Source organism: Styela clava, chromosome 2 (genome assembly GCF_964204865.1).
Source record: "Styela clava chromosome 2, kaStyClav1.hap1.2, whole genome shotgun sequence".
NCBI classification, from domain to species: Eukaryota; Metazoa; Chordata; class Ascidiacea; order Stolidobranchia; family Styelidae; genus Styela; species Styela clava.
This window is the reverse complement of record NC_135251.1, coordinates 26135317-26276016: the sequence shown is the minus strand read 5'-3', so window position 1 is coordinate 26276016 and position 140700 is coordinate 26135317. Positions and strand designations below refer to the sequence as shown.

Below are 140700 nucleotides of genomic sequence, written 5' to 3'. Positions count from 1 at the left end.
CACCGACTTCCAGCTTGTTATTAGAATTTATTCATTTGACAAGCTTCCGCAAGAAATTTTCAAATTCATCGTTAGCAAAGTAGTTTTCATGATGAAATAGTTCAGTGCTTTCTGAACACGAAATTATATGGATCGTTTTGTTATTATGTTGTTAATATATATGTTTCTTCCTATTGTTATGAAAAAAATCGCTTTCTTTATTGACTACCTAATACGTCAATTCAACATCTAACGTAAACTGTACTATCGTCAAATTATTCAAAACGCCGAAAAGGAAGTGGACGTTTCCTAAGACTACGAATCGAACCAAGGTTTTTCCATTTCGGACTGTCCCGTTTTTTTGTTTTGTTTTATATATATATATGATAAGCCTGAATGAACGTTTTTGTTTATGTTATATCATCAAAACCTGAACTGTTCTAATCTATGCCACGGATCATTTTGATGTAAAAGTTTCGACGCTCCAGAAGTATGTATACCAATATGTAACAAATCTTGTTCGCCTACTTTACATCAAGTTGAGTAAAGGGACGGAAACCTATGGGGAGGGGGTATATTCACATGGCTAGCACAAACAGTCCCCGAACTCGTAATGGAACTAAAATAAGAAAAATCGGAATAAAAATATGGCCTAATGATTAGGTTCTAATCCTAACCTGGTACACATACTATGGGAGTACCAAAGTTTCTTTTTGAACTGAAAAACCTGGTTCAACTCGTGAATATGTTGCGATGTCTTTATTAGGTCGCGAGACGAGGCCGTTTATCATTCAGTTCCGAAGCGCACATGACGTAACTACCCCGAAATAATTTTAAAATGCCCCTTAGAAATTTAGTAACAAATATTACTTTGTTCCCATTTCCAAAAGTTGCACGTTTTACGAAAAACGCGCTTCTACTGCAAGAAGTATGTGTCACCATCTGTCCTATATCTTAGCCTTTCCGACAACAGTGGCCGATAAATGCAGATTTCTGCACGACGTAACAATTTGAATTTGATCAGTTGTAGGCGGTCGGATAATCTCAGATGTACTGCTCACTTTTGCGTTGATTTGGGTAGCTTTTCCATCGTTTTTTCTAGTTATTATTAGGAAATTTATTTTAATACCGTGTTGAAAAGTATAAGTAAGCTATTAAACACTTGTTCATCATTATTCATTACCATGAATAGCAAATTTAGTTGAGCACTAGCTCATAAAACGTTGTTAAATAGGTACGGTACGGTAACTTCAAGGAAGGCTAGACTTGAAAAGATACAGTATGTCACAAACAATGATATTTTCATGCTTGTATGGAAGGTTTATGAATCATTTAATGACGATTTTTGAGTATTCAGCAGACTTATACTACTATAATATACTCTACGGTATATTTGATTCAGAAAATAATGGCCGTTTGTGTAATGCCCGTTTGTGAGAAAGAGAGGAAAATAACCAACTTTACTAATATCAGTTGGTCTGAATTCACAGAGTCGACAAGAACCTGGGCAGCAATAATAAGTTATGCAGGAGTTGAAAGAAAAATAGCATTGGAAGCGATTGAGAGGTGAGTAATCTTGTATCAAATTGTTGACAGTTGATGTTTTAAAGTATATAGGGCATTTAAGACTGTGTCATTTATCGAGATTCAGTGTACTGTAGTATAGTATGCAAACACTGCAGGACTGTAGTATATAAGATTAAATGCAATACCTTAGAGAAGTATTAGTCAGTATTTAGTGGTATTTTTTATTTGTCGAAAAACACTCATGTTGTTCCGAATATGATTTTCTTCCTAATTTTAGATACGGTACTACAGGAGAAAGCGACAATGTTCCACCCATCCCACGTAACGCACGCTACCAATGCTGCTGCTATCAGCGCTATACTGTACCTGTAAGAATAAAATGAATAAAAAAAAAAGCTTAATGGTATATGAGAATCATAACAGTTGCAACAGGCTGTTCATATTGAAATACATGGCATTCTTCTGCACTTGATAGGAATGAGGATTTCGGAAGCAATTTTAAAGGAAAGTGAATTAGATATTGAAGTTAATATTTATGATGAATACTATTTATCAGATTTTTCAGACATCTGTTAGTGTCGAAATTCTTGTTTCTATAAACAAGAGAGCTAAGCTCAAATATATGGACACGTCACGAGGTGTCGCTATTTTTTATTCTGACTCATAAAAAAGGAATGTCTTAAAGTCCACAGAAATTTTTGAAATAAGTAAAAGTAATAGCCTTCTGGCGAAAAAATCAGTCTTTAACAACTGAAAATTTCAAAGCATTTGGTCCTGTATTCGAAGAGAAAAGCGATTTTAGGGTGACGGAGAAGAATATGAACAACAACAACATAGCATTGAAACGATCGTTATGTACACTGACGTGTCCAAAAATATTGTCCTTGTTTCAAATACACAACCACATAAACTGAAAAGACTAATTGTAATATTCCTGTTCTCTATGTTATGTACATACTGATTCATTTAATTTTTTTGACTTTTCCGTGTAAATTTCTCAGTAAGAAATAACCGATTTATTTTTGTACTCACGATGTTACTTTGTGACTGCATTGCATAAAAATTGATGCGTTTTATGGCTTCTACAAAATGAATGCAACTTTTTATTCCGTGTTGTTGTAAACCTACGGTTTTTGATGATTCACTATATATATATATATATATAATTTTTGCATTAGGATTATTAAAGCATTTTTTATAGAAAATGTGCAACTTCCGTTAGTGGGAACAAGCTGTAATGCGTTCAGTACGTTCATTTTCATATAAAACTGAAGAATTTATTTAGTTTCCACATGTGCGTTACGAAACTCGTGTCTAGGCGTTTTTCGTGTCCTCGTTTCATGGCCTAACCCTACCCTACGACAAAGAGCAGTGCAGCAATCCTCTCGCACATAACCATTCCCGCACGGGATTCGAACCTGCGAACTCACGCAGATTAATCAGAGATGGGGTGGCGAGCGTATTACTAACGCTTAGCACGAAACCACACAGCCGGGCCAATAATAACCGCACCTTGGTTGTTTGCCTGTCTTTCCCCATTTGAAACTGGCATTGGAGATTAATATTTCACCGATATCTGCAGTATATTATTAAATCAAATAATATTTATTTCTGTTGCAACAATTTTCTCGAAATATCAGAAAAGTATTTCAATCCTTTCGGGTCTTATGTGGCCAGTTTCAATTATAACCCTTGGCTGAGCAGTTTTAAGTATTTCCATCGCAACGCGTCTGTATTTATCGAAATACCCGACAGAGAAGAATCTTCAAACTGTTTTAATGCCAATTCGTATGATTCATTATGCCTGACACGACTAGTCTACCAGATTTATTTAAAATAAATAATAATAATCAAGGAAAAAAACGACTTTTTGTGTGAACTCGGTAACGTTGTTGATTATGGAATAGAGAGTCATCTGAGCGAAAAGAATAATCTGCAGGAAGACTTGACATTCGTAGAAAAGTTTTGGAGTGTCTTTGAAATGGGAGGTGAGTTCGATTTACCACGGCGATTGTTGCATTGAAAAAAAAATCACCACTTTGTTTCAGTAATAACTCGCAATAGGCTGATATCAAGTCGAATAAATAAATTCCAATGCTTTAATATCTAAATAACGTTGCTTAACGTGAAATGGAAATTTTTTTGTCACAGCGCCAATGTGACTTATATTTAACCTTGCTCTGTCGGTTTTTTTGACATAATGTTACGCATGGAAGCATTGGTATCTCAGGAGTGCTGTACTCGAACATTGGAGCTTGCCACAACTCTTAGCTAGACTAACTACTTGATGGTCAATGATTCGAATTGCCTCATTCCAAAACTTCTACCTTCATATTTACTAGCATTTAGAACATTTGATTGTCATTTCAAACTACACACCCTAAAAAATAACAAGAACTATACAACATTTCTATTGAATACTAGACAGCTTAATTAACCAAAGGTTATTATTTGAGAGAAAAGGCAGCAAACAAAAATTTGTTTTGTTCATATCTTCAGCAAAATGATAACAGGCAGTGTTAAACGAAAAAATAACCCACATTCTATAGTATGTACATGGTAAAGGCAATCAGGGTATATACATCTTTCCACAATAAACATAGCCTTATGCTGCAAATTTATATATATATATATAACGAGCCTCTATTGAAGATGTCCAGTATAAACAAAATCTATAGGGGCATGAGAGGGCAGAGGGTTTTCTAATTTACAATGATAAGTCTGTAAGCATGCATCAATATGGCAGAAATATAGATACAAATAAATTTGTGGTTTTCCAATGTTAGCACCTTATTAAATCACCAGCAGAAAAGTGTTAGTTTACAAAAAATCTGATCAATTTTCTTTTCCATAGCTAAAAGACCTTTGATTACTTCTTGATCTGTCTGGAGAATGTAATTTCTTTGCTGATGACCTTCCACTGAAAGAAACAGAAAGAGACCTATTTCCTTGTATGGGTGGTGTACCCTGGTATCTTGGAAGCCTGCTATTCGAGGTAGTTGTATGCATCTTCGCAGGACTGTACCCAAACTAAAAAAATGAAAATAACATGTTTACCAGAACTCAAATTTTGTGAATTTGATAGACCGCCGTAAATATGGAATGAATGAATTTTGAATGTGTGTCAAACTGAACAGAGACATTGGTGCCTCATCAAGCGTTGCATCAAACAGGTAAAATTTTGATCCATCATTAACCAATCTGATAAATAAAATGCTAAGCTGAGAAGTGACACTAACCAAGCATATTTTTGGGCAGAGAAATATTGCTTGGAGCAGATGGCAAACAGAAGATTAGATAAAGATTTGATTCTATGGAGTTGCTCACTTGAGATTTTCCTTCTGTTTTCATGGAATTCATTTCATTAGTAAGTACTGCAAGTGGCGATCGTACTTGTGATTGTGTATATAGTTTGCTTTCTGTTTTCTGGGATGAGTTTGACATTTGCCTCAATATCCTGTAATACAGAAAAAAATTTGCTTCAATGAATACCTAATCACGTCGATCGAATAATAACAAGTTCATCGGTATACAATTGATTAAAAGACAAGCTTAGAATCTATGTGAAATAAAAATATGATATGTTGGGCTTTTCACAGTGTTTGACCCCATTGGTTGATAGGATTGAATCCAATTGGTAATTTTTTTCATCAACCATGTTCAATCTTCTGAACAGGTTTGTTATTTATGTAATCCCATAGTATGTATACCAGGGTAGGGTTATGCCATAATTTTATTCAGATTTTCCTTATTTTAGTTCTATTATAAGTTCGGGACTGTCTGTGTTAGCCAAGTAAATATTACCCCTGTCCATAGGTTTCAGACCCTTTACACAACTTGATGTAAGACAGGTGAACAAAATTAGTTACTTCCATATTGGTACACATACTTCTGGAGTGCTGTTATTATGTATACATTGTGGAACGGTAAAAATAACAAGATGACAAGCTGTGGTTTATCTAATGATTCAGACGTCCTGATGGCTTCTCAATGACAAAGTAAATTTTTGAATTCCCATTTTGACTGTATCTATAATATAATACCTTTGATTGTTTTCTCGTCCCGAAGCATTATATATCAATGCAGTTTGACGAGTTGATTCATCAGTTGACAATGATCTGGCCTTTAATTGTCGCATTTTTGTGCTAAAACTGAGCGTGATGTGGGAAGGTGTGTCCTCAGACTCAGCTCTGGCAGATCTTCGACTGCTTGTGATCTTGGATGGCTGTCTTAATTTTCTAGGCTTCTTCTCTTCTAGAAATAAATATATTTACAAATTTTACAAGGTAAAAAGTGGCCAGTTTTACTGCTTCGAGTCAATTTACTAATGGTATTTCAAGAAACCCAAGTAGTAAAATTTGTGATAAAATAAGTATTCCATAAAGTAATATCATCGCAAACTTCAATAGACTTTTAAGAATGCGTCTCCATCATTATGACTCCCGCTTTAAAAACTATAGAATGAGCATAACAAAATGATTTAGTACATAGAACTCACTAATAACTGTTTTATCTTCGGAAGCATTTTCCTTCTCTTTCGACTTCTCCGATACTTCTGAAGTGCTAGTATGAGACAAACAACACTCCGCTGTGATTTTCTGTTTGGTGGCGAATCTATTGGAATCTGAACTTTTTTGTTCAGAATCATTTTGAATTTCGATAGGTTTTTCATTCTGTTCTGCCATTTCCAGATTGTCAAATGTGATGTTATCTTCTTTGTGGTCAGTGATTGAGTCGGTCACTTCCATATCAATTGAAACTTTCCCAATTGTTGAAACTGATTCCTCTTCAGCACCAGTGACAGATTCTGAATAAAAAAATTAATTAAATTAATCTGGTGTTTGGGACTAAGAACCATTAATTTTTAGAATTTCAAAATTAAAATTGTGTTCATCCTGAATAAAGAACAGAAGGACCACAAAGTGAACAGATAACTGGCAAATGCCAAGAAATAGTATTATTGTAATAACACAAACGCACTTACCACTATCAATAGTTAAATTTTTGGAATTAACTTTGTGTTCATTCACCGACGTGACTTGAGAAACCTGCGGTTTACTTTCTACCATTTCTGGTAGAAGGCACAAAAGTTTTTCAGTTTGGTTTTCTTCAACATTACAAAGAGGAATTTCAGATTCAAGTGGCTGAGTTTTGGAGATTCCAGATTCATTGCAATCTGTATCCTTCATATTATCAACAAGGTTCTCTGACCCAATCGTAACAGATGCAGGTTTTTCATAAACTTTGTTAGAAGAAGACTCATCATCATTCACATCAATACCCTTTATACAGTCAGACATTTTCTTATCGAGTGTTTCACTAGTTGATGAATATTCATTATGTGCAAACTGGAAGTCAATGGTTGCATTTTTGGCTGCCTTTGAATCATGGTCGCCTTCTTTAATGGCCATGGAGACTAGATCAGATACTACTGGTTCCATGGTTGGTTCTGCATAATTAGGCACATTATTGACTTGTTCATATGTACTTCCATCTGCTTCTGTGGTTGGACCATTAGTAGTAGATACATTTTTGTCCTCATTCAACATTGATCTGCTGACTTCATTGATTGCCTGTGTATTTGTCTTAGTAGATTGCAGAGAGTCTCCATCCTTATTTTCTACTTGTGGTTTATCAACAATACTATTAGATGTGTTGTCATGTTGTTTTACTATCATTGCTGCTTCCATTGCAATGGAACAAGATTTTTCAGAGTCCTGATTGAGCAATGGTATTTCTTCACTGGCCTGTTCTTCATTGACTGACCTTGTATTCGGTTCACCCGCGCCATGATTGCAGCACTCATATTTTTCCGAAACAACACTAGTTGATGCAGAAACAAACTCATGATCATTTACAAGACAATGATTGTCAGGTTCAACATTAATATTAATCATATTTTGAAGCAAAGATTCAACTATGTTATCATCATCCAGATCATCTCCTGTTAGTGAGGCTTCACTACTTTCATCAAACGAAATGCAATCAACTTCACTTCCAATACTGGCAACCATACTTGATGAACAAGAATCATTCAATAGGTCGAAATCACAACAAAGAATGGCTGGAATTTCATCATCAATTTCAGACGCTTCTGCAAAGGAAATGCCAGTACTAAAAACTAAATTGAATGTATCTAAACTAAACACTTTGGAAATGCTTATGTGAGATTTACACCTCGAAATAATTTTAAAACTTACATCATATACATAAAAACACAGTATATTCATGGCAGGACTTTAGAGCTCACTTGCATCAGTCATCTTGTACACAGTAAAGATAGAAAACACTACATAAGAAAAGTAACTTTGATACATAAGTCAGGCATCAATACGGAATACCTAAATTATGTTCCTCTATTTACCTTGGTCAGTGTTAACATTTTCTTCTGGTTTAGATGTTGTATCAACTTGTGATGAAGGTTTTTCCACGACTGTAACCTTTTTATGCAATGGTTTTGCCATAAGAGCATTCGTCATCAAGACTGTTCGACGTAATTCCCGATGGCCTTTAATTAACAAGATGCAAAATAGTTGACAACCAAGTCTAAGACAAATATCCTATCAAACAAAATAAACCAACCTGAAAACAATGCTCCCAATGGTGTCCTTGAAACATCTGTTGTGGGTGATCTAGGATCGTGAAGATTTCTGGAAGTCACTACATCAGTTTGATATTCTGGCTTATCCATTTTGGCTACAGGAGTTCTAACAAGTTCTTGTGTTGGAGATCGTGGATCAGCTTCAGAATCTGAGGTATAGCCTACGTTATGGAGCCCCTCGAGCTTCTTTGGTGTATCACAAATGAGAGTCGAACTCTTGTTTTCTGGAATATTTTCTTCATTGAATGCATCTTGTTGGAATAGTGGAGTTCTTACAATACCTTGTGAAGGTGACCTATTAAATAAAAGTTAATTTGCAAATGAATCAAAAGTGCAAAACTTGCTTATTTAACATAAAAAAGATAAAATGCCAATTAAGATACCTAGGATCCAAGATCGCTGGGTGATTCGGATTCACAAGAGATGTGTATGAGAATTTTTCTGGTGCTTTGCTGCAGTGTTTAGTTGATAACGGTGTTCTGCAGTCTGCAGCTTGAGGCGCAATGTCCGTTATCTGATTATTCTGTGAATTTGATACTGCATGCCTATTTCTCAAGCATCCTTTGTTTGCAGAAGTGACTGGAACTTCTATTGGAGTTCTATCCACATCAAAAGATGGTGACCGAGGGTCATCTTGCAACACTCTCGTCTGCTGCATGAGAGAATCAGATGCAAGTGAAAAATCTGCTCCGGACTTCTTCTCATATTTGTTGGTTTTTTGGGGAGTTTCTGTGCAACAACGACTTTCTGAGCTTCCCATATCTCTGTATTACGTTTTCTCTAATGCAGTAGGCCAATTATATTTGTTCTGTTATTAGATTGAAAATATTTTTACAATCTATGGTACGGTACCGTTAGGGCTGGGAATTTCAGGGAGAACACTTTAACCGTTGGCGTTAACCGGGTAAAATTAATCTATAATTTCAGCTTGTTAAGTCACAAAGCAATTTCGCGTGTTTTTATCCCGGTATCCCTCAAAATTATTCACGAATCAAGATAGTTTCATGACTGATCTGCTGCAATAGATAGACGATGTGGTTCGGACATGTGGAAGTATTTTAGAAAGCCCGATTCCGTCGTCAAACGTAATTTATGTGACAATATTTCAGTGTTCGATGTGCAAATTCTACTTCGAGATATATATTAAGGAAAGACAGCATCAACTGCGCACTTGTTGTATGACATTGAATATCCGATTTTGCAATGAAATCGTAAATCGACCGAAAACTGATTCTGAATTCATCATTGTCAAATTTCCATAATCAGCAATCTTGGTACTCCCCCTATTTTCCACATTTATTGAGTCCTTACCCACGAAGTTAGTGATATTCTTTTGAATTAAATGCCACAAGAAATAAATTTGCGATTACGTAATCATATTTGAAGAAATTGTACGGTATAAAGATGATTTGTACCCGAGATGTCAGTTAAAGGTTAAAATAAATCGTAACCGTTAACCATCTGAAATTGGTTAACCATTCCCAGCCCTAGGTACTGTCGATAAGATAGTTGTTTGAATTGAAAAACAACAGACTGACAGAACGAGCAATTTGCAAAACCGGTGCAGTAACTGCTGAACTGTGTCAGTCGGTACCTGTAGACTATGGTACAGTACCTTGGCAACAAGACTGCAAGATTAATACTGAATCGAATCTTATGGCAGTACAGCACACTATCCAAATTCCAAGAATTTCCCTCCATTTGGTTCAATAAAACAAACACTTCATGTGTCTCACAAACGAGGGGCGTCTGGCACCACTTCAGATGCTACATATCGCGTGTAATCTGAATTAATCGCGGCTGTCACGTGACCAAAATTGCCGTTTTTTGCTAAAAACTCTCGAATGCCACAGTAAAATTTTTTTACCTTCGATAAATCGGATTCTTTTTTTCCCCAAGGAATTCAATGAGGACGTTATTAGATTGCGCTTTTTTGTGGTATTTCGCGCAACTTCATGATACTGTATATTTACCGATATTGAGGAACAACAATGTCCAGACATCTCCCAAAGCAGGGGTGTCTAATCATCAATAAAATGGGTTTCTCTGAAAAGAGACAATGTCACTTGATCTGTATAGTGTGCCGTACTGTATGGTTTTACTATTTTAACACTATAAGTATAAGCTTATTTCGACTCCATAATCAGCATAACAATAAGATGATTGGTAAAAACAAATAAATAAAAACTGATTATGAAATCCGGAGAGCAAACAAAACCTTAGATAAGGTTTAAAACATACCAATATATACTGATATAAGATGGAAGGTTTGGCCAAGACAGCAAGAAGAAGCGGTACCGGTACACTAACCTAAAATAAATGAAATATTTTACACACACAGCCATAGAGAAGTTATAAAGTGAGAACATGATAAATTACATACCGGTACTGGTAGTAAAAAATAAATAAAAATTTCTTGCCACACCATATGCAGATATGCCATACCGGTATTCTGGTATTAATAGTTTTATAATGTTTGCCACTGCCCATAGACACTATCAATTTCAATCAATCAACTGCGGTAAAAAAATTTTAACTTCGGTAAATCGGATTCTTTTTTCCCAAGGACACTAGCAGACTTGATTAAAAAACAAAATGAAAATCGAATCCCAGCGTTTTCAGTCATTTTAACACAAATAACAAATTCTACTGCTCAATGAGAAGGATGGAAGGGGAAATTACTTAACAAAAAATACAAACCAAAACAAATTCCAGCATTGGGCATTAGCTGAAGCTTTTTCAAATACGACTGGAGCCTTCGCTCATTGGCCAACCTTTAACCTATACACGCTTGAATGCGGTCACCAGAGTAAAAGGGTTGATTACTTCAGTGGTTTACAGCCGGTTTGAATCCGCGAAACATTTTTTATATAGCATAAATTGTTTGCGGAACACCATATCATACTTTTGGATTTACCGGTAATGGATGGTTTAATTATTTAATAATTACCTTCATTAATTTCGGAAAGAAAAATAGCTCTGACACTTGGGTTGGAAAAAGATGTAACAAATCTAATCTAATCGGCGCGGCGGTGTGGCTCAACGGGCTAAGCGTTAGGAATACGCTCGCCACCGCACCTCCTAATTACTCTGCATGGGTTCGCATGTTCGAATCCCATGCAGGGATGGTCATGTGCGAGAGGATTGCTGGACTCCTCGCCGTCGTTGGGTGGTTCACGTAACCGCTGGTCGGTTACGGCTTCCTCCACCACCAGCTCCATGCTTCCGAAAACAAACAATATAACTAATCCCATACCCGACTTGGAATGGTAACCGGACGAGAGGCCGTGGTTCGCCATATGGATAAGCCGTCTAATCGGCTTTCCTCTCCCCCGGGATAAATATGTAAATCATATCCTAATTAGTAGTAGAATGTAGTAGTAGTAGTAAAAAAAAAGAAAATTATGTAGTAGTAGTAGTATTTTAGTCGCTGTTCTGACAGTCGCTATTTGGAACCCGAGCCATTATATACTACGAAATGATCCGTGTGTCAACCGGATCAGGAGATACGGACTTCAGCAAATCAATCCGCTTCAGAAAAATTCAAAATTACCAGGACAACTTCATATTATTACTGGATTTTCGAATATGTTCACCGACAGCGACTATACTAAGCAAGCTACGCAGAAAATAACTTTGATATTATACCAAATCAATTTTGCCGAGCATATGATATATATACGCAAGCCGATTTTTTAAAACCAAGCAGCAGCATTATACGATCTATTGTCTGGCGAACGAACGAACATGTATTTTATTCTCTCAAGTCGACCCATCATCATCTATAGCAGCATCATTGGAAAACCAAGTCGAACACAAATGCTCGTGGCCCGCGGAAAGGGTATAGTGATTGGTTATCACTACACATAGATTGTTTGTAGATTGGTCTGGTTCAGGGGTCGGGAACCTTTTTGGTCAAGAGAGCCATAAAAGGTACATATTTTCAACTATATTTCCGTGCGAGCCATATAGCATTTCTTCACTTAATCAGGCCTGAAATTTTCATTCAAAATTCAAATGTCAATATACATTTAAGGTGACTTCGCTGCGGGCCTTGAACAGCTGCTCACATTCAGCACAAGTTGGAATCTAAGATACTTATCGTTATCACTTATCACCCTTCTTTCGTTTAGGCATCTCCGTAGTATTTTTAAAACTAGCTTTGCTATTCAGATCTGAATATGACAAATATTGTTGTAACTAGTACATACAAACGGACGAAAAGATTTATTATATTGCTCCGCGACTCTGAGTCTGATCGCTTTGTAATGTCACAAAATATGTTTCAGAACCCCCTGGTATTGTCACAATCAGGGATGCCACTTTTGGATTCACGAATCGGATCGATTCGAATCGCATCTTTTCCGAGTCGATTCGAATCAGATTGACGCGATTCGGAAACAGAGAGCGATTTACCGACAAAATAACATTGAACGTTTGTTAAATCGTTGTTTTCGGCGGCTTTAAATCTGCCGAATGCGATTATGCGGCACTCCAAATAACACCAAATTACGGGACCGAAAAAAAAACATTGAACATTTGTTAATCGTTGTTTTCGGCGGCGTTAAAACTGCCGAATGCGTTTGTGTGGCAGTCCAAATAACACTAAATTACGGGACGGAAATAAATGAAAACGAATTTTTCGTGATTGGCTTTTTTACTTATTTAACGTCATTTGTTTCAAGTTCGGCACAACACACTCTTTTACGTATCACTCGACATGATTTTGTGGCGTAATTTCCACCAAACCGCGAGTTCAGTTTTCCACTAAATAACTTAAGTTTCTATTACGGGCGAATTTAAATAGATCGTATACCTAAAAATTCGTGAAAATTTTGATGAACATTGTCAACAGCACACCTGCGCTGCGACTAAGTTATTGTACGCCCTGGCATGATTGGATAAAGAATCAGCTACAGACGTCTAGTACTATTTAATTTTGATTGAAATTTAATTTAAACTTTGTTCTGAGTAGAATATTTCGCGTACATTTGAACAGAACTATTACTAAATGAGTTCATCGGCCGGCAATGTTAATTGACAATCATTTTTCTCATCCTAAAATATTTATTTATTTTGTTTGCGTTTGTCAGGCTTCCACTCGAGTGGCGATAAACGAAATCAGGGGGACATAATGTAATAGTACATTCACGTCTTTTTTCAGCTGTAACAAAAAAAGTAGTATTTACTTTTAATTTTGTTAGCGCGATACAAGCGGGAATAAAACATTTCGGATTATTTCTAGCAAATGTCATAACGGAAAGGTGGGAGTAAATAATACTTGAGGAATGGCAACTTGAGCACTGTTTTCCATCAACACGTGCCAGATTTCATACCAGACCAAGCATATTGTGCGAATGTCGTCTTACTGTAGGCCCAGAGACCATGTTTGATCGAGATAAAGCGTCGACCAATTATCGCTCGTCAGCGCGGCGTGCATTATGCACATTTGGAGTTTATGAATTACGAAATTAAACGTAGTCCACGATAATAATGAAGCCCGAGTTAGCCAATAATAACGCTGTAGCCACAAATAATATTGTCTCTAATATTTATGGAAATTTTTTCTCGCAATCGTAGTCGGTAATTTAATTGTGGTTAATTTTATCGTCTTCAATCATATTCTTGCAAGCATTTCCCATTAATATAAATTCGGATGCAATTAGAATGTTTTTGTCTTATTGCTCTATGCTGCTAGCATAAATATAAAATATTGTACTAAAATTTTGAAGATGAAGAATCGTTAATAGGGGCCGCCTTAATTCAATATAACAAGAATTGAAATACCACAGTCACATATACTGGTGTGGGACTAGGGAAAGCAGTGCTGTTACTGTGTTATGACAAAACAGTACAACGGTTCCCTGCTTATTTTCCCATATGAATTCCATCAAATGGCCTCAATCCTGATACAGTATAACACAATATTAACTCAGTATTGTAAGACTCACAGATAAGTTGCAACAGCAATTTTTTCATCAATGCGTTTATTGCTGATATCTATGACCTACATCTACTTTATCCGGATGGAAATAAGTGTGGCTTATTCACTGAAAACCCCTTATCATCCTTGCTATATAGCGTATTCCATTTTCAAATTTTTCTTTTATAGATTTGAGCTTTTTTGTGACTTTGAGCAAACATACGCATGTAATAAAAAATAAAATCTTAATGGAATCAGATTCGGAAAGATTCGATTCGAAAATTTTTGATTTGAGATTCGATTCGAAAAAAAAAATGTATCCAGGAAGTGGCAACCCTAGTCACAATGCCTGTCTGGTAATTCTCTTAGATAGCATAGACATGCGCTGGGTGCGCGTTCTCACACGTATTGGCAAATTTGGCTATAAAAGAGTTTGAAATCTTGTAACAATAGTAAGCTTAGCCTTAGAATACTAAATTTTTCTGGGAGACATATGCTATCACAAAAAGAGCCATATATGGCTCGCGAGCCACGGGTTCCCGACCCCTGGTCTGGTTTATGTGTTATAACCCCAGCATTGACTGACAATAGTTTTGTCTTGCGTTCGTTAACTCGAACTGTCTATCTGTCGATAGCCTTCGGCTGTAGTAAGGAGCCGTTTGAAAACACCTTATGAGTTTATTGCAATTCCGACAATATATACAGAAATACAATGTACACACAATTTGATCAAATCTAGTCTGATTAAAACAAAACACGTTGCTGAATATATAGCTTTCTACCAAGCAATTAAAATAGAATAATGAAACAGATTTTTACATTAACGATTAAAGAATCACGCGTCATTCCGGTTTCTGGTTAGCTTTCGGTTCACTATAATCAAACATTATTAAAAGTGTTTCCTTGAAGTTCATTACTAGCAATTAACTTGTTATTGCCAAGTCACCGTGTTCCTGGTCACGTACTTACTCCAATTATGAGATGTAAAAAATTGTTCTCAAGTGGATAATTTGGTTTTAACAAGATATTTCGAATTTACGTTATTGGAATATTACTGGAAATAAATTTTATTTTTACATGGGATGGCACCGAAAGGCTATTAAATCTTGAAATTGGATTTTGAGAAATTGATAATTGCTATAACGGGAATAATTAATTTTGGTTTTCATGAGTTTCTCACGAATTGGGCCAATTTGGTGTAGTTTTGTAGTTACATAACAACTAATTGGCTACATAACTCCCCCGCAGGAGTTCGGAGAATTCTAAGGATGCAATTTGGGCTGAGAAAGCGGAAATGACGTGCTGTTTTCATGAAATTCAACTAAAAATAAAAAATAAATTTTAAGCTGTATAAAGGTAGATTAAATATAGTTATTCCTGAGATAGTTATACACGAGGTATATTATTGTTATAGGTATTGATGTAAATGCACAAAGTATTTAATTCTTCGTAAAACACATGTTAGAAAGAAATCATGTTAAAGTATAATATATATGTACAATATGAGCATTGCTATTCGACTAGTCTGCCAGACTAGGGTATAAGTTCGAATTGGATCTATTATTGGGATTTGGTCTAGATTGATAGATTTGACCCCCCTGATCTTGTCTATTGTTTTGCACAAGAGGTTGAGGTGGTTCAACAGGGTTCACTTGTTCCCTGCGAGCAGCCAAGTATTGCCGAAGCCGTTGTATTCTAGGAAGTCCTTCATCTCTCAGTTTTGGGCAAAGTTTCTTGATAAAACAAACGGTCCAAATAGTGGCCCAAATGAGAGATAAATGGAATAAGAGCATATAAATACCTGATAAAATTGACGTCTTAATGAAGGAGAGGGCATGAACAAAAGTGTCTTGCACTTCATGTGAGATAGCATCAGTATCAGTGTCTGATGTGCTATCTGCATCAGGTAAGGTTTGCTCACTTAATATTCGTTCTCGAATAAGGTTAATGTGGCTGATTGATAATAACATATTATTAATATCATCATAACCCTGGTGTCCCCTTGGTAATTCGTTATATGCTTCATTGTAATCGATAGGATTAAAATTGTCGACAAAAGGCTTGAATGTGGGTCTCAGAAATTTTACATGCATATCCGCATGATTTAAAGTATAATTGACGTAGTTATAGAACCGACCGTCAATTTGAAACGTAGATATACGACCAGGCGTATAATTTTCAAAAAAATGAATACCCACATAAGCGTTAGAATCAGGGAATATTTGTGCAATGATCGTTTCATTGCTATTATTAATAAAGTGCACTAAAGGTCGGGTAGCATATTTACCCTGTAAAAAGAGGTTCCTGAGAACGGTAACGTTAATACGTTGGCATTCAATTTCGGTCAATATATCACCCACGGTGATAGCTGCTCTGTTCCCACCTAGTAACTGACTTAGGATCTTACCGGGGTATTGTTTAGACATGAGTTTAATATTAGTGGTTAGAATGCTTTCAATTTGGCATTCCAAATAATTAATATCTGCTGTCAATTTGTTTATTACCTCGGAAACCCTATCAGTGCTTTCTTGAATAAACCCAATTAGAGGAGAAGATTCTGAAAAATTCTTTACAGTATAATCGTAATTAAAGGCGGGATATTTAAGAGTAAAAAGGGATGAACCATCAAGTGCAATGCATTGTTGCGTTTCGAATAACGAACCATTACTGGTACAAAAAGTATCAGACTTAAAACATCTTTTAACTGACTTGCCACATGAACCCCAGTTATGGATTGATTGCCCAAGTTTTGGAAAATCCAAGCGGTAAATCTGATTAGAAGAATTATAATGTAAAATGAGTTCAGTAACAGTTGTTTGGTATTGAGGGCAATCAATTAAAGGGTGGTGTTTCCAAATTAAAGTTTGACTTCCTAACGTGCATGACCCAGTTAATATGTTGCAGGTGGAAATTGAAGGGAAAGCACCTAACATTACCCCATGAAAAGGATCATACGAAATTTGAATACGAGACAAATGAGCATTGATCACTTGTCCGTGTCTAGAGGATGGCCAACTATAAGTAACTTTTGCCTTGTTTTGAGTGGACCAAGTATCTGGGGAAGTGGGTTCTAAATCTCCAATATTATCAGCTTTTAACGTGTGTACCCAATCTTTACAATATAAAGGGGTGGGTGGTTCTATCATGGTAGACGTCAGTTTACTCGAATGTGCACCAAAGAAAAAATAATGACTAGACCATTTAGTAGCAGACTTCTGACATACATATAAAGTAATATTTGTATAGCTAGAAGATAATTCATGTACCGTAACAGAGCATTGCTTAATGGTTTGGGGTGTCTCCTTAGTACAATTATTGGGCTTCTGAATAAAGTATTCAGCTTTGGGTCTATTGGGGTGGCATAGGTTCACTGTAACTGTTGGAGTTGGTAAAGCAGATTTAAATGGCAGACTAGACGAATAAACAAAAAGATACATACAGATTGCGAGGCACTTAATAGTAAACATAATCGTCTCTCTGTGGCGGTCTAGTTGTCCTTCCGTGTCGAGTCCTTGATTGTATTGATCCTGAACCTTGTTGATTGCTATTAGTTTCCTCGTTCTGCGTAATAAGTAAAGGGGCGTCAATATCGGTTGATATTGGTACGTTATATCTGCGTATTAGTACGTCAGATTCAGTAGTTGGGGTATTTGAATTAGAAATGTCCTGAGTATCGGGAGTGAAAATTTCTTCATGAGCCGGCCTAACTCTATCAATAGAAACAGTGGTAGGTTTGCCTTTAAAATCAATCTTAAAAAACTTGTCGTATTTTTGTATAACACGAAAAGGTCCTTGATAAGGTGGTATCAGTGGTCTTCTAACTGCGTCAACACGTAGAAATATGTGACTGCAAGTATTCAATTCTGGTGATAAGAATGTCTTTCTATTTTGAGGTGTTCTCGGTTGAATTGGTTTCAACTTATTGATGAAATTGCTCAAGCGTTTCATAAACGCCTGAGGGTTGGTGTTGATACCCGGTTGGTTGGTCGAGAAAAATTCTCCAGGCAATTTCAATGGTGTTCCATAAAGTAGTTCGGCGCTACTGTATCCTAAGTCCTGTTTAATGGCAGTTCACATGCCAAGTAGAACTAAACCCAAGTTTTGATACCAATCTGCAGTATTCCGGCAGTGAGTCATCAGAGATGCTTTTAATTGTCGTATTTGTCTTTCAACAGCTGCGTTTGAGGCTGGGTGATAGCTAGTAGTTGAAATGTGTTGAGAACCGAGAAATTGCATTGCTTCTTGCCATAGAACACTTTGAAAGCAACCTCCACGGTCACTGGTGATGATTGCAGGTACGCCATATTTAGAAATCCAGAACAGAAAAATTTTTTTAACTACCGTTTCAGATGTTATGTCTTTGATAGGAATCTCGAAAATTTGTCCACAATGAGAAGTATATAATTATATCCGTTAGATGGTGGTAAAGGTCCAGCAATGTCAATATTGATATGGTAGAATCTTTCGTCTGGAGTTACGATAGTTTGCAAAGGTGAGATCGTGTGCCTTTGAATTTTACATGATTGGCATGGAATACACGCTCGGCACATTTTCCTGATGTCAATGTCCATGTTTGGCCAAATGTATCTTGCTTGAATAAGATCTTGAGTTGCTCGAATTCCAGGGTGACTTAATTGATGATTCGTATCGAATATACGTTTTCGAAATTTCTTCGGAATAACTGGGCGTAGTGTTGATAGTTTTGAATCGCATAGTAGATGTAAATCGTCACTAAGTTTCACAAATCGTAATTCCATGCTTTTAGGTTCATTGTACAGGTTTTGAATGTCCGGATCCATATGTTGTTCCAAAGCGATGTCAGACAAGGTTAGAGTTGTAGGCAAGTGTGAGAATGCGGCAATTGTCGCTCTAGACAAAGCATCGGCTACCACATTACTGCTTCCAGCAATATATCTCATGTCATTTGTGTATTGACTTATAAAATCGAGATGACGAACTTGTCGTAGAGATGATCTTTCAGCACTTTTGTGTAGGACATGCGTCAATGGTTTATGGTCAGAGAGGGTGAAAAACGAACGTTCTTCCAAATCATATCGAAAATGTTTGACACTCAGATAAGCAGCCAGTAGTTCCCGATCAAAAGTAGAATATTTCCGTTGGGCTGGGTTTAACGATTTTGAGAAAAATCCTAATGGTTCCCATTGATTATTTCTCTTTTGTTGTAATACACTTCCAATCGAATTTCCTGAAGCGTCCACCGCAAGAGATATTTCTGCTTCTGGGTCTGGGTGGTTTAATAATGCAAAATCACTCAACCCATTTTTTGCTCTTCGTGTTCTTCCGGTGATTTGGAAAATACCAAAATATCATCGCCATAGGCAAAACATTTGGAATATTGCGGATTACCATGTCGATGAGTCTTTGAAATGTTGAACCTGAATTTTTAGTGCCATATGGAGTCACGTGATATCGAAATGCACCAAAAGGTGTAACTACCGTTGTTTTGTCCATGTCTTCGGATTTCATCGGAACTTGATGATAAGCTGATCGCAAGTCAACCTTCGTAAAAATTTCCGATCCATGGATTTCATTAGTGAAGGACTGGATGTTTGGTATTGGGTATGTGTCCTTTTTTGTTTGTATATTAAGGTTTTTATAATTTCCACAAATCCTGTATGAGTCAGTTTTATGAATGTCTCCATTTTTCTTCAAAACAACCGTAATAGGGCTACCCCACTCACTTGTAGATGGTGAGATAATACCTTGTTTCAAGAGTTTGGAAAATTGTTCTTTGGCAGCTGTATATTTCATCTGTGGTAATCTATGAACTTTACTTCTCACCGGCAATCCAGTTGTAGTAATTGAATGCCTCACATCATGTTTTGTTGTACGGTTCCTCGAGTTTTTGCGATAGGCCTGTTGGAAGATAGAGAATTGTATGATTAGCAATAGGCACCCTTAGTTGCGACTTATAGGATGTAAATTAAAACGTGAAACTTATCTTATCGAGTTCCTCTCCGTAGGCTGGCTCCGTGATTGATCTGCGTCAAGAAGGCAGTCCAAAGGTCGGGATCTCCAAATATAGTGATTGGTTATCACTACACATAGATTGTTTGTAGATTGGTCTGGTTTATGTGTTATAACCCCAGCATTGACTGACAATAGTTTTGTCTTGCGTTCGTTAACTCGAACTGTCTATCTGTCGATAGCCTTCGGCTGTAGTAAGGAGCCGTTTGAAAACACCTTATAGGATATTGGGTAATTTCGCTGCTTTTGGTTAAGTTACGTGTTTAGACTTAAAGTCATACTAATCTTAAAATTAGAAGCAATCTCTCAGTCATAAAATACGTAACAATTAGACGTCCTGTAAGGTACGATGACGATAACGCGTCATGCCCTAAGGATACCAAAACCAGCATAAAAGCGACCAATCGTTAGGAGAGAAAAAAAAAGGATAACGATGGACAAGTAATTAACGAACTCGGGCTTGCAGTGAAACTTTGATTTTATGTGACTTATCAGTCATGACTTGGAACTGTTCTTTGTATTTGTAAATATACAATTGCAATATATGTATTCGGTACCAGGAGTATGTCTTTATGAGTTTATTGCAATTCCGACAATATATACAGAAATACAATGTACACACAATTTGATCAAATCTAGTCTGATTAAAACAAAACACGTTGCTGAATATATAGCTTTCTACCAAGCAATTAAAATAGAATGATGAAACAGATTTTTACATTAACGATTAAAGAATCACGCGTCATTCCGGTTTCTGGTTAGCTTTCGGTTCACTATAATCAAACATTATTAAAAGTGTTTCCTTGAAGTTCATTACTAGCAATTAACTTGTTATTGCCAAGTCACCGTGTTCCTGGTCACGTACTTACTCCAATTATGAGATGTAAAAAATTGTTCTCAAGTGGATAATTTGGTTTTAACAAGATATTTCGAATTTACGTTATTGGAATATTACTGGAAATAAATTTTATTTTTACATGGGATGGCACCGAAAGGCTATTAAATCTTGAAATTGGATTTTGAGAAATTGATAATTGCTATAACGGGAATAATTAATTTTGGTTTTCATGAGTTTCTCACGAATTGGGCCAATTTGGTGTAGTTTTGTAATTACATAACAACTAATTGGCTACAAGGGTCCCTCCTACTCCAACACATGACACGTTAACTACATTCTTTTCTAGCTGACCTAAGCCAATGCGAACACACACAGCATAGGTTGTTTAAATATAATGGCTTAGTTCTGGGTGTTATCGGAGATTTCGAGAAAATCTGTAGATTTCACCGCAAAAGAAATTGCCTTCAACCTAGTAGTATATATTTACGCTTCAACCGGAGGTATTCCCACTCAAATTGGCTTTCCTGTGTCGCTCAATTAGTTGGCCATCAGCAACTTCGATGTAGAATTTTGTACATACTTACACGGCATATTATTCAATCAGGAATCATTATTAGCTGGCCTTACACAATTTGAAAACATATTATTCCATCAGGTTCAAGTATATTATCTGTTATTTGGATCAATTCGATTGTGCAACTTTACAATATACGAACATTTGGCATTACATGTGCTTATTGACTTCTGAGGAGTTCAGATCGGAGTTACACTCTGTTAACGTGTGTCCAATAACACGGGAGTGTGGACACGCAGATAGGTTCCCATCTTTCCCTATATGAGAAACGAGGTTCCGTCGATGTCTTTTTTTGCTTTTATTTACAGTCATAACAGAAAATCCGTGCGAACAGTGCCATGGAGATTTAAATGGCAAGATTATTTTGATGGATTTTGCACCGATGATTGAATAGAAGTTATAAGCAGATAGCCAAAACTCGTCCAAACTTGCTTTTCTATTAGCCCAACTAAGCGCGCAAGTCATTATGGTGGAAGGTGGACGGCTTGTTTTTTACAAATACATTATGTCATATGACATAACAATGCAATTATAACGTGAAATGATAAGGCAAATACAATAATATTACTAGGATTTGCATATTCAATATAACGTGACAATCACACTTATTAAAATGATAAGGCAAACACAATAATAAGTCTCACAAGCTTGGTCGTTGCATGCATGGCTACGTGTAGTACCAACATCTATTTTCTAAATCTCCGCGGCACACCTGAAAATCTCTTGCGACTCACAGTCTGAGAAACGCTGCATTGAATACACATGCACCAATATTTTGTCACGATATGTCTACACCTGCAAAACCACGCACAAGTTTTAAAAAGACAATTCTCTCTCAAGAAATTTTACCTTTTTAATATCAATTGTTATATTGGCGTAAAAGGGCATTTACATTCACAAATCACACCGAAAACTCTGTTTCTCTGATTTGACGAAAGCAATAAATTCTCTCCCTCTCTCATCTATTTTGAAGCGATATCTGCCTCTATACAACAGTTCACAAGGGGATTTTCACTACAACTTATTGTGTTTATGCTTGAAACCTTAATACCATGTTTGCGCAACAATATTTCACATAACCTTTTGGCATGGAATTCCATCAGACATGGTAACTTTCCAGCCTAACAAAATTTTCTTCGGTATAACACACAATATAAACAAACAAAATTGATCATGTATTGGAAATGCAAAAGAAAGGCCAGAAAATTGACCCATTAAGTCAAAATTGACCCATTAACTCATTAAGTCCTATTAAATAAAAATTAATGTCAGCAGTTATCAACTTTCACTTAACGATAGGAATACTATATTCATTTGATGTATTTTTTGCCATTTTTAGTCTCTCAAAGTCCTGTTTTATTAAAATTGTGTGAATATCCAATAGTACGATGTTGTAAAAAAAAATTAGAATATTCCACAGAACTCGAGGATATATGGGTTATGTTATCCATTGAAATGATTCGCTAACACTATTGTTGACCACATATTTTGGTCGACTTCCAAGAAAATTATTGCGAATGTCCACTCTCCCATGAAAAATCAGATAAAAGCAAGTATGAATGCAATATAATTAGTTCAAAATACATAAAATGATTGCATACAGATCATTTTGAACTAGTGCCAAGTAAAATTAGCACTGATGATCACTATGTCACAAACTTCCAATGAAAGATCACAATTTAGAAGACACACAACTACTGTCCAATTTAAGTTTACCAATGGTTTGAAAATATTGAAAAATATGATTTAAAATGGCAAGCTGATGATGGTGTATATGTCGATATAAGATATAACTTAAAAATATTTTTATATCTATACTTGATCTGAATTTAATAACCTGGTAGATCAATTTATGCCTAGTTTATTTATGAAGCCGATAAAGGTATCAAATGTTAGAAATCAAAATTTAAATACTGTACATCAAAAACTTCAAAACATAGGACTTAAAGTATTCATAATTGGTTCAGGTAAAGTTTCAATGAGTGTCATGTTATTGCTTGTATCATGAGTTTATTGCCAGATATGACTCAGTGATAAAAAGATATTGGTAGTTTTCTTCACATTTCCTGGAACACACCACACAACATGAAGAGTTTAGGTCACCTCCACATGTATTCATTGGCAAGAAAAAACTGTTTGTATCATCAAGTTAAGGAATTTTTGATTTATGTTTAATTTCACAAGCAATGTATGGTGAATTAAATGAATAGAAGTTATGCTTGTGAGCTTTCAAAATTTACTGTTGTAATGTAGACTTGTCTCAGACAACAAAATTGAATTTCAAATGACATGTGTCACTGTTTCAGCATACCATGGATATTAAAAAACACCTGATAATTCAAATAATTGAATGACATAAATATTTATAATATAAATAAATACTTGACCTAATGAATACTTGGATAAATAATATGTGATAATTGTAACGATCTTACAAGTTTCACCAGTATTTGGGAGATATAAAATTGAGAATTTTTTGATGGAGATAAAAGATATATACATATTCATACAGCCTATTTCAAAAGGATACCACAGTATGCCAGGGTACAGTTCTGCATAGCATTGTCCCATACCCCTTTAGAAGTGCTGAAGATCCTTCTAATTTCACAGTCTGGAAAAATCACACATTAGTCCAAAAGCGTAGGATTTGTAATATAACTGAACAACAAAACTTCAAACTTATCCAGTCTCTATAATGACCAAATATTTGATTAGTTAAAGAGTACTCAAATTACAACCAAGCTGCTAAGTATAATATGACAGTGATACCCCTGCCAAATATATAAGAACTAATAGGGGTGCAGTTAACAGTTTGACTTCTATGGTCACAAAATGCAACCTATAGCATCTATTAATGAAATGCAAGATAAACGGTTTCCGTACATTTGAACCCACGACAATTGCACCTGCATATATTGCACCTATGGAATTTTTTTTGTTTTGCGGATATTTGAACCCATACTAACCCTAACCCATGGGTTTTAGCAGCCGGATATAGATTGAACCCGCGGATATACACATGGGTTCAAATGTATGTGGGTTCAAATGTACGGTCATCAAGATAAATATGATGCTGGATTTCTATGAGAATTGAAGTGTTTGTGGATGTATCAACTTATTATATATTTCATTGCATTCAAAGGTACGAAAATTTATCAAAAAGTTAAGTATGGATATGCTCTGTGTTATAAATTACGTTATCAGTGGCTAATCAATCAAACACGAATTTGCCAGTATGCATAGACTTGAATAAACGGTACCAGGCAATAAATGATTTTGATGGTGAAAGATTAGAAAATGATTCAATCACCAATATCGAAATTACCTTTATAAAACAATCAAAAGTGCTTCTATATCGAATCCCATCCATTTTCTGATTCATCATTCTTGACTGTAATAATAAATTTTTTTTTTCTACCATATATAGCCTGTGGAGTTTGGATGACTAAACTTCAAAAATACATTCATAAATTTCTGAAGACGTCATATATATTTTAAAGGCAAAGAGCCTTGTATTGTTCAGGTGTCTTATATCCAATTTACAAGCCTGTACCTAATTTGAATAAAACACTCGATCAGTGAGAAAGTTACTCTTTATTCTCATGCCCTCCAAATTATTTGAAAAAATATTCAAACCACACCTTAATTACATCAAATGGGTTTGCTGCAAAAGAACCAGTGATTGACGCAATGCATGATGCTCTGTATAAAACATGAAACACAAAATGAGTATGGAAACAAATTTGCCTGTCAGTGCAGATCTCGGTTTAAAAAACAACTATGTGAAACGAGAATTCCGAAGTGTTTGAATTTAGGAAATCACTGCATTGTTTAATTAAGATTATTTTATTTTTTGTGTTAAAAAGTATATGGTGTATTCACGGATCACATAATTTTCGTTTTTCACCAATTCATCAACATGTAATAATCAAATGCAATACTAGAGAAAAACACAAAAATTTCTGACTTACAAAATATAAGAATAAAATCCTTCTCTTATACCAAGGTCATATAAAATTAATCGTTTCACTTCATCATAAACAGAAAATGAAAATCCAACAAGAACAGCTGTCCGCATAACATTTGGGTAAACACCCTGTAAAAAAAATATAAAAAAGTCAATGGCCAAAAAATCAAAACATTTTTCTCTAGAAACATGCTCATGCTCTGTTTCCTTGAGAATCAATTGGAGACATCCAACAATGGCTAGATATTTAACAGCGTCGATGTCAAGAAAGAAATGATTAAATGCGAAAGAAGGTCAAGTTTATTACCAAGTTTTTATAACAAGACCTGACAAAAAAATTTTATGTTCCCACAACCAAGTACCGGTACCCACTACCCAATGTTACTAAAACAGCAAGGAAATACCACAAAAAAATTCAAAACAAAATAGGTATGTTAAATTCATTAGATAGGTATATGTTACACAATCAACATAATATCTTCTCCTGGTTCAAAGCAGCAGTGTATATTATTTCAATTTACCCTGAATAAACCTTTTATTCCATCGACATATAATAACTGCCTGTAGCATGACGTGAATGTTATTCCCTGTGATTGCATTCTGACCTGTTAGTATTGGAAAAAGAATATTTTGGGTATTGGTAAATGGTAACATACCTGATACTGATTTTGTTTTATAAGTCAGAAACAACCATGTTAAATAAAACACCATGGTTATGATTTAATAAGTAAAAAAGTACAAACCTTAACAATGTCAACAGGGTTGCAAACAAATGCTGATATTGCACCTGAAGAGGATGCTAGAACCAAATCCATAAGAATCGTACTTCCTGAAATATCAATACAGAGCAGTTAAGATTACTGAAATATACAGTATTCGGCGCTCCCGTAGTATGTGCAACAAGATGGCCGACACCTGAACATATTATGTGTACCAAGTTAGGGTTAGGCCATAACTTTATTCCAATTTTTCTTATTTTAGTTCTATTACGAGTTCGGGGACTAGCCAAGTGACTCCCGTAGTATTTGTACCAGAAATTATGCCCTAACCCTAACCTGATACACATACTATGTTCTGGTGTCTGCCATCTTGTTGCACATACTACAGGAGAACTTAATATTCAGTATGGATATTGTATGTATTTGTGGCCAATTTTATTGCATACAATAAGCTTGAAAAAAGGTATTTTCTGAATTTAATTTTACACAGAATTTTTAATTTTTTTCCATTTTCTGTTTATTAGGGTTGCCAATCACTCCATAAGAACATTGTCGATCATCAAAAACACATAAACTTTTATATACTTGCTCCTCTTACACCACTCCAATTCTGAAAAGTACGATAAAGTCCCCTCTTCAGTCCTCCATAAATTAATTGGCGAGCTGCAGCTGGTCCCAATCTAAAATGGAGAAGTAGCTTGGATGAATATGAATTATGTTCTTAGAGAAAAAAAAGTTGTGATACAGTTCAATTCAAACTGATAGTGTTCTTAATCATTGAGAGAAAAACACACTGGCAGATTACTTTAAAAAAACGTATAAAATAAAGCTAGAAACGCATGCCACAAAATTCATCAATTATTATCAAAATTTGAAGGGAAATAAAACAATAAAGTGGATTCAAACATGTTACCTACCCTGAATACATTGCCAGAAATCCCTCTTCTTGTAAAATTTTCCCCAATGCATGAGCAACACCTCTGTATCTTATTTGTTTGTGTTTTGACTCAATGACTTGACCCTGGAAGAAAATATGCAGTTTTCTGTATATTTATTATTTTTCCAATTCCATGTTTACAAAACAAGTGATTCACTAAGCACCTCAAGTACTACCTCCATAACAACTCGTCTTTACATGATATCAGGATACATTTATATCAAGTACAGAAGTATGCGTACCTCAAGAGTCCTAAACTGACTTCTGTTCAATCTACCAGAGGTATGGCTGTGTCAACTAGGGAGTACGTTGCAGAAAACAGCTCCGATGAACCAACCTATCCCAATAAACTAAATGGGATTTTTCATATTTATCGTGTTGGTGAGAAATAACGACACATTCAAAACCTAACATATTCTTTTTATATAATGTGGATTGTCTGAGGACCAAAATCGAAAGCATATTCCTGGGCCGGGAGAGGGGTGCGGTCCGGTTGGGATCGGAGAAAATTTTGAAAATAGGCACTAAATATGCTGCAAGAGTATCGCAGTTTGTTATGTGATGAAATTCATAATCACAGAATTATATTAGTTCAGTGATAGAATACCTGAGCAATAACAAGCATGACTTTATACAAAAAACATGCAAATGCATATAATATACCAGTACAGCAGTATATAAAAACGAAATGATGTAACAATTGACGGTATCTATAATGCGAAAAGGTAATAACATAAAGTGTTGGACTATTCCACTTAATTTTGGCTGGCCGTATCAAATCATTATGTGGGCCACAATTGGAATGCAGTTTAGAGACAACTGATTTAGATGATACAATTCTAAAAAATGCTAACCTGTATCTGAAGTCTTGTCTTTGTTAGATCAAGTGGAAATGTGGCAACCTCAGCAAGAACAGATGATATTCCACCTTGTATGAATGGCTTGACACTTGGCCATGAGGCCATTCATGACCACAATATTATAAAAACTCGAAGAAATAGGACACAGTACCCTGTGAATATTTACAGTGTCGTACAATAGTCTGATAGTTCAGTAGTTATAACGTCTTTAATGTCATAAAGCTCTTGATTGCTGTGTTTTCAATTATTACAGTATTACGGTACAGTAGTCTATTATTTGCTAAAAAGCAATCTGAAATCAGGAAATGCAACAAATATCACTACAGAGTACAGATAGACAAAGATATATCAATCTACAGATCTCGTAAATTCAAGAAGTTCGAATTTCTGGATTCAAGTACGGTACCGAATATTTTTTTTTTTTTTTTTAAAGGTTCACGTTGTGGATTCATAACAGTTTTGTAAAAATAAATAAATGATGAAAAAATAATAATCATAGAACATAGTTACATATAATAAACAAATATATTCGTAAACATCATTCAGTATTATCCAGCAATTCATATTATTCCATTGTTGATTCCAGATAAAGTTTCCCATGTTTATAAGTAAATATACATTAATTTATATGTTTTTAATTTATAGCAGAAAAATAAAAATTTATACAATTAGTCATAGATTAGAATAGCAGTTAACTATTCGAATGTCTGATCATTGATACCTTAACTACCTTATGTAGTCATCAATGGTAACACAGACATCGACACTCGTGCGCCGCTGAATCAAAGAATCAATCATTACACGAAACACTTATGGACTTCTGATGCCACGCGAGAATATGCACAGTTTTCACTAACAAACAAATACGTCAAAATTAAGTGTTATATTAGCGTATATTTTCAGTGGCTATGATAGTGTCTCAATGTTTAAATGAGCATGATACGCGCCAATGTCGCGGGAATATCAAGTTTCAACGGGCCGTTTTGTAAAATTTGAAACATCAATACAAGTATACATTTAATTAATGAAGTAACATTACAAAGATTTCTGGATGAATACATATACTAATTTGAATATGCAGAAAGGACAATAAGTCAGTTCTATCAGAATTATTTTTCAATGCAAACATGACATAAACAAAAATACAAGAATATAGGAACAACGAATTTCGAAGTCCGTGGCAAAGATATTGTTGACATTTTATTTTACGTTGGCGATAAGGACGATCGAAGCCGACACGAAAGAGAGCAATCAGAATGGAATTGATTTGGAAATTTGGTTCCAAATTCATTCCTATAATTGCGCCCAGGTTTCGTCGCCGATGATCGCACAATATCTTTTGTGTTCATCGAACAGAACGCACAGTTCTGCGAGAAATAAAAAAAACTAACGTCAAGGTGTATATTTGCATTTTTTTATTGCCGTAATACACTTTTGCCACTTTTTCGTACATTGATTCTTGCATTATAAAAAAAAACACATCTGAATCTGTCCACCGGGACGCAAGACATACTACATACGTGATAATAAAAACCGCCATCTGTACGTTAAAGATGAGAATAATCACACAAAAATCACAAAACTTACTTATATAACCGTATATATACAGTAAAAATGTAAAAAAGTCTGCCTACAAACTCATTTATAGGGCGGGCCGCACAAATCCTACGACGAATTTCAGTTTCATACCACTTTGATATAACGGTGACAGCACATTTGAACCTACGTACATTTGAACCCATACATTTGCACCCGTAAACTGCATCCAAGACATTTGAACCTTCATACGTTTGCACCCACCGAGATTTGCACCTACAGACATTTGAACCCATACATTTCCACCCATGGATTTTAGCACCCGCATATAGATTGAACCGCGGACATTTGAACCCGTGTACGTTTGCACCCGCGTACATTTGAACCCATGTACATTTGCACCCGCGTACATTTGAACCCATGTACATTTGCACCTGCGTACATTTGAACTCATGTACATTTGTACCCGCGGACATTTGAACTCATGTACATTTGAACCCACGAACATTTGCACCCTGGACATTTGCACCCGCGGACATTTGAACCCACTTACATTTGAACCCGCGTACATTTAAATTTTGAACCCACGTACATTTGAACCCAAGTACAATTGCACCCACTTACATTTGAACCCGCGTACATTTGAACCCACTTACATTTGAACCCGCGTACATTTGAATTTTGAACCCACGTACATTTGAACCCAAGTACAATTGCACCCGCGTACATTTGAATTTTGAACCTACGTACATTTGAACCCAAGTACAATTGCACCCACTTACATTTGAACCCGCGTACATTTGAACCCACTTACATTTGAACCCGCGTACATTTGAATTTTGAACCCACGTACATTTGAACCCAAGTACAATTGCACCCGCGTACATTTGAATTTTGAACCCACGTACATTTGAACCCAAGTACAATTGCACCCACTTACATTTGAACCCGCGTACATTTGAACCCACTTACAATTGCACCAGCGTACATTTGAATTTTGAACCCGCGTACATTTGCATCCATGTATATTTGAACCACGTACATTTTTACAAAAATCCACGTGGGTGATCTCCAAAACAGACGATGACCTATAAAGCGGTATTTCGTTGAGGAAATTACCTGAAACCAGGGCTAATATGGAAAAAATATCTTATCGCTGTTTATTCTCCAAAATTCACAGACCCATGAAGTCATAATTGAGGGCCTTACTGGAACAAGCTTTACAATATTAATTTTAGTGGTCAACTCCTATAAATTTGTTCTGAAATTATTGTCCTGAAAGCGCCTACTATGGAATCATGCCCAGTATGAGATTTGGGAGCCCTATGGCCACTTCATGTTTTTCTTGCTAGCATGTTTACAAAATTGTAATAATGAAGGCATACACGACCACGCTTTACTGTTGAAAATGAGTGACTCAAATCAGGTTTTGCCATTTTTCTGAAACCAATCTATAAATTGAATGCTATTGTCTGTATATAAATAAATAAGCGCGCAGATTCTTCGTTTCTAAGAAAATATGGAATTAAGATATTGAAAACTATGCCATTTTTGTAACAACTTGTTCATAGCCAAATGTCAGTTTTATTGAAGTATAGTCAGAATAAAACTATACATAGAAATCGTAAGACATGTGAATATGTTGAATATTCGAAAGCGAAGGAAATTTGAAAGCTTTTAAATCATTATCGTGGCCAAAAATGGTTTTTGATGTTTACGCTATTTAGAGTAGATCAAAAATATTCAGCAAATAGGGTCTGCCAAATACGATATATATTGCAATTTACAAAAGACGTCATAAGTTACGGATTACATTTATTTTAATATCTCAATAAAGTTATCACTCACAAATGTGTGTCGAATGGGCGATCAATTTTGAGATATATATAGTAGCTATGGACGTTTTATAAAATAGGAATTTATCAATTATGATACAATAGTTAAACAACAAATCAAAATACTGACGATAAACGAAATTTTACGATATCACGATCAAACTTTACCTGATAACCTAACAGCAAAGTTGTACATAGGCTACTTTGATCTTTGGTGGGCCGTTACTCCTACATGAGCATTTGCCGTGGACTTTTGTTTGTGGACTGCAATGTCTTTCCGTAGGCCATTTAGCAAACCCCATATACGGAACATTCCTTGTAAGGCGTTGTGAAATCCTACAGCGTTTGTTGTTTTGGGGGCCAAAGGCATCATTTCAATCCCTCAGCATAGTTCCACAATCGAGGGGGAAATCTTGCATTTCTTGGACGTAAATCCATTTGAGGTCCACGAATGTATAGGTGGATTCGAAATATTGCAAAAGTTGATTGCATTCGGGCGAATCTTCGAAGGTGTCGGAAAGCAAGGTGAAGACTTCGGCAACCTCGGTAATGAGAACGAAGGCCAGGGCTGCCATACTTTTAATTTTCAGATTTAAAGAGGGTAGACATTCAAACTTCTTTTTTAATCCGATAGAACCAACTTTTCGAATTATAGCTTGTGACAGGTGAAAATAACATCCTTTAATTTCGGCCCGCGGAAATTCTGCAGGGAATGCATTAATAGCTGCTATTTCAAAATCAACAATGATTTTGGTGGGGTTAACATTTGGGAAAATGATTTTCAACATTCCCGACATCTGAACGTATGTTTCTAGTCGCTTGTCACGTAATAGGAAATATAGGCAGGGAGGATAGGATGCCCTCACTTTACAGTGAATTGTATACAACTGGAAGAAAATATTGGGCACCACATCAAATGTACCGTCGCCAAGATATGTGTCACTATCAGTGATTTCCCTACACCCCTCCTATAAGAGGTGAACACCTTCCAATAATTTTGAGATGAGATTCCACACTGTAATTCCTAACTTGGGTATGATTGTATTTAAATATATAGAATATGGCATATTTATCAGGGTAGATAGGGGAATCTAATACCGCGGTCTGTGGGCCAATTACGGCCCGCGTAACGATTTGAAATGACCCGCCGAACTTAAGTGAGATAGTTCAACGGTTAAACTGAATCTAAATAAATACTAATACGTTCAACAATTCATATGTTTACCTTTTTTGCGTTTTAAATACCGCCAATTGTTACATCATTATCACAGTTTAAGCACGTGTATTTCGTAACAATTCAATCATACCTGTATTATAGCCCACAACATCGCTAAAAAGAATCGCCGGTTTGTTGAATTTTTCCGCGAATGTATGGTGCAAGTTTTGGAATTTATTTCTCCTGATATAAAGAGTAAATTTTCCAGCATCAGTCTTTCTAACAACACAATTATGAACCTTAACAAATCAAATCACTTAGGTCCAGACTGACATACAATCACTTGAATTAGAGCCACGTTTTGAATATATGATTTCGAGCCAACCCGAATTACACATATATATATACAATGTACACATACACTATGTTAACTAAAATAAATTATGTTGGCATTCATATATATAATACATTAGGATGTTTTTGTGTCACAAAACAAGCCATATGGAGTCATTCATACGAGGCATATGCTAGATGAGCAAAAAACTTCATTAGTCACTATCAGTTGCGAATTCCTTGTTGAAAGTCGTGCTTGTTATTTATTCCTCGAGTATTCTATCACCGAATTATTATAATTATTAATTTTATTACATAAAAAACTGCGATGCTAGGTGTAGCCGTCTTATCGGCTTTCCTCTCCCCCGGGATAAATATGTAAATCCTATCCTATCTAAAATCAAGCTTGCAGCCTATTTAAGCGCGCTCTGAACCCCGTGCCGTCGCGCCCTTTTTGCCGCTCCCCCATTCTCGTCTGAGAATATTCTTCTGCTTCGGATTTGGGGTCACGATCAATAAGATACAAATAGTTTAGGTGAAGTGCTGAATTTGGAAATTCCGTAAATAAAATTGAGCATTTCTCAGTAAGTATTTTAGCTATAATAACCGTCGGGGTGTTATTTTGTTGAAAAAAATAAGTTAAAACTTGACGGAATTAGTTATAATGAGCGTCTGACTCTGACCCTATTAGGCACAAAGGCCTAGAAATGCCTTTATTGCCAATTTATTTAATCGGTATTTTAAATCAACATTCAGGATTCACGCAATCGCAAATTTGCTAGGTTTATCGATCTAATACTTAGAAACTCACGAGAAACTCAATTGTCATTTTAATAAATATCTACATCTCGGTTACCGTTCACTTTAAACAGGCACGGTTAATTTATAAGCGGTGATAATTAAGATCAAATACAAGGCATAGGATAAATGTAAGAATAAAATTAATTTGGTTTCGAAATCAGCCCTCAATGTCTTCAAAAACTGTCGCTGATGTGAACGCACGGGCATACTAGAAATATAAAACATCGATATCCGGCGACCCCCTATACTTGCAAAAAAACGAGAAAGGGTGGGAATATGAATTACCAACTTTAGGATATCGCCGCTGAAACCATCGCCGTGACAAAGACAATTAGCGAATTAGCGATTATGATGAAATTAACCATTAAACCAGTAAAAACGCTTTATTGCCGTCTTTCCAATGTTTCTATTAATTTCCAAAGAGAGTACCGGCCACCGATGTTCTGGATCCATGTTATGTATAAAAAAAATAGGTATTCCTGAAGTATGCGCACCAAGATATCGCACAACCTGAACACTAACCTGTTACAAAACCTGAGTTAAGGTTGTGTGCCATCTTGATGCGCATACCTCAGGAGGTCCAAAAATATTTATTATTTGACTATTCGGTATTCGTTAAAAATATTCAAATTATTTGATTCGAAAAAATATTCGATTTTGCCCACACTAGACTATCAGCCATTTAATTTGGCTTTGATTTTTAATAATTTTGTCAAAGCGGGTCGTAATCGTGGAGGATGCAAGATGCAGTAGCTGGTTGAGATGATCGCCAGTTGATCGGCAGATATTTCGGCGCCTTTTTCGTTTACTGAAACAAAATTAAAATGCTCCAGAAATTAAAATAATCATTGAGTCATTTGATTTATACATAATATTCGAAAATGCGACAAAAACTGAAAAATCCACGAAAACGAGCCAGTGATTACAGCCATTTCTGAAATTTCTCCGAGTGAAAAGTGTCCGAGTGGCTTCGAAAAGCGTACCGTTGCGTCACTATTGCATCTTGTAGATTAGTCAAAGCTACACAAATAAACACGAGGGAATCCATTCGACTAACTAATAGACTTCCGCATTTTAATTTCAAGTCAATGATTATAAAGTTAAGAGTATGTCTCCCTCACATTCGGCCACATATTGCAGCAGTAGTAGAGAAGCGCTAGACATAACAGTCCTACTGACATCCACCATTATTAATCTATATACCAGTTACTAAATACAGGGTATGTTGTATTTACACTAATAAAATTCTTCTTATCTGATCTTCTTTGTTTATTATTATTTTATAGCAAAATGGCTTTATGAGTAGCAAATGTTCAAGTTTTATGATAGGTGTGCAGCGAAAATTTAAAGTACTCATAGTGTACGGCGATATGAAAAAAAGGTTGGGCTAGTAGCACTTATAGCAGTAACCAGGGGCGGATTAAGCCCCTTTGGTGCCCTAAGCACTGGAGACTTTGGTGCCCCCTTATTTGTAATTAAAAATATAAAGACAATAAACCACATAAGTGTATCATCCATTCAAAATAATCACAACCAACAGTAAATAAAACAACTTTTACGAACATTTTTAGGTTTTTTACCTGTTATATATATATATAGCCAGTAGTGGGATTCAGCCGGTTCGCACCGGTTCTATAGAACCGTCTCACGGAATTTTATGAAATCAGCGAACCGGTTAGCATTACCAAAGAAAAACATGTAACAGAACCGGCCGAAAAATATGACTTTTGTGATGGAACCGGCTGACAAAAAATTTGAATCCCACCACTGTATATAGCCTATAGATATCGGCAAACACGCAATATCGGACCGATATATCGGTTGAGCTCTAATCCAGAGAGAGTGTCACAATGGAGATTCATGCGTCCAGTCTCAACGTGAATCGAAATACCAAAGGATACAAGTCGCAACTGTAATTTGAAATTTTCACCGTCACCTAGTAATCTACCTCAGGGTGGTTCAAGGTTGCTAGGTTGAAGGACAGCAAAAACTTTTGAGGAGTTCTCGCGGGCCGCAAGTCGGAGAAAGCCCCAAAGTGATCGAAATATCGCGAGATGACATACTTGAAATTTAATGAACAACGAGAGTTTACCGTTTTAATCAGACTATCAATATGTTGCATGGATGGCGTACTTTTAAAGAAGATATATATATAAAGCCTTCATTTATTTTAAAATTAATTCCCGAGAATTACCGTTGTATTTTCCGCATCTTGAGTTTAATGTCGCATATATTCTTTCGTGACAGATATTACTTGAAAGCAGTGGCGGCGCGTGGTCATTTTGACAACCGGGGCAAGCTACTGCGGGACCAAGTCACCCCCATCTACGGGGACAGGATGAGCGCTGTAAGTTCTCCCATCATTTGATGAGTATAAAAACCATTCCATCGGTAACAACCAATCGGCAAAAGCGACAATTTTTAACGAAAAGAAAGTGTCTTTAAAACCGGTCCAAGTCAAGGGATTAATAAATATAGACATAGTTTATTTTGAAACCTCTTTCAAAAGGAAAGGCAATATTTACCCAGATAAATACAATGACATATTAACAGAAACTTCGGGAAAGCAGACAAAACCTAAAATAAGGTTTAAAACGTTACTATGAAGAAAGGAAAGGTAATGCAAAGATAAGGACATGCGTCGCTCACTCATAGATATATATGCTGCTAGACTTCTACTGCTTGAACATATATGCAACACGCCGCGGTTTCTTGGAAGCAAAATGCTCAATAACGCGCTGATTAAAGTCATGCATCCCAGAAATAACGTCTCTGTGAATGGATAAAACAGCCAAGGAATTTAATCTATCTTGCTTCATTGTGTTTCTGAGATACGTTTTAATACGCTTCAGCGTGCTGAATGTTCGCTCTGCGTCGGCGGAAGAAATAGGCGTCGTCAAAATGATGTCCAGAAATTTTGCAGACGCCGCAAAGGTAGTTACTAGAGTGTTATCTATGAGGAACCCATAGAGCGCGCAAGTTGATGTGATGTTCAAAAAAGTTTGATTGGTGTATATACATTGCAATTCATTTTCCAATTTACCCACGTTTATCATGGGGTAAAATTTGGAGACAGTAGCCAACAAATGGACGGGAAATTGACGTGCAAATTTTGAAAAATTTTTGGGGTTCATCAAAGAGAACGCGGCAAGGTGTTCAATGCGCAGACGATCGCATATTTGATTCACCAGAATGTCACAGTATTCCTTTGCAGACAAAATCAAACGCTGCGTTGTTTGCCCGCGGCGTAAAGAAGCACTCCATGTGTCGTCGTATTTTATTGTTTCCCGGATACGAGATACAGCATCGCAGAAGTCTGAAATACACGACTGCACAGACGCTCCATCCATTAGCCTTGACTGCAATGCGCCGTATAATACATCCACGTGATGAATATTGTGGAGAAAAAATGAAAACTCACCATCTTCTAGCAGACGCTTTAGACCTGCCGCCTCCCTCACAGAGCGTTCGTCCCAAACCGGAGAGCTCTGAATGCCATTGAAACACTCAATGAGCTCAGACCTAATTTCGGACACGCCCTGCACCACGCGTGATTGGAAGTTCCAACGTGTTGGTGCACAAGCTGGGAGACTGCGGCTACATATCTGGCGAAGGAGGTCAGAGCGCTTCGGCGAAACGGAAAAAAATGAAGAAAACCCCGAAACATTTGCAAAAAATATACGGACGAGAGGGGTATCAAGACACATATTTTTAATAACGAGGTTAAATTGGTGTGCATAACAATGTAAAAAATGCGCATGAGGAAAATCTTCTTTTATATAAACTTGAACACCATGTTTCGACCCACTCATGACTGCCGCGCCGTCATAAGTTTGAGCTATCAATTTTGACTTCGCGTTGTAAGGCTGTAACACTTCTTTCAGTACAGCCGATATCCCGCAAGCCGTGCGATCAACGATTGGTACAAAGCTGTGAAATCTCTCGGTAGGTTTACCATCTTTCACAAACCGAAAAATCACAGCCAGTTGGGAAACGCACGTGATGTCAGTTGTCTCGTCAGACTGAATCGAAAGGAACTGGCAATTCTCAATTTCCAGAGCCAAATGTTGTAAATAAATTTTATACATTGAGTCGAGCAAATCATTTTGGATATCCTTAGATTTCCCTTTCGAAACAGTTGCGGCATCAAGATGATCTCTCAATACTGTATCTAGGGATGCGGTGTATTCCACCATATCCAAAAATACCCCTCTTATAGAAGAGCCAGCCCGTTCATCGTGCCCACGGAGGGACAGCTCGTGACAACCAATGAACTTCAAAATATCTATCAATCGACCGAGAACATGGCGGTTTTTCTCGACGTTTTGGTTGTGCCGACGAATAGAAACCGCGCGTCCTTCATCCAACTGTGCTGCAATATTAACATTTCCGAATGTTCGGTATTTTACTGCATTGTCCAGATGCTCCATAGAAGATTGATGATCCCTGGCACGCTCGGAAAGATGTTTAAGATCTCTAAAACAAAATTTACACCAACGTGAGTCACGGGCGGTAGCAAAAAGTAGGCAATAAAAACAAAAAAGTGCATTTTTGTCCTCGCTGTAACACAACCATTCGTGTTTTTTATACCAAGTTTCTGCGCAGAATGTACGCCGACGCTTTCCTCCGTCATGGGATTGTTCCAGTGAACAATTTTTTGGTTGATGAGGCCCAAGACGTTGTACCTCTAATTTTTGTTCCAGCGGCAGCTGCGAAAACGGAGTGCGAAGTAGTGCATCAACCTTATTCATTATGAGGTCTAAGGCTAAGAAATGCGAAGCCGGAAAGAAGTGAGGAGCTCAAAAGGAATGTGGAAAATCGAAAGCAAATGGACTAAAGGTCTCTAACTGATTCAAATAGCGAAACAAGCGACAAAAACGAAGGCGAGGAAACTATCAACTCTTCAAGCAACCAACGAACGAGAAGGAATGCGTGAATATGTCAACACGTTGTTGTAAGAAACGTCGGCACTGTGTCGTCATAATTTCGGGGCTAGCCCCGATCGGCCCCGATGATTTAGTAAAAGAAACAGAAAACAAACGAGACAAACGCGGCGAGTGGAAGATAAAAGAGAAGTACGATATACAATGAGCAACCAGGGCAAAATCGGCCCCCCCCCCATCGACGTTCGGCGAAGGCTTTGCGAGCGAAAAATGAACCATGTCGGGAGAATATGGCTAGTGTAGACAGTCTGTGCAACCGATATTGAGGTATTTTTCGAATATTTTTCATTATACCGAAAAAACAACCGGGGCATTGCCCCGGTTGGCCCTATTGACGCGCCGCCACTGCTTGAAAGCAAACCAGACACTGCGTGGTGGGCAAGGAAATACGTTTCCGCGCGATGTCTCCAGAATACACAATTTAAAAAAATATATAAAAAAATCGCATTTCAGGGTGAAGGGAGACGCCGAAAACCAAAGATTTCGGGTTCTACGGTAGTATACGTACCAGGTAATTTTTCATTATGATTCTTTGCTTTACCGCCTCCACATTGGTACGTACAGTACTGGAGCGCCGTAAATGTTGTACGAACAGCTCAGATTTGTCGAATTCACAAAAATACAAATCAAACAAAATATAATCGGTCACTTTACTACGTCTTTTTGTGTCCTCGGATTGTCATGATATTTTCTGAGTAGTATTGCTTTTACTTCGTCAATACAACCGCAGATTAAAATGATCACAATTAAATTAATAATAAAGCAAGGCGATGAATATGTATTTTTGATTTACTAATATACTTTAAATATATTTTTAATAAGTACTAAATCAAGTTGTACTTTCTGGAAACGTTGTATGCGCAAGTCGACGCAACCGCGAGTTACCATGAACAATTAAAATAGAAAGACATTTTAAATTCTCGTCGTTATCATGGATTGAATATTGTGCGATAAAAAAGGCCATTATATAATTTAATGAACGCGTATTTGCAGTGAATTTCCCATTTGGAAATTCGTTAAAATTCTGTTGTGTTTGGTTTTATTGCTTCTTCACGCAGAGTACAGTTGCAATAAACCAGGGGCCAGAAAACTACGGCCCACAGGCCGGATCCGGCCCGCGACACTTCACCGAATAATAGTAACAAAACAGCTTCTTTGACGAATATATTCTTTACGTATAACAGAATTCATTGTGAGACACGTGTAGACTAAATTATATTATAACAAGGATAAAATTCACAATTACTCGTTTAATGAGCCTATAATTTAATTATAAATAGACAAATGGCAACAAAACGCAGAAAAGTTGATGCTGGGTGCAAAGGTTTCAATGGCGCCGAAAATATTCAAATGTGAATTTTTGAGATTCAATTCAATGAGTAAATAAATCTATATTCTATTCGAGAGATGTATCACTGCTTGATTTTTATTATAAAAAGTATCATCTGTTCGGATTTCAACTTTCTGAAAATATATGTGCGGCCCGCCAATGACTTGCAACCCTTAATTTTAGCCCGCGAGCGACAAAAGTTTGCCGACCCCTGCAATAAACGCACTTTGAGTCCGCAAAGGTTTTCGACGCTGAGAAAATAGTCCGCAACCAAAAAAGGTTGGGAAACGCTGTTCTAAGCCATATGTAGAAATTATCTAAAAAACAATATCATACTGCACATCCAACATAGATAAGCTATTCTATGAGTTCTCTAAACGGGGAAGTTTGGATATCTGCAGTGAACTATAGTTGTTCTGGGTTTTTCTTGTGCTCGGTGATAATTACATACCACTTTCACTGAATTTTCGTATACATATTTTTATTGAATTCCTAGTTTTATCACGGAAGCAAAGAAAGGCAAACTTTATTTTTTTTTATCTTGTACTTAACCTAAACTATAAATGCTGAATACGTATGTGAAAACTGACCAATGACGATTGATATTATACGGAAACGGGTCATATTTTAAAGGGTTCCATTACATTTGAACCCACGTACATTTGAACCCATGACAATTGCACCTGTATGCTATTGCACCTATGGAATTTTTTTTGTTTCACGGATAGTTAAACCCATACTAACCCTAACCCATGGGTTTTAGCACCCGCATATAGATTGAACCCGTGGATATACGCATGGGTTCAAATGTACGTGGGTTCAAATGTACGGTCACCATTTTAAAGCATGTTTGAAAGTCCGTATGCGACTGGTTAAATTTCCGGTAATAGCTTGTCGATCCGTTAATAGTTTTTGGTGACTCTGCTCGATAACCATCATACGTCTCCCTTCACATTGGAATGCGTTTTTCCTTCTCTTTCTTAATTATGTCTGTACATGTGTATTTTCGGCATGTGAAAAAATAAACTACTGACTGACTTTAGCCATTGTATTGTAATAAAAAAAATAAACCAGGAAATCTATAGGCTACCTTGGAAATGTCAAACAAGGTAACAAATTATTGAGCGCAATTTTTCTCAACTTTTACCAAGAAATTATTATTTGACCAGTAGAATTGCCATTATTGCCGATTTATTAAATCAATATTTAAACTCAAAATAACAATCAGAATTCACGCAATGACTTTGCCGGGTTGTTATTCACTATTTAATACGAAAACAGGCACAATAGAAAAATAAAATAAATAAAGGTCAACTAAGGTCTTCATAAATACCCTCATTCCGGCGTCAGAAATGGTATATAATATGGTTAGCTTAAAATTGGGACAGTTAATTTACAAACGGTGGGGAGAAAGATCAAAACCGACGCAAATGATAAAAATTGGAATAAAATCCTGAATTCACTCCTTAATAGCTGTCGCCAACACAGTCGCCGATATGAACGCATAGTTCTCCCAGGAATATAAAGCCAAGCTTCGATGTTCGCCGTTGTGTAAGAATTGGTTCTTGTAAAAAAAGAGAACGGGCGGAAATAGCTCACCAACATTAGAATATCTGGCATTCTGGATGTCTGTTGTATATATATATATACTAAAAATACCCGATATTCGACAATTCGTTAAAATTATTCGAATTATTCGATTCGATAAAAAATTCTCTTCTGCCCACCTTTGAAATCTGTAATCACGCCAATAATTTGGAGAAACGCGTTGTAGTCCAAACCTTGATGCAATGAAACTTAATAAAACCTTCATTAAATTTAGTAAATGGCACTACTTCACGAAAGCGTGGTAGAATTGACGATTATTTTATATGTCGAACACAAAAAGGTTACCTTTTTCGAATAGTTCCTGTTGTCTGAAAGTCGAATAAGCGTTTCGAGATGCTATGATCATTACCATATTACCATTCAAATTATGCTCGGATGAGGGGTAAGGGGTGGGGGTTGGAGGGGGGGGAGTTAAGAGTAAGCTATGTATCCTTCACATTCGTCCACAGATTGCAGCAGTAGTAGAGAAGCGCTAGACATAACAGTCCTACTGACACCCACCATTATTAATCTATACCAGTTACTAAATACAGGGTATGTTGTATTTACATTAAAATTCCCCTTGTCTGACCTTCTTTGTTTATTATTATCTTATAGTAAAATGGCTTTATGAGAAGCAAATGTTCAAGTTTTATTATAGGTGTGCAGAGAATATTTAAAGTACATAATAGTGTGCAGCGATATGAAAAAAAAGTTGGGTTCCACTGGTCTAGTAGCGTAACATATAGCAGAAACTCACAAAGACAATATACGTACAGCTAGAAACGTATGGCACAACCATCGACCAATGATGCACCTTGTAATGGGACATAACATTATTGCTGCAACAAACTAGCGGATTACTATTGTGGAATATTTATCATAATTTTGAATCTAACTTTTTATCAGAATTTTTTGCCATGTAAAACTATCCACAAATATATGTCTCAATCTTATGTTAATTGTAATCGAAATATTTCGAGTTGAATGACATGGAACACTTCGAGTCTAAATATGCCTCGAGTTTATCTCAGATAGGTTAGCAAAATTATTGGTACTCCAGAAGTATGCGCACCAAGATGTCGCACAACCTGAATCCTAACCGATACACACATATTATGTTCAGGTTGTGCGCCATCTTGGTGTGCATACTTCTGGAGGTCCAAATTATTTTTAGACAATAGAGAGTTAAACTGCAATCAGGTGTAGATATTTGCCAAATGCTTTACACAAAAGTGTTATACACGATATGACTTAGCAGTGATAGTGAATATCATAAAATATTCTTTGCCACAACGTTTATCACCAAGTAAAACACGCCCTGATTTCATATTTATTTATGTTCACTTAATGAATTGTCCGTAAAACTGAGCTACATTTTAACTGTAGGTTACGAACAAGATGTCGTTCACACAAATATTCAAATTAAATCCCGAAGTTTGTCATAACGATCCAAGATCTTTCTAAGCCATATGTAAAAATTATCTAAAAAACAATATCATACTGCACATCCAACATAGTTAAGCTATTCTATGAGTTCTCTAAACGGGGATGTTCGGATATCTGCAGTGAACTATAGTTGTTCTGGGTTTTTCTTGTTCTCGGTGATAATTGCATACCGCTTTCACTGAGTTTTCGTATACATATTTTTATTGAATTCCTAGTTTTATCACGGAAGCAAGAAAAAGCAAACTTTATTTTATTTTTATTTTATACTTAACCTAAACTATTACACACCTTCACCACAATGGATGTATGTGGGTATCTTGTAAGTGCGCTCGTCTCACCCCAACAAAAAGATCATTTCAAATTTAATAAGTGAAAAGTATAATATATATATTGTGTGGTACTACCGTAAATATATAGGCTACTACTACGGTACTCCCTATTGAATGATTACAGGCCACCAAATGTGCGTGTTACGACCTGTTTGCGTTTTGTCTAAGTTCTCAATGAAAAGTGGCCCCAGCTGCCTTGATGGGTTCTGACAAGCGCCTATCGCGCAACCTCTACCATTCAGGGCATTCGTATTTTCAGATGTTTTATGCAAAATGCAATGCAAATGTGCGACAAGCTGCCTCTTCTCGAACGTTCTGACCACATGCTCGTCGTGTGTTTTCACGTTGGCCAGCTCCCGACTCATCGCATATTATTACATGGACCAATGAGTGCAAATGAGCATAGTCTTCTTCGGGATTTGTAAATAAAGTGAAAGCAGCTACTGGATAAGAAGTCGCGGGCGTCGATGTACTAGCGACGATTAAATCCATTCATTCAAATGAAAAAAAATGAATGACTTCTTTTGCCACACCAAATTAATTTATCTTTATGAGAATTGCCAAATTGGATACCGAATTAGTCAACAGGTGTAATAAACTGTGTATAGAAAAGTACTCATCAAAAGATATCGTCAAGCTGATTATAATTGGAGTCACCTAATGCCAAAGTGCCCAATCAGAATTGCCAAGTTGGATGTATGAAGAGGTGGGCTAGACCTGCTTCGCTCACCAAATAGAAGCCAAAACTAGCCAAATTAATGTCCAAATTATTTTAAATACCATTAATTAATGACAGTACCGGTAATTAAAATTATTTAGGACGGTATGGTACAGTACAGAGGTAGGAAAATTGTTTACGGGGATATATAGGGTGTTAAAGGTTCAAGACATGTTTCAACAAGTATGCCAAAAATGTGCACATTTAACGTGGATATTTATTATTATTTTGATTCCAAGTTTTTTTGCATTGAGCTTAATTTTAGTACACAAACGAAATCGCGATCAAAACAATTCTAATTTGAAGAGAAAAGAAGTGCTAATAATAATGGAGAATATCATGTGATTGTCCTGGCCATTATATTACAGACATATTTCTCAGACAGTAGAAATGACAGTGGCTCATATCAGGAAATATCTAAAATAATTAATTTGTTTAATATATGCTCTTTTTCATTTAGTTTTGTAAATATTTAGCAGATTCGTACGTTATTTTGTTTTAATCTGGCAACGTTGAATTAAAAGTAGAGACGCGAGTTTCATGAATATCAGTCTTCGACAGTGACGTGTTGGGACATATAGTCCGTTCATGCGGACCATTAAAGAAGGTGTGTTCCGTTTTTATGTTTTTGTATCTTCTTTAATCTAAGGTGTTTGACATGAATATCATGATATCGCGGAGCTACGTATTTCACGTTAAGTAGTTCGTTTATATGACAACATTTCGAGTTTTGCTTCAGTGCTGATATTATGGTAAATGATGCCATCCGTTCATGCCAATTGACAGACTGAAATAGGTACCGGTACGGTACGGCATCTTACCACATTCGTTTAGTTCGGGGACATTTTATGCAACGAGAGGAAAATGTTTGAGTGTACCGGTACCACATCAAAATTTGAATGGAAATACTGTCATGTTTTTGCCATTCTGTGTTCACACTTGTGTGAAAATGAGATTTTTATTCATATTCAGGGATTGATGTATAGGTACCGTACCGTAAATGTTCTAACAGGGCGTTACCAGGTTACGGTAATGAGTTGTCACCTTAGACAGACATACTCCAACAAATACAGCCCTATTTAAATAGCCTTATACCTACATCCAGGCATCCCCTAGCTGAGAATTCCACAGAACAGTATTATCAGAAACTTCCCATTCAGCCATTGTCAATTGGTTTGGTACCTACCATACTGTACCATCAGACCATATCCAGATATCGGTACTGGCTCTGAGGCAGTATCATGTCTGCATGTGTAGTCTATGGAGACTTCTTGTTCCAATAGTAGCTTGCGATCATATTTCAATTTTTTTGGATGTATTTTCAAAGGAAAGCCAGAACTCAGCCATTTACTTTTATATTCATACTTTGTGTGTCAAAGATAAAAAGCCATTGTGACCTTTGAAAATGTAACTTGGCTGATGTCTAATAGTCGTATCCTCATGTAAAATTAAAAGCACATCGAAAACACTAAATTTTATCTTGTACAAATGTAAGAGGGTTTCTCAATTAGGGCTCTGGTATAAAAAATTCTTATGTGAGTCTGAAGAATTGTATGAATCGAGGGTCATTTTTAAATGTGGAAACATTGTCTATCCTGATTATGGATGTTAGAAGTTAATTATGATCCACCCAGACAATAATTGTGACTTTAGTGACCACGAATGTCCAATATTTGTGCATATTATAAAACTATACCCATCAGAGGTAATTGTGATCTAAATTGAAAAAAAAATTATATATTAATTAAGTTTTGTAAATTGGATATTTATAATCATAAATCGAGGAGTCTCGTGAATTCAGGCTCAGTATTGGTACAGTGGTCACTTGGTATGGCTTGTCTATTGTACTATTTCGGTATAACTTCCCCTTATTATGTGCTGGCTTTGGTATTGCGCAAGAGGCGCAGTTCTTACCACTTCATGGCAGCTCTTGCCACGAACGAACCGCGGCAGCTCTTGCCATGGTTTTATAGCGCTATTCTGTATTCAGTAATCAGTATTAACGGTATATTCACAAACTAATGTACCAAATTCTAATTGATCATGCGGAAATATATCTACTTAAACCCTAACCCTAACCCCAAATCCATCAACACTGTATCCATAAGAAAAACGTTCCAACTTACTAAATATTTGTCACCATAAGGGACAGCCCTGTGCTTACGGCCCGCCTGCCGCGGTTACGGCAGCAAAATTTTACCTGCCATTGGTTTTCAATTTGCTGCCGCGGTAACGGTAGCTCGACATTGGTTTGTGGCAGCTAAAAAGTCAGTCGCCATAGGTTTGGCCGTAGCGGCCATGGTATGGAAATACCGCCATGGTTTTGCGGCAGCTGCAGACGCCATAGAATACTTAAAACTGCACTTGTTGCGCAATGTCATTTTCAATTGATCTAGATCCCTGAAAGGGAACACGTTTTATATTACATTTAAAAATAATTTTATTGGATTGATAATAATTATGTTCAAAATGTCAATAACCTCTCATGTATATAACTTGTGTGGTCCATACTATATATTACTTATTCGACATGGGCGATCTACGGCCCGCGGGCAAAATCCGACCGCGGGCAAAATCTGCCACAACCATACTAAAACCAAATTAAATTGAGTTTTTGCTCGAGTTCATTGTTTTCCACAGTTTTTTCGTAACACTGTAAGTATTGTATAAAAAGTGTTAACTTTCTATGTCACACTTACGTGGCCCACCAGTCTAGGTGGGCAAAATTTTTGACCCCCGGTTCGAAAACCTTGCCCACCCCTGGGTTGCAACATGCATCCAATGATCGTGGATGCTTTTTTGAACCATGCTCAGTAGTTTTTGAATAAATAATTTTAGGCTCATGTGTCATGCTTTTTTATTTAAAGAAAAACCTACGAAGACTCAAGTCCTTCTAAGGACCTGACGCTGGTTCTTTCACTTTCAAGATATGACTACGCAACCAAGAGGCGTATCAACACCCGGAATAGGCCTGCATCCATCTCAACCACAACTGTATCTTTTTTGAAATAATTCATCGATTTTAACTCTCTATGTTTTGGAGGAAAGATTTAATATATTTTGTGTGTTTAATATTCTTTGGAGTTTGGGTAATGACAGACACAAAATGGTATTGAGATCCCACTTTATTTTGTGAATGGGAAAATAGGGATTATTTTTTTATCACTATTTCCTGTCAATCTCTTTGTTCTCTTCAATTTTCATAAAGTATACAATTGCATTTAATATATTCATTCACATGGATTTACCGAAATTGGGAAACAGAATGTAAAAGATTGATTATAGGAATTGTAAAGTTGATCCAAAATCAATATATTGTTTTTTTAATTGTTGATAATCTCTTAAAGAGATTGTAACATTAAAATTCTGTAACATAGATGGATTGTCACAATCCTGTAAGGACAGGCAATAATTTGGAAAAATTGCGCCTTGGTTCCTAATAATCTTAGGTTACTTGTATTACGGTAGGTCACATTGAGTTTGGCAGCGTGATTTCGTTACTTGGGACATTAACACTGAATCGTATGAGTACTAGTATTTCTATAGGTGTTTTTCTTAACTTTGTTCTCTCAGTATTCCAAACAAATTCAATCAACAACAGCAGTTTGCACGTGAGTATCTTAATAGTAGTATAGCGAGGGATTTGATTTATTTCTATTTGAGAATTCGTTACATTAATTCAAACAGTCCAAAGATGTTTCATATCTTTGCCTTGAGTAAACTGATAACAGCCAGGGACAGAGGTGTGAATGAGACATCACTTGACAATGTCGATAAAAGAAACAATATTTTTATAACTATGTCATCTTATTTGACTCATTTTAAGATTTGATTTGAATGTTTTAAAGTATTATATTAATTACTAATCCATTTTTCTTTTATCAATACTTTTTCAGATAACCAGGCTTATTCGGTGAGTAATCTTTATTATTTGCGACTTCGTGGCTTCGTCAGAAACTTTGGGGTTCGGGACTGCTATTCTGACGTTTCTTCATTTTTGCAGAAATTACTCGTATTATCACAAGTTATCATCCAATCAAGCCTAAATTCAATGTCTGTGGGTGGTGGCCTTGAAATGGTCAAGTTTAAGGGTTTATTCGTTACCAATTTAAAAAAAGGGAAAAACATGTCAAACTGATTGATTATGGTTTCATCATTCATTATTGTAATTTAATTACAGCCTATGCACAACCTTTCCGGGCCGACATCTTCACCCCACCATTCTGGTTTTTACCCGCCAGGCAACGTTGCAAGCAACGCTCATGACATATACAAAAATTCACCCGGTGTCTCTGGTACTCCACCTACTGGCATGATGATGATGGTGAGCAATGATAATATTGAGATATTACCTATTTTAACCAATTCCATCTGCTCAACAAAAAAACTTTGGCGTGGCAGGTGGCACATACGCCTGCCATCGCACCGATTACTTTGCTTAGGCTTTCAATACCGAATCTTGCGGTGAGTGGGGATAATTAGGTGCGAGAGGTTGCTAGAATCCCTACTGCTGTAGGGTGGGTCCCATGACTGCTGGGGGGGTTACAGCTTCCTCCACCATCAATTCCATGCATATGAAACAAATAACTGGACAATCCCATACTTGACATATACTGGTAACAGGATGATAAAAATGATATCTTAGCCTTTCACTGTGATATATTGGATTTTTGTTCTCCTTGTCATAATTCTAGTTGGCATAAATCTCCATTTATTATTATGCTTTCATAAAAATTGCAAAATATTACATTCCTGCTCTATTATCATGTCGCATCATTATAGTTTTGCCTAAAATTCGAGTCTTTACGGAGCAGACTACCTTTTTTATGCAAGTAATTGATGTTTTTTGGTATAAAATTGCATGTATCTTTTATTCTAATCATGCATTCTAAGATGGAGGATGGTGGGTATAGAGAGAATAATGTATCTCTCCATTATTATCAAAATCCTACCTATTTCTGGCAATCACAATGTTCCACAATTCGAGGTCCTTCATCATGTTTAGTACAGGTGAGGTTACTATACTGGGATGGCATAGGTCAGTGGTTCCAATCCCAGCATTCACAATGCTAGTATTGTCTTTTGTGATCAATTGCCTGAAATTTGTGGAAGCCTTCAAATGAAAGGAGGTAAAACTGCTATATACAAGGGATATATAGTAACTGCTACAGACACTAATTCTCATAAGAACGACACACAGAACATTATCAAATGACGACATGCATAAACTTTTTAAATGAATATACATACTCATTCCAATGATAAAGATCTTATGTTGCCCCGTGGCCTGGTTTGCTCATAGATCACTGGCATAGATTATAATGTTATTTTCGCTTGGTGTGAGGCTTTTTACAAACATTTATTTGGATTTATCAATTTAGTATGGTTTTAAGATGTTAATTCTAGTTATAGGTTTTCAATTATCACGAATATCATTCACACTATTGCTGTGAGCCCTCAACTTTCATGCTTCCAAAAAAATAACAATTACGTTATATATAAGTATTCCCTTGAAGACTTTGTCATTAGTGGGAGTTATCGAACTTTCTGCTGAATCCATGAATTTTTTACAATAATATTTTGATATTTAATAAACCTCGATTATTACTACTTGTTATTCTCATACAATTTTCTGCAAATATATTTTTTAAATGTATATTAGCTTGCTGTTTTTACTTGACGTATTCAAATGTTACAGATTTCATTACATGTATCAAGATTTTAAGAAAGCAGCTATTGAAATGCCTGAAACGTAACCTAGACAAAGTTAAAAATTAAACTGTCGACTTAATTATATTCTGTGAATATGCCATGTCATGTTTTTTTCACATTATTGTCACTGTCATATGTTTAATCAGGGTACATTTGTGTGTTTGTTCCCAAATGGTGAATTACCGGTACTGGTTTTCAGACTTATAGTTAAATATATTAAATTGACATTCTCTCTTATTTCCTCCTCTTTCGTCATAAGCAACCTGGACCAGGAATTTATCCAACTACGGATCAGAGGCAACCAAGAGCACAAATGATGATGGCTCAAAGAGGAGGCTATTATTATCAACAGATGCCACCCGTGAGTAGAACTGAATTGATTCCTAGGCTGCTGAATGAGGCTATTAGAGCCACATTTGACAACATTACCCATTGATGAGCTAAAATTTTGCGTAATATATTTCGGTACTCCCTAAGTATGTGAACCAAGATGGCGGACACCGGAACGAAGTATGCGCCAGGTTAGGGTTAGGCCATGATTTTATTCCAATTTTCCTTATTTTAGTTTTATTACGTGTTCAAGGACTAGCCAGGTGACTCCCGTAGTATTTGTATCTGAAATTATGGCCTAACCTGGTACACATACTACATTCCGGTGTCAGCCATCTTGGTTCGAATACTTCAGGAGCACCTATATTCCATAATATGTCAGTAAAATATCTGAAGGTTAAAAAGGCGCACAGTTTCATAACCTTCAAGGCCATATTGGTCTGATGTAGAAGTCGTATATGTATAACGGTTTTTCAAGCATGTTGTCTGTCTTGTAGCAAACAATACATTTGCCAGTGAAGTCATGAATAAAAACATCTATTTGAAAGTGAATCCATGTTATCTGCTACTTTGATGAAGCTGACATAATGCCAATATTAGTATGTCATAGTTTTGTCAAAAAACTCATTCCTACTTCAGTATCTAACACGGATTATCAGTACTTGTCCATGGATCAGCTCTTAAGAACCACTATCTTGCACAATATTTTCTTTCCATTTTAGTCAAGTTTAGACTTACTGTCAATTGTCATGAAAATTCAAATATATTCAATTTGTTCTTATTGCCTTATTTGAATTATTTGAGCCAAATTTTCACTGTTTTGAGTCTTTTCTTACATGCTTGATTCACTCCATTTCAGCCAAGATATCAGAGCCCGCAGGCACCTGCAACATCTCCATCATATTATCCGAATCAAGGTAAGAATTTTTGATCATATTGCCATTATAAATTGACTCAAAATGCTCGCTTTGTATTGGGCGCTCCAGAATTGTGTGTACCGATATGGAGGTAGCTAATTTTGTTTGCCTACTTTGCATCAAGTGGTGTAAAAGGACTGAAACCTATGAGCAGGGGGTATATGAACTTGGTTAACACAGACACTCCCGAACTAGTAATAAAACTAAAATAAGGAAAATCGGAATAAAATTATGGCCTAACCGTAACCTGTTACACATACTACAGGATTACTTGTATTGTAGGTACAGGAATAACTGACAATATTACAACTTACAAAACAATTTTTGACGCTATGGTCTCAAAGACTAATTTTTTTTTTTTTTTAATATTGATACAGATATTAGTAAAAACATACCTTTTATATATGCTAAATCCTATGCTATTGCCTATGTTTCAGAAGTCGTTTTCCTTCAGCTGAACAGCAAATTACTTATTGTGTAATTTTTTTCTCAATCAGTCTTTTGCTATTGATTTTCATATTCGCCTATATTGGAAATTAACTACAGACTTTTCAATTTTGTAATTGAAATTTTTGTCACAATTCTCATCTGAACTACAAATACTAACCCAAATTTTAGGGGTTCCTATCGTCACATCTAACTCGTATTATAAATTCGCTCACTATGAAATATTTATACATTAATTGTGAAGTGAACATGGTCATATTTGCGTCATGTCTCTTCTGTTGATAACTCTTGTCTCTTAGTTTTATTACCACGGCTTATTTGGTTATGACGTATCCAACAACTGTTCACGTTCCCATGGGTCCGAAGTATGTCTGCCAATGGAATTGCTCCATTTAAAATTATTTTCTTGTATATATATCACATTTTATCTGTGTCCTGAACTAAGCTTTAGTTGCATTCAACTCAATTTTTGGTGGCTATGAGTGATGTATAACCAAAATGATCTTACTTGTATGCTATATGGATCAATTTCAAGTTGTGAAAGAAAATTCAGTTAATTTATGAATGTGTTTTTGGGATTATTCCTTGTTTCATAGGATGTAAGTACTAGATTTTATATTATTCAGCGTCTACAAATATTGTTTGTACTGTAATTCTTACTGTACTGATTCAGTTTTGCTGAATAGACATCCTTAATAGCATAGAAGGTCAAAAACAATTTATATCTAGAACAGTACGAAAGTGTGATTTCTTTTGCCAAAATCTTACAAAGTAAAAATATTGGAATTCTGTATTAAATGTAGTTGAGGTAGGTAGAAAAAAAAATTATAAAAAAAAAATTATTAATTTTAGGTAAAGAACTTTTTGTGAAGTAAGCATTGATTCCTAAACGATGCATTTTATTTTTAATCAAATGCAGCTAGGTTTAGACTTGGAGGAAGGATTTTCAGAAAGCTATAAATGTGAGAATATAAATAAAAAAGTGGAAGTAATTGCAATTTGCAGAAATGTAGAGATTTTATTCGTCTCTGTGTGCAACCACCGACTTGTTGAAGATATCATGTTAGCTGTTGTAGAAAACATGGTCATAAAATTTGAAAAAAATACTCATATCTTCGTAAATCTGGTTCAATGCTATCACAGGAGAATTTGTATAATTTTGACCCACAATATGTACAAGTACCCGCATTTAAACATGATTTTTCATTCAGTAGTATTTTTCTTAAGCTGTACTGAAATCATGGTTTTTTCATTCACTCCTACAACTTTGATTGTGAGTTTCTGATTTGAAAAACATAATTTCATTATAAAAATTCAAGAATGGCTATTAAATGTCACTCATCTAGTGCAGAGGTCGTAAACCCATGGTTCGCGAGCCATAATATATATGGCTCTTTTAGTGACGGCATATGGCTCCCAGAAAAATCTAACATTTTGAGGCTAAGCTTACTGTAGTTACGAGATTTCAAACTCTTTTATAGCCAAATTTGGCTGAATATTACCATCGCGCGCCCAGCGCATACCTATGTTATGTGAGAGAATTACCAGATAGGCATTGTGACAAAACTAGGAGATTCTGGAACATATTTTGTGACATAAAAAAGCGATAAGAGTCGTGGAGCAATAGAGAAAAGCTTTTTGTCCGTTTGTACATATTGGTTATTTGTCATATTTAGATCGGACTAGCAAAGCTAGTTTTCAAAATACTACGGAGATGCATGAACGAAAATGAGTGTTGTAGATTTAAACTTGTTTTGCATGTGAGCAGTCTTTTAAGGCTCGCAGCGACAACATGCTGCATCAAAAGTCACATTAATTATATATTGACATTATGTGTTGCCTTGAGAGAGGAAATTTCAGGTCTTTTTAAGTGAAAAAATGCTATATGGCTTGTTCGGAAATGCAATTGAAAATATGTACTTTTTAGGGTTTTTTCGACGAAAAATGGTCCCGACCCATGATTTAGTGCTTGTTCAGTCACAGGATATAAACAATTCAATATCCTTGGAAGTGTAGTGTCAAATTTACATTTTTTGCAATTAATATATAAGTTTGTTCAAATAACTTTTTTTTAGAGTTTTGACTGAAATTCAAAGCCACATATATTGCCTATTCCTTCGTGGCTTAGGCAATGATTTTCTAATTCAATTCAGTTTTGTCAGTATATGATAGACTGACCATCTATTACTAAAAACCAGAGCCTTGAAGTGCGTGAGAATGATACATTCATATGCAATATATTTCCAGGTACTCAGTTTCAGTGGCCTCATGGACAGCAAATGCAGCCACAGCAGCAACATATGTATAATTCTCCTTATGCTCCGCAGGTTAGTTGAAATCTACTATGAGGACAATAAAAACAGATAAATGATGAACAATAAGTTGGTAATGGATATGGTTGTAATGTGCAAAAGTTTTTCGGGACTTCTTTTTTGACATTGTTTTATTTTCATTTTAGTTCGCTCGACAACAACAACAACAAATTCCGCTTCCGCCTTCTCAACAATTGATACCACAGCAGCCCCATCAGGTTTGTTTATTTGTTTTCTGAAAAGTAGTTATATTATATAACTAAGCTTCACTAAGTTTTGCCCATTTGTGTTTTCACAATTGTACCTTGGATATTTTGTTGATGTATTGGCTTGTAAAAAAGCATCGCTTTGAAACAGTGGTTCTCAAATGGTGGGGTGCGTCCCAAGAGGGGGGTGTAAACCATTTTTTAGGGGGCGGGAAGCTAATTAAAATGAAAAAAATATTTGTTAGATTTGATCTTTCCCGCCTTTTTTTGGATATTTACAATTTCTTTATTTTGGATATTTATGTTCCATCCACGCATTTGCAAACATACTTTCACCCTACCATCTGTTAATTGTAGCTTATTGTTAGCTAGTTATTTTTGAGGTGGGTTGCGTGACTTGACAAATTCTAAAAGGGGGCGTTAAGCTAATTAAAAATAAGAATATTTGTTAGCTTTGATCTTTCTCGCCTTTTTACATTTCTTTATTTTGGATATTTGCGTTCCATCCACATATTTGCAAACATACTTTCGCCTTACTATCTATTAATTGTAGCTCATTGTTAGCTAGTTTTTTTTTAATTTAGGTGCGAGACTTGACAAATTCTAAAAAGCGGCTTAAAAAGTTTGAGAACCACTGCTTTAAAATATACTTCGGGGATCAAAATGTGGATAGGCTATTAATTTTTTTCAGACTGATTTTAACATCTCTGTTTCATTTATTTTAGCCGCCTCAACCTAAAAAACAAAGAGTAAAAATCACGATTAAGGATCCGACTACAAATCAAGATGTTACCGAAAGCATATTAAAGGGTTCAAGAACGGCATCATTATCCACGCCTCCCTCTGGACGTTCAAGTGCTACTCCTCCAGCGGTAAGGTTCATAATATGAGGAAAATGCATATATATATATATATTCACTGTGTCTCTGATAGCTATCTTTTTAGCGTAGTCATATTGACTTCAGGGTTAACTCATGGTAACTGCTCTATTTCCAGTGAAACAAGAAATATGATAGGATTTATATATTTATCCTGGGAGAGAGGAAAACCGATAAGACTTAATCGTATGGTGAACCACGTCCTCTCGTCGGGTTGCCAGTCCATGTTGGGTATGGGATTAGTTAGCGAATTATTTATTAGTTTCGGAAGCATGGACTTGATGGTAGAAAAAGCCGTAACCGACCAGCGGCCGCGTGAACCACCCTACAACGCCGAGGAGTCCAACAATCCTCTTGCACATAACTATCCTCACATGGGATTTAAACCTGCGAACACATGCAGAATATTCAGAGGTGCAGTTGCGAGCGTATTCCTCACGCTTAGCACAATGCGCCACACCACCAAGCTGACGTCTAGTTAAAAAGGTGAACCTGAGTTGCTGCTAGACGTCTGCCTTGTTCAAAGAGCACCATCACTGGAAAAATTTTCCCAGTTTAAACCAGTTTAGCCCGGCCACTTCAACGAGCGGTAGCTATAGTCTCAATTTGAATAAGGCACAGTGCCTATATTTGATAATGATATGCAAATATAAATTTTATTTCAGAGTGATGTTTCTGCAGAGTTTGCAGCAAAAGTGGCTGCTGCTATTGGAACATCCAAACCTGTAAGTCTGAGTTTCCTTGATATTGTGATCACTATAAAAATCTAATAGAATAAAATAAAATACAATTCAGATTGAAATTATGCAGTTCATGCCAACAATCAATTCTGTATTTTCATTAATTAGTTAGAATTGAAATGAAATCATCCAAAAAAAAAAACTGGCCATTTTGTATATATCAGCAATGGAATCGAACACCTTGTATTTTAAGTGAATTTATGCTTTGTTTTATGGAATTTTGAAACCACAGATCCATATTAGTGATATGATGTTTCCTTTTAATTCAGTTACACACTTATTTATTGAATATATCTCAAGCAATCTTAAACCTTAAAAGGTTAATTTGTTAAATAGTGCAGCACTACTTGATGTAAAGAAGGTGAATAAAAAAGTAGTTTCATCTTCATATTGGTACACACACTTCTGGAGTGCCACATTATTTGCAGTGACGATGGTATAGTACGGTTTTCTGGACTTTCATTTGAAATTTTGTTTATCTTATTTCTTCCACAATCACAGCAACCTATGATTGTTGGTTCGCCGGGTGGAGTGGTGGCCGGTATGCCACCTGGAAATCCAGCTATCATGAACGTGCAACGTGTTACTCCGTCTTCTTCGCCGAGGCCTCCTCACATGCCACCACCTATTCAACCAATGATGAGTACCCAGTTTATGCACCCAAGTCAAAAACATAGTTCTCCTGGAAATATACAGCCTCAGATGATGAGCCCAATGTATCGAACGAACGAGCCACAACCATCACATCCGACTGCGTACCAGCTTCCACCCACTGCTCAAGTATGAACATTATTTTAATGATGAGATTTTTTATAGCATAATTTAATTTTTCAGCCTTCATTTGTGTTCAAACTGTTGTTATTTATGACTTCTACTATTATTAATATTAGGGTAATCCCGTAGTGTGTGTACCAGGTAAGGGCTAGGCCATACTTTTATTCCAATTTTCCTTATTTTAGTTCTATTACGAGTTCTGGGACTGTCTGTGTTAGCCAATTGAATATACCCCCTGCCCATAGTAGGCGAACAAAATTAGTTACCCCCATATTGGTACACACACCCCTGGAGCGCCAATGTTAGAATAGTTCTAGTATCATTCACAGTTCACTATTCCATGCTCTTAATCTTATAACAACTTTTCCATGAAACGCTTATTCATAGTTTTGCTCAGAACAAGTCACTAAACAAGCAGCCAACTGTATGTATTGAGCTACTATTATTTGGAAGAATCAGAATCTTCCCATTTCAGAATTGCCTACCCATGACGAGGTGACATGGGGTTTGAATTTGATGTGCAATTTGCGATGCCAACATAGCTGCATAAGTCTGACGCTTTAACTGCTGGACATCACGCCATAATGCAAATTCACTTTTTTTTTTCAATTTCAATATTCTGAGGTTTGCTCTTAGATTCATGGACTTCGGGATAGTTTGTCTCTCATGTTCAATATCTTTCTGTTTTTCAGAATCAAGTGTACGGAACATCTCCAATGTCTGGCAACATCCAGCCTGGTCAGGTTGCCACAAATATGCCCGATAATGTCCATACATGTTCTGTTCCGGCACAAGCTGTCAATATACCAAGCAGTAAACCACCTGTTGCCTTAACTCCATCGTCCAATTTAGTAACAGGGCCGCCTATTCGTCCAATCGCTCCAGTTCCCATACCTACAAATGTACAAGTGCTTACGAGAACTAACCAGCCTAAAGAAGCTGGTATTGCTCTGGTTCAAGAAAATGATTCCGCTGCTCCCATTTTGCCTAAACCAGTGCAAACTGTTGATATAAAACCAGATGCTAATATTGAAAAAAAAGAAATGAAACCTAATTCAGTCCAAGAGCCAGTTACTGGTGCTGAACCATCTCCTGTTTTGCCCCAGGCATCGGAGGTAGTCGAAAAATCAGAGCAGGTCGACTCGGAGCCTAAATCCACTGAATTTAGTACCTCTGATAAATCATCCAAAACTGCTTCAACGAAACCAGGTATTGAAAATGCTCCATCTGATTCTACAAAACTGGAAGAATCTACAAACAACAAAGAAACTGAGGATGCTGCAATTAAATTACCAGAAAAAGAGAACATTGTCCAATCTGTACCGGATGTAACAGAACCACCTATTTCAAAAGATGATGGAAAAGTGATTGAAGTTCTGCCAGCTTCAACTGCAAATGAAATCACTGTTGAAAAAGATTCCCCTCAGGTAGATACTAATTTAACAACGGACACCGGTAAAGGTGAACCATCTGCAGATGTTCCTACCAAACCTGCAGAAGAAACCCCCAAGGTAAAGATAGTTCCTGCTACACCTCCTACTAAAGTTGTTAATAAGAATACAGAGGAGCAAAAAGCACCGGTACCATCAGCAAAGATTGTTGATCCAAAGACTGAGACCAAACCAGAGCCTGTACAGTATCAGGTTAAGGTTACTGAGACAAAAGATAAGGAGTCTGGGGCTCCTACGGTTACGTCACCAGAACCTCCTAAGTCAACTGGAGTGGTATCACCGCAACTGGACAGTAGTAAGCAGTTTAAAAAAGAGGAATCGGAGAGTAAAAAGTCAAAAACGGTAGCAACCAAGCAGCCATCCTTACAGGAGACTGAAAAATCTGCAGTTAATGGTGTTTCTACGGAAGCCGCTCATAAATCTGTTGAGTCGAATACAAAAGAAGAAAAAGTGGCTGATGCAGCAAATCCTAAAACATCAAAGGTGTGAATTAATAGGGTTTTTATTTAGTTACATGTAATCTTGACAGAATTGCGAAAGCTTGGTACTTTTCTAACTTCGACTTTGTCTGAATGAGAAGAATCATATAATCTGTTTCAATGAACTTCTCAGTGATATTTATTGTCATTTTTAATGAACTATTTTGAGGTTAATGCTACAAAATTTGTTGACTAATTAATATCAAGAATTAATTCTATCATCAGTTAAACCTGTTTCTTTGGTATCCACTTGCTGAAAGTTTGACAACCAAATTATTGAAGTGACAATTGATATATTTCTATAGGGAAAGTAAGTAGACCTACTAGTAGCTGAAATGGTGAAATGAAAAAAAAAATACTCAAAAGTTTACTGTGAATTTAACTGAAAAATCTTTTTATTTTTAAATAATTATTTTTTAATCTTAAGAGAGAATATTTTTGAACAAATTTTTAATAAACCTATTTGGTCCTGATAATCTGTTGTTACCTGCAAATTGAAAAATTCTGGATAGATTTACAAATCCACACATTTTGATCTGGGCCTAAATCATGTTCCCTTACACTGAGACACCAACATATACACATTAGGGAATTTGGAAGCTTATTCTCGCAATGTTAAACTTCTAATTTTAATTAACAAAAAATGTTAATTATCTCAGTATGTGAAGTTACTAAAAAAATTTCAATATAGAATGCTGAAACGAAGACTCCTGAATCAAAACCTCAAACAAAAGAGGACTTGACACACCGAAGAACATCTTCATCAAGTGAAAAAGTTGGAAACAAGGTTGGTAATTCAAACAAATTGTTTAAATCAAGTTCTTTTATGATTGGAAGTATTGATGAATGCAGTTCGATTTTTTTTTTCATCTTTTTAAGAAATATTTGCTTACTGAAAGCAAGGTCACAAGAATTCAATTGGAAATTAAAAAAAGGTCCTCAGCAGAGATGGGGGTGGCGGTGGACTGATAAAAAGCTATCAGGAAGCTATCATTTTTTTCTCATGTTTTACAGTGATAGCATTTTATTCTGAGTCTTGACTTGATTGTCACATAAGTCTCATCTGGCTAGTTTGCGTTTCGCTACTCTGCATGTTGGATAAAAGCATTAACTGTAATTCCTAAATTTCAATATTTCAGACAACTGATACAGGAAAGACAAATGGTGTAATTGAAAATTCCAAGGCTCTCAACATCAAATATGATGACGGTAAGTTTCGTTGTCTCATTTATTCTAGAATTAATTATTATTACGGTACATCAAATGTAGACAATTATAATTCTATTTTTTAATGTGTTCGGCAATGTGTGCAACCTTTAATACAAGAGGGCCAGATACAGATATCTAGGGTGAAATCGTGAGCCGCACCTTTATTCAACAAAGGCCTTTTAGTAGTTGAAGGCACAAAAATTTTGTTTATTTATCCTATGATAGGCTTTGTTTGCTTTGCATAAGCTAGTTGTGGGGTATTGTAACGGGATAGGCATAGATAATAAATTGGCCTCGGGGTAGAGGCTTTCTAACACAAAGAATTGGAACTACCAGCGCGTACCAGATTAAACTAAATTGAAACTCGTGCCGCAGACCACAAATCATTCAAAATTGGCACTTCTCCGCGGGCCACACAATTTATCCTTGTGGGCCGCATTTGGCCCGCAGGCTGTACACCCCTGCTGTGAAATGTGTGCTTATTACTGGGCCAGTGTTTGATGAAAACATTGACTTATTCTATTTTTTTTTCAAGATCAATGGAGCCCAAATAACCCCAGGGGTAAGAGGCATTACGACAGTAATTTTCTGCTGCAGTTTCAGTATAAACCAACATCTCTTGAAAAACCGAAAGATTTGCCAGATATTGACATTGTTTTGGAACAGGTAAAATATTCAGATGTATTAAAAATGTAGAATTATAATTTCAATCAATAATAATATATTTAGCTATAGAAAGATGATAATGGATAATGTATTATATTTAAATAATTTGCTAAATTTTAAATTTCGCATCATTTTAAATTTGTTCAATTCAAATATATCTATTTAATAACAGTGGTATTTCATATTCCAAATTTAACTCCTTAAATTTGGTCGGAGGAATAATTTCATTGCAAGCATAGTAAGTTTTACAGAATAAATTAGTAATTTCACTCCCGATATTACTTAATTTTGCATGCAAAAAAAAAATTTGATATTTAAACTATGAAATTTCTCATAAGACATTGATTCAGGATATTTTTGTAAAAAAATATTTAGTATGATGACTTCTATTATAGATGGTATGAGGTCTCAAGTAGAGCTCGACCGATATATCGGCCAACCGATATATCGGGCCGATATTGCGTGTTTGCCGATATATCATATCGGCCCAACCGGCCGATATATCTGGCCGATATATATCAGCGTTACTCGCTTTTCCACGTTCTAAAAAATGAGTAGTTTTCCCGGGAAATATCTGCGGCCGAGCGTTTCCTTTTTTCGCTTTTCTCATTTTGCCTTTCAATGAACAGAGAGTTCTCTTCTATATTTCTCTCTCCCCCTTTTATCTCTTCGTGCGGCGCAAAATCCTCGCCTTCGAACATCTTGCGTCCCCACTAGGCTTGCACGTAATCGACAAAAATCAATTCAAAATTGGTTACGTAATGACCTCGTAATTGCGATATTTTTTCACACGTTTAAACCTATCATAAAAACCATTTGAATCCACTTCTTTTCCGAAAGGGACATCGAAGTTTGGTTTTCATATTACCGACAGTACTACACGCCGGCGACAGATGTTAAAGACAAATACCAAGGAGTGAATTCAAATTAAATTTATTCTGATTTTTTATTTTGTTTTATTGTGTTGGCTTTGATTTTCCTTTATCACCTTCGCGAATTAACCAACCCAATTTTATGCGATCAATTTTATCATTACCGACACTGGTATACGGATATTTATGAAACGATAGTTGCCTTTTTTAAAATCGACTTTCGTATTGAATAAAAATTTCGGGTTTCTAAGTTATTAATCAACGACAAGCGTATTATTCTCTTGTTGATTATACCTGCGCTTGCCTCGCGACGAAGACTTGTTATTGCTCCGTTTTTTACATTATCCGACTTTGCTACCTAATTAGCATTTTATAATAATTATTGATGCTGAATTACTGACGATATTCCGATTACCAAGCTTCATTTTATATCAAATCATTTCGCGGCCTAAATGTTATAACATTATTTGCGATAAATTTAGATCAAATATTAATTATTTAGCCGGCGATAAATTCTCACCCGTAACTCGTAAATTGATGCTAATAAATTTTATTATGTTTTTTAATGCGCTGTGATTTGTATTAATAAAAGTGATTGAGTCGGGAAAAGAAAGTAGCCTAGCCTTCTCTCTTTTTGAGCGCTTATAGCGGCGGTAAAATTCGTTTCATGTATGTTTCACTGAGAGAAAGAAAAATACGCCTTCCGGAATTACAATCAACTATCACACATTCTTATCTATCATTATCAGCGCCGAATAAAAAAGATATCAAATCGTGAAGACAAAAAAGTCTGTCGGTGTTAATTGCGTTACGGTGATAACGCTTATAATAATATCGTTTTGACCGTGAAACCAAACGCTCAAACGGGGTGGCAACGCGTCATGCAGGCTCAAATTGGCTGCGAATACCGGAACTCTAACTTCTTCTACTTGTTAAACTTTCATTTTTTACAATCGACGGAATTGACTGCTTGGAAGGATCACATTTCAAACGCGAAAACTCTCGGGCAATAATTACAACTTTACGTAATTTGTAACTTCCCTTCCGTAACTCGAAATAATTCCATAAATCCGTAAATTACGTGCAAGCCTACTCCCACCTACTACTGTATGGATCAAAATGGATTTCTATAAGCTTTTTACTGACTGCCTTTTTTTGTGCATTAATGTGTGTTCTTATTGTTTACTGTGAAACTTTTATTAATGATGCAAGCACTGTGTAGGACTGCTTGCTTTATTATTCAACATAAACTTTTGATTGACTGAAACTGAATGTTTCTTTCTATTCGTATTTACTGCGGGTTCAGGTTGTAGATATCGGTATGTCGATATCGGTTATCGGTCACTAGTTGGCCGATATATCGTTATCGGTATCGGTGCCAAAAAGTGATATTGGTCGAGCTCTAGTCTCAAGCAAACTCGTTTATATGATTAAATTATTTTTTAGCCTCATAAGAGACTTGCTGGACCAATGACGCAAATGGAATATCGTGGTGGAGGGGGATCAGATTTTACTCCAAATTACATGCAACAAAGGTCTGGAAATAGGAGTGGAGGCAGAGTATGTACTCAAATATATCTTTTTCATTTTTACATATGTGTTAATTTTACAGACCATCAGAAGTGTGGAGGAGGTCTTTATTACTGACATATGTGACGTAAGAAATCTGATCTGGGTCAGATTGGTTTTGATTGTGGTCAGGGGTGCAGCCTTGTTTTTCAAAAAAAGGGGGTTTCAAAATCGGAAATTCTCATTCCCTTCTGAAACAGTCCCAGTGATTACGCACTTGTTGAAAGAGCTAACTTTTACAATGTAAAATGTATAATAGGACGAAAACAATCGGCGATTTTAACAATATGCAATTGCACACATTACTAGCATTAGAAAATTTGTATTTTAAAAGAAGACACCTAGTTCACTGGAACGACATACGTCTTACGCATCAATGCAAGGCGTTCAGCTTTACACATATCGATTTTAATCGGTAAGTATGTTGATAGGTAATTGTCTGTCTGTATGTCTGTTAGATGCACGCGATATCTCACGAAGGCGTGGTTGAATCTGCTCCAAATTTTGCATGTGCATTCATCATATCTCGGACCAGGAGCCTATTGATTTTGGATGAATTATGTCGTATAATTAGCGAGTTATTAATTTATTATTGATGAAGATATCTGAATTTTTACAAAGCGAGAGATTTTTGAGACACGCTGAATGTGTGTGTGCGTGTCCGATGCGCAAGTTTTCATGCTAGTGAGTCAGAGCGAAGGATACACACCGCTAGATCGTATCTCGTGATTAATCTTTAAGCATTGTAGATATCTCTCTTGTAACTTTGACGTCGTCGCGATGCCCAAGTTTCCTTCGAGAAATTTCCCACGCTATTGAGTCAGAGCGAAGGATACACGCCGCGAGATCGTATCTCGTTACTTATAATTACTCTTTTAAGTTTAAGCAATGTCCATATCCCTCTATCAGGTTCGGGGTTGCAGAATTCCTCACCAAAATATCGCTAGGCTGTGTTCGAATACCTGGGTTAGCGCCGTTGTATTTGACACAAAATATAGGATTGGTAAATAGGCTATTGGCTGGAAACTAATCGAAACAATCCAGTTCGGATTTGCAGAATTCTTCATAAAAGAATTTCCCTGAGTAGTATTTCGACGACGACATGGGTAGTTGGCTATTGTTTCCTACATTTTTGATATTGGCTGAAAACTAATCAAAACAATCCAGTTCGGGTTTGCAGAATTTTTCGAATCTAAACCACAGTTTCTGTTTTGGGGGATCCCCTAACTTTCGATCCATAAGTCTTCATTTTTTAATTTTTATTTCATTTTTTAATTGAGAAAGTTGAATGTCTGTCATATATATTTCTTCTTTATTTCATCTTAGCAAAGATCTCAAGATCATAGACGACCATCTCGTACAATGGGTCCGAAGATCATTCAGAAAGTCGTCTCCATCGATCGGCCAGAGGTTCAGCTCAAACGAACTGACAATGCATGGAAACCAACAAAACTTGACTCAAGTACTAAGCAGTCGCCAGAAGAAAAGGAATTCATGGTTTGTTTCGATTTGGTATCTGTTTCGCTTCTCAAAATTTGAAGTGTATGATTCGGGCCGGATTTTATAACAACTATCCTCTGTTTAAATTGAGTTAGGTTCCAGTACAATTAATGATGTACTGAATGCTACAAACACAGAAACATATCTCAATAGTGTTTATTTATAGTCACTTTCTGTACAAGGAACCTAAAGCTCCCTCAGATTAAAGAAACATAATTTTTCCGTTTTCTATATACGATACTTTTTTCAATGCATTCAAGAAATTTATGGCGAATAATTCATTTTGAAGAAAAATGTTTTTTCAATATTTTCAACGGTTTATTTATCATGATATTTTATTTATAAATTCTAGGAAATACAAAGAGAAGTTCGGGCAGTATTGAATAAATTGACTCCATCAACATTCCCAAAACTTATAAAACAAGTTCTTGAAATGAAAATAGACACTGAGAGAAAACTTCGAGGAGCAATTGATCTCGTTTTTGAAAAGGTAACTTCATGTGCTCGTCTTATCCATATATTGCATCTACTTTGGTTTAACACCTTTTTCGTTTAGCTGAAGAATGTTTCAACAATTATTTAGGAATTTTTAGTATTTAGATTGACTGGTGGAAGATCTGAGCGCTCCTGCAATCTCTGCTATTACTTGTTATTGATACCTGTTGATATCCCTGTTCTACAGGCCTTTTAAACTGTAAAACAGAGGTTCCAAACCTTTTATGGCTTGTGGCCCGCTTTCGACTGTTTGAGCACTTATAGCCCCCTGTTTATTATTCCAGTTGTATTTATAGTGTCAGTTTGATTGGTATATTCCAAATCCCATTCTGTTCAAACAATTCATGCTCAACAAAGTGAAAACACCCTGTAAAATAACCTTATTAAGCAACAAAACTAAGAAGAACAGGGAGTTATCTTGTCAAGTGAAAAGTAAAATCAGTTTTGCGTCGGCATTGTGGCCAGCTCCAACTGCTCTGAGGGAAACCGCTGCCGTAAAATGTTGTTGCTCTTATGTCCAGAAGATACTGCAGGAAAAAATAAGATGAATAGAGTTGCAGGACAAGCATAATCTTTACCGACATTTTTTTTGTATATAGGCAATTGATGAGCCAAATTTTTGTGAAGTATATGCAAACATGTGTCGTCAAATGACTGCCCTGCGAGTTGCACCAGAGCTGCCACAAAGCCAAGAACAACAACCTGCGCAACCACCACCTCCTGTTGAGTTTCGTAAACTGCTTTTGACAAAGTGTCAAAAAGAGTTTGAAAAGAACAAATCTGATCAAGAACATTTACTTGAAATGAAAAAGAAATTAGAGGAGAATACGGACGAGGTTTGTTGATTTTTGAATGCAATGGGGCTTGTTCTTGCTGTTAGTCAGCTGTTTATAGTCGTGCCCTGACATGGCAAACTACGGCCTATGGGCCAAATCCGTCTCGTTGCGGAATTCAATCTGGCTCGCCTGATGCTGCCACAACCAAACTGATATCAAATTTGAATGTGTTAATTAAAACATAGCTCAAGATATTTGTTGATATTGCGATTAAATTTAGTTTTGGCACGCGGCTTATTGTTTCCCACTTTTATTGTTTCCCACTTCTGCTTTCGTAACACTGTGAATATTGTTCATAAAATGTAACATTTTACGTCACACTATATGGCCCGCCAGTCTGGGTGGGCAAAATTTTTGACCCCTGGTCATACCCATATTCATATGAGTTAGGTCACGAGGCTTACTAGGACCTTCTGATGTGACTAACAGAAATCTGCTATTCTTAGCTTTCTCAAACTCCCGCCTTAAGCTATTGGTCTTTTTACTGTTGCCAAAATTGATCAACACAGGAAACGAGATAAATATTGGTTAATAATAGGATCACTTATTTCCGAAAAATTTTACATTTGGTGTTGCACAAGCAATTTATCATAGAAAAGTGTTCTGCGGACTAAATAGGGTTGTTAAGTGCTTGTATGAGGAATAGCTTGTGGTTTGATGAAGTTTTACAGAATCGAAGATGGTGTGACGTTGAAACTTGAACCAGTCAATCAATATAACAAAGGCAGAGACAATAAGGGCCAAAGTTAGTACATACAGTCTATTCTAATGAACTGCATTTTTATATTATTTTATTTTGCAGGAAGTTGCACCTCAACTAAAAGAGGAATATGATCTTGCTGAAGCAAAAGAACGCCGTCGAACGCTGGGAAATATTCGATTTATTGGTGAACTGTTCAAGCTACGAATGTTAACTGAAAACATTATGCATAGCTGCATTATGTCACTGTTCAAAGCTCGTGATGACGATCACCTCGAATCTCTATGCAGATTATTGACAACAATAGGCAAAGATCTTGACCATGTCAAGGGGAAGGTATAAGTTCTAATTCGCTAATATTTATACAAAAATAATTTTTCATGTTCATTCTGCGGGAGAGGAAAGCTGACGGGGCAGCTCGAACATATGGCAAATAAAAGCCTCCTATCCGGTTACCAGTCCATGTCGTTGTTTTTGCATGCATGGACTCTCAATAAATACGCAATATTCATCGTCTTGTTATTCTATTTCCTACATCGTCCTGATCAAATTCTGGTACTCCCGCCCGAAGTATGTGAAGCAAGATAGCGGACACCGGAACGTAGTATGTGTACCAGGTCATGGTTAGGCCGATATTTCAGATACAAATACTACTTAAGTCACTTGGCTAGTCCCCGAACTTGTAATAGAACTAAAATAAGGAAAATTGGAATAAAATTATGGCCTAACCCTAACCTGGTACACATACTACGTTCCTGTGACCGCCATCATGGGTCACATACTTCGGGAGTACCCAAATTCCTTTTTCATTTATTTCATATCCACTGTTAAATTGTAAATCTTATAGGTGGGCTTATGGGCTTAGGCATGACACAAGGTAACGGAGCTCTTTAAAATAAGTGTATGTATGTGTTTTCTCTGGTAAGCTAGGTTGGGTAGCACCATTACCTTTGATCAGAAACAACGGCTGTTTCCCGGAACCTTACCCAGAAGTATTCTTTCCATACCTAAGCATTGTCAAAACTTTTGATGCTTATTTTGAGTGTATTTGTGAGTTGGCGTTTCAAACTTCTCTTTTAAATATTTTAAATAATGACGTTAATGTAGAAATATGTAACAAGTTTGTTATTATTTTAGCAACGTATGGATCAATACTTTACCCAAATACAAAGAGTTATTCAAGAGAAAAGAACATCGGCTAGAGTTCGATTCATGCTTCAAGATGTATACGATCTCAGACTTGTAAGTGCTTGAATTTGATAATTAATTATGGTGAATTTATTTTGTAACAAGACAAGTATATTAGTTTTGAATAAGCTAGATTATATACTTCTTCCGTACTTATTTCATCCCTTTGTACCTGGATAATCAGTCATATTATATTTGACAATTTTAATTTTTGAATTTCCTTTTTCTAGAACTCCTGGGTACCACGTGCAATTACGGTACAAGGACCGAAAACTATAACTCAAATTCATCAGGATGCGAAAGAAGAACAAGAATTACTGCAACTCAAAATTGCAACTGCACCTTCTGTACCACAACCTATGAAACAGGTACAAGTGATATTTTCAAAATTCTGGGAATTTAACTTCAAAATAATGGTTTGCAACCTTTTTTGAGTGACCCTAATTTTTAAAAAAATTTGGTGAAATCTCACGATCCTAGAATATGCTTAAATACTAAACGTCGTCTATTGCTTTTTGACTACAAAATTAAGTTAACAATACAAAATAATCATTTTCTATGTAGCATTTAGATCACCAGATATTCCTTTTAAAGTGAGAAAGCCGAGCTTGCTTGCCTTAAGCCCGTGGTTCTCAAACTGGGCGTCACGACGCCCAAGTGCGTCGTTTCAATATTGATAGGGCATCGCAAAACTTTTCTTCTTTTGCGGATTTATACCTACTGTGCGTAGAAAAAGTCAAAATTTTCGTTATTCTCGTTTAAATCATACTTGAGAACTGGATATGACAATATATTAATTATTGTAACGATCGATCTTATCTATATGTGACTTGACAAACATCACGGATCATTCAATACTGTTCCTATTATGACATCACACAGGCTGGATCAGATCGAGTCATGCATGCCGATCATTTTTAATTCTTTCATGAACATCGGAACATCAAGCGTTGTTCAGCACTTCGTCTGCGCATTGACCTTAACAGATATTCAATATTGACACCACAGCAGTTCTCTTCAGGCATAATTTAAATAAAACTCATTGTAAAAGAAGTCTCTTATTGAAAGGTATCCAGACATTTTTCACGGGGAGTCGCAGCTTAGCCATATTTTTGGAGGGCGTCGCAATACCAAGAAGTTTGAGAACCACTGCCTTGGGCAAAATATTGAGTTCATGGCATGACTTTACTAAGCATGGCAAAATAGATTTTTGTCAAGTATTTACACCTTGATACTTGATATATATAATTATGGAATTGAATATAAAATAAACAAACATTTACTATATCATAGAATTAATATTCTCATTTCGTTAAAAAATACTTGATCCAAGAGGATTTTCAGCCAACCCAATTTTTGGTCATGATCCACATGTCGGGGACACTGCTTGAGAAATATCTGACGGAGGATGTCAGATACCCGCAACAAAAATGTAATCAACTGGAAAAACTCATATAACCATAACACTGCTGAGCTTGAAATATACTTGCCAAGCCAAAAGATACTAATTTGTCATATTTGAAAAAAAAATGCTGACCATTTTTTATTTCTCACTCTTTGTAGGGAAGTCGTTCTGGCGGCCGATTGGGAAGTCGAGGTCACGGGGGTGAAGATGGTTGGACAAAAGTCCAAACGACTCCAAAACCAACTCGTTACGATCCGAGTAAAATGAAGCTGAAAACAAATCAATTCGATGAAAATAAAGTGACACTTGGTCCTCCGACTCGAAATTTCGGAGGTTGGAAATCTGGTAGCAGTACAGGTGTTTCAAAAACTGGTTCTGGAAGTTATTCACCATCTGCCTCCATGGACAGGACACCGGAGACTGGTGGCAGGTCCAGCACACCAACCAGTATGATGAATAGATTTTCTGCCCTCGGCCAACAACAACAACATCCGGATTATGAATATCAAAGAAGACAAGGAGGAAGGTATGTATGGTTTTCAAGCCAGCCCTTTACAGCAGGGACAGAATAAGGATTTTATATTTATTCGAGGGAAGAGTAAAGACAATAAGATGGATTAATAATATGACGAACCATTGCCTCTCGTCCAAAATCCATGTCGGGTATGGGAATAGTTAATCTGTTATTTGTTTCAAATGCATGGACTGCCATGAGGGAAGTGGTCGATCACGTAAACCACCCTACGCCGGCGTGGTGTCTGGTTACCCTCTCACACAGGATTCGAACCTGTGAACATGCGCAAGGTTACCAGAAGTGCAATGACAAATTTACCGTTTCTTTTTGTACACCCACAATGGGTTATGTTAGAAAATATCATAATAAAATGTGTATTGCTTAAATATAGTTGTATTAGATAGTTTGGCAATTGATTCAAATTGAATTTATGTACACTATGTTAGTTTTAAAGATTGGTTGTTTGGTATTCAGGCAATCAAGTCGCGAAGGAACCCGTTCTGGATCGAGAGGTTCGATGGGACCACCATCAGCTTACGGATCTGGTGGTCGTACCCCAAGAAAGGAAGAGAGAACGTCTGCATTGGAAACTGCCCGTAAATTAACATCAAAAGAAAGAAGCTTCGAAGGAAAACCTAAAACATCTAGAGGTCAGTCTGTTATTTTGGATCTCTGAACATAAGTTTGATGTTGCGCTATACTACACCAGTTCATTCTGATTAGGACTGGCGGGAATTTTGATGTTTTTTTTATTTTCAAATCAACTTCTGGAATCGAACCGAATAATCTTAATATTAGGGAGCAATTCAAAAAATGTCTCCATTGTACAATAAGAATTCCAGCTTCGATCCTGTGATAACATGTGTGCAATTACCTCCATAATACCACTGTAATTTTGCTGAAACTGTTTTATGAGGCTAGTCTCAGATCTCGGCGTGCTAATAACACTTTCAGTAACGGATTTTGACGGCTATTGTTACAGAAGCCCAAATAGGCATTTCAACTTGAATAGGTTAAGTGACATCTCGTTTTCCATTTAAAATGAACACCAGAGATAAATTGGGGAAACTAGTAAAGTGAGGGCGAATATCGTTTATGCAAAATGCAGCATCGTTTGCTTGATGAAAAATGTCTGGCGACGGTTGTTAAGAGACTTTTTCTGCCAACGCTGTATTTACTTTATTTTACCACACGATTTGATTATTCGCAAATTAGCCACAAACTAATTCAATAATTTGCAATTCGATTTAGTTTCGCATATTCAATTAGTTTGGACAACCCTTGCAATTCTGATGTTGTATTTTATGCTCATATTTTTGCCACACAATACTGGAAAGAGGTTTAGATATGTATTGGCTTTCACTACATCACAGAATCCAGTCCATCTCTACGGCCACAACGTTCATCATCTCAACAAAAGCAACAACCAAGTCATAATTATAATACTGATCTTGATGAAGAAAAAATGCAAGCTAAGAGTAAAAGCATTCTCGAGGAATTTTTGAGTATTGTTGATTACAAGGTATGCTTCTACTTGTTTGATTTGGAAAGCCTATGGTGTTTTCAAATATAGGGGAACTTGAAAGTACTTTCATTTGGATGTATGTGATGTTGGTTTTCTGTACGTATATATATTTTGCATGTACTCATGTATTTGGAGTGTAAAAATTGTTGTAGAAAGAACACGAAAGAAAATAAGGAGTATTTATAACAATAACGTTACATACACTCTAAACCAATTTGATTTGGGACTGGAAATAGCTAACAGATTGATGAGCAGTTTTTAATAAATGGTCTATGGTTGCAACTAAATTTTGAGTACTCCCGTCGTATGTGTACCAGGTTAGAGTTAGGCCATAATTTTTGTCAGATTTTCCTTATCTTAGTTCTATTACGAGTTCGGGGACTGTTTGTGTTAGCCAAGTGAATATACCCCCTGCCATAAGTTTCTGTCCCTCTACACAACTTGATGTAAAGTAGGCAAACAAAATTAGTTACCTCCATATTGCACATACTTCTGGAGCGCCAAATTTTGACCATTAACTATCATCTGAGGTAGTACTTCATGTGTAAGTTAATTCATGCAGGACCTTTGCGCTAACTGCAGTTAACTGGGTAATCTGTCAATTTTGCTTGGTTAACAGATTAAAAATAAATTTTTACTGAGCTTCTCAGCACTGATTATAGTACCGGTACTTTAAAAAACTTTGTCGACTTTTGAAGTAATAATGTAAAGGAATCGAGATCTATGAATTTTTGCATGATAAAATTATATTCCGATTGATATTTTGTTACAGGAAGCAACAGAATGTATAGATGAACTGAACGCTCCTCCATCTTTATTGCATTCGCTTGTCTTTATTGCTCATGAATTCACTCTAGAGAAGAACACGACTGCTCGAACAAATATAGGAAGACTCATGGCGCATTTATTAAAACGAGGAAAACTGTCTGCGGAACAGTATATTAAAGGGTATGTCATAAGTATAAGTCTATTCAAACATTTATTGTTACTCTGTATTTATCACTCAGGGTGTGATAAATTGTGTATGGGCAATGCTGAATCGATATCCCCCTCACCCAGGGTGTAGTAAATTATTTGGGCGATGCTGATCTGATAGCTCTTTACATATTGTTAGATATCCTTGCCGTTTGTATAGAGCAGGGGTTCCCAAGTAATAAGTAAAGTAAGCTAAAACCAAACAGTGATGTCACAATAAGCACATACATTTTCTATAGTAAAAGCATAGAGCAATGCCTATGGGCCTGTTTTACAGTAAGCCATGGTACAAACTGCTAAATTTAACATGGTTTGTCATATCTTAGATGTGTTGTACATCCATCCTCTACCATACCTGAGTGAACCCATGACCTGTTTGCGACCCTACCTACTTATCACTCCGACCCAATTTGGGGTCACGACCCCTGGTTGGGGAAGCCCTGGTATGGAGCCTTGTATGAAGTGAAATCTGTGAATGTGCGTCGATAAAATAATCTAATAAAGACACTATGACTGTATGGAATGTTAAAATTGAAATTTACCCTTGAATTTTTTTTATAATTTCCTAATATCTTTCGACATCTTGAAGTGAATATTTGTTTCTACAAAGTACATTAACCATGAAGGTTGATACGATTTCATCGTCTTATATTTTCTTAAATTTGTTTCAGTTTGATGGGGTTGTTAGAAATGGGACCGGACTGTGAAATCGACATTCCCAAAGTTTGGGAATATATTGCTGAACAGATGGCTCCTGTTTTTGAAGATGAAAGTGAATCAGATATATCATTATCTTGTTTAAATCATCTTTCATTTCCACTTCAAGAAGAAGATAAATCCGGAATATTTGTTGCGGAATTCGTAAAAGCAGTGATAAAGAACGTTGTGAGTTTTCTTGCCTTTTTCGATACCCAAATATGATGTATTGGTCTTTTTTTATTCATTTTACCATCATCTTATAACTTGACACATTTTTTTCCACTTTTATTTTGAAATTATTTCCCTACGGTAGTATGATTGTTCCCAGCTAATTTGAGCGGAGCGAATTCCTCCTATTGTCCACTTTTGAAATCTTATTCCTCTCTCCCTCTGCATAAAAAGTTATTATTTATTCAATCTTCATTCAATGGTTAGCTAGTGTTATAGACACTAGACAGGACGCACTCCGGCTTTTGGACAGTTTGATTACGTCTGTAATTAATAGTGTTGTTATAACTAAGTGCTGCCTATGATAGTAATAAATAACTAAAGAATAATATTAATACTACATCAAATACAAAGCAAAAACATTCTCAAGAACCACAGGAAGGAATTATTTCCTGACTGGAAAATAATAACATTTTCTTATTTTGATTAACAGACAATGGCGACATTCGTACTTCGGTGGCGAAGAAACAATATGGTTTGGTCTAAAATTCTTGGCAAAGACAAAACTTATACAGAGCAGTTTCTATCGCAACATGTGAGTCACATCATAAAAAATATACAGTCTTCCCTGTTTAACAATATTGTGTTGTTATGCTTTTTAAATATGACTAGAATGCTAACTTTAAATTTTAGTTTTCAATTCGTCAATTTGGAATCAATAGTTTGCTTGAATCTAAGGAATAAGTATATGTCGGGTATTTGTCGTCAGCCTGGATGTTAGTGTTAGCTCACTGTAACTACTTTTTTACAACGCTTTTAACGCCTTTGCTCAGAACACAAACCTGAACAGCCACAGATATCCTATGATATTTAAGAAGCTGTTATTCTTCAAAGAACTGAAATCTTTCCATTTTGTCATGCTCACCCAATTTTATTGCACTCTTGGTGGGGTGGGGTATGGGCTTTTTAATCAGACTATTTATCTCTATAATTGTTTCATTTTGATTACTATTTTATTTATTATCCAGAATTTACAAGATTTATCAGACCTAACGGGAAACCTACAAGAAGTTTCTTCTTCGTCAGAAGATAAGCAATACAGATTAGAGCAAGAAATTACGAAACTGCTAGAATCGAATAAAACAAATGAACAAATATTCGACTGGGTTGATACGAATGTTTCTTCTAATGAAGTCAAACAACCTGTATTTATTCGTGCTTTGACGATAGGAGTCTGCAAGAAAGCTATTGATAGTATGTCATATCTTCTTACTTGAATTGTTTTATCTGAGAATAATTTCACATCTTGAATGATGAACATAATTTTGAGATTGTTAACCATCCGATTTACCGTATTATTTAACTACTAATGTCCATGTGGGAATAGTATGGTGCTCAGATTTTTGTCCTGTCAGTACTGTCAGTATTGATCCCGTTGAGAGCACCACAATACATTTATAAAAATAAAAACAAAAAAAACATATTGGAACATATTTTAGATAGAACATATCTATTGTGCAAAGCCTCCTTTATTAGTGAACATTCATAAACAAACAGAAGTTCAAATGTTAAGAAAATTTCTTCATTTCTATGGAAGTGGGTTCTGTTTTTGAGTCTCCCTGTATAATCACGATTTCACTAATTCAGTGCCATATTATCATGAAAATCGGTAAGGCTGTGGGGATCCTTTGCTAATGGTCAAATTTTAAATATTGTCAAGACCGAATACTTGTTGAGAGATACTATTCTGTTTTTTTTTTACAGTGAAATTAATGACTGTAGACAAAAAGAAGATGACAGATTGGAGCATTTTATTGAAGAAATATATTGAGAATGTTCCAGATAGAGAATTACAAGCTTTATACGGTCTTCAATACTTGATGGTTATTTTAGAACAGCCTCCAAGTAAGTCATTAGGGAATAAATATGCAACGTCAGTGAAAGCATGTCAGGGATTGCTCTAGTCGAATAATTAGTCCCTAAAAATTTGGAATGTCTGATATAATTATTTTACATCAGGTGAATTCAAAACTAGGTTATTACCTCGCTTTGTACTGACAGGTGAAATCCAAGGCAACGTCCATATTGGTTAAATAATGAAGTGTCAGTATAAACGTTTATATTGTATTAAAATTTTGTTTTTGCCGATTACAAATGTAACGTGGCTGGGGTGTACCTTTTTTTGAGTTGTGGGTAAAAAGATGTACCATTTTGAAAGGGTTCCAGGGTTATTTTGAGAGACAGGGGCCTATTTAAAAGTGCGATTAATTTATAAGCATTACTGAAAATGTTCCTGTTTTTTAGATGTGCTCCGAACTTTTTTTGATGTTTTGTATGACATGGATGTCATTGTTGAAAGTTCATTTAATAATTGGAAGGATTCAACTGATCCTAACGAGCAAGATGGTAGAGGAGTTGCCTTGGCTTCAGTCAATCCATTTTTCACGTGGCTTCGTTCAGCAGAACCAGAGAGCGATTAACAAATGACTTTTTTGTTGATTGATGGAGGGAATGCTGAAAATGATGGAAAATTGCTTGCTGGGTTGGATTAATTTGTGTGCGGTAGATAATTATCATGAAAAATGTAACCGTTTATTAAATGGTGGCGAAACCCTAGATGGTGATGGTTGCTTTCATTACATGCAAGCAATGGAGCAAAGACTCTTCCCTCGATAGCGTTTTTCCATGTCTTTTGTTTCTTACAGATGACTTTTTACTTGTAATGTGTTATGTAGATCTATTTATAAGCTCGATATGTGTCAATTTGCGTCATGCAGAAGTTTTCGTTCGTGATTATTATTATTACAGACTCGTAGTGATTGCTGCTGTCCTGTTAATTTAAGTTTAATCTATAGACAATTGAATGACTTGTAAAAGGTGCCAAATTTCAGCATTTGCCACACAAGTTTGTTCGAGATTTAACTCAGATTTTTGCAAACTCATTATGGGAAATAGTTTTGAATAGTAACAAAACTGAAACCTCTGAAGTAATACCTTTATCATCATATCTCATCAAGTGTGATGGATGTTTTCCGAATGATTTCGAGTTTGTTTACAGAGATTTTTTGATATCTGAATTAGAAGTTATATCTGTGTTTGGCACTGTTGAACTCATCTTTCAATATTTTTCATCTTCTTTAGGCAAGAACCTTTGTTTGTTTTCCCGAGTAATTTACTCTTTACTTTTCGTGATTTATTATATGTTTAAATGCTTTGTTTTGAGAAGCTAGAATTGATAATTGAGAGCATTGGATTGGATACCTTAGATTAGACAAAGATATTTGATAGTGACCATCTCCTAATTTTGAATTTTTTTTTGCTTCCAATCATTTCCTTTTTTGCATGCTTATCAACCAATGGTTGAATATCTACAATGGTGCGGGCTCCGAAAAGACTATATTGTTGTGAACTGATTACCACGTGTGAAATGTAACAGATTCTAGGAATACGTGATTGTTTCAAAATTCGTGTCATTATGGTAATAAGTTATTCAAATGTCGCTTCATTTCTATCACAAATAAGATGAAATTGGCGTTCCTGATGTATGCGCACCAAGATGATGCACAACTTCATCTTGGTGCACATACTTCGGAAGCATCAATAAATTGCGGTAAATTGTTTTTTAATCCTGTGTAATTCGTCCATGCTGAGATTCAGGGCTGGCAGTCTGAATCTATTCAGCAGTGATATTTAGAAACGATTGTCCTATTTTATTTGTTCGTCATTATTCCTATCAGCCAAATTCCTTGGACATGTAATGTTTTTGGAATTTCAATGTCCATACTATGAACTTTAACGAGTACAAACATATTTTCTGGGTGAACCATGTTTAGTTTTTGTGGCCGACTGAAAAATGTAGATACTATGGCTGATTCTTTGAAATGTAATTATTGACTTCGTTCATTATGTACAAAAACAATTAAACTGAAATACAGATTGTGACACAGAAATTGTGGTATTATTTTTACTGATTTCTATTTAAGGAAGTTATTGCATGAATTACTGTGATAACCACCCGGCAGTCAAACTGTCCGTTGCTATTACGCAGCTAATCAATACGAGGGCAGTTCCCGTGATATTGTCTGTTTGTTTTGGTGGTTTTTCGACCATGAAAGTATTAACCGAAGAATAACTTTAGCCGCTCTTATCTCAAAGCACCTGTAAGCTGCTGTTTGTGAATATGGCCGGTCTCATTGTAATGAATACGTTTTTATGAATAGATTTGGATCACGGGATGATGATGTTCTAGGGCAGGGGTGGGCAAGGTTTTTGGACCAGTGGCCAACATTTTTGCCCACTTAGACTGGCGGGCCATGAAAGTGTGACGTAAAAAGTTAATTTATGAACATTATTTACAGTGTTAAAAAGTAAAGGTGGAAAACAGTAAGCCTCGTGCCCAAACTAAATTTAGCCGCAATCTCAACAAATTCCTTGAGCTATTTCAGCTGCAACATAAAAAATTATTATCAAGAATTACCCAGCGGATTTGGCCCGTGGGCCGTACTTTGCTCATGTCTGTTCTAGAAGGATCTGTAGGGTGGTTTACGTTGCGGCTGGTCGGAAAATGACTTCCTCCATCATCAAGTCCTCACCTAAGAATTGTAAGGTATTTTCATGTCGGGCGCGAAGGGGAGGCCGTAGTTCTCCCTATGATTAGTATACTAAAAAAATATCTTGAGTATATATCGAAAAAATGTTCTGCTACAGATTGGTTTTGAAAATGATGTAGGCCTACATTTTCTTAAACCTTTTTTTTTACAACGAAACACTGTTGCACTGTTGAATCCAACGTCTCTACTTGCGTTCCAGTTAATCTGGTCCGAGGTTTGCTTAATGTTATTGCTCCTCTGGAGCGGATGTTGCAGACATACATATGGATATTTATGCAAGAGCGAATAAATATCATCCACCAAACCATTAGAACAGCATTGCAATAGATATTATTTGACCTGTGCCAGTCAATACGCTAGTTTTAGGGAATATCGTTGATGCTTGCAGTGGGCTTGCACTAGGCCAGGGATGGCGAACCTTTTTCGATGAATGGGTCAAAAATTATATTTTTTTCGCTGATCAGAAGAGAGTGTCACTGATATTTAATCAATGTTTGTATATTAAGAAACGTCTGAAACAAATCTTATCTAAGCTTCTGTTGGTGTTGGTGTAGGTTTGGGATTATGCATCACTTCTATTAGGGACTTTTAATGGCTTTCGATTTTATGAAATTAGAGTAGGAAAACACGCATATTAATTACCAAAAACGTTTAGGATGAGGCGGAAAATTATTTTACGGTTCCAAATAGTTTGGAGGGAATTCCACTCTGATAGTGTTTTATTTTTCGATTAGCTTTCAACCACATTAGTGCACTTTTACACTGCTCCATTGGTATTTCAGATTGCTATTTTTATTAAAATTGTCCTTTGTTTTCTTCCGTGTAACGTGCTATGCTCTGAACGCCAGTATTATGCCGATAAACTAGAATTCTAAAAGTACTACCTATCATCCCACACACGTATGTTTTGTGCCAGGACGACGACGATAATTATTTTTTTTCTCGCTTGGAGCTGTGCGTCCACTGTGAAAAAGGCATAATTTTGCGAGCATCGGTTACTTTGCCTTAATTTGATTGGAAGAGTGGATCCATTATTCAAATTTCCGATTTCCCACAGATGAATGAAAATTATGACTGAAAACGATGTTGGAACTGGGCTGGGTATATCGAATAGAACTTATTCGAATCGGTTCAGCAGAAAATTTCGAATCGCCGCCATCTTTTTTTTTCTCTCCGCAAAAGGTCAGATCAATGGTGTTTTGTGTTTCTCAGTATTGTATAATGCAGGCCAGAAAAGTTGTCTGTGTGCCAAATGTAATATAGTGATATTTTGTTTGTTATTAGCATGTCTCGCCATGCAGGATCCAATTCTGAAAAAAAATATTAGGTACAAGAATTGATTAAAACAATGAATGAAAGATTCGTAATAGGTCTAAACTTTATTATTCATCCCTTGTGGCTCATGTGTCCCGAAAATATGAATGTAATGAGATTCCTTGTTCTTTCGATAAATGTGGTCATGAAATAGTTTTTCAATGCCAATGACACTAAAATCTTTAAGCGAATGGTTGGGTCGGATGATATCTTGTGATCCATATTTTTTCAATGCAATTCTGACATATATATATTATATATGATTTTTTTTCTTATGAGTCAGCCTATTGATAGAAAATGTTTTTATTGGATGCGAACGCTCAGAAAACTGTCTGAGTGATGAATTCTATGTTTTCAGTAATTCGTGCGTATCCCAAGTATTTATGATTCGATTCGAAACAATATTCGAAAAACTAAACTTCAGTTTTTACGCCACCATTGACATCTTGCTGATTAGCCGATGCTAGGGGAGTAAACAGGTCGATTCTCTGAGATGAAATTGAAAATGAAATTTTTTTCCTCATTGGTTTAGCAAAAAATGTGTTAGGCCTACATAACGATTGTGGATTAAAACGAAATGATGCATTCAAATACCAGATTTTATTTATATGTATTTGGTTTAAATGTAATCAAATATCTAAATATAATCATATATCGCTACACTTTAAAGATCATTTAGGGGTAAAAAACGTATATATTTTGCTAGTTGTTGGTTGATGCGTTGTATAGCGGACGACGTTAAATGACGAACAGCAACAGTAGCGCCTGCGCCAATTCCCCAAGTCTTCATTGAACCCCCCTAACGAGACACTCTTTTAATATTAACTCCGACCTTCTTGATCCCAATCCGTCCGATCTAATAGGATAATCAAACAGTGAATAATAATGAGGTTAGGTTATATTATATAGTAAATTAACATGCACGAAAATGTCCTAATCAAGTGCGTGACTTAGATAAATTATAATAAAACTGATTTCTCATTGTGACATGGCTTGCTTGGGGCTATTTAATTCAATTATGTCCAGTGAAAAGAACAAGTTATGGCTGTTTATGATTTTAAGAAAGTTTAAATTGACTGGTTTGACTCCGTTTAACATTATTAATTTGAAAAAGAACAGAAAAATCTTACTAAAATAACAAGTTTATCCCTGAAATCATATTGTTTTGCCAATATTAGTTTTGCTTTGATATATGTATGAGTATTTTAATTTTATTGTATCAATCAAGTGCTGTTTTTTACATAAGACAATATATCTATTACACATGGGTCTTGAGCCTCTGGAATGTTTCATTGAGGTTTCTTCCCGCCAAAAAGGTTGGAAACCCCCTCTATATTTAATATTCCAATGTTTTCAAGCCGCCGAGGACGTTGATGCGCGGGGAAACATCAATAACAACTAACAAGGTAAATCTTAAATCGTACCTGAGTCTCTTTCTGGGCAGTTGATTTTATAACAAATCTTATTTTGTGCGTTTTAATTTCGATTGAAAAGTTAAATAATTCCGCCTTTTTTATATTTTATTTTGATCTATGAAAATAATATTTCAACGCTCCCAAGTTGTCTTGGCTTGGCGGTTGGCGCATCATGCTGAGCGATACGAATACGCTTGTTAACGCACCTTCGATTTCCCTGCGTGGGTTCGCATTTTCGAATCCAGTGGGGAAAATAAGTAAATTGCGGGAGTCCTCGCCTCCGCTGGATCGTTCACGTAACACCTGTCGGTTACGACCTTCTCCAAAACATGTTATTAAAACAAATAACTGGCTGACTGATACCATTCACGACAAAAATAGTAACCAGATTAACGAGTATTATTAATCCGTCTTATCGACTTTCATCTACTCCAGGATAAATATGAAGAATCCTATTGACCACCAGTGGCGCGCATGGGTTTCAGTTTATGTAATTCCCCTTCCCTGGCGTTTGAACTGTTGTGAACTCACAGTTGCTCGGGGAGACCACGCTCGCTACGCTTTGCCAGTTTCTATTCCATTTCTCATCGAGAATTTATCTCATAATTGTTTCAGGCAATCGTTTTCCAAGTAAAAATTTTTGTATTTATTTTTTGGTACAGTGTGTCAAGTTTTAAAAATTATTTGAGAAAAAAGAACGAGATGTTTTAGCATTGCATACCGGTTCGGTAGCTGTCTCAGAGTCCAAGCCTTTTTTTCGAGCCTCTGACAGTTTGTCATAACACTCTGACACTATAAAATCATTCTATCATTTATGGAAATTTCATATTATAGCTTCCTTGATATATAGCTTGATGTCAACATGAAATGTATGTAACACTTTTCTAATGTTCTGTAGACAAGATCAAACTTTTAGATGAAGCTTTCGCGATTATTATATAAGACTAAAGTAAGTTTGGCTCTACATACTGACATAACACAGTGTAAATATAGAACAGCAGAAGCCATTAACAACATAACGATTAAATCCGCCGTACCGTTTACAAGATGAATATTGTGATAGCTTAATGCAGTAATGATACAGGTAGTACTGTAGTATACTATTTGTGATAACAATTAAATCAGGAGAAGATCACAACTCTGAATTTGGCATACACGCAATAGTTTATATAGGAATACACCATATAATATAGTTAAATAATCAACTTTGGACTACACAACTCACAGACTCAGAAAAGATCAAATTACTTGCATCTATAGTTGTATAGTATATGAGGATAAATAACAAAGAGAAGAAAAAGTAAATAAGGACTGAAATGGCACAACTAAACATAAAAAAATTTGAAAAAAATTGTATATCGTTACATGAAATTCATAATAAAATGAATGGAAAAACCGATTTGCTAAATAATTTTAGTGCAAACTGAACAATAACAAATTAAATTATTTCTGTATTAGCATATTCACTTTTGTGTGTGAGCATACTCACTTTTTAATGTGTAAACAGCTTCTAAAAATAGGCAAAATACATTGGCTAGTAGTCACAAGTATCTATGAAACAACATCGTCACAATTTTTGTTTTGTTCTCTTTAGATTTAATGTTTTTATTTATCCCCCGTTATCCTCATCCTGTACATCCTGAGTACAAAGCTTCAATATGCCTGTTACATCAGAAGTGACTTCGGATTATTCAGGATCTCTGACTCCAACATCTTCTGAGGAAGAAAGTGAAGAAGAAGAGGAGGATGCTCACGGAAAGAAAGTTTCGTGAGTGGATTTTAATTGTCATCAATGTTGTTTATTCATTCATTATTTTCTGACACTTGAAATGAAAATTATACTGTGTCACCTCAGCAATTTTTCATCTAAGTATTTGTTTTATCAGGTTGTAATAGTCTGGAGAAGCACTGATACATTGACTGAAGAGAAGATCTTTCTAATTGTATAAAATAATACTATTTTATTAGCAGTTAGCATTTTATACAATTCAAATCACTTTTCATTTATAACATGCTTATTTACGCATTTAGCTCCAAACAAGGCCTTATACAAGTAGCCACTGATATCTCACAATATGTGAGGAGTTAATTTTTTTTTGGGAGGACCGGAATATTTCCGTCTCAACATTGCTTACCCAATTTATTACACCCTGGGTGAGGTGGTAGGCATTAGATTTGAACCCGAGATGTGTAATATGCGATGCCAACACGGTTAAGTTTAATGCTGCCCATGGTATTAAAACTATATCTTTTTACATTCATTCCCCAGAGGTTGTCTTTATTTTGAAAGTGTGCTTTGTATTTTGTACAGACTAGCATGACCTATAGCTATTGTTAAATTATAATGGGAAACATGTATTCAGGGAAAGCTCAAGTCTTCTATGGTCTGGCACAGGAGCAAAGAGAATCGCTTTCATCATGTTTAGACCAGAATCTTTGATTGCTCGAGATAAGCGACTTAAGTCAATTGGAGGTATTATTGCATTTTGTATCTTTTTTACATTGTCAAACATCATTATTAATAGTAATGAACTTGTTTTATGATTAAGTTTGAAAAATTGAATGAATAAAATTTAAAATTTACTCATTTTTTGGACCTCCTGAAGTATGCGCACCAAGAACTCAGGTTGTGTACCAGGTTAGGGTTCAGGTTATGCGACATCTTGGTGCGCATACTTCAGGAGTACCCATTTTTCGTACAAATAAATGTGTTAAATGTGAGTTTAGTTGTAACAATTTATTTTTGTCAATTAAATTTAAAAATTAAGAAATATAACTTTATTTAATCATTATAGAATCTAGAAAAATTATAGAAATTAAAGTCATCATAATAAAATTATAAAAATCGAAATAAAAGTTTTTGGTTTATTATCAGAATGGTGAATACAAGTTGATCTTTATCTTATCGATTCTTATCTTCAGAAAAATATCACCTCGCTTATAAAATGGTGAAGACGGAAAGCAAATTAGTGAGATCTGTTCTTTCAACATACGGATTTCATGAGGTAATCTTCAATTCTTATGGTGGTCTACCCTTTACCTTCATGCACTGAATTTCCTATATTTTTGTCTGCAACATAACATATGATGATATGAAATTAGATTTCACGCTATAATAGTCATGACATCTGACTAATCTGACTTCGCAATTGTTTACTAATCTACAAATACGGTGGTTTGTTTTTATATTGAATGAAATTCCAATTTGATTGTCTAAAACAGTTTTCTAACCGAAAAGGAATTTTGTTGTTTTTTGGGAAGGAAATATTACCTTGTGTTTAGTGTAGTTTTATTAAGTATTTGAGAAATTATATAGTATCCGAAGTGCACAAAAGTCTGATTTGCATGTAACGCTAGTTAAAGATCCATTAAAGATTGAACAAGTAGTAGTTTTCATGTATGGTGGGGGAGGAATAAAGAGATATAAAATAGGTAAAGGAAGGCAAATTCATCAAAAAAGTTGGGAATCATTGATCTGAAAAAATTCAATTCTGCCAATGTGCCAATATCATTAGATTAGTGATGTCTTAATGATCTTTCCTTGATTGTTTTTATTTATTGCAAAGAGTTGGAAATTGGAATCACTTTGTTCAATTTTCATTCTTTTTTGAATCTAACATTATTTTATTGAAGGTTCATCCAAACAGCCCTGATTTCAATCTCATGTGGACAGGAGCTCACTTGAAACCATTTTCACTGAGAACTTTACAAGATTTTCAAAAAGTCAACCATTTTCCGAGGTTTGTCTGCAAAATAGTAGTTATTTCAATTTTATTACTCTTATTCTGGTTGACCCTAATTTTAATCCTAGTCGATGCTAATTCAAAGCCTTTTTAATGGTTTTGTTGGAATGACTTCAATTAATTTTCTCTTTACCTAGGGAATACAAGTACAATGCCACCTATAGTTATATCCTATACATTATTATATATCGGCAATCGGCATCATCCGATTACTCATTCTATTATCTCTGTATATATATATATATATATATATTACCGTTAAATCGTTACTAAATTTGGTCCATGGAAAATTAAGATAGCAGTCCAACCAATTTTATGATAGTGTATGTCTTATTTCTTCTGTTTTTGAATACCCTTATCCTCTTTATGGCATTCAATTGTACAGTATATCTAGAAAAAATATTGATACAATGTATAATATCTTGCATTATCATGCCTATTCATTAGGTTTATACTATTTATTATTATATAAGTTTTCTAAAATGAGAAATTTTTTTTTGTATCAAAGATCTTATGAAATAACAAGAAAGGACAGATTATTCAAGAACATAGATAGAATGGCACATACGAAAGGAGCGAAACACTTTGATTTTATGCCAAAAAGTTATTTGATGCCTTCTGAATATCAAGACTTCTGTGGTTTGTATTTATTTATTATTTAACTGGATATACGTTTTCTAATTAAAATAATATGAAATATTCGACTCAAAATATTATTTATTTTTGAAGAACTAAATTCTTTGTACCGTCAAACATTATTATGTCCTTGTTTCCCATAGATTTATATGGCGTAGTTTAATTGTAGGTTTCTTGTGTTGTATACAAGTGAAAGAATTAATAATAATAACATAGGATTTTATTGGATTGAAAATTAGAAAAGTTTTTCTTTGTTATATTGACTTTCAAGTTCGGTGTGAATATTTTTTGTATATATGAGGGTACTCCTGTAGTATATGTACCATGTTAGGGTTAGGACATAATTTTATTTTGATTTTCCTTATTCTAGTTCTATTACGAGTTTGCATTGTCTGTGTTAGCCAAGTGAATATACCCCCTGCCCAGAGGTTTCAGTCTGTTTACACAACTTGATTTAAAACAGGCGAACAAAATCACACACACCTCTGGAGCGTCTATATGAGTAGTTAAAAAAAGTAGGAAAATATCTTTGAATGCCACTTTGTGCATTGAAGAAAATTAACTTATGAGTCAAAATTGATCTACTGATCAATAAGCATCTATTATAATACAGGGCATATGCTGATTGACTAACTTTCAACAGAATATTAAATGTAATGCAAGTGAATCATACATTTTTTATTTTCTAACAGCTGCTTATGTGAAAGACAAAGGACCATGGATAGTAAAACCTATTGCGTCATCTCGAGGGAGAGGAATCTATCTCATCAATAATGTAAGCTAGAACATCACCTTTTTCTTTTTCACTTATTTGATTATGTTTGGATCAGGCTTGGTAGCTGAGATAAACAACCTTATTTTTGGATTGAATTTTAAATGTTTTTCTATTAACTAAGAATGTCATTGTTATTAATTTTTTAGTGACAAAATATGACCTGTGACTTTGAAACAGGCATAAGGAATTTAGCACTTAATCAAACTAATTCAGTCTGATTGAATGTAAAATATTGATCGCAACTCGCAAGTCTCTCTTATTTTGACCATTTTGTTTTCACAGATATATAAGAGTATAAGATTCGTTCTTGGCATATAGATGATATTTTGTATGTGATCTCTTCAATTTTAAGTATTTGCTGAATAGTTAATAATATCTTCATTTGTTAATCCGGTAATCAGAAATTGTCACTTATCACAAGGGCATTGACAATATACGGCCATTGAAATCTTTGTAAACTTCAAACACCAAGTTGTTATTCTGATTTTGACTTATTATATAATTTACCATATTACAAATTTTATACTCTTTTAATGAGTAAAAAGTTAATAATTGTTCCATGTGCCATACTTTATGGCTATTTAATTGCCTCGATACAAACATAAGTTTCAGGTCGATTCAAATCTGCCAATAATATCTCATTTTTATTGCTCCCCCCAACCCCTGTTTTATTTTAGCTGTTTATTAACAAAAAGATATATTGATACACTAAAGTTATACGACATGTCAAAACAATAGAAACAATTGTTCTTATATGCAGACTGACTGCTTCAATTAATTATTGGTTTGAGCTGAAAAAGGTATTCCCATGTGGAAGAAAAAGTTCAATGTAATTATCCCAAAGAGAGAGAATTCAGTTCAAATGAAATTGAAAATTATCAATACTATCAGTACGAACCACGAAGAACTGTTCAAATTAATACATTTCTTAAATCTTCATCTTATTTTATTTATGTTATTTGAAATTGGGGAAATTCAATAACAGTGGGATCTTAGAGCAAGTAATTTTTCTTTATTTTCCCATTATCAAGCTTTTGTTGAAAAAAAAATTTTTGCACATTAAAATCACAAAATGTTGCATTTAAATGGAATTCGGTTGCCTTACACAGAACGCCATGACCTTGTTTTTGACAAACTTAAGCAACCTTTTTGATTAAAACATCTCATTAACCTTTCCAGCCAAATCAAGTACCTCTTGAAGACAACATTATGGTCTGCAAGTACATTGCCAACCCTTTGCTCATTGATAGTTTTAAATTCGATATTCGTGTCTACATCGCAGTAACTTCATATGATCCACTTATGATTTATTTATTCGAAGAAGGACTAACCAGGTATAGTACTTTTCAATGAATAATAAGCATCATTATTTTTTTAATTAGTAGAACACTATCAAGCTTTTTTAGGACAAGGTTTCTCTTCGTTTTACTAACACTACTAAAGTTATAAGACACTCAATATTATTAGTAAATTTTTAATCGAAAGAAACCAGTATATAAATGTGGTAAAATTTATTTTTATTTTTAATGAAACTCTTTTTATTCTTTTAAAATTATTTGTAATGGTATATGCTAATTAGCTTGTATATGCTAATTTGTAATAGCCAAGAAATACCAGTAATATACAGTAGAAACTCTACCTACAAAATTAATTCGTTCTGGAAGCCTTTTAGTAAGCAGAAAATTTCATATGTTGGAACGCATTTTACCCTTTTAATGTCCCAATTCGTTCTGAGCCCCTACAAAACTGTAACAAATACTCGTTAGAATTAGATTTCTGCATAATAAATAGAAAATATAGACATGGAAAGATAATAAAAACTATTAATGGTAACTCTTGTAGTTTCGCTAGCAACTGTAGCTGAGGGAGATACATTGTACTTACCCGTGAGAAACAAACTGGCCAATGATATGGCAGGAAGTTGCAGCTCAGGTACGGCCCTTTCGAACCAAGCTGCCCATCGGCTTAAACGGCCGGCGGCGTGTTTTTTAAATTTTCGGTATTGGGCCTTGTGTATGTAGAAGCATCTTTCGTTAATCGGAGCAATATTTCTTCGAAAAGACATTTCGTAACTTGGAAATTTTGTATTCGGGGTCCTTTGTTAGTGGAGGGAGGTTGTACTGTAATTGTATTTTTCTGGGAGATGGATAAATTTGTACGAATTGGGATGTTAAAATATATCATGTATTTGTTTTTATTACAGGTTTGCGACTGTAAAGTATGAAAAAACACATCGTCACTTGAAAAACCAAATGATGCATCTGACTAATTACTCAATTAATAAAAAGAGCCATGATTATGTCAGGTATGATGAATAACATGACCTAGCATGGTTTGATTCCGAATACTAAGCACATTCTGGGTACCCTAGAATGACCTTTGGTAATAAATTCGAGTAACCTAATTCAACGATTGGCGATTGGGGCGATATACTAGGAATACACTCGCCATCGCACATCTGATTATCCTGTGAGGTTTCACAGGTTCAAATGCTATGATGGAAATGTGCGAGATGATTGCTGGATTCCCTGTCGTTTTCCGGATGGTTTAACTAACTGCTTTGTTTCTCCATGCAACTGAAATAACGAGAATATTGGTCAGAGACCGAAGACTTATGGATCGAAAGTTAGGGGATCCCCCAAAACAGCACTCTTACTCCATAGTGACACCTTGTGTCCCATCTCTAATTAATTAATAACTCGCTAATTATACGACATAATTCATCCAAAATCAATAGGCTTCTGGTCTGACATATAATAAATGCACATGCAAAATCTTGAGCAGATCCAATCTCGCTTTCGTGAGATATCTCGTACATCTTACAGACAGACAGACAGACATACAGACAAATACCTATCAACATACTTACCGATCTTAAGATCTGGTGATTAACTATTCCTATTTCCCATGAAGCAGCATATGCTGCATGTAATTTTCTATTTATTTCTATATTTTATACTTATAGCATATTTGTGTCAGATGTAGTTTGTGGCATATATTGAGACATAATATGGTTTTGTTATTTTTTGTGTAGACCTCAAAGATTTACAAATCAACTCGCCCCTGTAATGTTTCCCCTGGTCATACCTGAATATTAAACGCTTGAATAAATGTGTTTTTACAAAAAAATAACAAAAAAATTATTCTCATTATAATTTAATCAATCAACTTTTTAGCTGGGTTAATAAAACTTCTGATCATCTGTCTGAATTTTGTATCACTTTTAAATATGAAAATTGTTGATGGATGCTCGTGTGTTGAAAGAATCTGAGGGTGACGAGATTGATACCCCTGATGTACCATATATGCGATATTTTCTTCTACAGATGTGAAGACCCAGATGTTGAAGATTATGGAAATAAATGGAGTATGAGTGCAATGTTAAGATATTTAAAACAAGAAGGAATTGATACAAATGCATTAATGATGAGAATTGAAGCTGTTATTATTAAAGCTATTATTGCTGCAGAATTACCAATTGCAACAGCATGTAAGATGTTTGTTCCGAACAGAGAAAACTGCATGGGTGAGGAATGACTTGTTTTAATCATTATTCGTTCTGACATAGCTTTAAAAAAGTTGAACATAACTTGTATCTTCAGCATAAAAACACAAATTTTTGATAGTTCTCATAAATCATGTCTATCTATACTTGTGTACAATGAAAAGAACATGGAATATTCATGCGAAAGCATTGATTTGATTCATGAAAAACTATTTTTTTACCAAAAAATTGTGTCACCCGCTTGATACATGATCAAACTAGATTATAATATAATAATAGAGTTGTTCGACCAAGTTTTCTTTGAATATCACAAAACTTATTTACTCCCTTATTAAAATTTGTTTCACTTTTTTTTATGTATTTCTTATAATTTCTGAACTCTGAATGTAAGATTCTTTTGATCTTATGTCAAAGAATAACAAAGGATTAATATTTATAGCTTTTTGTTGTCTTATCCCAGGATTAAATGCTATGTTATGTGACACATTGTCAGTACAAATGAATAAGGCTGATGTACGGCATTATGAGCAAACAATAATTCCCTATTTCTAGCCAACTTTCTTATATCTTGTTGGCAAATTCGAACTCTTTAAGTAATTATGCTTTTCTAATGTCCAGCCCCCAATTATGTGCATCAAATTGGGTATATATTGATATTTATGAAAAATAATCAAAATTTAATTTTCGGTGGCCATCTTGCTTTGTGTCATATAACTTTTTAGTAAATAATGTGTTATTTTCTTTCAGAATTGTATGGTTTTGATATTCTTGTTGACGAGAATCTGAAGCCATGGTTACTTGAAGGAAATCTGTCACCATCTTTAGCATGGTACAGAATTTTATCTTCATTTAGCAGTACATTGTCTTGTGTCGCTGTATTTTATGATTCTTTGGTGCCAACGAACATCTGCTCAACCATCTAACTCAGAGAATTATTGTAATTTTAGCCAAGATTGCATAAAAATGTTTCAAATACTCTGTGGCATAGTTTCTTTATTTTCTATCGATTAAAACAGTAGTTTTTTCTAATAGTTGTACAGCCTATTTCTGTTTGTTCATCAGGCATTCATTTTTTTTTTCAAAATATTTACTCAAAGCAAGGTCACAAGAACTCACTCAGAGATTAAAGATAGTTGATCCTGAGCGAAGCTATGGATGGTTACTAAAATGTAAAGTCCTACTGACACTATAAAGCAAGGGTGTGCAACCTGCGGCCTCACAAGGCCCACAAGGAAAAATTGTACAGCCTGCGGAGAAGTGCCATCTTTGAATGGTGTGTGGCCCAAAATCGAGTTTCTAATTTAGTTTAATCTAGTTCGTGCAATTCCAATCCTTTCGCATTACAAAGCTTATACCTGGGTCCGATTTATTATCTATGCCAATGACATTACAATGGCCTGGCTTGGCGTACATCTACCAGAAAGCCCATGTTAAGTAAAGATGCGGCCTGCGGTTTCACCTTGTTATTTGTATCTGGCCCTCTTGTATTAAAGGTTGCACACTCCTGCTTTAAAGAATTACATGTGGGATTTTGTATTAGGTAATATCGATTGATGTTAGACTTGAAGCAGTTTGTGTCAATACAATCAGGAAAACAGCAATTAGGAAGTGAATTCTAAGTAACTGGAGTTCTTGGAGATCTGTTAGGCATACTGACTGTAAATGAGTGATAGTTCACAGCCAACCGAGTTTGCCGGTTAATAATTTTGGTACTCCCGTAGTATATGTATATACCACGTTAGGCTTAGGCCATAATTTTATTCTGATTTTGCTTATTTTAGTTCTATTACGAGTTACAACTTCGGGGACTGTCTGCGTTAGCCAAGTGAATATACCCCCTGCTCATAGGCTTCTGTCCCTTTACACAACTTGATATAATGTAGGCAAACAAAATTAGTCACCTCCATATTGGTACACATACTTCTGTAGCGCAATAATTTCTATATAGGCTAATACAAATTTTATATTCTTTTTTAGTGATGCTCCGCTTGACTTGAAGATCAAATCTTGTATGATTTCTGATTTTTTCAGTTTAGTTGGTGAGTCTTTTATTCCAATTTCATGAATAAATATTTTGATTATTATTTAATTCTTCAATTATTTCTAATCCAGGTTTTCAGTGTGTTGATCCTCTGACACGAAGACAAAAGAAAGATCAAATGAGGGTAAGCCTTCAGTTATAAAAATCAAAGCTTAAATCTATTGGCAATAAGTTTATTTGAAAAGGTAATTATATAAAAAAAAATTTGTACAAATTTTGCTGCAATTTTTTTTTAAATAATTTTAGTAGAACTGAAGATTTTTAGGTACGATTGTTGCAAATTAAATTTGTAAATGACCCTAAACTTATAGTCCAATTTTATTTCATTTTTGAAGCATACAGAATTTTTTTTTTTGTTGACATCAATATTGATAATCTATGCGGTAACATGAAAATATAAGAATTATAAGTGTGTTATATTGTTTTGTCATCAAAAATTCACATTGTCGTATTGACTCGTATATAGTAGCAACTCATTGATTGCCAAGACCCTCTTTGTCATTGTGATGTTATTGTTCATGTCATAGTGCACTCAAGAAACTCTTAAAATACTTCAATGATATGGATAGGACTTATCTCAGTGGCTTTTGTTATAATTCCTAATTATTTATTGACAATAGCTGAGTGAGCTTAAATTACGCTTCGGCACAATCCAATACATTATGCAGTTTTCTGAAATCAGCACCAATTCAAATTTTAATTATTTTTCAAATTAAAATTGCTTTTCAACACATTGTTTTCTGCTTTTCTGAGCACCGAGTTGCTTTTTTCTGGCAAATGATTTATAAATTTTTTTGATACTTTTTGTGATAAATATGCAACGCAAATTCATGGTATGCATTTTGTTTTTTGATTAATTTCTTAATTTGCAAGCATACTCTGCATCAATTGGCCTTTCTGGGGTGACACCCCCATACTTTTCTGTGATAAATATGCAACGCAAATTCATGTTATTTATTTTGTTATCTGATTATTTTTCCTAATTAGCGACCATACTCTGCAAAAGGCCTTTCTGGGGCTACACCCATGCAGGGGGTAAGTAATAAAAGTGTGCTTGATTACTTCGCTTGCTTCATTTATATTTCTTTATAATCCGAGTGTTGTCTTCGAATGTGCTTTCTAATAAAATAATCCTGTAACTGGTGAATAATTTTCACTGCGGATAGTGTTTTCTCAGTGCATGTGTTTGTGTAATTTCTGCAGAATATTCAAATTTAGTGTGCAGCAGTTGATTTTGGTTTCCGTATGTCACTAATTTGTTGCAACTTGTTTAAGATTGTTTCAATCTCAAATGTATGGAAACCTTTCATTTGTTTTCCAACATATATATATACAGCTTCTGAATAAAATTTACTTACCTTTCCTCAAAATATAAAATTGCCAATTTTTTTCTGTTTGTGTAATGGAGCATATTATTGGTACATAAATGTTAGATCGCTCACGCTCACTATTTTTTACAAATGCATGTGACAAATGCACTAGAAAAGTTGAATGCCAATCAGATACTGCAACACTCTGTACTGTGGAGTCTTATTGGTTTCTAATGACAGATTATTTCTTTAGCCTGGTTCTTACTTCATTACATAATGCGATCAAACAGTCATCAGTTAGACATTTTGATCATTTCTATCAATACACTTTGTGTAGTTTTTTTATTTTGTAAAACATGCTACTACACTCATCCACAGAGTTTTCTGCGAGGCTAATTAAATATTACCGGTAGATGTATCTCATCTTATTTAAATACAATAGTGATTTCTGTGCTTTATTTATTGTCACATTTTTACCCTGAAAAGTTAGTTCGAACATTGAATCTTAGAACTGTAAAATTGAATGAATTTATGAAAAGTAGTTTGTATTTTGCGTAAAATCCAAAAATACTTCGGAAGAAGACAAGTTAACAGTACTATTGGAATTTGAGCATTGTTTTTTCAAACATTGGATTAGAAAATATATTGAAGGTTTTACTACCAATCAGGGACATTCTTGAATTATTATAAAGGATGCTGTATCTTATTCTCTCTGTGAAGTAATGTGTTACCTTTGTACATGAAACTAAGCACTCAAGTTTATTTTGTTTTGTTCTATTATGTGCCTAATGTTATTAAACTGAGATTCTACTTTGTAAACGTTAAAATCACTTATTTGGGTGTGCAATATCATTGTATGTGTGACACTAACGTATTTTTCTAAAACCTAATTTAATCTACTGGTAATATTCATTCAGTTATAAAATAGAGAATTAATAATTCAGTATGTATAATCATTTACCACATTGAATTCAACAAAAATTTGATGAAAGATTAGAAAATAGTAGAAAAATTTTGCTTTGCATAGGATATTTTTAGATACTGTCATAGTCTGGTCTGTGATCATGGCTTGATAAAACTGCTATTACTTATTTTTGATTTCTCTGGGGTGGTGTCATTGTGTAGTACTTTTCACTTCAATTAGAGTATTTTCAAGTTAAAATGTGATTCATGGTTTCTATTTCACAATCGATTAGCTATTGGCTTGGATATTTCTGCTTTGAATGAGAATTTTCATTTTTGAGTGCCTGTAAATATGGTTCAAGCATGGTTCAAGCAAAACTGGGTCAAAGTATAGATGGTTTTTAATGCACCAGGTATAGGCAAATGTGGCTGTTAGTTTTCTTTTGATTTAGTTATGTATAGATGAGATATGTTTAAAAATCAGTTTCACAAGGCGGAAATGTGACATAAATAAAAATAAAAATAAATGGGTGTTGTAGTTGGGAAGAGATGTTTATTTTGGAATCTCTATCGGTAACAACCAAAACAACGATGAATGTTTTGGAATTTTCAAATCTCTTGACTCTGGTAGAAACCTATATAGTTCTCTTTTCCAAAATCAATAAACCTATCCTTCAGTAGTAAAATTTTCTTTATCTCCTTGAATTTTGTTATATTTCTGTTTGGATTATTTCCATAATATCCTTTTATTGTGACCTACAAACGCTTATTTTTCAATTTTTTATTTATACGCAGATGCAATCAAAGAGACCTGTGTCTGCTTCTGGTCCTAAAGAGCCAGGTGTATCAGGTTTGAGTAATGAGGAAGCGAAGGTACTCAGGATTGCAAAAGAACAATATCAGCGACGAGGGAGTTTCATTCGAATTTTTCCAACTCCTGAAACGTGGGAATTATATGGATCTTTTCTTGAATATAAATCAAATCTCAACTTTGTACTTGCGCAGAAACTATTCCCTGAAAGGTGATTTAAATATTATAATGATTATTTTTTGTATTAATTGATCAGCAGATATCTCTTTATTCCTACTGGAATAGTAATTTATTTAACATCTTATGAGATAGTTAGAAATCATCAAGCAAAATTTTCATAGTGAATTGCATGTTTTTAGTACGCCATAAATAAAATTAAGTTTTGTTTCTTTGATATTGATATTGAATAGACACAATGGTTTCTCAATTTTCTATCATTTCAACAAATTCAGCTGCCCTGAATAATGTATTACTTTCAAATATAAACCTTACAAATATGACATTTATTGACGGATTCTCGAGCAGAAAAATTGCTCAAGGAATTTGTTGAAATTGCGATTAAATTTATCTGCCCTCTATCTGTTTTTTGCTTTCCAAATGTTTTCATATTTCCCCATTTTTTCGATTTATTTTGTTTCCGTCGAAATCCGTCACATAATATTAAAAATTAAAATACATTTAAACACATCACAAAATTAAGACAACTTGTAAAATTTGTTTTGTAACTTCATAGGTCTGTCAATGTCCATGATTTTTATCAGAATCATCAATATATTCTAAAATAGTAATAAGATAGCCTTTCTAGTAGTTGCAGACACAAAAATTGTTTCTTTTTGTTATTGATCTCACAGCAATATTAGGGGTCCTTGCAGAAATGGTGAGTTAAAACGCATAAATTTTTGAAGAAAACTGCTATTCAAGTTTAATTCCACACCGACATTAAACTAATTCAGTGAGAAACACGTTTTATAACATCGTGTATTTTGCTAGCTAATATGACAGTGGCACTCGTGTTCTGGTATGGGGTTTGCGGCGCAAAAGGATTGGAATTGCTCCCACATACCAGATTACCTGAACTAAAAATTTGTTTCACGGCCACATCATTTAGAACTGGCACTTCTCCGCGAGCCACACAATTTTTTATTGCGTGCCCCATTTGGCCCTTGGGCCGCAGTCCGTACACCCCTGATGTATGATGACCAACTCTAAAGATTGTCCAATGTATGTATATGTATTTTCTGTTCAGAGTTAAATCCAAAGCATCATCAGGGGTATATTCCACTGCTGTTGCAAGGATGAGAAGTATTGCTGCAGGACAAGTAAGTTGTCTTTTTTGCGTATTCGCTATGTTTTGACTTTCTAAGAAATATTCCGTTTTAGAACAACTTTCCCATTGTGCTTCGTTTTGAGAAAGAATGTGTTTCTAATGTGTTTTCCTACTTTTATTAACCTGACTTATACAACTAATTATGTATTGTTTTATTGACAAGATGTTGGAGAGCAGAAATCGAGTTATGACTGAACGATTCATGCAATACGAGAGAAAACTTCTTTCCCTTGAATCTCTCAAGAACAAGAAAACTAAGAAAGCAGTTAGTAGGAAAAAAAGCAAAGACACACCCATTGGTGAGTATATTCGAATGATTTTTGTTAAGTTTACCTTTCAAATGTTTATGTAATATTTTTAGATACTATAAACACCTCACACATCAGTGTCCCAAAATTTTCTCTGCTTCAGGTATTAGTGTATCACGAATTATTAGATAGTTTTGTTCTATTTTCTACAAATGTTCCATTCAAGATTTGAAAATTATAAAGTTTTAAATTTTTAAGCATAATTTTTCTCCGATGATTTAAATAGGATTATTTTCTATGTCAGGTATGTTTTGTGAATGTCGAAATAGTGTCTCAAAGGAAAATTTTGGTTTTGTAAAGAGTTTATTTTTTTATATTATAGTAACAGAGAATTGAAGCAGTTGGATGATATTCAATTGATATTAGTCATATAACATGCCATCTTTACTACTATCCACAGGACACAACACTAGTACTGCCACACATTTCACACCATCATTACTACCAGGGTTCCAAATAATTGATACTAATCATGTGACTAGGTTTTCTTGACTATAGGACTTAGTAGTAAGTTTGTATATTTACATTACACCAATTTATTTTTTCAAAGGTGTTGACAACAAATCTTTAGCTCAAGGTCAGTTGAAAAAATCTTCAAGGTCAACGGCGAGACAGAGTGATGATTCTGAAGAAGAAGATGACACTGATTCAGCCGATGATTCCGAAACTGAAAGAACAACGAAAAAAGAGATTTCCAAACCTACACATAAACTTTCAACTTCAGCTACTTCAAGTGTAAAATCTTCCACAAAGGCTTCTACTTCTCAGAAGCAAAAGAATACAGTTGCTCAAAAACCAGCAATTACAGGTGGAGGTGGTGACTTGAATCCACTGACAAAATCAGCTTATGCATCGGCAAGAAATTCCACGTCTGCAAAATCGCAAGTCAAGCAAAGTGCTTCGTCTTTAACTTCTAGTAGCAAAACAAGTATGTCATCAAAAAGCAGCAGTGGTAAAAATGATAAAAAGACCAAGAACTCTAACGATACTGTCATAACCAGACAGCAAGGTCAATCACAAAGAGTGTATACATATAAAAATGTTGAAAAGATCACTGACGAGGGCGGAGGTGATGCAAAATCTTGTGCTACCCCTGATAATCAACCGGTATCTGACAGTGATGATTCAACTGATTCTTCTTCTGATGAAAACGATGAACAAGCTGTCACACCAAAGCCTAGGCAACCGCAAAATAAAAGTTTGTCAACCATTAAACATGGTACAGTCAATGCTAATAGTCCTCGTACCAAACAACAGAAAAAAACACTTGATGTCCTACATGCTCTCAAATCTGGTGGGAACTTGGGGTAAAGTAATTTCTATGTTGCCACAGTAAAATCAAAGTAGCTTATGTAACGTTTTTTAAAAATAGAATATTTGCTCGGTGGTGTGGCGCATCGTGCTAAGCGTTAGGAATACGCTCCCCACCGCACCTCTGATTACTTTGCGTGGGTTCATAGGTTGAATCCCATATGGGGATGGTTATGTGCGCCGCCGCAGGGTGGTTCACCTAACCACTGGTAACTGGACGAGAGGCTGTGGTTCGCCATATGATTAAGCCGTCTTATTGTCTTTCCTCTTCCCCAGGATAAATATGTGAATCCTGATTGATTACGGACCAGTTTGTTTTTTCTATATTTAGTACGTTGGCATGTAAGGCGTGGAATATTGTGATACCATCAGTCATTCAGGGAATATTTTCTAAGTATTATATCCAAATTTCAGTATTGTAACTCTAAAATATTTTGCAATGTATTTTATGTCAAAATCGGAGTAAAAAATATAGATGTGTGTTTCAGTCATCCTCGAATACACAACACATAGGCGCGATGCTTCAAAATTTCAGATTTCTACCCTGTGAAATTTTGGAGCAATTGATAAATACAAATCTAAAAATACAAAAATGCAACTTTTCAAATTCTGAAAACGTGTCATAAAAGCCAAATTGATTCTATTGCAGAGAGAAACTCACTTTTGTTTTTTTAATCTTTTTGTAGGAAAGTGCAAGCTCGCCAAGCATTTTCTGCTTATTTATCCAGAGTGCAACAGAGATTAATGGCAGAATCTGAAAGTCATTCGCAACCAAACGCAGAAACTGTTACAAAGCAAGAAGAGCAAATGGTAAATTTACCTCAAAAATATTCTGCTTTTTTGAACTTTCGATCTAAAATATTTTCAGGTTAAGAAAAGTTGAATAAAGCAATCCTACTTTGTTCTCTAACTTAATTTTATTTCATTATTACCGGTATGTACTTCATTATTAGGACATAGCCTATGTGTTCATAAAACTGTGTCTGGTCTATTTAAAAATGTTTATTTTCAGGATCTTGTTTTACGATTCTTGAAACGTGCTGCAGGAAATCTCAAACAGTCATTTGCTGTTGTTATGCCAAGTAGAAGGTTGTGCCTTCCTGATCGAAAAAGAATTCTTGCAAAACAACTGGGTGATTTCGTTCATATTTATAACAAAGAAACTGACACAATGGAACAGAAACAGAGTTTGGGGTCAGTACATGGACTAAGTTCATTATTTCCAGATTCTTAAAGAGTTAGAAGGTTATGATGTTGATATCCCAGATTGAATATTTTGGGTTCTAACCCAATCCCACCACCGCACCAAGGGTGTAAAAATGGGGTAGGCAAAGTTGTGTGGGAAATATTATAGTCTTTTCTGAAATAGCTTTTTTTCACATGTCAGGGGTTGGTTGTACCGAATCTTGTTCATAGGGAAATCGTGAAAACACTTTTAAAAATATATTTACACTATATCTGTTTAAGAGTTTTGATAACTGTTTTATTGAAATATCATAAAATTCCCAATGTAAAACTGCTTTCAGTTTTGCATGAAACACACTTCGACTATCCTTAATAAGGGGTAACTGTATTACCTTTAATTTATTCTTAAAATTGATGTTTTATATGTTCAAATAATCATAGACACTTCATCATGGGTGTGCAACCTCCAATATAGGACAAATACGAAACTGAGTAAAACTGGCTGGCTTTATTTAACATTGCTTTCTAGTAGTTGCAGACACAAAAATTTTCGTTATTGATCTTATGACATGCGTTGTTTGATTTGCACAAGATCAAATATAGGCATTGAAACACCAGAGGGATTGGAATTACTCACACATACCAGGTTAAACTAAATCATAAACCCGTTTCGCTGGTCCCACACCTTTCAAGATTGGCACTTTTCTACAATCGCACAATATTTCATTGTGGGCCGCTATTGGCCCGCGGGCTGCAGGTTGCGCACCACCGCGCTAAATGGTCATCGATTAAAGAAAATTCAGTTTAAAAAAAACAGCCCACACAGCTTTGAAATTTAAAGTTGACATGTACCGTATATATTCACAGGCTGGAAAAAGAAGCTGTTGATGCCTGGACAGAATCTGTGCAAGAAATTTCACGCATCAGAGATTCAGATTTTCGATTTTTTGTTCTGTCTGCATCAGAAGCAGAATTAGAAGAAGTACTCACAACTTATACTCACAAAAATAAATCTGCATCTGTATTTCTTGGAGCAAGCAAACCTAAATCAAGGTGGTGTGACTTTAAATGATTTGATTTTTTCATTTTACAATTTTTTTGTGTGAACATTAAACATTTGAGAAAAATCTGACCTTCGAAGTGCTAACTTTTGAGCGATTTGCTTTTTTGTATAGTTATTCCCTTTATGGGGCAGACCCATACAGATTTTCACCACACTACAATACACATTGGAAAAACAGATTTCAGATTAAAGCTAACTATGAGTGGGGTTATGTGTGACTTAGTCCCCATCTAGTTCTTTATGCCTTCGCACTAGTGGACTGTATACGTGTAATACAAGGATATTGTAACAGGAATAAACATGACTATATCACGCAATTTAAGAGTCCTGCTGCACACTAACAGTAACACAAATGTATTTCGGTGACATGACGTTACAGAGTATTTTGAATAATACTATTCAAGGTAGGTCGTGTCTTGCAAAATTCAATTAACAATATATAATTGAACATAGACATACCGGTATATTGTTATACTCATTTAAAAAAAAACGCAAACATGGGTTTCTCATTATTTTTCAAATAAAGAGAGAAAAGAGAAATTTCAACCCCTGCAACCATGGCGACGGCTACTTCAACGTCGACACTGTTACAATCTCGCAATAGATTGACAACAATTGATACTTTGCCTTCACAACCTCTTGTCCAAACTGGGAAAATGTATCAATCTGAAGAACATAGAGAAGGTAGTCTTTCGATTAACTCATTTAAAATGAAATACTGTTGGTTTATAACTTGATAGTATTGGGTAATCTTGTGACATTCACCCTCCCATTCAATTCTAAACTTGTGTAGGCAAATTTTCCAGTACCAATTAGTGATTTATCATGCATAAATTTTGAAATGGGATAGGATTTTTAAATTTATCTTGGGAAGATGGAAACTGATGACAAGACCTAGTCATATGGCAAGCCACGTCTGGTCACCAGAATAATTTGATTCAGATGCATGGACTTGATGGTGGAAGAATCCTTAACTGACCAGCAGTTACGTGAACAACCCTACGACTGAAGAGAGTCCAGCAATGCTCTCGCACATGATTATCTCCTCACAGGATTCAAACATGCTAACCTGTACAAGGTAGTCAGAAGTGCGATGGCAATGCCCCAGCACCACACTTAACTTGTATTTTAATTAAACATGTTGATAAGTTATCAGAAACATTCATATTGAACAAAGCAGTCTGAATATAGTTAGAAAATTGTATGTGTTATTAGGCAACCCTGCTTGGAAGTTCTCTCTTTAGGTAAAGTGGTAAAGACACACTACCATTTGCTCAAGGCAAGAAATTGGTACCGGTAACTACAAAAGAGATTGTATGTCTTCTCACTTTCTCCTTTCATTATAATAAATTTTGTGTGATTTTTTTTTAAAATTGCAGTTAATTTGATCATTCTTGATAAATCTATCTTTTGAATTCACAGATTTATACGAATTAAATCTTCATCGGAGAAGTCAGTCCGCATATTCCTCTTTTCGAATGAGATCTCCATCTCCAGCATCTTCTGTAGCGAGTTTGTCGTCTCGTCCTGTCACAGTCTCCTCTCATTCTCATCATGGACCTCCTCACCCATCGGCAGCTTATCTAAATCAAATCCAGAAACCAAATTCTGCTGTCAGTTCTTTACAACAAGCTGCGTATGTCTATAGTTCCAAACTGACACCTCCGTCATCTGTTTTAAATGTAACCACCAATCAACAATCGAACCAAAAAAGGCCGTCCAGTGCAAGAGATTTCAATCCAGGTAAGATGTTATTAATGGAAGTTTTTTCTGTTGCATTCAAGTTCAATTTGAATTGTTTGTCAGACAGTGATGTCCATTGGCAGATGATACTCAGATAGAAAAATTTTCTTTCAAATAATTATGTTGTTAAAGATATTCTGTCTATAATTAAACTTCAAGTTATCAACTTTCTCTATTGGAATTATAGTGCATAACAGCCTGTTTTACTCAATTTATATAACAGTATATTAAATTTGTCTGTTGGGCTTTATGAATGATATATCTTTCTCATATAATACTTTTGTTGCCAAGATTGGTTCATTTATACATACTGTAAATCACTTAATATAGCCTTTTAAATCATCTTTTGGGAACAAGTAATAATGTATTTTGAAATTTTTTTTTTGGAAGACTAATTTAATGAGATAATACAGTGGTGGTTGGCCATTGTACATAGCATTAGGAATTCTTTGGCCATCGCACCTCTGAGTGTGTTAGAGGATTGCTGGATTCCTCGCTGTCGTAGGGTGGCTCACACAACTAGTAATATTCTTATTATGTCTAGTACTAAACTTTCTCTTATTTGTTTGTCAGTTTCGCAGAGTAACTCACAAAGCAACCATTCTAATAGTCGACCAGTATCTGCTGCTACAGGCAATGCAAATAGTTTAGGAGGGAGTCTTCATTACCAAACAGGTGAGCTGAATTTTTTTTTTTACTCACCGGTAATTCTGACTCATTTTGTGATGAAATTGATGACTTTTGTCAAAGGTAACTAGGCACAATATATCGTTATTGTGCCTAGGATTAAATGAGAAGTTGATCAAGTCCGGCAAGTTTATTTTTTTCAACCCGATAGAGGGCGATTTTTTTTATCAATAAAAACATCACTTTTTAATACACACGATAACACATAAATACAATTGCACTTAAAAAAAAGAAGGGCGGCGACCTGATTGCAGAATGAATTCTCCCCTTCACAGTGTTTGTTTCTAAATCCATCATACACAAATCATGAGAAAATGATAATTGCGCGATTTCACTGTGAAAGGAAGCCACAGGGAACCAAAACTGTTTATCAAGCAGCAGCACCCAAGGTTTTAATATCTAATTTAAATTGGGAATTTATGAGTTTTGGAACTAATGTTATGGACGGTGAGTAAGCCCACCATACAAGGCAGTGTTGTAATTCAGAAAGCTATTCAGCTATTGAAGTTAGCTGTACTTGTAATATTATTTAATTTTTAACCCAAACTCTAATACTCCAAGCATGCATTCTTGGAAGTAGCTGACAAAACTACATATTTGAAATAGTGTAAAATGTTACAGTGCACAAAATGAACAGACACTTAACTAAAAAAGTGCATTCGTAGGCAACTTTATATATATAGAATTTAATTCAGTGGTTCCCAAACTTTTTTACTTCGGCGGACCGGTAGAATTGGATGAATAAACAATATTAAAATGATCGACACAAGCATGAAATTAAAATAAGAAAAACATGAACGAGGTATCATTTTATTGACTGCCTTTTTCACTTAAATTTGTTTTTGATTACAAGAAACACTTTGAAATTATAAAATTCGGCTAACGGATGAAAATGTTTGACTTAATATTTTTTTGGTGAATGAAAAGTGTCCTCAGAATGCGTCCTTGCATGTTTCCACACCTACCAATTTTTCACGCTTTACCGAAGCATATGAAATTATTTTTTCTATGCTGTGTGGAAGCTGTCAGCATTTTTTTGACTGACGTCACGTGACATGACATTTTTATTTTTCAAAGTTATGCCTTCTGTACTGTTTTGCTATTTATGAAAATGAGGTACATTTATTTAACCTTTTTCTATGTAATATGGCGTGGGGGGTAGTTGAAATAGTCTCTGTTCGACTTTAAATGAAAATTCTAGTTTCGCGCTATCAAACACAAATCTGGGTCGAAAATTTAAAGTTTATTAATAATTTACCAGTGTTTGTTCTATTCAAATTCAAATGTATATTTCAATCTGTATTGAATGGTAGCACATAAATTATTGTACAATTGGTATCATTGTTATCTGTTTACAGGTAATTCGATCCTTGATATACAGTATAAAAAATTGGAAATGAACTACAAAACGCTTAATATTTTTGTTTTGAGATTTGTTTATTTTGTTATCCAAGTATGATAATACTCATGTATCATTTTTCACTTGTGTGGTTTTAATTTACTGGTATCACTTTTTCTTCGCACGCAATCAAGGACTGGTACGCCTTAGGAGTCGCAGTCTTCCTGCCTTAAAGTTTGACACTCCGTCTTATTCTTTATTGAAAATCCTATGCAAAAAGAGACGTGAGTTGTGTGTGGTAAATGTTGTTCATTATGGTACATCATGCATGTGGTAAAACGTTATCTAAAAAGGTGCCTGAATATATGCTAATTATGCATTAGATTGTATTTGGTTCTAGAAGTGACTCCCGTTTTCCTAAAAAATGTAAATTTTCTGTAAATTTCAACTTTGCAATAATATCATGATATGTCTCAAATTCATGAATTGTCTGAATATGCACAAAGTTGAATGTTGGTGTGCTGTGTGAATTATGTTATCATTTATATATTTATATGGCTCATAGTGAAATCGATTGTCCAAGTAATGTATTTTTGTATTTAATATACAGTAATAGTATATTCATTCTCAAATTATTTTTGTAACGATACATTTGGAAAGTTAGCAGGTGATGAACCATTGAGAGTTAAGACAATTATAATCAAATTTTAGTTTAATAAGACAACCTTAAAGGAAATTATAGGCATATAATTTATTTTAATGTGATGTATCAGCTTGCTTATTTATTCAAAAATATTACTGCTACCTGCATTACTTTTTTCTACATTTATTTGTAATTTATGTCTGAGTGTACTGACATCCATTAGGAAACCTCCAACAGCACATATTGAGAAAAGAAAAAATAGGATGACCGTACACATTTCATTATGTGGAATGTGTTCTCTGTAGTTACTCATGTTACTGAACACATGCCGACAGTGTGTATAAATTGATAGATCTGATCAAGTGAAATCAATGCCAGATTTATATAATAAGATACAAAGCAGCTAGAACATAAAAATGAGGCTTCGTAATGACTCAGTTGTGTTTTGACCTCTCACAAATATCTTTTATCATTCGTCTCATTTTTTTTACATTGGTTTATCCTAGTATGTAAGCAACCCCTAATACGGTAAATTTGGAAAAATTCACATATAAGCTGACCCTATAATCACAGCACAGACCCTACAATTACAGACATTTCGCTGTCATAGCGTACCAATACTGCTTCGTTTGTGTGCGTGCACGTTCTTATCATGAGAACTTAGCATGATTCGAGCTATAGCTGTTGGAATGAAGTTAGTATAATGTCATTTCAGAGTTATGCACGCACAAGGCGACCCCTTAGTTTGGCAGCTTTTATTTTTGAGTTTCAAACTCGGCTTATTTGAGAGGACATACGGTAACTATGTTAGTATTTTTGTACTACGGTACATTTCAATTATGTACGAAGTTAGGCAACAAATAAATAAAGACTATTTGACTTTGTTTTAAGCTGCCAATGAAGAAGCAATAGCAGATGCATTACAGAAATTGGCAGAACGTCAAGCAGCACGACAGTATTCTGCAACTAGTCAATTGCAAGCCTTGACTCAACATCTCTCAAACATAAATTTGGCAAATATGTCTGCAGCACGTCGGCAAGCCGGTAATTAAAAGAGTAGTACTAAGTCTGAAGGTTTTTTCTGGTCATAATATAAAGAAAAATGATTGTATGAAAAAGTCTGTAACCTTAGAGAATTGAAATGAAAAAAACTTAATTTTACTTTTAATCATACATTCAACTATAATGTATTACATATTATTCACACCATCTAATGTGGAACCTGTGAGAAACCTGGAAGATAAGCTAGCATGGTCCCAGTATTTCAAGGAATGTGGGTGAAAGTATCTGTTCCATATGGCGTAATGAAGCTTTTTCCTTGCTTTACTTTCCATCGCATAGTTAATGCTTTTTGCTGATTTTCATACCGTCTTGAATGGAGCCCAAACTGACTTTGCTTCAAGCTTGTTGATCACCAAACTTGCACACCTCCGTTGTGTCACCCAACCTGCAGGGTCGCTCTTCTTGATTGAGAATTTACTCTAATCTTCATTATTCAAAGAATCAATAACACTTACTAACTTGGTGAAACTTTTTACGTATCTGCCCTAATATGGATGACGAATTAAATGTCATCTACATTACTACAGTATTAAGGAAGCTTGATAACTATAGTTCAATGCAGCTTGATAAAAATATTCTCACATTCGATTCATCTTCTGTATTTCACAGTTCAACAGCAGCATAATTTGGGATCTCAGCGAGCATCCAGTCTATCAGATCTTGCTGCGACTGATCCTTCGGTTCAAAGTATGATGGAAAATGGTGTATGGGATGCTGATGCAGGCACGTTATCAGGTAGATTTTGTTTGTTGCTCTTACTATATACAGGGCAACTCAAATACAATCTAAAAATTTCTTAATTACTTCAATGAAAATGAAAAAAAATTTGTTTGAATATGTTGTAAGCCTACCCAAAAGTTATGTTCCCTCTAGAACAGGGTTGTGCAACCTGTGGCTGCGGGCCAAATGCGGCCCAAAAAGAAAAATTGTGTCACCCGCTGAAAAGTGCCAATTTTGAATGGTGGGCTGCCTGCGAAACGAGTTTTCAATTTAGTTTAATCTGATATCTGCGAGTTATTACAATCCCTTTCCATTGCAAAGCCTAAACTTGAGTTCAATTTATTATTCGTGCCTATGTCTATGACGTTACAATGCTTACAGCTAGCTTGTGCGAAACAATCAATCGAAATGTTTTGTGCATGCAACTACTGGAAAGCCTATATTTAATGAAGGTGCGGCCAGCGGTTTCACCCAGATATTTGAATCTGGCTCTCTTGTATACGAGGTTGCACACCCCTGCCTCAGAATTTTTTTTAGAATAGAATTTTTCGCAACATTACTACCAGTATATTCAATTGGCTAACTCAGACAGTTCCCGAACTTGCAATCGAACTAAAATAAGGAAATTGTAATAAAATTATGGCCGAACTCTAACCCGGTACATGCACTACGAAAGTACAGCTCTCTTTTAATATGCATCACAAAATTCATCAGTTTTAAATCGATTTTTTGATATGTTATTACCACAGGTGCCAACAAATACAGAAATATTAACCCAGCTGGTCAATCTCAGGCATTGGCTGAACAAAGCAAAGAACTTCTGCAAGAAAGCAAAGCCAAACATCAAGCCATGGTGGCTCAGGTAGCACGGGTGAAAATGATTTCTACTAATTTCATTAATTCTTTTTTTATTAATTTATATTAATTAAAAGACCTGTCTTGCATAGTATTTTGTTGTGTTCAGTTTTAATTGCATAATATTACATACTAATTTTTAAATAATTTTTCATTTAATTATAAAGTTTACAGCGTTTTTACGGGCGGCACGATGACGTAGCAGTTAAAGCTTTAGGCGTAACTGTGCTGGCATTGTAAATTACATATCTTGGGTACAATCCCCATGCCTCCACTTCACCCAGGGTGTAATAAGTAGAGTAAGCGGCGCTCCAGCAGTGTGTGTCCCAATATGGAGGTAACTAATTTTGTTCGCCTACTTTACATCAAGTTGTGTGAAGGGACTGAAACCTATGGGCAGAGGGTATATTCACCTTGCAAACACAAACAGTCACGAACTTGTAATAGAACTAAAATAAGGAAGATCGTAATAAAATTATGCCCTAATCTTAATCTGGTACACACTACGGGAGTACCGGCTAGGCAATGGCGAACCGGTAAGGTGCCGGTTCTGCCAAATAATAGTAGCTCCGAGCATATTAGATATCAGCATCTGCTTGTATAAAACCAGCAAAAGGACGTGAAAAATATATAATCAACAGATTACTTTCACATGGTTCATGATTTACAGGTTATTGATGGGTGGAGAGGAGAGACAGATATTGAGGTTAATAATGCAGAAAATTTTTACAATGAAGAAAGTTTTATTTCAAGTGGAGTTCAGTGCATTGAGCCACAGAGGAGAAATTTCCTCGATTCTTTAATGTGTGGATGGGATGAGGAAGAATGTGAAGGAACCACAGAGGATCAATGTTCAAAATTGTGCAGAATAGAAACAGTTTCAGCTTATAGATGGGAATCACCAAGAAACAATTCACCAGAAAAAAGTCTTTTCTATTACAGACTTGTAGAATCTTACGTTCCGTTAAAATATTCCGTCACCAAATTTTGCCCATGCAGTAAAAAAGCAGTTGATGATTCTAAAGCTAGTTTGCCATCATCAAGTGAGAAAGGTTCCTTGACGGAAGATTGTAGACCGAAAGTTAAATCATGTATTAACCATGACTGCAAAGATATGAATGAAAAAGACCTAGTCAAGGGGAACGGTAGCATGCCAATTTTTGATCATAAACGCCAAATCAGGCCAAAATCAAGAGTAGAAAATGTTTGGAATTCATACCATAAAACTGGTTCAAACAGTAGCAATCCATCCGCAAAATCATCGAAATCTCTAAAAAAAAATTCCAGAGAAAGTTCGGACAAATCATCGAATGAATTGAGCCTTGATACGTCTTCAAGTACAATGGTATATAAGAATGCCCTGGACTGGGCAAAAACGGGAGACAATCATACTGTACAAAACGCTATATCAGGCATCAAAGGAATGTTTGAGGCAGGAGAACTACCTTGTAAAAGATGGAGATATCAGAATTCATGCGCAGGTTCCATAAGAACAGCAGAGAGCTGTAGGAAAAACAAAAAGGAAGTTGTTAATAGTAACAAAGAAAGAAAAGCTACCCAAGAAAAAACAGTTAAGAGAAAGGTGAATGTATTTGGGATTATCACTACATAGAACTAGAAGCTGTAATTTAAAACCTGTATCGGTAATATTTGTGCTGTGTTGTAATTTATTAAATTCATTGCTGTTGTAATTGTTTTTTTTTTGCTAAAAAATCTTGGTTGAATTGAAATATATCATTTTTTTATTTTCCAACCTGTATTGCCGTTTATTACTTTTTTAACAAGTTTTTGCATCACACGCAGGCACATAACATGGTTTCGATGGGAGTTGATGCAAAATCACAACATTCGTATATGAGAACAGATGACTCATACTCACTCAGACATCGTCCAAATTCAGCCTCATCAATAGCTCATAAACTGTCATCTTCAGCGAATGCATCTACCAATAATAGTTCTCGACCACCTCAGGTGCCACGACCACCAGAAAAACCTAAACCTGTTGAAAGAGTTGTTCCTACTGTGAGAAAACAATTAGGTGAGTTCTCTCATTATCATTGATGGAGTAGAATTGTATAAGTTTTGAAATCCCAACTAACATCAGTTAATAATGCCTGGCAGTGGAGTCTGGTCACTGGTCAGAGTTTGGTGTTTTTGTTGATATTGGAGTCAAAGCTGTATTTCAATTTCACGTTGAAAATTGTTTCAATTGTAGCATAGTATAGTATTCTAGTATGTGTCTAATTTTGAGTAGGCTGCGTTTGGACTCAACTTGTGTGCAAAGTTTGATTAGGAATGGGGCAACAAATTGGCTTTTTTAATTTTGCAGATCTATTCTTATTAGGAATCAATTTCACACACTATATTTACATTATCTAGAACTATTACATTATTCGTAGACGAGAACAGAATCTCCAACTTTAAAATTTCCATCAAGTAAATTGAATTATGTCATGATTTTCCTCGTAAATACAAAAAAATGGATGATACAGTAATAAATGAATTTTCATTAACAATTTCTGAAGAAACTTCTGCTTTTTTTATATGATTACCATATTTATTTCACAATTTGACTTGTTTTGAGAATTTTTTCGTAGATTTCAATAATATCTCGTGATATTATATTTGCTTGTGTGTAGTGTTTTTATTGGTTTGCATTGCTTATTGTTTTTGAATAGGAAATACTAAAATCACTCGAACGGGAAGTCACCCAATGTTGACGGGTTTGTCCCCAAATCCTTCTACTATGACAGTGAATGATGATAGCCTTCAACTTGACTTTTACAACAGTTTCAAATATGACAACTCGACAGGATCAACTAGAATCGTAGAGAAACCACAAGAGTATCACACTGTGGGAAATACAAATGGTGGTAAGTTGTTTTGTAATAGCTTTAGTAAGAAAGCAAGTTGGATTACAAATTCCGATGTAAAATAAAGGTTCTTACGCTATTATTGAGTTATAGTGTAAGGAGGGTTTCCCAAACTGGGGTCCATGAACCCTTAGGGGTCGGTGATGACTGCACAGGGGGTCCGCAAAGATATTGAAAGAGTCCTAAACATGGATACAAATGGATTGTAATCTTATCAAATTTCTGTTAGTTTTATTTCGTTTTAAAGTATCTCAAAATTTATTTATATATAAGTTCTAAAATTCTAATAAATTCTACTAGTTAAATTTGAGTCTGTGATATTTCTTACTGTTCTTCATGAAAATATCATTAATTTTTAAAGTGCTATAATAAATAATCATTTTTTTAGCTGTAAATGTTGTATCAAGACCATCCAGTGCCAAACGACCGACTTGGAAACCTTGAACCAATTTCTACTTCATCTGTGTGTTCTATTCAGATAATGACATCAAAGATTTGTTCTGTATCGATTCGATTCTTATTTTTATTCCAAATGTTATGCAATACGATATTCAACAATATCAAAGTGAAATGCTGAACCAAACTAATTTTAACCATATTAAGTATTAAATTTTATATAGATATTATTAACCACTATTATTTTTTATTTTCGGTATTAGAAACTGGTATTTCATTTATTACATATATAGCACATTAATTCTGTTCCTGATGTTTAGTAGTATTGCTAAATTAACTGATGCTCTGATATTGTTTGAATAGACTATTAGTCTTTGAAAGCATCATTTAGTTTATTGGTGCTCTATGTTCTCGCTTAATTAAAACAATACATAACAAGATAAAGAAGGTTGATAGAAAATTAATGAAATTTCACCCGCTTTTGACACTTTCAGAGATTCTAGCATTGTTTCTGTAAAGCAACAGCACTGTGATTTCTCTAAAGTGATGAACTGCTGTATTACCAGTAACTTGAAATGTTCTACGTTTTTGTACTTATCACATTTGTTTCTAGATGTTTTTAACTCTTGTATACTACTTTATTGTATTCTTCGCTGTAATTACCTATATTAATCCTATATTAATCCGCAAATTCTCTTACTAAATATTTGTTTTATAGGATTTATACCAATGTGAGTACATTACACCTTTTATACCTGTCGAAATTGATTTTCCTATCATGCCAAACTGTGGTTACTATTCCTGTTTTTTCCCCTTTTTTCTCGCTTGGTGAACATACTTAATTGTATAATTTATATTATAGTGGCAAAATGTTATTTGGTCTATAACATTGAAGAGCTGTACTTAAGACTATCAAATTTTTACATTTATTTGAATGTTTTGCGTCATTGTTTTTTGTATTGTACTAATACCAGTTAACATTGTTTGCTGCATTTAGTGAGAAAGAAATCTTTTTCAGTGATTCAGTGAGCAACATTTTTGCTACACCAAGATAATTTATCAATGCAATCTGGTAAACAAATATTAGCAAGTATTGCTTCATGAATTCTGTTTCTTTTCAGTACAATATACATGTAGGCTCATGGACGAGTTTTAGTAGTAAATTGAAAGTGAAATGCCCACTTCTGAAAGAGATTTCAAACTACATGCTTGGATTTGATTATATATTATTCATATTTACATTCTTCACGAGTGAATCTTCTATTGCAACGTTGTCGAATTGTCAGTCAGACAATTGAAGTGCCCAGTGAACTTAAAACATTTAGCATTTTAGCGAGTTATGAAGAGGAACCCAGCGCATTCATACATTATGGGTGGGTTAAGCATCATCCAACTCACTAGGAGTGGCTCGTCATATTATATATATAGCAGGGATGGCGAACCACTGACCCGTTTGTGACCCACCGCGTTTTATTCGTGACCCACCAAGGCACGAATAAAATAAAATAAAAATACCAACATATTAGTGATGAAATTTGATAAAACCGGCCTTAAATTAATCCTGCAAAAACTAAACTATTATAATGTAGGGGAAGGTGGGGCAAGTTGGGACATGGGGCGTCCCCGCGAACGGACAACGGATGGGTAGAGCGGCGCAAGCTATGAGGTGAAATTGGTTTTGGGAGGTTGAAACTAAAATTTCACCGTTTCAGTTTTTTCTTTTTTCTACTGTAGCCTTCCCAACATGACAAACCACCGTCTGATATTTTTCAGCTCTAGTCCACTGTAAAATATTCATAACTTTGGCGAGTGGATGTACCTTCCGAATTTCGCCGTGGGATGGTCTGAAAATATTTGTTTCCTATGGGGAACAATGGACCGGGGTTCCGTAGGACATGCCCTACAGGGCAAAATTCGAGAGTGTTTGATACAATAAGTGCTCAGAGACCTAGAGATGCGGTATATTTTGTGTAAGATTATGGTTTTTTTCGACCCATGGCCCAATATGGAATATATTCCGGAATCAATAATATTTCCAGATTTAGATTCGATTTAGATTTTAGGAAATAATCAAATTTGTTTGCAAAATTTTTTGTCAAAATATTGGAACTATTTCAGTTGAACATTGATTTTAGAAATATTAAATCTTCAAATTTGAAGTCTCCCTGTTCTTTAGACGAGTATGCTGATTAATTGCTTATTTTTTAGAGCATAATTCGTTGAAGTTTGACAGACTGACCCATTGTGCCCCAGGGTCTGTAGGGTCTGTCCGGATATGCCCCACAAGTGGGGTACAGAGGGACACTTGACAGACGTTTTTCAAAGCATTTTGGTAGTAAAATGTGTGTCGCAAGGGAATTTCCTATTCGCTGAATAAAAACTACATTTACCCCACCATGCATTAGTCCCGCCAACTTAACTTTTTATCACCAGGTGTACCCAAACAAAACGTTGTAGCTCATGACTAACTTTAATATCAAGTCTCTCATCAACAAGTTCCAGTCAGTAATTTGCCTAATTTATAATACAAAATATCGAGTTAAAATAAACTCAAAATGGACCAAGACCAAGAAGAGCCTGAACTCGGGCACAATGGAGAGTAAATTGCCTTTCCCCTCAACTTGTCGTTATTCAGTGATTAAGCATCTATCGATCCAAACTTTTCGACAACTAGTATTGCATTGTATTTCGCAAATTCGAGTCGAGTCCGTATACAGTCGCCAAATCAGTGGGCGCTTTGTCTGTGATTCATGTTTTTTGAAAAGAAATGATAACTGTTCGATGATTGAAATCTATCGATCTTGATTTTTCTCAAATACCGATGGGCTGATTATAGAGTGCCTTTTATTTATTTTCAAAAATAGCACATTGCTCGCTTGTACGTATTGTGCTATAAAATCTAATCTATTACCTGGTCGATTCCCCTACTGGTCTGGATCCGTCTTATGGTGGTCATCCGTTATTACCCGTTGCATATTCATTTATATATAGGTGAGGATTAGAACATCAATATTTTCTTAGATATTTGTACCAGTGTATGAACAATTGTTACGTAGATGACAAAATAATTTTGATGACGACACTAAGGGATGATAATCTGTAAAATCTTTCAAATTTTGAACAAACATATTTATTTATACTAGACTTTTAAACCAGGAGAAATTTTAGGCGTTTTTAGTTATTGAGATGTGACGTTAAAACATAGTAAGGCCAGATATATCGAATAAGAGAAAATTGTTTGCGAAACATCTAACCTTCCATGGCCATATAATTCCGTTTGGTATCCATGTCTTCTTATGCAGCGTTTCCCAACCTTTATTGCAGGGGGCAATAAAACCAAGCACAACATAATTTTAACAAATTTCAACAATGGCCTTTTCTGTCGCACAACATTCAATCCATGACAACGACGAGAATTTGACATGTCTTTCTATTTTAATTTATTTGTGTTCATAGTAACTCGCGGTTGCGTCGACTTACGACAAGATGAAAGCATTAGTTTTTTAAAATGCCACGGCAATCTTCGAACATAAAAATGTGAGCATATATTGCCCGATTATATTTAGTTATATTAATTATAGATATATAGATTATATTAATTTAATTGTGGTCATTTTAACTTTGTGTTGACGAAATAAAAGCAATAGTACTCAGAAAATATCATGGCAATCCGTGGACACAAAAATGCGTGGTAAAGTGCCCAATTATATTTTGATTCGTATTTTTGTGAATTCTACAAATTTGAGCTGTTCGTACAACACCTACGGCAGTACTGCACGTACCAATGTGGGGGCAGTAAAGCGAAGAATACAAAGGGAAAATTGCCTAAAAAAGTGTTTTCAATTGGTCGCGGACCACCATAAAACAAAAAAAAAAAAATGGGCTCTCCGTTCCATTTTCAGTATTTTGTCTGGCCGCTTTTCAATTTAGGAAATTTGGGTCGCCACCATTACCACCTACCAAAAAAAAATAAATTATTTATTCCTCGTTGTTCGAACTCGCGAGAAACACCACTTAGGTATCTATCGACGCTTGTGCACAGCAGACTCTTGTTTTCGTCGGAAATCCGCAAGCGAGTTGTGAAATCTCATCGTTCAATGAGGCGACGCGCGAGTAAGGTTTTCTATATGGTGCACAGTCTTTGATACAGCCAGAGACGAATGCCACTGTCAACATCAAAACGGTTTTTAGATTTTGTTTTGATGGTGACAAGATCAGAAAAGCCAGATGGGCTGTGGCAAGTCATAGGCCTACTATCAGTGAAGAAGCTTTCATGCTAAGTAGTGGCTAAGAATACGAAATGCCACTTCATAGCTACATTCACTTTGTCATCTAGATTGACTTTGGTGAAGCCAACGCCAATGCGACTGTCTCCATTTTCGTATTGTGGGCAATATGATGAAACAATTCACGTATGGGAAAGTGAATTCACCCTGAAATCGCAAATAACCTGTTCATGTAATGAAACTGCGGTGAACGCCTGAACGGGAGATTTTGTTTTAGAATAAAAGTATGCAAACTAAGTTGCTTTATGATCAATTATTGGTCTTGTGTCGTGACCCCTCTTGAACTGCTTTGTGGCCCCCTTAGGGGGCCATCGGCCCCCGGTTGAGAACCACTGCTATAGACAGTGTTTTGATATGTAAGGCCGATGAAATCCTTTTTTTAAAACTCCAAGCAATTGCAGGTTTCTTACTTGGGTAGTCATAATAATTTGTCTATGACATGAAAGGTAAGGTGATCACGAGCAGATGTAAAATAGATTTAGCATGGTTTACGTTATTTATGCATCAAAACTTGTATACTCCACGCTTGGTGTATAGTAAAAAGATATCACCTATATGGAAGTTGATTAAGACGTGGGTTCCTTTGTGTTGTCATCAAATTGTTACAGGCTGATATTTAAATTTACTTTCTGGTCGTTGCTAATACATAAACCGACAACACAGTTGCTGATGCATCATCGGCACAGTCTTGGAGACAATAAGTTATAGTAGGGAATACAGAATTACCGAAAGCACAATTACCTAACCAAGGTAGCCGCTGACAGGTATACCGAATGGTCATTTCGCGGTTATCCTGTCCATTCTGGGCAAAGTCATGAATATGTATATATATATATTTTCATTCTGCTTTAACTTTGTTGTGCCCATTTGCCTGCATGGATGGCTAATAAAAAACGATTTGATTGATTGATTAAATTATTTGTGATTATTTTAGGTTACAGTTTTTAATTGTGATAATTTTTATACTTTAAGAAATCATATAGCACGGATAATATTTTTTTTAGATGCAAAGAAATTTCAAAAGAACGTAACACACGCATTTAATAACAGGTTCGGTGGTATTAACCATGATAACAAGTAATCTATTTTAAAAGATTCAAATCTCGTTTACTAAGACAATTCAGGAAAATGTAAAATGCCATAAAGATCCTAGATCCTCGGCTCTAGCTTCTTAAAAGCAACACGGCTTTCGCCACCAACCCAAATAATGCATGTCGCTGGAACATTATATATATATATATATATATATATATATATATATATATATATGACTTACCATATTCCTTGTCGACGGTGTTGGTAATCGAGCAGTAGACTGCGTTTGAGTAGAGTTGTAGCTCATTATACGTTCACCGAAGAAAAATATCACTGGGCAACTGTATTTTATTAAATAGCCCATGGGTTTCAGATACTGAAGAAATGTTGTCTTTCAATCGTGGGTTTACATTATTAAAATAGTGTATTTCCAAATCAAAATTATTTTATAATTAGAGGAATATATCGATTTGAAGGCGGTATTTTTTTTTTATAAACAAAGCCAGCTACCCAAACTAGTAAATATTTTACATGTGGGATAGTACGAGTTGGACCCTTTGTACAATGCTATTAGACGTACGGTCATTTACATATAACAGATTGAAGAATTTGGGAAAAGGGAAGGACAAAGAAATATTTTACATGCATACTTGATTATAATTTTATGCCACGATTTAAATCAGATGCTAACCACAAGTGTTTATGTGTTATACAGCTATTCTAAATTTAGCTTCCAATAACGCACCCAGCATAATAGTATCATTGGCACGTTATGAATATTTCCAGGGGCGGATTAAGCCCCTTTGGTGCCCTAAGCACTGAATACTTTGGTGTTTGGTGACCCCTCATGTGTAATTTAATTATAAAAACAATAAACCACATAAGTGTATTATTCATTAAAGATAATCACAACCAACAGTAAATAGAACAACTTTTACGAACATTTTTAGGTTTTTTAACTGTTATATATATAGCCGATATATATATCGGCCGTTTACTGCCGATATTATATATATGCAAACACGCAATATCGGGCCGATATATCGGTTGGGCTAATCCTGAGGGAGTGTGACAATAAAGATTTATGCCTCCAGTCTCAACGTGAATCAAAATACCATAGGATACAAGTCACAACTGTAGTTTGAAATTTTACCGGTACCTAGTAGTCTACCTCAAAGTGGTTCAAGGTTGCTATGTTGAAGGACGGCAAAAACTTTTGAGGAGCTCTCGCGGGCTGCAAGTCGGAGAAAACCCAAAAGTGATCAAAATATCGCGAGTTTACTTACTTTGAATTTATTAAACAACGAGATCTTCTAATCAGACTATTATTAGGCTGCATGGTTGGCGTTCGTTTAAAGAAGATATATAAAGCCTTCAGATATTTTGAAGTTAATTTCCGACAATTACCGTTGTATTTTGCGCATCTCGCGTTTAATGTCGCTTCAAATTATATTCTTTCGTGACAGATATTACTTGAAATCAAACCAGACACTGCGTGATGGGCAAGGAAGTACATTTCCGCCGTGTTCTCTCATGTCACCTTTCTTGCGACACTCATTTTATTACGAATTGTTATATTGAGTAATTTAGAAACTTGCAGCGTGAGCAAGCTCAGTGACATCGTCAAATACCAACCAAGTCAGTCTAAGTTTGTTTTCTGGACCTAGCTAAACAACTGGATTACGCGGTGTTAAGTCGGCTCTGCGTTTCGTCACTACTGTCACATGGCCGATGCTTGTAAACAGAGGAGTGTTTTGGCACAAAGGGTTAGAAAAAGGGTTTGAATTTCGGGATCCCAACCCCAGTTGGAATATCTAAAAAAAAACGTTACTTCATTACATACAAATATACGCTAAAATTGTTCTGTGAGCCGCACGGAATGTATCAGCATGACAGAGTTTGGACCACCCTGGTCTACCTTATCAAAAAACTCCCGACTTTGCTGACCAATATATCGTTGAAATGTTTGCGGAATCGCCACATGGTGGCAAATTCTGATGACGTCATAGCTCAAAATAAAAACGAATCTCATAAAGCTCACAGAAATATTTGAAACTAATAAAAGTAATAGCCTTCTAGAAAAAAATTCCATCTTTAACTACTGAAAATTTCAAAGCATTTGGTCCAGTAATCAAAGAGAAACGCAACTTTTTAAAAACGTGTCAAAGAACAAGAACAGGAACAATAAGAACAACGACTATATTGCGGAAACTGGCTGTAATCTAATCACAATGTTTGGTTGCATTAAAAAGTACTCCTATTATAGCGTTACAATCCCAGTGTAACGAAATTCCTTTACATATTATACATTATAGAAAATGTCTACATTACAAATGCAGAATGATTCCTCGTGACAGCGAAATTACAGCACAATTATTCAAACAGTCGTGGGAAGAATATTTTCCTCACAAACCGTCATTTGCAACGTTTATTATGAAAACAACCAACAGCTTTTTTACCAACTTCTTTGTTGCAAAAGATGTCAATTTCAAGATTCCTCCCTGGGTAATAAAGCCACCGCAAATTGATACAACGTTAACGATTTATGGTACAACATGTTCACCAACAATACTTCAAACGTCATTTCTTGACCATATACACGAAAAACTATCGAGACTATGTACAGGTATTTACTGACGGTTCGAAAAATCCATTTGGCGTAGGTGCTGCATATTATGTGCCTCAAGCGAAAGTAGAGCAAAAACTGAAATTACATCATAAAAACTATTAATATTCCGGGGCTAAAAAGTTTGGGAAGCGCTAGCTTAGGGTAGGGATAGTGGGAGTAAGCCGCCAGCAATCCTCTGGTACTAAATTATCCCCTACTGGATTTGAACCTGCGAATCTAAGCGGGGTAATCTTAGGTTAGAAATCAAGCGTAGTCCTAAGGCTTAGCACGATGCGCCACTCAACGCGAACGTAGTCAACTGCAGTGCACTGACATAGATACTAAACACATTAAATACGTCTATACCCTTACGCTGGATGACGAAATCTCAGGATTGTTCTTTATGGCGTACATACCTGTATCATGATCGCTTTTTACCAAGAGGTCTACTGTAGAGACAGACTCAAATTGCTTCATACAGAACTATAGAGTCTCCGCGAACTATTCGTTTACTCAAAATGACATTAATAAAATTTAAGAAGAAGCAAATACATCCGAGTTATTGAATAGCGTATTTTCAAATCACTCATTAATATTAATCTGTAAGTAACAATTTGGTTTTGTTACGTTCTTATTGTGGGGCTCCGTAAATAGCAGTCTACCTATTCACGAGCTTCATAACACCAAATATGTGAATCAGTCGTTGTCGTCGGTATGCACTTGTCTTGAGCAGTCAATTATCGTATTTACTTTACATAGAACCGTGGTTAATGCTGTTGCTGATGTTATGTCTCTGCCGTTTGGTTTGGGCGGAGAAAATACCTTTACTGTAGGCCAGGACCGCACCTAATTATTTATTTTGGATCATTAGCCCCAGTTTTTGAATTCCTATTATACAATGACATTCATAGTTTTGAATATATACGAAAAGAACTATAACACCATAATAAACAATTTTAATTTGCTACTAACCATTAGCCGTCGAGGAATTGCCCGTTTAAGGAGGCCAAAATATCATTTCTGGAAAGACCGGACCCAAATAATTTTGAAGTTTTGTTTGCGGACCTTCGATAAAAATAGTTGAGTAGCCCTGCAGTAGGCATCGAAACAACGACCCATTGTGACTCCATTTTTAAGGACATCGCCGTCACGTTATTGTATGAAAACATTCTTGACTGCGAAAGTCAATGAGCTAAGATTTGTACGTCAATTTAGAGAATGCATTGATATAACGCTAAACACGCCGTTATTCTTTCATGAAGTGGAGGGAAGGTTACATTTTTGATGATATCCACGTGCGGGTTTACTCGAAAAACAAAACAGACAAATATAATGGAAATGCTGAATTCTTTGTACTAAGCTCCCGTCACTGATGTAAAAATGTGAGATCTGAGATAAACGGTTCCATTACATTTAAACCCGTGTACATTTGAACCCACGTACATTTGAACCACGTACATCTGAACCCACGACAATTGCACCTGTGTACTATTGCACTTATGGAAATTTATTTGTTTTACGGATATTTGTACATGGTTCAAATGTACGTGGGTTAAAATATACGTGGGTTCAAATGTACGGTCACCGAGATAAACATCCCCGAAAATACTATGAACTAGGTATTATGCGATTAGAAAATGTATGAAGCAAATCCTAACCGTCATCTTCATTCTGCAACTTTGAGATCACGCGTTAGAAGCGTGATCGGATCGTAACGGCAAACGGAGTAATTAAAGTAATCAGTTGAAAATATTTGATTACAACAATCAGTTAGCTTTTTTCGTCAAATATTTGTGCGCGGGAAGCCACAAGCGACATCGCAGTCACAAATGTTCGTCGTAGGATAAGGTTTGATTTTGTGTAGAATGTATGGACAGCTACCTGTTGGGTTATGACAGCGAGTTTAAAACAATATTCAGGTGAGCTAAATGTTCTTTAAACCTATTGTTTTCATTGCTATTCCATTGCTTTCATATTTCTATTGTATAAGTGGTAAATTAGAGGTTTTCGGGCCTATACGAACTGGAATTATTAACTAAATACAGAAGTCTAGATTGGTGGGTGATTCTATTTTGTATCGAACGGGTTCCATTGTTTCCTCAAAACTGGTTGAACTTAAAAGCTATATGACAATACATAGACTTATCATATTAAGAAATTTAAACGTAATATACTGATCTACGTCACTACGTAAGCTGCATTCAACAGGACAAGATTTACATGAATGTAATGCATAACTTTCGCAAATGTAGCGCAAAATCAATGGTTTATTAGAGATTCGCCGTAGCCTTTTCCCTTTCATATTTTATTGTGTATAGGGTGCTCCCAGAGTATTCGTACCAAGATGGCGCACAACCTGAACACAGTATGTGTACCTAGTTAGGGTTCAGGTTGTGCACCATCTTGGTACGAATACTACCAGATCGCCTTGTATAGATTGGATCTTTGTACAAAGACCCTATCAACCTTTAAAATAAGAGAATTAATATTTATTCAGTTTAAGTTAGCAATGCAGATTGCGCTGGGAATTCAATTTTTAAATCATTCCTAACCCCAAATGGATAATTAATAATATGTCATTTTAAAACGTGGCGGGAGCGTTGGCAGAAGATCCGATAGAATCAGTCCCGCTGTTCATTGAATATGCTAGCTACAGTTCTGCGACAGTTTATTTATCAATATTTTAACTTTTTTTCAGATGCAAAACTATTAAAGGTTGTAGATTCAATGACACAAAGCAACGAACGAGGAATTTTACAAGTAAATATCATTTAAACATTTTATTTGACTTTCGACGCATATTTTATTCCTGTACACCACTGTTTTCGTTTAGAATGCTAAACAATTAGATGCAAGCGCACCGCGTCTCGGGTCTTGCGATCAAAGTCGGCATTGCCACTTATTTGATCGTGTGTTTTCCCTCGAAATTGTAAGATTTATATTTTCACAAGTTTTAATAATTGTCTTTCGAATCAAAGTTCCAAAAAAGTACAACCCACGTTCACGTTTAAAAGGCTAAATAGTTCAATGCAAGCCAACATTGTTACGCTGTATATTTGATCCTGTGCATTCTATCGAAATTTAAGATTTAGATTCTGTCCATGTTTTAAAGCAGAAGTCCGAAATAGTACTATTAATATAGTACCTTGTATCAAACTGGTGTACCCTTTGCGCCCCCTAAAATTCGTTGCTCGCTTCTCTGCTGAATAGCGATACCCAGTGTGCGATCCCCATCGTGAACAAGGTGATAATTTTACAAGTTACTGATCAGAGGTAATTAGTCATATACTCCATGAAACGGTTATAAAAGTTCATTGGGTGTTTTACTTTTATTATAATATTTGCAACTCGTGCAGTTTGAAAACTACACCTGGTATGTTATAAAATATGGAGCTGTATTTATGAAATTGAATGATTACATATACCTGTAACTGTAAGGTCGATGAAAAGCAATTTCTATGGTAATCTATAATATTTGAAATTTAATGGCAATCGCTGAATAAATTTTATTCGTCTAAATTTTCTTAGTTTCGTGTATTTAACAAAAAATCGGAGAAAAGTTTGGCTTTTATGAAATCTAATGTCGAAATTTACCCGTTACGTATTTTATTGAAACTAACGTCTATTTTTTGCTTTGCAGTGTCTCTGTCAAATAACATTTGTCTGAATTAACTACCTAATGACATAGTTGGCTCAACGAAATTTAGTTTAACTCAAATTTAGAATTGGCTTGCACAAAATCATGACATATATATTGATTTTCAGCTTTTTCCAACACTGCTTGAAAGTTGACAGAACAATTTATCATTGTAGCAAAAGAAATTCGTCAAGTGCCAGCTTTTCATCACTGAGTGAGATGGAGGCCTATCAAGTCTGAAGAGCAAGTATGTAACCAAATCATTTGAAAGCTTTTCAATTTAGATGTCTATAGTATAGATAAATGATATATTGTAATTTTTTCGGAAAATCTACATACAAATATTACTTTCAATATATTGAGTATAAGTTTTGGTTTGTGTGTCAAATGAAATTTTCTAAAAATTACAATCTCAAAATTTCATCATAACATGATTCGCACAACTACCGTTTTATTCTGGCTGCTGAGTCGATCCAGTGAATAACGCTAGGGCCATGTTTTAGAAATAAAAATTAAGCTTTTTTTGGTTCCCTCCCAATAGTCGAGGTACAAGAATGCATTAAATTGATCTTATTTTTGTCAGTTTGGGCATCAATGCGCGCTCATAATTGTTTATGACAAAATCTGTTAAACCAAACCATGCTCATTTCGTAGTATCGCGGAATTAAATATTCTGTCCTACGAATTAACTGTAGCAATATCCGGTGAATGATGGCATAGTCAGTACAGCGTAAGGGCTAACTGCTGTGTTGTTCCATCTGCTGTCGTTTCGTTTAATCGTCCAAACCGAAAGGACAATTACTATCTTGTAATGTCAGTCTATTTAAAGGTTATTAGGCCAGCATAAATAAAAGGCGTTTCACCGCAATAGGGTGTCACGTTGTGATTACGACAAACAGTGAATTTTTTTCATATTGATACTTTAAGTTCAGCACGTGTATATCTGCAGAGATACTGTAAGAATTTGTACTATGCCTCGTTAAGTGTAATTCGGTCAAAGCACAACCCCAACAAAAACCATGCAAATATTAAAACTTTTTGTTTAACTTGTTGTTTATCATAGGGTGCCTATATATACTAATATGTCTGACATGTCTGGAAACGTAGTCCTGGCCTTTTTCATTAATCTGATAAGCGTTTTTGCCACAAATGGTAGTTGACACTAACTACCATACTATATAAAGTAATCAGGCTAATTTTTTAAATGTAACTGTAGCTCATTGTGACCTGTACGCTCTGGTAGTTCACAGTTGATATTCATGCCAATGATGTTCCCAACTATTTCAAACTGGAATCGCCGTTAATCTTACACCTTCGAGCAACTAAAATTCCCAAAAACGATACTGTATGAATTATATTCAACCAAGTGTAAACTCCTTCTTGATTCTTATCCCCTTGCTAAAAGTCCAAAGTTATCATTCCATCCATGTTCATAACTATTTAAAAATAGAGACATAGAAATATGTGTCATATTTTCCCTATTGTTAGTGCGGGTCACGTCATGTTATGCCTAATCATGTGCATTAAGAATAGCTTAATTAATGTAAACTCTTCTATATAATTTCTACTAAATGGTCTCTTTTATATACGGTACTCACCGTCAATATAAGATATAGTGGTTTCAAAACTATAGAATTCTTACTTTTTAAATTAGATATTAGGAACTTGGGTGTCGCTGCTCGATAGCCAGTTTGGTTCCCCGCGACGTCCCTTCCCCAGTAAAACGGTGTAAATTTTCTTTGTGTCGTATTTTATGGTTGTGATACTTTTTGCTGGTTGGAAAAAATAAACTTGACGTAATTAATCGTATACCCCCTTTGGTATCAGTCAACCATGACATTCGTGTTCACATGTGTTTCGAACTAAAATCGCATTAAGTTTCCAATAACGAGTATATTATTATATGAGTGAGTAGAATCAAGTGCATCAATATGCATCAATATAACCGGGAATCCTTTAGTATTGGTTAACAATGGGATTTGTGTCCCAAACTAAAATTTCGAAGGTTACTATATATGAGATCCCACCAATTGTAAATCTACTATAGTCAGCCTATATCCCTATTGCTAGTAGCCTTATGTTCATAAGTGTTTGAATCTGGGAATATATTCCTTATTTCTCTATCGTTTATTCCCTAGTTATGATCTGTCATGTTCTTATATTTATATATATAATGTCTAAAATGTCTTTGGCTGAAGTTATTTATAAATGTATATTTTCAGGTCTCTGGGATGGGAGAGAAGACTATAGAGAACTTGAAGGTAAAATATAACACACTAATAAATAATTCACTAGTTAAAATTTAGATAATGAGAAACATAGCACACTGACAGATCATTCCGAATAAGTAATATTTATAATATTGAAATCTGCAAATAATATAGAATGAACGTCAATGAATATCAGTACAAGTTGTTGTCCTCGTATCTTTAGAACAAGCATAGCTTATCGCAAGAGCGTGTTGGGGGGGGGGGGGGGGGGGCGTAAAGGTAATTAGAAACAGGAATATTTGTTAAATTTTATCTTTTCCGCCTTATTTTTGATATTTACATTTCTTAATAGCCGTATTTTCAACGTGCTATTCAATGAATATAAATAAAATTTATATGATGTGTTGCAATATTATACACCATTCATTCCAAAGTATTGTTAGTAAATAAGGGGGGGAATCTGAATAATTTGTCAATGAACTGAAAATTAATATTTTTATTTTATGTATCCAAAGTATAAGCATAGCTTCTCTGTGCTCCTGTCAAATTACATTTCCCGTAACTTATAAATCTTAAACCTATTAATGACTTAGTTCGAACAACTATATTTATTCAAATCAATATTATACAAAATTTACTTACAGTTCATTATCTTTAGATCGTTAAATGAGACAAAAAAAAACATAGTAGCATTGTGTTTCCAGCGCAATCAGTCACGCACAAAATAACAGATGTCAAAATCTAATAAAATGAAATAAAATCCAAATTGTGTGAAATTTGATACCAAAACGAATACCTTGGTGTACTTAGTTTTGATCAGTTCTTACTAATATTCACTACAGTAAATATTTTCATAATACAACGTTTATTACAACAAAGTCTCAAATTTTTCAGAGATTCGATGGATCGGAGTGTTTACACCAACACCATATCCAACAGCGGAAGATCTTCTTGGCGTCAGAAATACTTTGATTGATTCGAATGTGACATCGCCTTTAAATTTTTCTCAATGCCACTGCCGAAAATTGGATTGTTTGACTCATATTATATCCACTCATCCTATTATAGAAAGTTATAGCAAATAAATATTCAGACGCATAACAAAAAATATTCACCGATTTCACTGTTTGTTTGATTGACAATGTTTGGAATACTTGCTTTATTTACTATCGGATCTGAAAAACTGATTGCTCCATTGGTTGTAGCAGAATAAATTGCAACAAACAGTAAACTTCAATTATTCATTAGATTTATTAGTGATACTTCTGCTGCTGTTTTTCGGTAACCAATTGAGAGATACGTGGCTTCGATTCAAAAGGGGCAATTCTCACTCGCCATTCTCGCATTGGAGTCACGTTCAGTTGAGCAGGTAAAGCCATACTTCAAATAGTCATCAGACCAAGTTCTTTTCTTGAATGACATATTTAACGAAAAAATCCTCGGAATTGCAAAGAGTTTTTGTAGGAAAGAAACGTTGAACCAATCTGAAAATTGTGGTGTAATCTTAGATACCAGTACGCCGGGTCGAAATGACTTGGACGTCATTTGTGATATTTTTTATAGCTTGACAATTGACTACTCTCGAAAACATTCCATCTGGAGATTTAGATGACAGATATCAGACTGAAGAAGGTATCTATCAAGAAAAGTTAAATATAATTTGATCTTATTTGCAATTGGGTTTTAAAGAGTTTCCCAAAATTGCCGTACCCGATTTCGAAGGGCAAGCGTTTTCATAATTACTTATTGAAGTATTCCATTAGTTTAGCATGTATACTTCATACATCAAATACGTTCATAAATACTTGCTTGAGACCAGTCTACATTCTCATTTGGTGTCAAACCACATTTGTGATAAATGAACGAGGTTGGATGGCTATGGACATCTATAACCACAGTAATGCACGCTGTTAGAAATAGGATGCATGTCAACATAATGCAGTTTAAACAACCTTCTTCCAGCAAGATTTTCAGAATTATATCGTCAGATGTAAGTCATTCCATGTAGATATCAGACGGGATGGAAAATGACGTTTTCAGAGATACTACATGATTTCTACAGCTTTGTTTACAATTCTCTTCCATGTACTGTTATATATCTGCACATTTTCTAGGTGTACTTTACAGTTGCAAAGCTTTAGGTTTTCGCAAAAAAAAACGGCAGAATATAATTCAGAAAATAAAAATCACTCTGAAATTAATGACTTTCGAAATCAAAATTTTAGAAAAGTTACAGTAAGGAATATCGATCACGACATTCTTCATTCCATCATATTATATGATACTACGTTTCAAAATCCTTACTGCAAGAATATTATTTGACTGTTTTATTATGCTTTGAAATAAATACCCAGAAAAGAGAAATGTTCATAAAATTAAACGAAACCATGCAGTAAAACGAAATTCGGCATCTTTTCATTATTATGGCGGTATGCAATTGGCACGGATATAAAACCTATAGTTACGCCGTGGAAAATTCTGTTGCATTTCTAATGCTAATTTTACTTCAAGCATATATATGTTTGCTCATTTGTTCAACTAAAGCTAATTCATCACGAGTTTATTAAAATTTGTGATAAAGGCAATAAAGCTTTTAAAGTAAGTTCATATATATATCCTGAATTGAGTTAAGTAAATATTTGTGTGAAATACATACTCTTGACATATCAAAAGTTTTATATGTATTGCAAAAAAACAATTCGTAGCATGAATTGGTGAGAGATATCACAAAGTGTGGTTCAAATCATTGTCAAAGTAGTGCCGGACCTTTTTCTCCCCCTTGTACCCGAATAAGGAGAGGAAATATATATAAGAAATCCACTTTGAACAAATCAATGAATCGCAGTGGTTATGAATATTATTGGTCAAAATTTATTCGGAGTGCATCATCTTTCAAATCAATAAAGTGTGACTTCGTTTAACTTATTTCATATAGACTGTAACAAAGACATCGAGAGCGAAATCATTGAGGGTCATTGGTCAAAAATTTGGGTGTGGTCAACAGAAGCAGCCTCAGTCAAGGCAACTTCATTACATATTCTTATCGATACCACCGATGTGGATTGCTTCGCGTTGAGACTTGATTTGCTATTTGGAATTGAAAAAGTTGAATGATTAGATAACGAACTTTGTGGTGAGTTACGCGTCAAAATAATTCGTGTCCCAATTGTATGACTGTCACCTCATGTGAATACCGTAATCATTTGCTCCAAGATATATATATATATATATATATATATATATTCTATAATCTATATGGTAACAGTTCAGTTGGAATAGTGGGAATTTGGTAAATGTGAGACAAATGCCCTAAAATGGCACAAATTAGAAAACGGCATTTTTAGACACCGTGAGCTACGGGTACTGTGTCATTGTTAGTCATTGTACATTCGTACCCATCTTCGGACATTGTTCTCTCAAAATGGAATAAATAATAAATACTTTTTTAGAATAAAAACGAAGACTGCATATTTCAGAGAAAAAAGTTGTTTTTCATTCTCGTTCAATCTGAACAATTTGTTTCTCTGTGGAACTAGAGATGAGTGGAATTCTATCAAACAAAAGTGGAACGCTGAGACACGAGACCTGTTGCAAATAAATTTATTAAAACCCTTTTTCCTGTTTTTACTAGCTATGATACACCAGGGACTCTATTGAGCCCACTTGCCTTTGAGTCACCAATCGTTTTACACAGTGCATAATATACTTTCTTTATTTTCTATCAGCTCTCTCTATCTGTATTTTTGTCTATTTAAACGGTAAAGAAAAATTAACATTTACATAAAATCGGCTTAGTTTTCATGGCATTATTTATAGGGTTTGAATCAGCAGAAATCGATTACAGCCACTTCAATGAACCGAGCTGATCTTAGATGACGCTGGAAGCAGAGTCCGATCCCAAACTTTGATTCAAGTTATATATATGTCGTCGTAAGGTACCATTATTTTCTATATTTGATTGAAGCTTCTCTTCGCGTAGGTAGGTGGAGAGAAAAGAGAGAAAGTAATTCACGTAAGGACGCATATTACAATATATATCATAGATGTGAAGTACGTTTTGGTAGGAGAGTGGGTTCTGAAATGCTGATTGTATAATTAGTTTGGGGTTTCTTTTTGGCTTGTAAGCTGTGTACATAGTAAAGTTACTTCCAACGTAAATGTACCGCCCTTGGAGATTGCATCGTGCGCTGCCTACATGCTCACATCATATTCAGTGTGATGCGAGATTGTAAGATGTTCAGAATGCCAGAAGTTATTGCATGAAGACTTTTATTTGGGGGTCCAAGTGACAGGACGTTTAGAATAGCCTACTTTCCATATTTCAAAGAATTTGATTCTATTCAATTATCTAGGAATTTTGGTTTACATAAAGTCGATCAAGTTTCCAAGTAATGCCATTTTAAGGAACACTGAAGGAAAAGCGTGCGAAATGAACTAGAAAGTGCCTTGCTATATTTAAACAGCAATGGTCGAGGTCTAGGTGAAGTATAGGGTCCCATAGTAATCGGGGAAAAAATGAATAAATTCAATAAAGCTGCTCTGGCTGCTGCCGTTGACCATCTATGTTAGAGTCGTCAAACCCAGTGGCCCGCGTGGTATTATTCGAATCGCAATGTCCTTCACAAATCTGAGCCTTTATTGAAACTTCTAATAAAAAATGTCGTTCAAACGCACGAGAAGCACCACCTAGCTATCGAAAGCTTCTTTTATGTCCATTTATGGTCGTTATTGCTAGTGAGACATGTTTGAATTTATTTTTATCGTCTGCCATGTATTTCAATCTGTTTTCCTGTATTTTTTTTCTGTGAAGCTAGAAGAAGCAGTTTCATGACCTCAATATTTGACAGCATTCACTTCTACGAGCAATTTTTTTTCAAGGATGAACCAAGGAAAATCCTCCGTGAGACTAATTTCTGACAGCCTCGTGAAAAATCCGTTCCGCATTTCTACATCGTCCATTGCACCTATGATTGACAAACTTGTTGGATAAACGCAGTGCCATACTTCCCATAAATATTTATGTGTGGTTAAAACTTTTAACTTTACTGTATCTTCGTATTTTCATTGTTCTAATAATTTAGGTGCTTTGTTTGTTTTTCTTTTATCTGTAGTCGGTGAAACTAGAATATAACTACCATGTCAAGTGGACCGCGCAATCATTCGTAAACTAAATGTGGCTCTTCGTCCATAATGGTTGGACAACCCTGATCTATGTTATGAGCTTATGAGGCCACACTTCAATGGTGAAAAAGATGATGCACCTCGAAATAAGTTTGAGACCAATCATATTAATAACTCATTTGATATTGGTCATGAAGGTTAATAACAGTACAGGGAGCACCAGCACAAATGTGGCAACAATACTCCATAATAGACTCCATCTTCAGATTGGTATCTTTCGTTCAAATCATCAAATGAAGTATTTTCGAAAGTTGTCAGGTGATAAAAATCATCACAAAATGACCTCGAAGGCAGTGCAAAATTTTAAGAAATATTATTATTATGGGTGAGTTACTAATCGTCCTAAGCTTTGGGAATACGCTCGCCAACGCATCTCTAATTACTCTGTATGGGTTCGCAGGTTCGAATACCATGCGGGGATAGTTATGTGCGAAAGGATTGCTGGACTCCTCGCCACCGTAGGGTGATTCACGTAACCGCTGATCGGATACGCCTTCCTCCACCAGCAAGTCCATGGTACCGAAGACAAATAACTAACTAATCACATACCCGACATGGAATGGAAACCGGACGAGAGGCCGTGGTTCGCCATATGGTACCCTTTATATACGTTGGTCCCAATCGACTTTTTATACCCCTTTTATAATATGACATAAATAGTTAATCAAACACGCTAGTACATTTCCCAATATATCTTTAAAAAGCTTATTTTCGTCGCTTTCCACTAAAACGCGCCCGAATTACGTAGCGCAAATGCGTTCGACCATATGCCGGTAAGAAGAGAGAAATTTCAAAAAATTTCGAGATAAAGTTTCTCACTTTTAACGCTTGGTCAACACGTGATTGATATGCTAGAGAAAGGGTTTTCTTTTGGACGAGCTTTACGTCACCTTCAAAATAAAACAAGAGTGGGATTTGATTTTGAAGTGAAGTGATATTCGTTTTATCGAAGAGCATTTGATCGCGTGCTGTCTGGAATCTTTGTTTGTTTATTTATTATGAGCCGGAGAACGTTGCTCGCGCGTTCAAATTACTTCGTTTTCAACTAACAACAGATTCTTTGTTTATTTTTAAGCTTTGAAATATTCATACAAATAAAATTGATCTTGTATCAAAATAAAAATTATACATTAAAAAAAAATATGATGACGTCACCGTAATTAAGAACACTTGGATCAAGCATGGATGATTTAAACTCAAACATTTTGAGTTTTGAAATTGGTTTTGTTCACATGCAGACCACTATGCATACTATTGACCCCCCAAAATACATTTAATTTAGCCATAATCCCAAATTATGACACAGGTACGTCACCGTAATTAAGAACACTCGGATCAAGCATGGATAATTTAAACTCAAACATTTTGAGTTTTGAAATTGGTTTTGTTCACATGCAGACCACTATAAAATATTATTGACCCCCCAAAATGCATTTAATTTAGCCATAATCCCAAATTATGACACAGGGCACCACTTTATTACCAGGCCGATCCTATAGCTTATTTGAAAATACAATGTTAATAATGACATAGTCAACATCTCGCAGGGATTCAGTGGATCGAAGTGTACACACCAACACCATATCCATCGGCAAAATACCTTTATGACATTGGGAATACTTTAATTGATTTGAACGTGACATCACGTCTAAATAATTCTCAATGCTCAGATGTTATGAGTGCTTCCGACTTCTCAACGAAATAATGCAACGACGCAAATATTACATTATCTGACGGTTCTTATGACTTATAATTATCTACTCATTTTATTATAGAACAATGTAGCAAATAAATATTCAGAAATAGGCTATGATAGAATGTTTCTTTTAGAATAGTAACGTAGATTTCGGCAGGCCTGGAACGCATTGTTTTTAACTTTTGTATGGTCTTATGCGATCGCTTCATTGTGGAAGTGGGAATAAGTTGAAAGCGATCAAATGAAAGTCGAGCCCTCGGACGAAGTAACAAAATTTGTCGCAATGCCGCAGGAACGCTTATTAATGCTTTACATATTATCAGTGATTCGTTATGTCACAATCCGAAACATACCTACCGTAAATACTTTTGGGTCATTGATTTTATTGTTCGTTTGATAAACTTTGTTTAGAATACTTTCCATATTTACTATCTATTTTGAAGGTAGGTTACCACGGAAAATTTATTTTCGAGAATTTGATTCTATTTAATTATCCAGGACTTTTGGTTTACGAAAGGTCGGCTAAGTTTTCAAGAAATGAGGAATTTTTGAGGAACACTGAGGAAAAGTGTGCAAAATAAACTAGAAAGTGTCTTACTATAAGTAAACAGCAAAGTTCTAGGTTAAATATCGAGTCCTGTAAGAATCAGGAACAAATTGAGAAAATGGATTTATTTAAAAATCGTTGCCTTAACTGCTGCTGCTGTTAACCATCGAAGTTTTAAGTCAATGTGACTCAACACTTCATTGGTGAAAAAAATGACGCATCACGAAACAAGTTTGAGACCAGTCATATTTACAACTCTAGATATTGGTCATGAAGCTTAATAACAGTACTGGGAACGCCAACGCAAATGTTGTAACGATACTCCATACAACGGCAATTAAGTGAATAGTTCAAGAAATGCTCTAATTTGCAATCATTGTTCTATTTGGCTTGAAAAAGGCTCTTCACCCCTTTGATTATAATCTGAACCAGACCTTGTAATATCTTTCATCAAATTATGCGAGGAATTGTTTTTACGACCCATATATAAATATACAACTTTTAATGATATGTCAACAATATATTTTATATAAAAAGATGTCTGACATGAAACGTTACTAAACTTGAGATATATAAACATTAACAGCTTTTATCTCGAAAGTTATTGACATCGTTATGAATTAATTTAGTCCGAGGAAATGAGTAAACTCATATATTATAGTTAAAATAAAATTAGCTTCAGGAATGAAACAAAATTTTTCACGGCGTGACTGAGTTTTCCTTTAACTTATATCCGTGCCAATTGTATACCGTCATAATATTACGCTTTTTTTTATTTATACAAAGCATATTGAAATATCTAAAATAATATTCTTTCAGTTGTGATTTTGGAACCTAGTTTTGTAAAGTGGGACCTCGAAGCAATATATCTTGTGGAAACCCGAAAACATAATTGCAATTAAAATTTGTGATACGATTCAGCGGGTTCGTGCGAACCCGTTATTGGAATGAACGCGTTCTTGTTTTAGACGTTAAACAAATGCAACACCGTAGTTAACGATTACGAATATATTTGGCGTTCCGTAGAACCTGTTGTTGGAGGTCGATACAAGAGAAAATCCATTTTTAAATAATAAAAATTTTACAATTGATCCAATAGGTGCTGTGAAGTTTCATTTTACAAATTACTATTATTCGGAGTGAGTCACCGTGAAAATAAGATTTTTTAGTTTGAAGGACATTTAATCATCCCATTTCCGTGGCCGGAACATGCTTTTGCTTAGTTCCAGAAACAGATCAAATGTGCTAATAAATAAATTTGAGTGTGAATATAACCAATATTGCAGGGGAAGATGGGGCACGTTGGGACATGGGGCACAGTGGAAAATCAGCTCTCGCGCTGATACTATATCCGCAATCCTGTCCGCGGTTCGATGTTTCAATCCGCCCATCGGTCAGTTACAACGTCCCCGCGAACGGACAACGGACGGGTAGAGCGGCGCAAAAGTTATGAGGTGAAATTGGTTTTGGGAGGTTGAAACTAAAATTTCACGGTTCCAGTTTTTTTTTCTACCTTAGCTTTTCCAACATGACAAACCACCGTCTGATATTTTTCATTTTTTCAATAATATTTTCAGATTTAGATTCGAGGAAGGAAATATTCAAATTTGTTTGCGAATTTTTTTGTCAAAATATTTGAACTATTTCAGTTGAACATTGATTTCAAAAATATTAAATCTTCAAATTTGAAGTCTCCCTGTTCGTTAGACGATTATGCAGATTAATTGCTTATTTTTAAGGGCTCACTTCGTTGAATTTTGACAGACTGACCCACTGTGCCCCAGGGTCTGACCGAATGTGCCCCACAAGTGGGGTACAGTGGGACACTTAACAGACGTTTTTCAAAGCATTTTGGTAGTAAGATGTGTGTAAGAATTTCTTATTCGCTGAATAAAATCTACATTTACCCCACTATGCATTAGTCCCGCCAAACTAAATTTTTTATCACCAGGTGTACCCAAACAAAACGTTGTAGCTCATGATTAACTTCAATATCAAGTCTCTCATCATTAAGTTCCAGTCAGTAATTTGCCTAATTTATAATACAAAATATCGAGTTAAATGGAGAGTGAATAGCCTTTCCCCTCAACTTGTCGTTATTCAGTGATAATGCATCTATCGATCCAAACTTTTCGACAACTAGTATTGCATTGTATTTCGCAAATTCGAGTCGAGTCCGTATACAGTCGCCAAATTAGTGGGCGCTTTGTCTATGATTCATGTTTTTTTGAAGAGAAAATATAACAGTTCGATGATTGAAATCTATCCATCTTGATTTTTCTCAAATACCGATGGGCCGATTATAGAGTGGCTTTTATTTATTTTCAAAAATAGCACATTGCTCGCTTGTACGTATGGTGCTATAAAATCTAATCTATTACCTAATCGATTCCTCTACCAGTTTAGAGTCGATGTATCGGTATCGGGTATCGGTATCGGCAATATCGGCTATTTTTTCGGTATCGGTCATGTATCGTTATCGGCTGAATTAATACCGATATTTCCGATATATTAACCTTTTAGATATGATCCAGAATGTTTTAAAAGGTAAGTTAAAATATTACTTTTTAATTTATTTTTTTGTCCAGACAGATCGGGAACTATGAGCCATGCATGTCTACACCCCCGCGAGTGGTAACGAGAATATGATTCGCCTGTTTTTAAATATTTACTAGCAGAACCAGCTCATCTAATTTGACTTTTTTTTTGCTGCCAACTTTTTATATTGACATTTTTAATACATATTACATATTAATTATGAAGAAATATATCAACACGACACAGAAAAGAGAGCAACTAGGCGCTCAGTTTTAAATCATACAGTGGAATCGAAGTCCTTTTTACAGGACATGCACTGTTTGGCACAGTTATAAATTCTGTTTATCGTCAAGCGCGAGTGTCATTCAGTCCATGGACATCGTTAGGCTAAATTCCGACGCAATTATCTCTCTACACAGGTATTAAATATTGTGATTATAGTAATTTTAATTTTGTTCAAATACACAATTTCTTTATAGATTTATTGATGTGGCCGCCTAGTATCATACGTGGTATAGGTATTTCTAGTCGGCACTGATTGATATCCTTTAATTTTGGCTGTAATTGTCGCGACGATCACGATTAAACACAAAATAAAATATTTGCATATATTCGATATTCTTTTAAACACAAAAAACGATATTCGAAGGTCGCGATATTAATAATAAATTGGAATTGGACATCTCGGCATATGAGTTTTCTAATTGGACACCGAGATTACTAGCGTCAGTGTACAATGCATCCGAATCAGTTAATGCATTCGGATACCAAACATCAATTTCTTATGTGATATATCTTTTTTTCAATCTGAAATATCGGTGACAAAAGTGGTATCGGTACATCTCTAGTTTAGACCCGTTTTATGGTGGTCATCCGTTATTACCCGTTGCATATCCATTTATATATAGGTGAGGTTTAGAATATCAATATTTTCTTAGATATTTGTACCAGTGTATGAACAATTGTTACATTGATGACAAAATAATTTTAATGACGACACTAGGGATGATTATCTATAATATCTTTCGAATTTTGAACAAACATACTTATTCATACTAGACTTAAACCAGGAAAAATTTTAGGCGTTTTTGGATATTGAGATGTGACGTTAAAACAAAGTAAGGCCAGATATATTCGAATAAGAGAAAATTGTTTGCGAAACATCTAACCTTCCATGGCCATATAATTCCGTTTGGTATCCATGTCTTTCAGTTGCGTTTCGTTCTTTATATATAGCAGAAAGAATGAAAAGTTTTGACTTTCGGATTCCGGTTCTTCTTTGAACGACATTTTCTGTCTTTGAAGTCGTCTTTTTCTAAAGCTTCCGGTTTTTGAATGTATACTACCATTACGATTGGAGACCACATGGGTGGTTTGTTGTTGTATAGATGTTATAGATTTCATTTTAACATATTATAGTAATTAGACGTATTGATGTACAGCCTAATTCTAAACTGCTCTCTGTGTCCTAAAGTACCACTAAGAACGGGTGGTACTCAATGCTGTATGCATCAGATAAATGCTGATGACACACTTTTTTATACAACCACAAATTTCTCTATAATTTGCATTTACGTGGTTTTTAAATTATAGGTGAATTTCAATAATCAAAATATATGAAGTTACAACACATTTTATCTTCTAAAACAATATCATTTTCTTTTATTCGCGAACTTTTCAAAGTTATTTGCTATTATACTGTATATATACTACGTTGTCGAGTTTAAGGAAATGTTAGGTATAGTCATAACATAAGGTGATTATTATTCACTACTCAGCTACTATCAAAAGGCGGTAGACATAAACGGTAAAGTGTTGAAGGTACCGATTAGGTATTTTTCATATGTTAGTACTCTAGATATAAACTCTGCATAAGTAACAATTTAATTAGTATATATGTATATGTCAAAACATATTTAAACTTCACCTGCTGTGTACCAGTATATCATAATCCTAATTATTCATTAAAACACATAAAGACACAAATCTTTGAAAAGGTTTGGCTTTTAATAGACTTATACTCAAAAATCTGAATTCGGGTAAATTGAAAATGGTTTGAAAATAAAAATTAAACTCGGATTCCGAATCGAACAATAAAATTATTTGTAATAAGCATTAAGGTGAACAAAATGATTTAAATAACAAATTCAGTCGAACAATGTGTATTTGGCAGCAGAGCCTTCTATCTCTAACTTAAAATCATTTATAAACCCATATGTTTGTCTGTTTATTCACAATATTCTTTAAAGAAAAACTCAATCTACGCCCTGACCCGGAATACCTTGTGCGACTTATAACTTCGTACCTGTTCTCACTTCCTTATGCACTTTAAAATAATTTCTTTGGATTATCTTATAATTTTGATGAATTTCTGCAACAACAAACGTTTCATTTCGACATTCTGGTACGGCTTATTTTATATTTACTTAAGACTCGCAACAATTCTTTAATCGCTCGATTTCTACCTTTTCATATGGTTTCGACCTCGCAAGCAAATGGCTTTACATTCCATAACTCAAACCTATAGACAGTGCTTTGATATGTAAGGCCGATGAAAATTCTTTTTTTAAAATAAAATAAGACATCGTCAAATACCAACCAAGTCAGACTACGTTGGTTTTCGGAACCTAGCTAAAAAAAACTGGATTACGCGGCGTTAAGTCCGGTCTGCGTTTCGTCACTACTGTCACATGGCCGACGCGAGTGTTTTTACTAAAATAAAGGCACAAAGCGTTAGAAAAGGGGTTGGAATTTCGGGATACCAACCCCATCTAAAAAAAACTCAAAAACATTACTCCATTAGATACAAATATACGCTAAAATTGTTCTGTGAGCCGCACGGAATGTATCAGCATGACAGAGTTTGGACCACCCTGGTCTACCTTATCAAGAAACTCCCGACTTTGCTGACCAATATATCGTTGAAATGCGATCGTGGAACCGCCACATAGTGTAAATAGTTTATTGGTCCAATTGTTGAAGAGAATAGAAATTTTTTCAAAATAAAAATGCAGCAACAAGGTAAATACTAGAAAGCAAAAACCACAACATTTTGAGAAAACGACTCATAGGCTCATTTCGTGTCCAATAAATAAGTTTCATGGTTTCTTTTTAGTAAAGAAGGTTAATATGATACTTGAAGACAAAAAATAAGCGAACATTTTGAAGTTTGAGTCGTCTGTTGAACTCGTAATATTTTAATAAATACCGATAAACTATATAAAATTCTGCTCTAAAATTTCTGTGATGCCCCTCCTTGCTTGATGCCCTAAGCACGTGCTTATATTGTTTAATGGCTAATCCGGCGCTGTCAGTACCTGTCATGTTTGTTCAATGTATATATATATATATATATATACATATATATATATATATATCTAATACGGTAGTTAAGTAGACATACCGTGCTAAAAAAGCGACAGTTATGTAGACGGAAAAATTGGGTAGACATTTTCCTGTCCGCTTAATTATTCCACGTTCCATAATTAAAACGTTTTGCGATATTTTGCTGAAATCTCTTTTTCTCTGATAAAACAGTATCAAAATTAATATGTTCTTTCAATATTTTTTAAATAATTGCACATTTTCGCCAACTTTAATGGGACAGTAGTTCTGCTGGTTTATAATCAACGGGTTTAATTTTCGTACATAAAGTGGACATTTTATTTATGCAAAAATCTTTTAATTTTTCGGTATATGTTTTTACGATTTTTGGAGAGTAGGTTTGATAATTTTGATACAATAACCAGGCAGAACATGAAGATCGTCCGTTCTGTTTTTTGCAATATAAGCTCAATAAACTGAAAAGGACCTCAATTCACAACTCCGTACTAAAGAGGCTTTGTGTCGCAATAGTAAAACTGTCGGGTTCGCCGAGAACTTTACCACGTTTGCCGTTTTGTTCGCAAGTAACCTGGGCGCCGTGAGGGGATTGGGATCTTCACGAGTGCGTGATTGCCGAAATTTAGATAAAATAGAACAGTTGTGTTTGGAGTAGCGATCCAGGTCTTTTGTGTCAGGTGTTATCAGTTACCCAGTGAGTTGAAGTCGAGTCATAATAAGCAAGGATTTCAACGTCACCGAGGAATGCTGCTGGAAATCATCACTCATCGGATAAGGTGATTAGTCATAACGATTTTTAATATTAGGGTTACTATATTTTTGGTGTTGAGATTTTTCACGTAATCCAGATTATCAAAATATAGACTACTGATACTGTTATGCTTTTACTGGTCGTAGTTCTGATCTGACCATCAAAATAATGCTACGACTGGGTTTGCGTTTGTAAGAGTGTGTAATTCAGAAGGATTTCTAAATCCAGATGAAAATACAAACGAAGATTGTGAAAATTCAATGAATTCAATTTTTTGTCGAAACAGAAGGATATACGAGAATCGAGTAGTTGACGTTTGTATAGCTTGGTGTAAATAAAAATATCTAATACACCGCTTCATATTAGATTAGAATATTTCATCTTCGGAAAACAGTTTTGAAGAATTGCATTGCTAGCAATTTTGTTTTGTGATTTGGCACATGTCCCTGTATTATTTTACCCTCTTCTTCTAGTTATTCACCGGGCTGTATTTTTTGTTCACATGTAGGTGACTCTCCAACGAGATAGCCTACGTTTCAGAACTTGGCAGACGGAAATGCGGGTAGTGATTCGGAGAAAGCTGTGCCAGGAGGTGACTAAATGAGTTTGCTATGCTAGTTTTTTTATATTAAATACAGTATCGTAAATTGATACCAATGAATGGTAATAAACCAAATCATAATATCATTTGTAGCCCATCACAAATAGCGCAGCTATCTACGAATAATTGTAGTGCAACGTTTAGAAACTCTGGTTTATTTGAGTAATAATGCAATTATTCATTTCAAACATTTCGTTTGTTCGATCAATCAAGAGTAGCGTAAGTCTGAATTGGACTAAAACACTGTGATGATGTTTTGTGACTTATGCATGTATTTTTGACCAAAGTTTCAGATAAGTCAACAGACTATACCGCACCATCTTCAGAATCACTTTCAATAAGCAATTTAAGTGATTTCAAAGAAAACCATATATATGGAAAAGAAAAAGGCTGTAAATCAATTAAAAAAAAGCTTCTAAACAAACGCGAACCAGAAAAGAAACGACGAAAAGAAAAATAATTGCACGGATTGGTATATCTTGCGAGAAGTTTATTGTAAAGCTTTAAGACATCTCTGTATAATTCATAAAGATGAACCGGCAGTGAGCATAATCTTGTCTCTCCTCAACAACTTAACCTAGTGAGCATATCCACATTTGTATAATACTTGGCATACATTTTTACTATTTAATTATAAATTCAAAATAACAATCATGTTTTTGTTTTCCGAGTTGGTGCAAAAATTTTAAATAAATTATACAAAGATTCTAAATTGATATTGAGGTTCAATAATTTCATTTTGATCGCTTGTATAGTTGACTGTATAATCAATCACTGCTATAATTAGGCGCCCTGATAGGTAGACATTTGAGTTATATTTGGTGTAATGTTTCTCATTTTAGTTGACATGGCAAAATTTCGTTTCGCATTTATAGGCCCCACTGAAAACGTCACTTTATTGAACATTTGAGATATGTTGTGTATAATGTTTCTCGATATTTTATTCAGAATTTCGTGTTTTAATTATATACCTTCTGAAATGGTCGAATGGTTGAATTTTTTTTGAATGCTTCTCAATATTATTGCCATTCCAAAATATTATTTTGCATTTACATGACACACTTACGTAGCTGAGTAGATGACGATTTGCGATTAATTTTCTGTTTTGTTTTTCAATACGGTTTCAAAATTTTGTTTTATAATATTTGTCACTCTCAAGTTATCGGATAGGTGAACATTAGAGATAAATTTTGAGCAATTTTCCACAACATCGAAATATGATTAGTCTTCGAAATTTCGTATTTCAGTTAAATTTCACACACTTAAGTGTGTGAGATCTATTTTGTGTAAGATTTCTCAATACGATTCCAGAATTTTGTTTCAATAGTTGTATGCCTCACTTAGGTGGTCGGATATGCGGACATTTGAGATATATATTTTGTGTAATGTTTCTCAATATTATTTCAGAATTTTCATTTCAATTTTTGTATACCCCACTTAGGTGGTCGGATAGGTGGACATTTGAGATATACTTTATGTAATGTTTCTCAATATGATTTCCGAGTTTCCATTGCGATTGTTTTATGCCACACTTAGGTGGTCGAATAGGTGGACATTTGAGATATACTTTGTGTAATGTTTCTCAATGTGATTTCAGAGTTTTCATTGGGATTGTTTTATGCCACACTTAGGTGGCCGGATAGGTGGACATTTGAGATATACTTTGTGTAATGTTTCTCAATATGATTTCAGAATTTTCATTTCAATTCTTGTATGCCACACTTAGGTGGCCGGATAGGTGGACATTTGAGATATACTTTGTGTAATGTTTCTCAATATGACTTCAGAATTTTCATTTCAATTCTTGTATGCCACACTTAGGTGGCCGGATATGTGGACATTTGAGATATATATTTTGTGTAATGTTTCTCAATATTATTTCAGAATTTTCATTTCAATTTTTGTATGCCCCACTTAGGTGGTCGGATAGGTGGACATTTGAGATATACTTTGTGTAATGTTTCTCAATATGATTTCAGAGTTTTCATTGTGATTGTTTTATGCCACACTTAGGTGGTCGGATAGGTGGACATTTGAGATATACTTCGTGTAATGTTTCTCAATATGATTTCAGAATTTTCATTTCAATTCTTGTATGCCACACTTAGGTGGCCGGATAGGTAGACATTTGAGATATACTTTGTGTAGTGTTTCTCAATATGATTTCAGAATTTTTATTTTAATTCTTGTATGCCACACTTAGGTGGCCGGATAGGTGGACATTTGAGATATACTTTGTGTAATGTTTCTCATTACGATTTCGGAATTTTCATTTTAATGTTTCATGCCACACTTAGGTGGCCGGATAGATGGACATTTGAGATATACTTTGTGTAATGTTTCTCAATATGATTTCAGAAGTTTTATTTCAATTCTTGTATGCCACACTTAGGTGGCCGGATAGGTGGACATTCGAGATATACTTCGTGTAATGTTCTCAATAGGATTTCAGAATTTTCATTTTAATGTTTAATGCCACACTCAGGTGGCCGGATAGGTGGACATTTGAGATATATTTTGCATGATGTTTCTCAATACGATTTAAGAATTTTCATTTTAATGTTTAATGCCACACTTAGGTGGCCGGATATGTGGACATTTGAGATATACTTTGTGTAATGTTCCTCAATATGATTTCAGAATTTTCATTTCAATTCTTGTACGCCACACTTAGGTGGCCGGATAGGTGGACATTTGAGACATACTTTGTGTAATATTTCTCAATATTATTTAAGAATTTTTTTTTCAATTGTTGTATGCCACCCTTAGGTGGTCGGATAAGTTGACATTTGAGATATATTTTGTGTAATGTTTATCAATATGATTTCAGAATTTTTATTTCAATTCTTTTATGCCACACTTAGGTGGCCGGATAGGTGGACATTTGAGATATATTTTGTGTGATGTTTCTCAATATGATTGAAGATTTTTTTTTCAATTGTTGTATGCCACCCTTAGATGGTCGGATAAGTTGACATTTGAGATATATTTTATGTAATGTTTATCAATATTATTGGAATGCCATAATTTTGACTTGGTATTGATATCTTGACACTCACAACATAGCATCTGTTTAATCTATATGTTGCACCATAGGGTTGGAATAGGCGAACATTTGTGATATGCTCTGTGTATTTCTCAGTTTCAAATATATAACACGTTTGGATCAATTTGTTTCGATTTGTCTACCTTCACG

The 140700-nt window shown here is 35.2% G+C and overlaps 4 protein-coding genes and 1 long non-coding RNA gene across 14 annotated transcripts; 3 read left to right on the top strand and 2 right to left on the bottom strand.

Annotated features, from left to right (window-relative positions):
* Nucleotides 1-3968: 3968 nt before the first annotated feature.
* Nucleotides 3969-8915, bottom strand: LOC120336234 (uncharacterized). Of its 2 annotated transcripts, none has more exons than XM_039403861.2 (8): nt 8491-8915; nt 8089-8402; nt 7871-8014; nt 6491-7600; nt 6005-6313; nt 5550-5760; nt 4834-4963; nt 3969-4536 (listed from the first exon to the last, which is right to left on the bottom strand). In XM_039403861.2, exons 1-8 carry the CDS (start codon nt 8865-8867, stop codon nt 4342-4344), a joined length of 2790 nt encoding a protein of 929 aa, XP_039259795.2. In that variant the 5' UTR covers nt 8868-8915; the 3' UTR covers nt 3969-4341. The 2 variants fall into 2 exon arrangements, with proteins under 2 accessions (XP_039259795.2, XP_039259796.2); XM_039403862.2 differs by having other exon boundaries at nt 5550-5757.
* A 13669-nt stretch (nt 8916-22584) lies between these two features.
* On the bottom strand, nt 22585-28226 carry LOC120336816 (brain mitochondrial carrier protein 1-like). The gene is made up of 10 exons (XM_039404592.2): nt 27908-28226; nt 27034-27137; nt 26702-26796; nt 26141-26226; nt 25919-26002; nt 25402-25526; nt 25072-25132; nt 24756-24821; nt 23961-24041; nt 22585-23562 (listed from the first exon to the last, which is right to left on the bottom strand). The coding sequence occupies exons 1-10, from the start codon at nt 28016-28018 to the stop codon at nt 23530-23532; spliced, it is 846 nt and encodes a 281-aa protein (XP_039260526.1). The 5' UTR covers nt 28019-28226; the 3' UTR covers nt 22585-23529.
* A 16170-nt stretch (nt 28227-44396) lies between these two features.
* On the top strand, nt 44397-76447 carry LOC120336761 (eukaryotic translation initiation factor 4 gamma 3-like). Of its 3 annotated transcripts, none has more exons than XM_039404515.2 (32): nt 44397-44537; nt 46798-46924; nt 47504-47541; nt 47827-47843; nt 48111-48254; nt 49902-50003; nt 50832-50889; nt 53584-53663; nt 53795-53866; nt 54580-54726; nt 55398-55457; nt 55974-56252; nt 56939-58180; nt 58868-58963; nt 59316-59385; nt 59921-60051; nt 62370-62483; nt 63819-63989; nt 64345-64482; nt 65087-65323; nt 66126-66359; nt 67161-67265; nt 67442-67579; nt 68775-69142; nt 69605-69780; nt 70504-70652; nt 71428-71603; nt 72302-72515; nt 72991-73092; nt 73526-73751; nt 74262-74402; nt 74802-76447. In XM_039404515.2, exons 2-32 carry the CDS (start codon nt 46860-46862, stop codon nt 74975-74977), a joined length of 5466 nt encoding a protein of 1821 aa, XP_039260449.2. In that variant the 5' UTR covers nt 44397-44537; nt 46798-46859; the 3' UTR covers nt 74978-76447. The 3 variants fall into 3 exon arrangements, with proteins under 3 accessions (XP_039260449.2, XP_039260450.2, XP_039260451.2); XM_039404516.2 differs by lacking the exon at nt 44397-44537 and adding an exon at nt 44561-44726; XM_039404517.2 differs by lacking the exon at nt 44397-44537 and adding an exon at nt 44562-44682.
* Nucleotides 76448-81402: 4955 nt separating this feature from the next.
* On the top strand, nt 81403-110806 carry LOC120335337 (tubulin polyglutamylase TTLL5-like). Of its 6 annotated transcripts, XM_078109989.1 has the most exons (31): nt 81403-81604; nt 82200-82309; nt 82759-82841; nt 83470-83576; nt 84088-84218; nt 84908-84990; nt 86170-86324; nt 87194-87295; nt 88317-88516; nt 89243-89324; nt 90473-90534; nt 90608-90660; nt 91524-91571; nt 93545-93771; nt 94807-94879; nt 95051-95186; nt 95746-96502; nt 97193-97316; nt 97519-97700; nt 98559-98744; nt 99281-99438; nt 100177-100497; nt 101071-101172; nt 102718-102807; nt 104058-104210; nt 104838-104963; nt 105698-105810; nt 106474-107385; nt 107607-107841; nt 108482-108676; nt 109065-110806. In XM_078109989.1, the coding sequence occupies exons 1-31, from the start codon at nt 81495-81497 to the stop codon at nt 109118-109120; spliced, it is 5472 nt and encodes a 1823-aa protein (XP_077966115.1). In that variant the 5' UTR covers nt 81403-81494; the 3' UTR covers nt 109121-110806. The 6 variants fall into 6 exon arrangements, with proteins under 6 accessions (XP_077966115.1, XP_077966116.1, XP_077966117.1 ...); XM_078109990.1 differs by lacking the exon at nt 91524-91571; XM_078109991.1 differs by lacking the exon at nt 102718-102807.
* Nucleotides 110807-136175: 25369 nt separating this feature from the next.
* On the top strand, nt 136176-139518 carry LOC120330261 (uncharacterized). Of its 2 annotated transcripts, XR_013474266.1 has the most exons (4): nt 136176-136928; nt 137412-137495; nt 137792-138848; nt 139041-139518. It is a non-coding gene; the product is annotated as an uncharacterized LOC120330261 (long non-coding RNA). The 2 variants fall into 2 exon arrangements; XR_013474264.1 differs by having other exon boundaries at nt 137792-139518.
* Nucleotides 139519-140700: the final 1182 nt, after the last annotated feature.

Bases quoted from the DNA above. Each gene is read 5' to 3' on its own strand.
- LOC120336234 (XM_039403861.2), bottom strand. From the start codon at position 8,867: ATGGGAAGCTCAGAAAGTCGTTGTTGCACAGAAACTCCCCAAAAAACC. The intron at 8,015-8,088 runs GTTGGTTTATTT...TGTTAATTAAAG, and splicing joins ATTGGGAGCATTGTTTTCAG to GCCATCGGGAATTACGTCGA. The intron at 7,601-7,870 runs GTAAATAGAGGA...TTTCCTTTGCAG, and splicing joins AAATGTTAACACTGACCAAG to AAGCGTCTGAAATTGATGAT.
- LOC120336816 (XM_039404592.2), bottom strand. From the start codon at position 28,018: ATGGCCTCATGGCCAAGTGTCAAGCCATTCATACAAGGTGGAATATCA. The intron at 27,138-27,907 runs GTTAGCATTTTT...ATTTTCTTCCAG, and splicing joins AGACAAGACTTCAGATACAG to GGTCAAGTCATTGAGTCAAA. The intron at 25,133-25,401 runs GTAAGTCAGAAA...TGTTTTATACAG, and splicing joins GGATTTTATTCTTATATTTT to AGCATCATGCATTGCGTCAA.
- LOC120336761 (XM_039404515.2), top strand. From the start codon at position 46,860: ATGACTACGCAACCAAGAGGCGTATCAACACCCGGAATAGGCCTGCAT. The intron at 67,266-67,441 runs GTAAGTGCTTGA...TCCTTTTTCTAG, and splicing joins ATGTATACGATCTCAGACTT to AACTCCTGGGTACCACGTGC. The intron at 67,580-68,774 runs GTACAAGTGATA...CACTCTTTGTAG, and splicing joins TACCACAACCTATGAAACAG to GGAAGTCGTTCTGGCGGCCG.
- LOC120335337 (XM_078109989.1), top strand. From the start codon at position 81,495: ATGCCTGTTACATCAGAAGTGACTTCGGATTATTCAGGATCTCTGACT. The intron at 91,572-93,544 runs GTAAGTAATAAA...ATTTATACGCAG, and splicing joins GGGCTACACCCATGCAGGGG to ATGCAATCAAAGAGACCTGT. The intron at 101,173-102,717 runs GTGAGCTGAATT...CACGCAATCAAG, and splicing joins GAGTCTTCATTACCAAACAG to GACTGGTACGCCTTAGGAGT.